Here is a 144179-nt window from a genome sequence, read left to right on the forward strand (position 1 = left end):
AGTAGGTATAAATAGAGCTTATCAGTTGACTTCACGTCACTTTAGTACAAATTAGGTGTAAATAGAGCTTATCAGTTGACTTTACGTCACTTTAGTAGAAAGTAGGTATAAATAGATCTAATCAGTTGACTTTACGTCACTTCAGTACAAACTAGGTATAAATAGAGCTTATCAGTTGAATTTAAGTCACTTTAGTACTAACTAGGTATAAATAGAGCTTATCAGTTGACTTTACGTCACTTTAGTACAAAGTAGGTATAAATAGAGCTTATCAATTAACTTTAAGTTACTTTAGTACAAACTAGGTATAAATAGAGCTTATCAGTTGACTTTAAGTTACTCCAGTACACCTTTGGTTAAAATAGAGCTTATCAGTTTACTTTACTTCACTTTAGTACAAACTAGGTATAAATAGTGCTTATCAGTTGACTTTACGTCACATTAGTACAAACTAGATATAAATAGAGCTTATCAGTTGACTTTACGTCACTTTAGTACAAAGTAGGTATAAATAGAGCATATCAGTTGACTTTAAGTCACTTTAGTACAAACTAGGTATAAATAGAGCTTATCAGTCTACTTTAAGTCACTTTAGTACAAAGTAGGTATAAATAGAGCTTATCAGTTGACTTTACTTCACTTTAGTACAAACTAGGTATAAATAGAGCTTATCAGTTGACTTTAAGTTACTCCAGTACACCTTTGGTTAAAATAGAGCTTATCAGTTGACTTTACGTCCCTTTGGTACAAAATAGGTATAAATAGAGCTTATCAGTTGACTTTAAGTCACTTTAGTACAAAGTAGGTATAAATAGAGCTTATTAGTTGACTTTACGTCATTTCAGTACAAACTAGGTATAAATAGAGCTTATCAGTTGACTTTAAGTCACTTTAGTACAAACTAGGTATAAATAGAGCTTATCATTTGACTTTAAGTCACTTTAGTACAAACTAGATATAAATAGAGCTTATCAGTTGACTTTACGTCACTTTAGTACAAAGTAGGTATAAATAGAGCTTATCAGTTGACTTTAAGTCTCTTCAGTACAAACTAGGTATAAATAGAGCTTATCAGTTGACTTACGTCACTTCAGTACAAACTAGGTATAAATAGAGCTCATCAGTTTTCTTTAGGTTTCTTTATTACACACTTGGTATAAATAGAGCTTATCAGGTGACCTTAGGTCAATTCAAGAACACACTAGGTGTAAGTAGAGTTTATCAAATGACTTTAGGTTGTTTGAGTATACACTAATGCATTAAGTATACATAGATTATACAGTGTTACTTTAGGTCATTTCAGTACACACTACGGAGAACTAGAGCTTATTAGGTTACCTTAGGCCACTTCACTTCTGGAAAGGCTAGGCTGGAATATATTGTATCTTTTGATTACAAGTCAAGTCATAGTTATGTGAGTAGAAAAATACGATCCGTTCAGTCTGAGTGTCGAGAGTTAGAGTCCACGTTAAACTAAACATGCTCACCCTTTCAGCCTTAGGGGCGTTATAATGTTCGGTCAGTTCCACTATTGGTTGGTATAGTAGTAGTCTACGAGTTCGTTGTGAGTGGTGATGACTAGTTGCCTTCCACCTAGTTTTACACTGTTTAAATTAGGGACGACTAGCGCAGATAGCTCTTCAAGTATCTTGTCGCGAAATTACAAAAAAAAAACATCTGTACATTTTGCATGAAAATGAGCTTTCCAGTTAGGCTTAAATTAATCCAACTCACACACACATACGTATTAAAAGATTGTCAATTTATTTTCAAACCTATTCAGAATAGCAGAATAACAGATTGTCAATTAGGCTAAGGATAAGCTAATGCATTTTGGAAAATATAGAAACAGTAGTTTTTATCACATTTGTTATTACATACACATTTATTTTACTTGTTAGTAAAATGTTTCAGAATGTAATATGTTTTGACTTGAAATCTTCTTAGTTTATTGCTAAATAATAAAGAATAAATGTATGGAATAGATTTTGTTGATGTGCCTTAGTTTTTGTGAGCACTTCCTGACTTGGATTAAAGGTAAAAGGTCTAAAACAACTAAGGTAATGAGTTAATGTAAAACAACCTTATCATTGTAATCTTCCGATAATCTCGAGAAACGCTTTAAGTGTTTCCATTAAATTAAAAATGGTTGTTATCTAAACAATGAATTATTATAGATCTAAACTGGGTACACATGGTTTGTTAATTAGGCTTAAGAGAAGTTGCTTTTAGGTCAATCCGATGAATACTCGATAGAAATAAAGATTTACAGTCGGTCTTGTATCAGTAATTATTAGTACGGAACAGTGCTGTTTCCCAAAGAATATTCATATCAAACCAGCACAATATGAATGACACAGGAACGTGCTAAATAATCGTCATTTAAATACAAATTAATTGGTGATCTATGGTTTATGTATTTTCAAGCTTACATAAAATCTGCCACCATGTAAAATATTTCTTGAATTCGTCTATAGCTATTTCTAATCTTGAGCTACTGGTCATAGGATGGACAGCCAACCAGCAGCACCTGCCACAACAGGGTCTTAATCTGCCTTTGAGCTGAATAACTGGGTTAGACTTATCGATTCACAGCCGGGAACGTAAAACTTTGTGCTATGCTCATACAAGTGGATAAATTTAGTTATATAATTTTATCAACTGTAGTGTAAGTTAAAATATCTCAGTGTGTATACCTACAATGTGTACGAAGGCCACCTAGAGATCTTGCTTTACTTTTTAAAGCTAATTTCGAGTTCTTGAATAATAATTCATCCCATTACCTCTGTAATGGTATAAGTAAGGATTATCTTAAAATACCTGGGATGGTCAAGTGGCTGCAAGTTATATGTTGGTTATTATTATTTTTCTTAGAACACTTTCGTTCGCAGCGAATCACGAGGGTTTGCTGATTTTAGAACTATTTTCAGAATACCTCCGAATTTGCTCCTCAGTGCAGAGTAGACCGCATTATATATTTAACAATGCACGCGACTCACCATCCCATCTTCTCTAATCCATACATTTTCCAGGTAATACACCAGTGCGCTTCTCGGAGCAGCCTACTAGCCGACGTCACATGATTCGATCGTTGTAGATACCTCCAGCTGGTTCCTTTTGGTTCATTCTCACTTGCTGGTAGTACGCGTCACATAGTACACGTGAACTTCTAGGACCTTTATATTTTAAATGGAATCAAAGTGCTTTCATCCAGTCTCGAGTTTGAGTTAAACACAGCAGCCGAAATTGAAGGAGATTAATTCATCTATCTTAAAGGAAAGTATCATGCAGTCAATGGAAGTAAAAATCTTTATACACTGATAAGATTTGTAGGAATTTTAAAAATAACAACTAAAGAAGAACATGTAGTGCACGTGCCATCTTAGAATTAGAAAGAGTTTTCTTGTCGTATATGGAATTATTGTGATGATTTAGTATTCAACCTTTGTGTCTTGTAGTGTCATGAATGTTAGAGACTTGTCGATATTCATACATTTCTATTTCAAAATGGCTCAAGATGAAGTGGGAAAATCTAAGGACACGGATCTTTACCTGCTTGTGCCTTGAATATTACTAAACTAGTATCTTAGTCACACATGTTGATCTTATAACGACTATCAAGATAAATTGGGTTAGAATTAGGACATGGGATAGTGCCATGAATTTTACCAAACTAACGATTAATCTCCCTGTTATTATAATGACTCAATATAAACAGGAGTAGTCAAAGGACGTGGTTCGTTCTATTTTATTAAACGAGCCTCTAGTGTTGAACTCACAACACCATAAGGCAGTCTGGACTAAGCTACCAGCTTAAGGATATGGTTTTTCAACTGACGATGCTAAGAATTTATTGTTTGAACCTCTAGTCACACATGTTCATCTCATAATGACTCAAGATAAACTGGACTAACCTAAAGATGAACTTAACTTGGTTAATCTTTCAAATCGTTTCTTCAATAATCAAGTCTCTATCGCCGTGACGTAAGTATATCACAAATTTCTATGTATACGCATATTTCTACTGATATTTTATTCTTTAACTTGTGTAGAAACATTTCACGACTAAAAGTTTTTAATATTTTGTTTGAGTCTTTATATATGTAAGCTGCGGAAGCTCTATGCATTCTTATGGCAACAAAAAAGAACAATATTTATTAGAAGATATATAAATAAAGCGAATATTCTTTGTGAAGTATCTCGTATTTTATAAAAAAAATGGCGTTTATGAATTTTAAAAATCATTAATCAGTTGTTTCATTATACAAAAATACAGCCACATTCTTCTTTTAAGGATATTTATAACCAGTTATACACGAGGTTCCCAGTTTGTGTTTTAAATTTGATTTAGTTTTAATGGGCGTATGTTCAAAGATATGTTATTGAAGGTAACATAAAGTTAAAATAATTCGATTACTACGTATAAAGATCTCTATATGGTGGCAAAACTATAATCCATGCAATAGAAATATAATTGATTATTGATATCTATATTTGTATGCAATTTTTTCAAAGAAATACTCTACATCTATATGCCTTTTAACAACATACTCAACTATTAACAAACCAATGTTTTAAACTAATCGTTGATGTGAACGCTCAACAAACAACTTAAGAAGCTATCGGAAATTAGTCCTAGTAACATTACTGGAAATAACACTACACATTCTTCTTAACCAGTCCATTACGGATTTCGTGTTAGGGGTACGTAAAATAACCTTCAAAATGAAACGTAATCTCTGATTTTCCAATAACATTTCTGTATTGTTAAGAAAAAAATAGTGTTAGATTGTTTAGTGGATTTGCTTTCGAGTGGTTTTTGATTCATACGTTTAAATGAAACAAATAGAGACAAATAAAGACAAAATAAGTACAAAGCGAAATAAGACGTTGGATTCCTTCACCTCTCAAATAAAAACAAACAAACTGAGTTTATCATTATTCATTTTGATTAGAAACCCACACTACACAAGTACCAATTATATACTGATAGAGAAAAACAGAAAATATTTTTATTAGATAATGCACGAAGATGGCGCGACAACAATACTATTACTAGAAACTGTCGCGTGGACGTCATGTGTTATGTAATGGGAATGTTTTTTATTTGTTTTATATCAGATTATAATTAGCAACTGTCTGATATATGTCTGTGACCAAAACAATGCTAGTAAACTCAGTTTTTCATTGTTTTTGAAGACGTGAAGGAAATCAATGATTGATTTTAATTTACTTATTTATTATATTTTTGTTTTATTAAAATGTGTGTAGGCACTACGGAACTTTGTCTGCACTAGTGATGGAAAAGTATATAACTTTAACATTTTCATTGAAGTCTAAACTGAACATTAAACACTCTAATAAGTTATTTTGTAAAATTTAGTAATGTTGCGATATATTTATTTTATTATGTATTTGTTTCCAACATTACTTATTTATGCCTCTTGTAAAGGAATGCATCACTTAGAAAGTATGTATAAATTACATATAAGAATATTTAGATATTTTTGGTGCTGTAATCAATGGAAAGAAAAATGATTGTTTCAGCTAATGGAAACGCTTACTCTTTCCATTAGTTCTACAGAAAGACCTTTGAAATCTGAAAAGTTATTTAAATGTGTTATGTGAGCAATTTTTATTGCTATATGTAATCGTTAATTCCTCGCTAATGAATGTTTAGAACATTTCTCAGCTTCTGTTTTAAATGTACTTTCTCAATATTTCCATACGTTTGATAAGTATTCTTTGTTTCATGTATTTGGCAAAATTAAAACTTTAAAGATCACAACTTATTTGTTTGCTCCAAAATGACTAAGAACTTAATGTAATTTATTATATTATTCAGAGGTTAATGATTTAAGGAATATTTAAAATGTTTATGGATACAAAGGTTATGGCAGCCCGGCATAGCCAGGTGATTAAGGCACACGAGTCAATAATGCGAGAGTCGAGGGTTTGAATCCCGTCCCTCAAACTTGTTTGCCTTTTGAGCCGTGGGAGCGTTATAATGTGACGGTCAATCGGCAAGTCTTCCGGTTAACAACCCCAAAAATCAGGGGGTTCACTTCCCCTCAGTGAACACAGCAGATATCCTCATGTGGTTTTGCTATTAGAAAACACACAGTTGGATACTACCTATTACTATTAATCCTAAATGTTAATTCTGAAAATCCATAAATGAAGATTGATATATAAGCCATAGCAGCTTAAAATGCAAATTTTATGAAAAATAATTAATATTTTCGTGTTTGTCTATATTATAATCAAGCTTAGATTATCATGCAGCTTGGGAAAAGAAGAATACTGGTGTATACGGACATTAAAAACTATTGATTTAAAACAATGGACCAGGGATAATAAAAGATACAGAAACAAAATATTTAAAGTCAAAAATCGATCGGTCGCCAAAAAGTAAACACACAAGCTTAATATTTAAAACAAACGATAAATAAAAAAATTGCCACATAAAATCAGAGAAATTTAAATAGTAAACAAGATAAGCATAGAAGGCTGGCTGGTGATACTCAATACATTATCTAATCAAGATACAAGGCCCACTTTTGACACCAACAAATATAATTCCAGCTAACAGCATGGAACGAATATAATGTCTACAGTATTTTCAGCTTTATTTACAGATATTTGTAAGAAATAAACTAACTTCAAGGTGTAATGGTAACATCGTTTGCAGAATAATTATAACATTTTTAGGTGATGTAAAATAGAAAAATATCTCACGAAGTATCCGACGCAATGCGCAATGATTTATTTAGTAATACTGCCTGGTTTCAATTGTAATATTTTTGCGCATTTTTGCTGTAAGCTGGCAGAATAATAATAAAAGAACAAACGTGCTATCCTTTTTATGACCCACAACTGTGGTTCATGATAAATTATTCCAGTCTTTTTGAAAATCTCTCTCTACATATAAATATATATAGTATATATAAATATATACTATTTATTCGTTGATATTTTCAGCATTAAATAATTAAGCGTAAGCGAAAACAACTTGACAACTTCAAATATTGTGAGAAAGCATGAAAAGCGTATGACTCATAAGATCATGTTTCGAACGACATATGTTTCTTTGTAGAATCTACCATAAGATACACAATATTCGAAAGGTGAAGCAAAATAGTTATTATTTATCAGGATCAGGAACATTTGTATTGTTCAATAAAAACAAATGAGCCTGTTAATTAATCCTTAAAATATTTAGAGCTTTTCAACCTAATTAATTAATTACGCGAGATGTAAAGCTAACAGATTTATTAAGTCGGTATATGTTACGAAATATTCAATTAACCAGAACGTATAGATTGAATATATTTCTATATATAATTAATTGGTACCATGTTACTAGAGAAACTTAAAAACAAGGAAATCCAACATGTTTATTTGCAACCTACAGATTTTTGTAATATTTTTAATTCGGCAGCCATGTTGAATTAAAAAATCTGACTTTACTTTAAGAGAAATATCACATGTCTTTACTTACATATTTATAAATATACTAGTACTACGTAAACTCATTAATAGCTTGTATACTTATAAAAACAAATAAATTAATTTAAGAATATTTGAACTAATAATAAAATTGACGACATCTTTTCTAAAACGATTAGTATGTTCAATTTTTTACCCTCGGTGGACTCAGCAGATAGTCTAATGTGACTTTGCTATAAGAAAAACACACACACATGTTCGAATTTCAGGGTTTTAGTGCTCTAAATCATTATTTTAGATCAATTTCAATTATTTTAAAATACGCTTTACTGTTTTTCATAGCTTAAGCAGAACAATTATTGTTCAAAGTTACATTTCTTTAACTAAATAGACTGTGTATTCATATTGTTCTTATAACACATAGAACTTTATTTATTTTTTTTGGCACAGCGATATGTCTCTAGTCTTAGAAAGCTAGAAACCAACTTTCGATACCCTTGCTGGGTAGGGTACAGATATGTCAATGTGTTAGTTTATGGTTAATTACAAACAAAAACAAACCATTGTTGTAAATTAATAAAATGGTTAATATACGCTTTTATTTTCTCTATAACTGAGACAGCAGTATCGCTTCTCATGAAAACATTGTGACGTTGGCATAATATATACATAATATGCTTGCCGTTTAAGTTGTAGGAGTCGTTATAATGTGACAGTCAATCTTACTATTCGTTGATAAAGAGTAGTGGGTGGTTACGACTAGCTGCTTACCCTCTAGGAATAACTAGTACAAATAGCACCACAGTAGTTTTATACGAAATTCAACAAACAAACAGAAATGTTTATAGAATGTGGAAATAAGAGAGTGGGAAATGTTGATAGCCACGAATTTAAACTATAAGAATGTGTTGAATATTAAATAAAGTATTCACATGATTTTATTCTTATAACACATGATCTAACATTATCATATTGTTATGAAATTTCTACAGAGCTTAGCCTTTTTTTATTGGAAATCTCTTATAAAGATGTATTTAAAACTATTATTGAAAAAAAAACATGTAAAAAGTCCCTTAATTTGTCAGTTAAGAACTCGAGAATGGATTATGTCACATTATTTTTAGTAATTGTTCCAATTAATTATCATGAGATGTTCATGCAAAAGGGATATTTAATGTACTTAATACTAATCGCACAATGTCACACGTGGGCTATCTGTGCTAGTTGTCCCTAATTTAGCAGAATAAGACTAGAGGCAAGGCATCTGGTCACCACCACCCACCACCAACTCTTGGGCTACTCTTTTACCAAGGAATAGTGGGATTTACCGTCATATTATGACACTCCCTACTGCTGTAAGGGCGAGCATGTTTGGTGTGAAGGGGATTCGAACCCGCAACTTTCGGAATACGAGTTTAGCATTCTAACCACTTGGACATTCTGGGCCTAGTTGGAGATCAATGATGAGATGAAAATTTGGAAGTTTCTAGAATAGTTTTTGTTGAAATGTTGATTTAAGTGAGCTTCTGAAAGTGCACCGAAGAAATATGTTTACTATTGAACTATTATTATTATTTATTTATTTATTATGAAAATGATGTTTTTCTTACTGTTTGCAAGGCCCGGCATGGCCAGGTAGTTAAAGGCGTAATCTGATGTCGCACGTTCAAACCTTCGTCGTACCAAACATGCTCGCCCTTTCAGCTGTGTGGGCGTTATAATTTTACGGTCAATCCCACTATTCGTTGGTAAAAGAGTAGCCCAAGAGTTGGCGGTGAGTGGTGATGACTAGCTGCCTTCTCTCTAGTCTTAACTGCTAAATTAGGGACGGCTAGCACAGATAGCCCTCGAGTAGCTTTGTGCGAAATTCAAACCAACTCCATAAAACGGCAGAATTCTTTACGATAAGGAATGTAGATGACTCCCAAACAAACAAACTATTTACTAAAATAATAGCTCCCCGCTAGTACAGCGGTAAGTCTACGGATTTACAAGTCAGGGTCTCAATTTCTCTCGGTGGGCTCAGGAGATACCCCAATTTGGTTTTGCTGAAAGAAAACACACACTAAATTAATAATAAGTAGAAATTGATTCGCGCAAGAAACATTTGGAATAGAGTGAAATAAATCTGAATTATTTAATATAACACCGAGTTCTGGCATCAAAGACACTATATTTTGTTCACAATTACTTGTTTATATCTTCAAAATAACGAGATGTATCTGAGTAGTGAATATACTTTTACTGACAATTCAAGCTTAAATATGCTTAATGTGGGTTTATTCAATTGACAGGTTTTTCTATTTAATAATAATATTTTGCTATCCACATCTATGTGTGAATTTGATTAATATTTCACACATTAAGATTATTTACCTAGTAAGTCAGCCTTTTCAAAGAACCTCCTCTACCTTGCACGCATAACGCAGTGAATTACCCTGGTCAACAGAGCCTTAATGATTTCAGAGTATTTATTCATGTATTTTGCCTGATATGACCCTAGTGGTATGCATACCCGATTGTAATTTTGAGGATACACGGATCGTCACTTTGGGGTTAGGGTTCTTCTAGGAAAATAAAGGTCAAATTCCAATATTCAGCTAAATAACGGCTAGCATTGGATGTTAGGTGACTTCCTTTTGTTTTGGTTTTTGTCTTCTAATTCGTAATGAGATAGCTCTCCTTGTAGATTAGCGAGAAAAATTTAAAACAAATTATTGATGTGTTAAGTACAACACAGTTAATTCATTATGTGTCTATATGCTTAATCACATGTAAACAAATAGTTTGTAATATAACACAGAAACGGCAAAAAATTAACATTAGAAAGTCTAACCTAAGAGTGAAATGATAGGTAATTTTTGTAACGAAATCGATTTTCTTTGGTGTCCGAAAACAATCGGAGATTTGTTTTTTTTTCAAATAATTTGTTTATTTACAGATTAATGAACCTCGCTCATATTTTACCTCATAGGAAGCTGGGATTAAATTATTGTAGTGAAAATTTAACATATTCGTATGTGTATGTATATATATATAATGCAAAACATTCGTACGGAATGTTTAATTGCTAGTTTATAATAAAAGAGTTTCGAAACCGCGTCAGTTTTTACTCTACGTCATATCATTATTGTATTGAAATAAATACGTCTATTCTTATGTGGTCCTTTTTCTGATTATCAAAATAAGTGGATCTCAAGCTTAGAAAAAGTTAACCCTACTGTTTATACAAGAGGTAGTATAATAAATTAAAAGTAATACATGAGGACAACTAGAAAACAATTGACCATTATTTAAATGCAATCCCTAAGGAGTGAAATAACAATCGTGAATATATTTTATTGTCATTTCTTGAAATACTGCAGCCTTTCTCACGTGAATAACATCTTTTAAGTTTTTGTTGTTGTTGCTAAATGGTCAATAGAAAAGAATGACAGACAATCTTTTGTTTCGAAAATATTAAATATTTTCTCCTTTAAGACTTAAAGCTGGCCTTTTAATTCTCTTTAATGGTACGTGTTTGATGTCATTATTCCAGTGTTGTGTTTATTTTAGTTTAGGACGATGATGGTAACTACCATGAAGAACTATGATCTAAAATCGAATGTCATGATACAGTTGTGTATATTCATTTTACACTAATGCAAATGTTAAAAATGTCCTTTGTACCAATACAAAATATTAGAAGGATGCCTATATCCTACATAAAGACAACTCTAGAAGTAGGTAGGTACCTTTACTCTGCATAAACACCCGATTCTTGAAGTAGGTAGATTCCTATACGCTACATAGAGATTTAACTCCAGAAGCAAGGAGATTCCTATACCCTACATAAACACTCGAACCTAAAGACGTTAGGGTTTTTACGCATTATAATTTATTCGGATGAGGCTCCCATGTATTGTTACGTATTACGATTTGAAATAATTTGAATTTGAGTTAATTAGTAATTTGAATTTAGAAGCTAATTAAATGTTGAGATGTAACAAGTTTATGATATTTGCCAACAAGATCGATACACGCAGTTTTCTTTCTTACTACAAATATATTTTAATATACAAATAATAATACGATTTATAACAATGGTTATTAAAAGTTACTACAGATAATGATTTATATACAAAAGTTTGGCAAACGTACAAACAGTATTGACTCTTCTATCTGATCTGGAACTTTCTTGATATCTAACGAGCGTTCACAATGAGTGAAATAATTTCGAGTTTATATAGGTACAATTCACTTAACGGGAAGCTAGCTAGCTCTTCGCTCATCATACGTGAGTTTTTCACAGCTGAAATTATATAATGTCTTCGTAAAACACAAACATACGATGTTAATCCGCTGGAGTTAAACGGTTTGTGATGTTCGAAATCTATAAACGTTCCTGGTCAGTATCTGAAGTTCCTGATTAATAAGTGTTAATCACTCGTGTCGCTTCCAAGGTTTATAGTGTACCAACTGTGGCAAACCGACAATATATACTGTCACTCCTTGCCTTGATTTGGCTACCTTTCATAAGCTTTAAACAAATTACTAGAAATTTAAGCAGATAAAACGATACTGATGATACATTTGTGCTTTCTTAAAATATATATTGTTGATTCTTACACTTGAGAATTTTCTACAGATTCAGTGAATAGGCAGGATTTTCGCTATATGCATTTAACAATATAAGTTAAATGCATTCACAAATATATATTTAAATGAAACAAACAGCGATACAGAAAAATAAATGTAATTGTAAATCCGTCACACATGCTTATATCCTACATAAACATTCGACTCTAAATGTATGTATGTGCCTACACTGTACATTAGCGCTTGACTCTAAAATTAGTTCGGTATTCTTACCTTATTCATTAGGTGATCCTTGTTTCAATCTTCTATATTTTTACTGAAAAGTACTTATGTACTTGTGACCTAGTTTGTTTATAAAACTGTAGTGATGAAATCCAATAACATATATTTATTTAAGTGTATATATTCTCTTGACCTGTACTAACTCAATCAGACAGCACCTTGTTCTTCAGTTCTGTATATCTTATGCAACTGTAGTAAGAGTAAATAGACAACACTTTATTACTGGGCAGAGCGTGACTTAGTGGCTAGCATGGTCGGCTGTGAATCCTACAATCCACGGTTCATATCCCATTCTTGCAAGATCGGGTTTCGTAATGCAGCTATAAAAAGAAAAACAGTTACCGCTATTGGATTATAACAGTTAAAGAGTTGGCACTGGGTGTTTTAAAAAGTAGCTTTGTTAGGAGAACAAATCTGAACAGAAAATAATTGACCATTTCTAAAATTTCCAGATCAAAACTCGTGACTCTCGAAACGTGCCTCTGAAAGAAAATGTAGTATTATACGATAAGTAGTTTTTAAAATAGAGTGATCAGTTTTCCATCAGAATCCTCCATTATTGTTAGAAATGTTTCATACTAAACCTTATGCTGTTATGTTCATTAGTTAACAGTTGAACGTGTTGGAAAACGTAGTCAAAAGTTCTTGATGATGGTAAAGGTATCATCAACATGGCTATAATAATAAAGAGGTTTCATCTATTTCGTACAATTTTTCAAGTATTATTTTTCATGAAGACGTAAAAATAAATTGGCTAAAGACGGTGCAATCCTTGAGCCAATAAAAACACTGTCGACCTGATTATAAAGCTTTGTATTCGACAAAAAAAAAAAGATTATTTAGTGCCAAATTAAAACATAACAAGAATAGAAATGGAGTTTTCATAAATTAATTCAACATTTAATTGTGTGGCCTCTTCTAACGGTGTATTTGTGTATAGGGATTCGATGTCAATATTGGCACAGTGCACACATCACATCGAACTTTAATTGATGAATTTCGTGAGAAAATTCGAACATGTCTTTCAGAGCGTAACCATTTGTGGGAAATGTAGTTGCAGGCTCCAATGTTCTCTCTTCATGAATTTTGGTAAACCATGAAACATAATAAGATGATTTCCTAGTGGTTTAACGCCTGGCATGGCCAAGCGCGTAAGGCGTGCGACTCGTAATCCGAGGGTCGCGGGTTCACGCCCGCGTCGCGCCAAACATGCTCGCCCTTCCAGCCGTGGGGGCGTTATAATGTGACGATCAATCCCACTATTCGTTGGTACAAGAGTACCCCAAGAGTTGGCGGTGGGTGGTGATGACTAGCTGCCTTCCGTCTAGTCTTACACTGCTAAATTAGGGACGGCTCGGTGCAGTGGGCTAACAACCTACTCACTTAAATACTTGTTGAAGAATCCGCAAGCGATTGCGGCCCTATGTTCCTAGATGGAATCTAAGGGTGATAACTAACTAACTAACCAGTGGTGTAACATATAAAAGCTGTCTCTCAGTTAAAGACACTTTTTACTAATAGTCTAAGATTTAAAAACTGTTTCTTGTTAAGGATATTTTTCTTCATTAAAATAAAAACGTTTGCAATTCAGATTCTCTTTTGTCAGTGAGATCTTGATGTAATTTTACAATTTTAACTATTTTTTGGTACAATCTCAACTATTTATTTGGCACAACCTTAACTATTTATTCTGTTTTATTTAAATAACTATTTTTATCTAAAATGATTATTTTATTACCTTTATCTGATTTAATGGAACAGTACTATAATATTACTTGGATTTTTTTTAGAACTCTCCTACACTTAGATTACAAACATATTCATTATTATAACTGTTTAAAACAGTTTAAGATGAGCCATTAATGAAGAATGTTTCTCCATATGCTTTGATGTAATAACGTTTCTATAAATTAGTAAAATAATCTTCAAACATAAACTTATTAAGAAAATACAGTTTTAAATCAGGAGCTATAATATTGTTTTATCGACTTACTTAGAAAAATTAAATATTATTCTTTCAAGGTTTTCAAAAAACCAATTATAACCAAACTGTCGTCTTGAAATGTTTAATTTTATCAGTTGTTTTCTCTAATACGTATTAAAGTCCTATTATTCTGTGGTTCGATACATTGCTTGAAATGTATATAATCCAAATACCCCACTTTATATACCAATATTTTAAATACCCGTAAGGGACTTAGCAAAGAGATGTTTTCCTTTATTTTCTAAAGTTAGCATCTCAAGTTTTACAATATTACCTTGAATACAGTAAACTAAGGGCAGAAATTTTAAAGTTGAAGAAACAAGGAATTGCATTCAAATATTTATATTTATTCAAAAAAGGCGGATATATATTTTTTTTTCGGCATAAAGTTTATTGTAGACCCTCAGGAGGAACCATAACCTTCCCTTTTAAATACTTTAATTACTATCAATAATGAAGGATTTCATTGTAAAACTTACCATCAAAACGTTCACCGATTTATATTTTAATTTCGAAATGGATTGCCTCCCCTGGTTAGTGGCACAGCGGCATGTCTGATGACTTACGACGCTAGAAATCAGGATTTGATACCCGTATTTGGAGAACACAGATAGTCCTTTGTGTAGCTTTGTGCTTAATTGAAAAAGAACCGACAAAAATATGGGATTTTTATGGACACCGTGTATTTTATGAAAACCCATATGGCGAGAAAGAAAAAAATATACTTATAACGTTATAATACATATTTACTAGTACATGAATTGAAACGCATTTGATTGTTTAATTTGCTTCAAATCAGGGAAGATGACCCAGACGTAATTTCTTATGTAAGCGAGTTGCTCTAAGACGACTTTCTTTTATTTATATGGTAGCAAAGATTTAGTGTGAAAGAAAAGTAGAACTTTCCTAAAATGGGGTATTCAGAGTTTAATTTGCATAATTTGTGTATTCATATTCTGTGACAAAAAAACAAAAGGAAAGCGAAAAAATTGCAGGTTAAAAATACTTGTGAAAATACCATTTGTACATCGTAGAGATATATTTATGAAAAATAATATTCCTTTAATATCGATTAATCAATGTGTTTGGTTGAGAGTTTCTAACGCTTAAAAGGGAATAAGAAGTTGTTTCTAATACGCATTCTAGACATTCAGTGTAGACGTCAGATACGGAATATGTCATCAGTGAAAGATGGATGCCAGAGTCCAGTAATGGGTTAGAATTGGAACATTTATAATCGCTCGAATATAGATACGAAGAGTAACAATCTTCTATGAAAGACTATCACCAAATATTAGCTGCTAGTAGTAGACATTTTTTTCCACTTTTGTTCTGACACTAACAACATATGTTCTAAGTATTAACCGTTACGTCATATTTACTGTAACTAATGAAAATGGACTATCTGTGCACCATGTTTACTACTTCTTAACGAGGGTGAGAACATCTGATCTTTAGCGTTTTAAGTTTATAAACTTTCCTCCGGTCCACCAGGTGTTATTTAACATTTCAAGTTTTCCGTCCAAGTATGTAGAGGAATGGAATCTACTAATAAAAGTAAATAAAAGCAGCAAAACTCACGATAAGCTTTCTTTTTTCAGTATTTTTTTTTGCACGTTTCCCTCACGTACTAACTTCCACAGCCTGCGAAGCACATCAAAGTTGGAAAGGCCTGATAAACTGAATGCTACCAAGTCACACAGAATAAATGCAGAAATTATTATGGAACCTCGTGATAGTTGATGTGTCTTACTGATGTAAAACGTTTATTACATGTTTCTACCATTAAGAAACAGACCACATGGGCTGACAGGCTGCAGTTGTTACTTGTCTCAGAAGGCTAACATTCATGATAAACTTTAATAAGCAGAATGTAACAACAACAAGAACAAATATATTGTGAGAAATCTTCCATAAGTTGTGCCAAAATAATTAACGCAACGTTACATGCAGTAGCAACAGCTTTCAACTCGTATAATTTCAGCTTTAAGATAGGAAGTCGTCTTTGTTAGTACATTTATGTATTAGAGATAGGTTTGTGGGTCCAATTCTGATACCAAAAAGAGAGAAAAAGAAAGAAAAGTGTTATTGTCTTTGGTAGTCTTGAGTTTATGCATTTCAGGGAATATTTTATTGTTAAGAATACGGTAAATGAAAGTCAAAAAAGAAGTAAAATAATTTTGAAATGATAATTCCTTATAATATATATATATATATATATATGTACAATTATAACCATAGTGTTTTGTTTTTGCTTTTAAAACATTATGGCTGTGATATAATTAATCAGAGGTTGAGATTTACCATTTGTAACGCAGTCTTTCCTCGTGATTTTATTTACCCATTTAACTTTATTTAAATGTATTTACTTAATTTCACTAAAATATGGCCAGGAACGGCCAGGTGGTTATAGCGTTCGACTTCTCGTCACACCAAACATCTTCGCCCTTTCAGCCGTGGGAGCATTATAATATGACGGTCAATCCCACTATTCATTAGTAAAAGAGTAGCTCAAGAGTTGGCGGTGGGTGGTGATGACCAGCTGCTTTCCCTCTAGTCTTACACTGATAAATTAGGGACGACTAGCGAAACTCGACAACAAACACTAAAATATATACAATTATAGACGCAGTCAATCGTGTACAACTTACAAGAATGACTAGACACTTTCTCATAACTACTACCTTTCCAAATAGGATATTTTTCAGGTATTAGTCTTTGTGCAAAAAACACATTTCTTTCTTAATCTTTTTATATCTGTTTCATGCTCTTTTATTCTTTGTTTTATTTTTATTTTTCATATCTGTTCCATTCTTTCTCTCTCTTTTTTAGTTTTTGATTTATTTATCTCGTTTAATTTACTTTTATTTTGTCCGTGTTTCATTCTGCTTCTCATTTGTTTTCATATTCTTTCCGGTTTTATAATCTTTTCTTGTTCCTATTTAGTGCTCCTTACATAACACATTTAACATCTAACGCATACGATATTTTCTGAAGATTTTCAGTGGCGTCGAAAATTGTAACTCACTACCTCATCCGAGAGGTATAGACATATGTTTAAATTCATCTGTTTTTTAGGTTGTATAAATAAATTTGTAAAAATAGTGCTAACTTTGGTACCAATTTCACAATCTTGCATTTGTACAAATTAATGAAAAACTGCTTAACTGAATATCATACGTAAGTAACCTGCAGTATTCTGCACATTACATTAAACATAAATGCATCTAAATTTATAATTCACTCTTGCAACTCTCAAAAGCCCTCATTATAGTATAGTATAAACCCTGCAAATTTAGGTTTTTTTATTATTAGAATAATTTATGTAAATAATGATACATTTTTGCTGCTTATCAACTTAACCGTCTTAATGAAATAAGAAAATATTTTGTTGTCAAATTTTAGTTAGTGAAAATCGTCTGGGTACAATAAACACCTTTGAAGTACATATAGGTGGGTTACTGTGTAGGAAATCTCTTTGTGGGAAGCGCAAAGACGTTTCGATATTTTACGGTCAAGTAAAAGTCAACAGCAAAATACAAGTAAAATATTTTCTAAAAACACTGGTAATTAGTTCAGTTAAGTAGCACCTATGTTCCAGTACATGAAAACATAGGTAAAATTGAACAAGCTGTTTCATTACCACAAACATCGATCGTTTTGTCTTGTAAGACACAATCTCATTATACATATCTCGGTTCTCTGGAGTATCCATCGATTATTCTAATGTAGCGTAGCTGTTACTCTCTTCTTTAAAGACCCAGGAATGCACACAAATATAAGTAAACATTTGGGAATTTCAGCCATTATTCTGAGATTATTCCACCTTAAAGGCAGACAGAGCCCTTGAGAAATCTGACAAATTGAGTAAGCGCTTTTACTGCAGTTGATCGACTCGATTTTCCGAGCTTCTTGTGGGCTGTCTTGGCTCAATAACAAAGTTTCAATAGCAGAGGTTCTTGAAATGAATATTTTTAACTTTCTAGTGAATAGCTTATAATAAAGTTTCGGGTATTAAGTTTAAAGGGGTCTTATAAAGTAAGTTCTGTTTATTCAAATCAGTTTCAGCTACATACCTTGCGTTCCTTTGAAACGGTTATTTTGGTTTCGCGATCATGTTTGGATAAGTTCTTTCAAATTCTGTGAAAGATGTTTTGATCTGCGTCTACCTTTTTTAATCTTAAGTTGGCAAAACACACGTCTCTGTTGAGAGATATGGCATCAAATAACAGTCTTAAAAGGTCTTCATCACAATATTGACTTAGATTATTATAGACTCATTTTTGTGGATTTCTTTTACCGTTTCTTTGTGGTTCTCAACGACGGTTTGGATGCTGTGCAGTTGCTTTTCTCAGTTCTGAAAGCCTATTCAGAATAAAGTCCGAAATGTCGTCTCATGATCAAAAAAGGTAGTGGAATACTTTAAAAAAAAACTAATAAGATGTGTATTGTACACTTAAACTCATTGCGGAAAGAATACTTAAATAGTCTTATACATTCTTAATAATAGCTCATGTTTAGTCAACCATGGTTATTCAACTGGAAAACAAAACGTCCAGTTTTTTACCGAAATAAATAAAAGCAACTTTCTCACTGTTGAGTCCTTAAAAATAGATTACACACGAAAAATCAAAGGTAAACGTCTTACATGACTATATATGTAACCACTATCAGATAGCTCCATAAAAACATTATTTGTTTATTTTATTTTTGTGGTTGCTGTGAGACAGGAGGTTCATATATAGGTCTTACAATAATAAAATTTAAATTATATTAATATTATATTATATTTAAATTATATTAGTATTATAAGACCTCAGAGAGATACATTTTACACTACATATAAAGTATTCCTAATATTTCCATGGAATAAATTATCACAGCGTAGATTAACTTGGTATTTTATGTGAATTGCGATTATGGTAGAGGTTGAAATTTTGGCTGAATTTTAATTTTTTTCTCATGTAAAATAGACTTTTGTATATTAAAAGGTAAATACTATCTTGTAGTTTTACACAATTCTAACAAAGATATTTTATAAAACAAAGTTGATTGTTTATATATTGTCCTAATCTTGAATTCTGTGTTGATAGGTAGAAGAGGATACGAAGGATTTTGTACGTGTTTAATACTGATTTGTATATTTAAGATATTATCAATCATCTTGTCTTGTGAAAATGTATTTTGAATATTGGAAAGATAATCGCCTTTAAGTCTAAGCCCACAGTTAATTCTTGGTAAATCTGCTCAGATTATTATGAAATCATCGTAAAAAAACAAAATTTTGTTATAGTTATATATGTAGCTTCCAGACAATGTTTGCTTAATGTAAATACAAAGCTACAAAATAGGGCATGATATGCCTATCTCAAGTATTAACGTTATTAGCTCTTAGACTTAGCACTGAGTAACCATGGGGGTATTAGGACGAGAAATCATAACTGATTTTTTCAAACCCTAAATTCGTGTTTGTTACTTTCTTTATCATCTGTAAATATACTCCCACTTGCTATTTATTATTTGAACACGTGTTATCTAAGTATTTATAACGTTTCTTAGCCTCTCGAAAAACATATAACAAACTGTGTTTAACAATTAGATGGTGGTAGTCATACCATATATAACAACAGAGCCAAAAAACCCGAATCAAATGCACTAATAAAAGTGAAAAAAACACCTAATCCGATTGTTAGAGCAACATGTCTGAGAAGCAGTGAAGGGCTTAGAAAATTGAACGTTCGCTTTGATGGCTCCTGACATCCAGTTCCGTTTTTGTTGTTCTTAAGCACATATGCACACTGTAGGTTATCTAAAAAGAAAAATTAATAAAAATGTATGCTCGTAAGATAAGTTAAAAACTCTCCATGCTGTTATAGACTGACAGTCGACATTTCCAAGGGCCTGATACAAGTGAGTTTGATAGTCAAAGCTACAAATAATATACTATTCAGTGTCGTGTATGAAATCTTCTTAGACGCGTATAAGCATTTCTACACGTGGGATATGGGTTTCCAACTAAGCCAGTGTTCAATCATTGCTTTATTGTTGGCAATACATGTACACTAAACTTCACAAAACCTTATACTTCTTGTGCGATCTAAAGACGAAGACCACTACTAGAGAAAAGTCTAACGCTATTATAATAAATCTAGTATGTTTGTATAATTATACTTATATAGGTGACGCTGGACGATTGTTAAAACATGATTAATTAAGACAACATTTTTAACACCGCGACGTAATTTATCTTACCACAGTAATTAAATTTGTCTTTAGAATGTACATTATGAATTTGTACTTCAGGTATAAAACACAAAGGTACACGATGGACCATGTGTGCTCTGCCCACCACGAATATCAAAATGTTTCAGCACTGTAAACCTACTGAGATACTGTTGAGAGATATATTTGTGAAATATTTATATGCTTTTGAAATATTTTGTCAAACTTAGACACAAGAATAAAATATTATACATGGATAACGTACAAACATATATTTATTTATACTGAAGAATTCTTTGATTACTATTCTAACTGATATATTGTTAGTTTATCGTCCCGACAATCCGAGTTCGATCTCTCATAGGCCTATTTTATGGTTGGCGCAGCAAATAAAGTTATATCGTTGACTATTTAACCTTATCAAATTGGCTCTTTGATAATTTTCATTATATCGTGTTCTGTTCCCAAGTCACTCAGCATTGTTCAAGACCAACAATTGGTTAAAATATCTCGCTCCATCTATATACAGAATCAAACATATTTCAGTAAACACTTTGGGTGAAATGAATCTGTATACACAAGTATGTCAATTTGAAATTACCATCGATGTAATGTCGTAATTACTGCAATGTTTCACCACACCGAAGAGAAAGTTGTGTTGGTAAAATTGTGCTAATAACTGCAACTGGGTTACAGAAACCGGTATCCATCTTTGCTACAACATTATTCAGGCCATTATCTTATCACAGACTAAGTCGATATATTGAGTATCCAATACACGTGTGAAGTATAACACTGATATATATGTTGTTTTCATATTTCATTGAAACATGTTTTTCATTCCTTCGTATTGCTATGCGTGTTATTTGCGCTTCATTTCTCAAGGAACACGTTAATAGGTACTGTATTTTATAACTTTTACTCTGTCAAAAATGAAAATAAACTACAGTAAATCACTTTCACTAGAACCGTACGCGCTAAAATGCAAACTGTTACCGTGTTTCTCCGAAAATAAGACAGGGCTTATATTAATTTTCACTCCAAAATATGACACTAGGGCTTATTTTCGGGGGATGTCTTATTTTGATATATTAAAAAAATGAAGTTACAAAGTAAAACTATTAAACTAACCATTTAAAATAAACTATTATTAAACTATTAAACTAACTGATTAATACTTAAACAAACTAATTAACTAACTATTGAACTAATTAATAATTTTGTTTTTATTTCTTTCCTCTTCCTGCCACTCTTAACTAGGGCTTATTTTAAGGGTAGGGTTTATATTAAAACTATCCCCAAAAATCACACTAGGTCTTATTTTATGGGTAGGTCTTATTATCGGAGAAACACGGTACTAGAGTCTCAGTAAATAAAAGGAAGCTTTTTCGAAAATTCATATTATTTCAAGAGTTTTGCAAAATAATCGGTATTCAGCCGAGAAAATTTTTTTTCAATATAACAACAGTTAGGCAAGATAATGAATACTGTTATTCTCCTGTTTTACATATGTATAAATAATGTTGATGTTAGTGACAGTGAGTTGTACGAACTGGAAGATGTCTTGATATTTGAAAAACTACTTTCGACAGAATCATCTGACCTCTCCAATTTCATGTTACATCAGTGTTGAAGTAAAGTAAAAAATAAAAAGACAGATACAGAGTTATCTTTATTTAGTGAAATTATTATTGATTATAGAGAATAAAAATTTTAGTCTTAACAGAATCTTATAAACCTTTTAGTAAACACTCAGGTCAGACACTTCCAGAATTCAAATATAGCCACCATTAATTTTGAACCACTGACCAGATAGCAGATTGCCAGTCATCAGCATCTTTCATCCTATCGGCTGTGACTTATCCTTTGAATGAAATAATTAAACGAACTATAACTTTTTACAACCAGTTAAAGTGCAATACCATCTGGCTACCCCGATCCTCTAAGGACAATAAAAATGTAAATACATTTTAACAATCGTGGTCTGTCTATCTGTTAATTCCCTCTCTGGTGCAGCAGTAATTCTACAGATTTACAAATGCTACAATCAGGGATTCGATTTCCCTTGGTGGTCACAGCAGATAGCCCAATATGACTTTGCTAGAAGAAAAACGCACACACGCTCTCTGATCTAAAGTAATTAAATTCGCTGGTTCTTAATTTGTTTTATCTTTGCAATTCGAAATGTCTAGTAAGAAAAAAGTGATGAATATTGATGTTGCTACGAGAGATGTTAGAGAAAAAATTAAACTAATATTTTGTTAAATTTGTAACAAAATTTAACTGGCTTTAAAGATGATATGTGAAGTTAATCATGAACACAAGCCATTCTGTGATTGGCTTTTCTTGCAGAAAATCGAGTACAAATCGTTCTGTGATTGGCTCATCTACATATATTTAAAAATATCATTTCAACAGCTAAATAATTATTAATATCAAAAGGTAAGACTACGTAAAAAACAGCAACACAAAATTTATAATGAAAAATATTTTGATTACCAAGAGAAGTTCAAACGACTCCAACAAAAACGCTGCATATATGAAAAAGATTACCCGGTTACACGCTGAAATACCGCCCAGTGGTTTTGATACCCATGGTGAGCATAGCACAGATAGCCCATTGTGTAGCTTTGTGCTTAATTCAAAACAACAACAACAACAACACGCTGAAATGTGGGATTTGGGTTTTGGAGGAGACTGTGGAAGTAAGACCCGCAGAGTAGTGGGAGATATACCGTTTATCAGTTTTAACCCCCGTTCACTAATTTAAAACGTTAAAGAATGAAGAATAAGCAGAATGTAAGTAAGACAAATATTTATATCTGTCTGCAGACAGATGTGGGAAGATAACACCTCTATAAAGAAATGTAAAATGAAGGAAACTTAAATAAGTAATGCCTTACCATTGAGGGTAAATTTGTTTGTTCTGAATATTCGCGCTGCGCTAGCCGTCCCTAATTTAGCAGTGTAAGACTAGAGTGAAGTCAGATGGTCATCACTACCCACCGCCAACTCTTAGGCTACTCTTTTACCAACGAATAGTGGGATTGACCGTAACATTGAAACTTCCTTACGACTGAAATGGTGAGTATGTTTGGTGTGACGGGGGTTCGAACTCGCGATCCGCAGATTACGAGTCGAGTGCCTTAACCACCTGGCCATGCAGGGCCTTGAGGGTAAGCAACAGAACCTTACCTTCTGACGTTGGTGTTCCTGCCCCCATTATAGTACTTACAGCTACAGTAGTGAAATTGTACTTGGATAAGAATTCAACAAAATTATCTGAACTGATATAACTCTCGGTCATTACAAATTAAGTTTTCTAGTAAAGTTTACTACTACTTTTCAGAATGTATCTACCCTTTATAACAATTTTTTGTGCAATAATGGCTCAACTATGAAAATAGTGCCAATATGTTAAAAGGACTTTACTTGAACTAAAAATATTTATCACAGTTCTCAGTCAAAGATTATTAATTTCTGTGTATGTGTGTGTTTTTTTAAAGCAAAGCCACATCAAACTATCTGCTGTGTCCACCGAGGGGAATCGACCCCCGAATTTGAGTGTTGTACATCCGGGGGAGCTATTAATTTGTACACTTTATATATCGTGTCCAACATTTTGGTATTTACCGCATAATATTCAAATATTTTCATTTAATATATCTTTATTAAATACATTAAATATTAATATTTGTATCAATATTTTAACATTAATAAAGAAATATTTTAATTTGTTACAAACTTTACAGAATATGAGAAATTGCGAATAAGAAAAAATGGTTTTATCAAAAACATTTGAATTGAAATCATTATTTTAGTTTTTACATCTAAGTAATGTCCTTCTCCTTCTCCCTCCAGAGGCTCGGCGGAATGTCTGCGGACTTAACACTAAAAACCGGGTTTCGATACCCGTGGTTGGCAGAGCACAGATAACCAATTGTGTAGCTTTGTGGTTACTTCTAAAACAAACAAACAAAACAAACCTTTTCCTTCACACACTGAAGTTTTCATTTTTCAATTTCACCAGATAGATGGTGTTAATAAAATCATTTATCACAGTATTATGTTTACTAATACTAATTAAATCATTTACAAATCTATATTGTAAGAAGAAAAAATCCAGATTTATGACGTTTTCAATAAACTTATATTCATACAAATAAAGATAAAAATTAACAATAGAGGTAGAATAGTTAACTCTCATTGGAACTCCTATTGTTTTAGTCGAAATATCTGATTATTGAAACGTATATTATTATAGTAAATAGAGAAACTTCGTATATATTTTACATTTTGGAGGTAAAATTTCTTTCTTCAACGACTTTCTAAATATACAAATTTGTTCTATTAATAAATTAATAATTAAAATTAAATATTTCAAAGAAGTAAAATCAAGTCTGTGAATAGTTTTAATTTACACACAATTATTCAAGAATTCTACAACGGGTTAGTTATTTGTTTATTATCAAGAAAGTATATTTGTTTTTTATTACAATTTATATTTTTAATTCTGTTAAATAAAATATCCAGTAATTTATTGAATAAAATGGCTGGATGCTTAATAACTGCTTTCACTGAACTGGACAGAAATCTGAATTCAATAGGAGATTTTGCAGTTTGGAAATATCATAGAAGAAAGGTAAATATAAACAAATATATAATTTACAATGAATATTTTATACGATTTAATGAAATTATTAATAAAAGTATCTTTAGATTGGTTAGCAAGTTTAAATGTTTGTGTACGATTGATTTCATATATCAGAATTAGTGCACAGAACTATTTTTTAAAGAAATAAACAAAAAATTGCGATCAGCTTTACCTATGGGAACAATGACATTTTTTGTAACAATTCTTAGATTATATTTTTTAGTTAATAAACATTATATCTATAAAAAGTTTATTTAAGTCTATATGAGATAATTTAAATTTTATTTTATTAAATACATTAAACTTCCCTTTTAAAAAACATCTGATGGATAAGATGTATTATAATTAAACTTCAAAAGGTATTCATCAGTATTGTTTTCAATATACTTTAGAATATGTTGCTTATTAGATTTTGTAGTAATTCTGTATTTACATCTTTTGTTTTAAGGAGTTCACACAAAAATAGTTAATGTTTTGCAATTTATAAGTTTACGTTTATGATTGGTTTGTTTTGAAATGAAGGCCATTTGCTCTAGCTATCCCTAATTTAGCAGAGACAGACTAGAGGAAAGTATTTCGTTAATAACATTCACTACCATTTCTTGCGTTACTATTTTATCAACGAATAGGGAGTTTAGTGATCACATTATAACGCCTCCACGGCTGCAAAGGCGAGCATGTTCAGTGTCACGGAGATTCGAACCATCGCCCTTCATATTGCGGTTCGAGGGCACTGACCATGTGTTTTTGAGTAGTATCAGTAAATATATTATTTTTACATTCACATAGTAAATTATATACTCGGTCTAAATTTAGTTTATTCAAAAATGTCACAGAACTGTGTAAGGGTAATTCAATCGGAATTCCATATTTATAACTAACAGTAAGCTTCAAGTTTTCACAAGAAAAAATATTACTTTTTATAGATTGATGAATAATATTAGAAATTTGAAATGTTTAAAATTAATCACCAAATATATAGTTTGTATCTCATTTTTCCTCCATGTTTAAACCTTGATAAATTATTGACTTTTAACGACATTAGTAGATGTTTTGCACGATCATTTTGAAAATTAAATTTGTTAATTACGGTAATTAATGCTCTTGTTTTAAGAATATTAAGTTCACATTTCTTTAAAAAATAATATCTATATATTAGTGGTAGAACAAAAAACATTATCTAACTTACCGCAAAATTCTAGAAAAATCGATCTATTTCCGTTTGTTTGTTTTGAATTTCGCGCAAAGCAACTCGAGGGCTATCTGTGCTAGCCTTCCATAATTTAGCAATGTAAGACTAGAGGGAAGGCAGCTAGTTATCACCACCCACCGCCAACGCTTGGGCTACTCTTTTACCAACGAATAGTGGGATTGACCGTCACATTATAACGCCCCCACGGCTGAAATGGTGAGCATGTTTGGCGCGACTCTCAGATGACTGGTCGAACGCCTTAACACGCTTGGCCATGCCGGGCCTGATCTATTTCATTTTATTTGTCCTTTTGCCTCTTATTTTATAATCTAAAGAGAACAAATATCAATACATTAACTATTACTTAGATTTAAAGCAACAGAATTATTACAACCCTGATTTAATCCATAATGATATAAGGTTTTTAATTTCAAAATACAGAAGTTTTTGAATAACTTTGAATAACGGAAGAATTCTTAAATATTTTAATCCTATAGAATTGATTAAATTATTTTTGCTTTCAAATCTATATGAATTTATAGGGCATGTATTGGATTTGAAGTTTTACCAACATATTCCATATTGCGTGTAGTACAAATTAACAGGTAAACTACATTATTTATTTTGCAGAATGTACCTGGATGCAAAGAATTATGAGAATATTATGTAGGACATCCCTTGCTATTACATCTTATTGCACTTGCAGCAATATTGTCACTATAATGTTTTTACATTCACATATGAACATATACACATATATAACAACCAGTTTATATGCAGTCCAGATACTGATCTTTATCGGAAATCTTACTATGGCCTACTAAACAGTTTCTGTTGTCATGTATGATGTACAATGACAACAACTTGCGCCACTGCTAAATAACTTCTTGTGCCAATAAATTGGTTCACGAGAAAGAAAGCAAAGTTTCGTCGCCACTTCTAAACATGACCTTAGAAAAGTTAGATATGTGCAGAAATTAGTAAACCAATTCAAATACTGGATGTTGCAATAAATCGTGTGTCCGTGTATTAAACTTGTTTTCCTTATAGAGTCTTTCAAATGTTTCCAAAATTCAGTATTGGGTATCATTTGTTTACTCAAGAACCTTTCATTAGCGACAAAACTGACTAAACGAAATTAGACTTTAATGTATATTTTTTTCGTTTAAACCCTACTTCATAAAAGTGTTTCAGAAATTCGGTTCATTGCATGTCAAAGTTCTAAGTTTCCCAAATAACAAAATAGAGCAAAGCGTTATCGAATGTGCACGAGTAGTGGCAGAGTTTTCAAGTGCAGAAAACTATCTTACGTCCACAACCTGACACTACAGTTAAACACAACAGTATAACAGCTTGTTATTTTCGCCTTCCCAAATATCCAGTAGGATTTGAATTGTGTAACATCATTACACAAACAAAACTATGTGAATCATAGGTTTCTAATTATTACCGAACATTCTACATTATGCAACTGGGATGATTTGAACCATAATACTCTGATGTATATAAACTAATATTTCTTTCTTACAATTTACAAAATGTTAAAACAACTATTCAGAAGAAACACGTACAAGAGTTACAAACGAAAAGTATTGACCACTAAATAGCAAATTTATTGATGGTACAAACGTAACATCTTATAAGGGGCCACGTAGCTTTACATAGAACATCAGTAAACCTTGTGTTCAGCCTGCTACACAATTTATGAATGTAAAATTATCGAATAATTTTCCAAGTGTTCTGTATTACTTTTCACAGTTTAGCCAAAGTTATTAGCCATTTTCGCCTTTCTACGTTTTAGTGTAAGGCCACATAGCCTCTAGGATGTGCGGATTGGCAATTTGTGCTTATCAAGCCAAGGTTACGAGGTTCTATCGACCTATTTATGGTCAAGATAGCATTCCAGTACAATTGCTATGCTTGGTATTAATTCCTCCCTGCACAATGAGTAACATGCCTGAAGGAATGATACCATGGAGCAAAATCTGACTAGCAGTTAGAACGACGTCAGCTGTACCTTATGGACATTACATCTTAACTCTAGATGCTATATATTGACTTTCATACTGTTGTTCTTTAGGCCGTTAAACAAATTCACGTTTACATATCTCAATAGTTTGAATTTGGATTTCTTGTAAAGATCACAAATCACTAGTTTTATTCCTTTCTGATGTAAGGTCAGTAGCAATATCTCTCTTTCACTATTGTCCATCAAGTAAAAAATCGCGCTCCTTCCCTTACATACATTACATTACCTTAGAAGAGTTCCATTTTTTAGTTATCTTGTCAGTTCTATTATTGACATTTTCAGTTTGACTTACCTTATTCAGTCTTTTACAGCTCTTACCTAAACACTGAGTCTACCCGCAATTTTTCACATGGACCAACCAGAACGTTGCTTTTTTACATACTTTCTATTCGGAATCTCTATAAATCACGACTAAATTCATACTTCTGAGGATAGTATACCATTTTTACTTTTATTGAATTCATATCGGTGTGGTCCTTTCGGATTGGTTGACTGATAACCGGTCACAGAGTAAATTACCATCACGTGAAGATTGTATTCTGGTGTATTTAAATTTTATATAATAAAGGGATGGCATTCCAGAAACATTTCCTTTTTATAAAACTTTAACTTTAACTCTGTTGAATCTGGCATACAATGCATATTTTCAATTATCAAATGAAATAATTATTAGATGGTTATTCGCTTCACCCTGTTTATTATTTTTAATGTTTATAACAAAATATGTAAGAATACGTCTCGTTTGAGGCTCCCAACTTTTTATTATGAAAAGTATTATTTAAAATGTTTATAATTTAAAGTGTGTAAAACAATACTCTATTTGGTTTTGTCGAAAGGTTTACAAGACGGTTTCTGAGAACGTATTATGTTTGAGTCTTCTAAGTTACTATATTAAAATGTGTAACACAATCCCCTTTAGATTTAGATCAAAGTGTCTCCAAAAATATCACATATTGTTTCATATACCTCTAGCCTTTAAGTACGGTAAATGGTAACCATAGGAACAAAACAAATTGCGTGATTAGAGAATTACTTCGAGGCAGTAATAAAACAATCTTTTGGATCTGTATATGAAGCTACACGAAAACACATACACTTAGCTAATAATTCAACATTCAGGCCCCATGCAGATACTAACTGAGACAAACTCTTCCTAGAATTTACAAAGTTCTTGTTTTTGTTTGTTTCCTTTTGTCCTGTGATATTAATGACGTAATTCAATAGACACTATTTGCGATGGAAATTCGTAACAATTAACTTCGTCAGGTTAATAAATATTTTCTCAACTTACACCCTGATATCTCACGTATTAATAAGGAAACAACTATGAAAATGTTGTTCTCATGTTGGAATTATTAGAATGCACTTGTAATATACTATTAAAATGCGCAAATTATTTTAGAATAGTTACAATCTACTGTTAATAATAGAATATTATACTGCCCTAGTGAATATACATGCAATTGTTAAAATGCACTAATGCCATTAGAATTTTTAAAATATATTAGTGTGTGTGTATTTCTTATAACAAAGCCATATCGGGCTACCTGCTGAGTTCACAAATATTTGTGACTTTAAAATCGTTAAAATTTATTAAAGATGATACAATTTTAAAACCTACTTATGACATTAGATGTGCTAAAATATACTGATGATTTTTACTGTGCAAGAATGCACTAAAGAAATCAAATTTGTTAAAATTTATCATCAGTGAAATTGTTAGAATATGCTGAAGATTTTTTTAAAAGTACTTATTACCTTCAGATTATTAGAATATGATAAATTATTTCTATTATGTACTAATGATTTAGAACATTTAGAAAATATTGATTAATTCAGAATTGTTAGATTACGTTAGGGCAGATTACATTATATTAAAACGATTTTGAATATGCAAATCAAATAGTCACGTGGAAGCCGAAGCTAATGTAAAGTGGAAATGGAATGTTATATATTATAATTACATTTGAAATGGACGTTTCTTAGATTGTGTGATGCCACTAAAAACTGATTGCTTTAGAGAAGGATATATAACATCCCTTTCCGACGTAAAATACAAATACACTCAGATCATGAAGATGTATTCAGATCGTGGAATTAAAATTTCTAAAATGGGAAAACAAAAAAATATTGATCCAATTTAAAAATATATGTGTAACAAGTCTTACTTCATTCATGGCATGGCCAAATGGTTAAGACCCTCGACTCGTAATCCCACGGTCAGTGGTTCGAATCCCGTCTCACTAAACATGCTCGTCTTTTTTGCCCCCCCCCCACTGGCTCAGCGGTATGTCTGCGGACTTACAACGCTAAAAACCGGGTTTCGATCCCCGTGGTGGGCAGAGCACACATAGCACATTGTGCAGCTTTGTGCTTACTTCAAAACAACAACATTCTTAAATATTTGGCCCGGTACAAATATTTACAGGCTAAGCCTGTTAAGTCGTGCAACTCGTAATCTGAGGGTCGCGGGTTCGCATCCACGTCGTGCCAAACATGCTCGCCCTTTCAGCTGTGTGGCGTTATAATTTTACGGTCAATCCCACTATTCGTTGATAGAAGAGTAGCCCAGGAGTTGGCGGTGAGGTGGTGATGACTAGCTACCTTCTCTCTAGTCTTACACTGCTAAATTAGGGACGGCTAGCACAGATAGCCCTCGAGTAGCTTTGTGCGAAATTCAAAAACAAACAAACAAACAAATACTTCATTCAATGTAAGCAAAATGCGTTGTCATGTGACAGGTGAGATTCACGAAAAAAAACATCTGTGGTAAAGCTGTTTATGTTCTCAAGGTAACAGTATGCAACGCAATTAATAATGATCACCATATTTTCATATTGAAACGCAATACAGATCGTATGTACATAACTGCTTCTATGACATATCCGTTCAATCGTTGTATATTCTAAGCAGCTGGATAATGAAATGACTACTATTGTATTTTATTTTGTAAAATGTAACAGAAGAGTAACTATACATTATAAATAAAAATTACAATTAGTAATAATCAGTTTTAGTTATAAGAGATGGGAAAGCCTTAAATGCCTCTATGACCACTTTGATTTAGTCATCTATTGATTGTTCTCTCGGTTAATGTGTTTTCGGTCTGTATTCCAAGAACGCCTGACATGATTGGGTTTGGTTAGCAAATTACGTAACAGCTAGAAGGTTGAATGCGTTTTGGGCATGAGAGTCTTGTGACAGAGCCTTTTCTCAATAGAAACTACGCTGCATGCCTATTATCAATATGCACGGTCGTCAGAGAGAGCACGACCGGACTTGGTAAACCTCCAAAACCATTTCTGTTTAACGTGGTATTCTCTATGAAAACGTTTGCAGTATATTTCTACAAGTTTATCAGTATTATTATGTTTGATGTAGTGTTATAATTACTTCAGAAAATTAAAATGTGTAGCAAGTGGTTATATTTTATTGTTGGGAAAATTAATATAATGAAAAATGTGACAACATAAGAGTCGATTTGTTAGATTATATAATTGTTAGAAATCATTAGGTTTAAGATATTTGCTACAATATACTATATTTGACGAAAGTTTTTAATTGTAGTAAAATAAAATGATGTTTTGATAACATGGAAAACATCTGATCTGAAAGGACAATGGAAAGTTTTAAATCCATTAATGTTTATAAGAGAAGAGTACAAGAACGTGTGTATGTACATAATAACATTGGTAGACATGTTTGTTTGTAAAACAATAGCTGTGTTTTAACAGCTATTAATATGCGCGTGTTTATAGCAAAGGTAGAGATTGAGTTTAAGCCTATTAGCACTTCAGGAAATGTTCATTGAACGGTAGATAGAGTAAATGTTGGATTGTACTGAGATTACAGAATATCTTTGAGAGTAATAAAGGTGAAGGAAATGTTTATATTTATTTAAAATATTGGAAATGTTTCAGGACATATGAAGTGTTTGATTGTATTGACACTACAAAAAGTATCTGTTGTGAGTAAAAACATCATAGGAAGTGTTGGATTGTATTGACACTACAAAAAGTATCTGTTGTGAGTAAAAACATCATAGGAAGTGTTGGATTGTATTGACACTACAGGAAGTATCTGTTGTGAGTAAAAACATCATAGGAAGTGTTTGATTGTATTGACACTACAGGAAGTATCTGTTGCGAGTAAAAACATCATAGGAAGTGTTTGATTGTATTGACACTACAGGAAGTATCTGTTGCGAGTAAAAACATCATAGGAAGTGTTTGATTGTATTGACACTACAGGAAGTATCTGTTGTGAGTAAAAACATCACAGGAAGTGTTTGATTGTATTGACACTACAGGAAGTATCTGTTGTGAGTAAAAACATCATAGGAAGTGTTTGATTGTATTGACACTACAGGAAGTATCTGTTGCGAGTAAAAACATCATAGGAAGTGTTTGATTGTATTGACACTACTGGGAGTATCTGTTGTGAGTAAAAACATCATAGGAAGTGTTTGATTGTATTGACACTACAGGAAGTATCTGTTGCGAGTAAAACATCATAGGAAGTGTTTGATTGTATTGACACTACAGGAAGTATCTGTTGCAGTAAAAAACATCATAGGAAGTGTTTGATTGTATTGACACTACAGGAAGTATCTGTTGTGAGTAAAAACATCATAGGAAGTGTTTGATTGTATTGACACTACAGGAAATATCTGTTGCGAGTAAAAACATCATAGGAAGTGTTTGATTGTATTGACACTACAGGAAGTATCTGTTGCGAGTAAAAACATCATCGGAAGTGTTTGATTGTATTGACACTACAGGAAGTATCTGTTGCGAGTAAAAACATCATAGGAAGTGTTTGATTGTATTGACACTACAGGAAGTATCTGTTGCGAGTAAAAGCATCATAGGAAGTGTTTGATTGTATTGACACTACAGGAAATATCTGTTGTGAGTAAAAACATCATAGGAAGTGTTTGATTGTATTGACACTACAGGAAGTATCTGGTGTGAGTAAAAAACATCATAGGAAGTGTTTGATTGCATTGACACTACAGGAAGTATCTGTTGCGAGTAAAAACATCATAGGAAGTGTTTGATTGTATTGACACTACAGGAAGTATCTGTTGTGAGTAAAAACATCATAGGAAGTGTTGGATTGTATTGACACTACAGGAAGTATCTGTTGCGAGTAAAAACATCATAGGAAGTGTTTGATTGTATTGACACTACAGGAAGTATCTGTTGTGAGTAAAACATCATAGGAAGTGTTTGATTGTATTGATACTACAGGAAGTATCTGTTGCGAGTAAAAACATCATAGGAAGTGTTTGATTGTATTGACACTACAGGAAGTATCTGTTGCGAGTAAAAACATCATAGGAAGTGTTTGATTGTATTGACACTACAGGAAGTATCTGTTGTGAGTAAAAACATCATAGGAAGTGTTTGATTGTATTGACACTACAGGAACTATCTGTTGCGAGTAAAAACATCATAGGAAGTGTTTGATTGTATTGACACTACTGGGAGTATCTGTTGTGAGTAAAAACATCATAGGAAGTGTTTGATTGTATTGACACTACAGGAAATATCTGTTGCGAGTAAAAACATCATAAGAAGTGTTTGATTGTATTGACACTACAGGAAATATCTGTTGTGAGTAAAAACATCATAGGAAGTGTTTGATTGTATTGACACTACAGGAAGTATCTGTTGTGAGTAAAAACATCATAGGAAGTGTTTGATTGTATTGACACTACAGGAAGTATCAGGTGTGAGTAAAAAACATCATAGGAAGTGTTTGATTGCATTGACGCTACAGGAAGTATCTGGTGTGAGTAAAAACATCATAGGAAGTGTTTGATTGTATTGACACTACAGGAAGTATCAGTTGTGAGTAAAAAACATTAAATGTTTTATTTTATTGACACTGAAGAAAATATACAACAGAAGAAAAAATGAAAAAAACAAGAACAGCTGCATGTTCGTACAGCTATAGCAGGACGTGTCTGTTGTAGTATGGATAAGGAAGTATATGACTGTAGTAACGTCCCGATTGTACTGATAGTATGAGACTTGTCTGATGGCAGCATGGGTAACGAATCATTTTGAGTGTAGTAACGTTGTTTGACGTTACTCATTATACATATGCTGTGAGTCTGATTGTAGTGTTTGTGTGTTTGTTTAGTATAACAAAGTCACATCGGACCATCGTCTATGTCCAAGTGGAATCGACCCCATAACTTCAGCTTTGCAAATCTGAAGACTCACTGCTGCCCCTCCGCAGAACTAACTGTAGTGACTTGCAGAACGTGACTGATTGTAATGTAGATAAAAAACTAAGTTTGTACATTTATTTATTGGGTTCTATAAAAATGTTCAGCATAATAGAATATTAGAAGTGTTTGATTTTTCCTAACTTTGCATAAAGTTTATTATTGTATTAAGAATATAGAAAGTATTTGTTTGGCCTGCAACTGCAGAAAGTGTATGACAGTAGTAATTAAAGAAAGTAGAAACATTTAGTTATACTGACACTGTAGTAATTAAGAAAAGTCAAATTGGCTTCTTTGAAGTTAAAGTTTGTTTGTTTTTGAATTTCGCACAAAGCTACTCGAGGGCTATCTGTGCTAGCCGTCCCTAATTTAGCAGTGTAAGACTAGAGGGAAAGCAGCTGGTCATCACCACTCACCGCCAACTCTTGGGCTACTCTTTTACCAACGAATAGTGAGATTGATCGTAACATTATAACGCCCTTACGGCTGAAAGGGCAAGCATGTTTGGCGCGACGGGGATGCGAACCCGCGACCCTCAGATTACGAGTCGCACGCCTTAACACGCTTGGCTATTCCGGGCCCGAAGTTAAAGAGTGATCGATTTACAAATTATAACGTAAGGTATGTAAAACGTTGTTCCATCTCACTAAAACTAAACTGCCTTAAAATACCTTAAAATAATTAAATAATAATAAAAGTGCCTGTACTAAGCTCAACGTGACGATCTACTTGAGGCTGTACGGTTTAGTTCTCATCGAATCACGCTAAACCGGCAGCTCCACGTCTTCCAAAATCAAAGTTAAAGGCAGAAACACAAATAATACTTTGTTGTTGCTTGAAGTATCGTGATTGGTGAAAATTTTCCACTCAATAATTTTTTTTTTTTTTTTTCATGAGGAATGTATCGAAGTAGAGAGAAATGAAACAGGATCATAGTGTTGTAAGAATTATTACTTCAGTCACTATTAGACGGTCACGATATATTATGTTACGGGAATTAGAACTTAAATTTAAATCGATTACACAAATTCTTTTTTCCTGTATCACTCTTGTGATTCATTAGTTTGTGGCTATCAGTCTTAGATGAAAACACTGTCGATTCTTTAGGACGTAAACGAAATGGTATAAACCTAATTGTATGCCTTTTTTATTATCTCTATGCATATATCAACACACTCATTGTATTTTTCAGCTATTTATTGATATTCACTGAAATTAATGAAACGTTATAATACCGATGTAAAACAAATCATTCCTGATGTTTGTTCAGTTATTTATTTTTTTGTTCACAGCCTAATATCTTAGTACGTGTCTTTGTCCTCGTTTGAGACACTCCTTAGAACGGAGTTATTCTTGAAAATCATTAGTTTCTTGCCTAATAGAATCACGTAATCAGGAAACATTTCAAACGCATAGTATGAACAAGTTATCTTTTAAGTAAAGTGTATCTCGAAGGGTATGTAACTAAGCTAGTAAGTTTATTAGGAAGTTGTTTGATCATGTCGCTGTATCACTTTTGAAAATTAACTTTTCGGATTTAATAACACATGTAAACTCTTTATAAAACCTCAGATGTATTTTGGTTCATAAACACTGCCACATCAGAACAGCGGAGATCATTAAAAATTAATTTAATAACAAAGTCCCATAATAATTATTCATTTTCATTAGAAATACAATACGCTGCAATGGCTGTATGATATTAAGCGAAAAACTACTCATTATACTTGAAAATACAAAGGCACTAGTTGGGAAACTCTGATCAGCGGGGTAATAAATTAGTGCACGAGAAACACAAGAATGGGAGGGCGTATAGTACATAAGAAGATCTGTACGACTCAGAAATGATGCAAAATTTAATTGTTAGGGTAATAAAGCGTACCAAGGATCTCTTGGTGATGTGAAGAAATACATAAATGTCAAACGGCTTGTTATTACATGAGTGGTAAAGATGTGGTGAAATGACTGGTATTTATTTATAGAGAAGGCTAAAATATTAGAGACCTAAGAATGTGTTTACTTCTAAGATATACTTCTTTGTTTATCAGCGACTTGCGATATGAGAACTACCTGTCTGTACAAAAGAGAACTTGTATATCAGAGAAGTAAGGCACAAAAAATTCTATTCGAGCAAAAGATGACTTGTAGAGTTAAAATAATTTAGACCAAAACGATGCTTATTGGTGAAAACAATGGCTTGTGCGTTACAAGGAGCCGAAGTCAGAGCGAGAAACGTTTTGTTTGTTGCAGACGAGAAGAAATAACTTGTTGTTAGCGGGAAAGACGATTTGTAAACTGAGACTTGTTAGTAGTTATGATTACTTATACATTAGAAGAAGCAAAGGCAAGAACAGTCCGTTCGTAAAATCTAAAACCTATATTTCACACACACACACGCTCGTAGAAAACTGAGATAAGTTAGTTGTTGTTTATCAGTTAAAAATCTTTCGTTTCGTGTTAAAATAACAGACAACAATCGTTGGTTGGTGAAGAAAAATATAGTAAAAAATAAAACATTTCATTGGTTAAAAAAACTGTCGCAAAAGTAGTTTTACATATTAGTAGAGAAACGTAACAATATGTTACCAAAAAAAAAAACAAATAGATGAGATACTTTTTTTTTGGTGGAGAAAATATTTACCAGAAATTGATTGGTTTGGTTTGATTGATGAATTTCGCGCAAAGCTAATCAAGGGTTACCTGTCTTCTCAAATTTCAAAGTGATAACCCAGATGGATGACGGCTAGTCAACACCATTACCACCCTACTTAGGCTGAAAGGACGAATATGTCGTTGCGACGATATCTGTTCCCCAACCCACAGGTTGTCAAACGAGTTTTCAAGTGCACTAACCACCATGGAATACCAGACCGCCGGTAATAACTAAAGTAAAACTCTTTGTTAATGTTAACTCATCCGAAAATTAAATGTTACTAATAATTGTCTTAAATTGTATCAAACATTTGTTATTTACAGTGCCTCAGGTTCCTATGTATCTCATATAGATACGGGCCCGACATGGCCAAGCTTGTTAAGGTGTTCGACTCGAAATCCGAGGGTCGCGGCTTCGAATCCCGGTCGCACCAAACATGTTCGCCCTCCCAGCCGTGGGGGCGTTATAATGTGACGGTCAATCCCACTATTCGTAGCCCAAGAGTTGGCAGTGGGTGGTGATGACTAGCTGCCTTCCCTCTAGACTTACACTGCTAAATTAGGGACGGCTAGCGCAGATAGCCCTCGTGTAGCTTTGCGTGAAATCTAAAACAAACACACTTATATAGATACATCACCCAGATAACGTTGCAAGCAAAAGTAAAACTGCCAAAAAACAAGAAAACAGTAACGTTTCATATGTTTTACGACTCTAAAGGTAAAAGTAAGCAGGGAATTTTACAAACACTCAGAAAACTTATACATCACAGAAGTTCTCGTCGTAAGCTTGTTCGAATGTTACCGATAAAGCTTTAATTGATTTTGTAGTTCCTATTGATCTATTTCATTCTTATTTAGACATTATGATAAGTTTTGTCACTGAGGCAAATTTATTCGTTATTAGACGTTTTCAAGAAATTCGTTGTAAAACGTTACACACACTCACATATATATATATATATATATACCCGCGATAAATATAGCTTTGAACGTTTTAAACGCGATATTGAAAAATTGCGAAAAAAATTATTGTAATTTTTCATTCACTTTAAAAAAAAAAACCTACAACTTTATAAATTTATGAGGAAGCAATTCGTTAATGTCACGAGAATTATTTTTAATAATTCGGGTAAGATTATTAGTGTTATCTTTACCTTATTCGGGTAAGATTATTAGTGTTATCTTTACCTTATTTTTCCAGCGCAACATTTTAAAATTTACTGTTTTTTGTGTTCACATATTGATCAAACATCTAAAAAAGTCTTTTTTCATACTGCTGTAGTCTAACGTATATTTAATAACACTATGCAACACAAATTTTGTTCCTAGATAGTATGTGTTATTTCTTAATTTCTAATGTTGTAAAAGTACAGAAAATGCCCATTATTTCCTTCAAACTTTGTTTTTGTGACCTGAATAATGAAATTTAGAAATTAACCTATTTTCTATGTAAAAACGGGCAAATTTTCACATTTTCATTTACACAAGGTTTGAATAAAACAACATATGAATCAAGATTTACATGTATGTACGCTAAAGTTATACAAAAATGAACAAAAATGTTTAGAAGTGAGTAGTTTTTCGAGATTTGCGAGTGTAATGTAAATCACTTTCACGTATCAGTCTCCAAATATAGTCTCTCATCATGTTTTCGTTATACGCTCCCAGGTTACAAAAGCAATGTTTGAAGATAAAAATTGATCTTTTCCATTTACTTTAGGCATAAGCAATTGGGAAATAACACTTTCTACCCAGGAACAAGAAAAAGTAAAAATTTTGTTACCTAGTGTTGATGAATACTTGGACACATAAAAGAATGTAGTATAACAAAACAAAGCGCTTGTTAGTTCAGTTATCGACTATATCGCTTAACAATACACCAGAAGATGTCTGGTCCTGATACTGTATGTTACTTTTGTAGCCGCTTCTAACTGTTCGAAGCCCTTACTGTTGCACAGTGTCGCTTTTGTCAAGCGAATGGTAGAAATATAGAGATTAAAACATTTTGAAAGAAATTCCACGTTTCGCTCAATAGAAACTCTTGATGTGTACACTTAAATAACATTTTGGGAGTTTGACGTGACTTTTTCAAGATGTCTTTATCTTTTTTTTTTTTTAGAGAGAGAAGGTGACTTTATCATTTCATCAGATATTTTGATAAAGTTGTAAGTAAAACTTCGAAGATAAAGTAGAACGTAATCCACATTCTATAAAGTGTAGTAGGATTAAATAGAACGTAATACACATTTTATAAAGTGTAGTAGGATTAAATAAAACGTAATACACATTTTATAAAGTGTAGAAGGATTAAATAAAACGTAATCCACATTTTATAAAGTGTAGTAGGATTAAATAGAACGTAATACACATTTTATAAAGTGTAGTAGGATTAAATAGAACGTAATACACATTTTATAAAGTGTAGTAGGATTAAATAAAACGTAATCCACATTTTATAAAGTGTAATAGGATTAAATAAAACGTAATCCACATTTTATAAAGTGTAGTAGGATTAAATAGAACGTAATACACATTTTATAAAGTGTAGTAGGATTAAATAGAACGTAATACACATTTTATAAAGTGTAGAAGGATTAAATAAAACGTAATCCACATTTTATAAAGTGTAGTAGGATTAAATAGAACGTAATACACATTTTATAAAGTGTAGTAGGATTAAATAGAACGTAATACACATTTTATAAAGTGTAGTAGGATTAAATAAAACGTAATCCACATTTTATAAAGTGTAATAGGATTAAATAAAACGTAATCCACATTTTATAAAGTGTAGTAGGATTAAATAGAACGTAATACACATTTTATAAAGTGTAGTAGGATTAAATAGAACGTAATACACATTTTATAAAGTGTAGTAGGATAAAATAGGACGTAATCCACATTCTATAAAGTGTAGTAGGATAAAATAGGACGTAATCCACATTCTATAAAGTGTAATAGGATAAAATAGAACGTAATACACATTCTATAAAGTGTAATAGGATAAAATAGAACGTAATACACATTCTATAAAGTGTAATAGGATAAAATAGAACGTAATCCACATTTTATAAAGTGTAGTAGGATAAAATAGGACGTAATCCACATTCTATAAAGTGTAGTAGGATAAAATAGAACGTGATACACATTCTATAAAGTGTAATAGGATAAAATAGAACGTAATCCACATTCTATAAAGTGTAGTAGGATAAAATAGAACGTAATCCACATTCTATAAAGTGTAGTATGATAAAATAGGACGTAATCCACATTCTATAAAGTGTAGTAGGATAAAATAGGACGTAATCCACATTCTATAAAGTGTAGTAGGATAAAATAGAACGTAATACACATTCTATAAAGTGTAATAGGATAAAATAGAACGTAATCCACATTCTATAAAGTGTAGTAGGATAAAATAGGACGTAATCCACATTCTATAAAGTGTAGTAGGATAAAATAGAACGTAATCAACATTCTATAAAGTGTAGTAGGATAAAATAGGACGTAATCCACATTCTATAAAATGTAGTAGGATAAAATAGAACGTAATACACATTCTATAAAGTGTAATAGGATAAAATAGAACGTAATCCACATTTTATAAAGTGTAGTAGGATTAAATAGAACGTAATACACATTTTATAAAGTGTAGTAGGATAAAATAGAACGTAATCAACATTCTATAAAGTGTAGTAGGATAAAATAGGACGTAATCCACATTCTATAAAGTGTAGTAGGATAAAATAGAACGTAATACACATTCTATAAAGTGTAATAGGATAAAATAGAACGTAATCCACATTCTATAAAGTGTAGTAGGATAAAATAGAACGTAATCCACATTCTATAAAGTGTAGTAGGATAAAATAGAACGTAATACACATTCTATAAAGTGTAGTAGGATTAAATAGAACGTAATCCACATTCTATAAAGTGTAGTATGGCTCTTGACAGTAAAGTAATATTATGACAGTTCATATTTTAGATAAATACTCTCTCTCTTTTTTTCTCAATGTAAAATCATAAACTGGCGCCTCCAACTTATCATTTTTCGTGCAATGTTTCCCAAGCTTATTGTAGACTTACTTTATATCCTTGTACAGTGTTATTTCACTTCTTTGTACAGTCTTAGTTTATTTCCTTGTGCAGTTTTATTTTATTTCTTTGTATAATCTTAGCTTATTTCCTTGTACAGCATTATTTTATTTTCTTGTACAGCGTTAGTTTATTTCCTTGTACAGCCTTAGTTTATTTACTAGCGTATTGATGAATGTTAAAGAAAGAATTGAATACGAATAAACGTTTTATCTGATACAACTCATGCAGAAGAAACCACGTCACTAGAGTAACAATAACGCTAGTAAAGCCTAATACCTTTTTTAATCTACTAATTGAGTTAAACTACAAAATTCTATCAATTCACCTGGCTCTATTTAATGTGCAAATGCTCAAGGTTTGTTTCGAATTTCGCCCAAACCTACACAAGGACTATTTGCGCTAGCCGTCACTAATTTTTCAGAGTAAGACTAGAGGGAAGGCAGCTAGTCATCACCACCCACCGCCAATTCTTCCGCTACTCTTCTACCAACGAATAGTAGGATTGATCGTAACGTTATAACGCCCCACGACTGAAAGAAGGAGCAAGTTTGTTGTGACGGGATTCAAACCCGCGACCAATCTTCAAGAGATTAGTAAACAAATGTTGATATTTTTTATTCTTACAAAATATTTTAGTAAGGAACCTCTTATTCTGAGACCAAACATTGATCGCAGTGAAGAAAGTTCTACTGAATAATTAATAATTTAAAGTGTGATTTTACTAATCAACTTGTTAATGTATATGTATATGTATGTATATATTTATATAAGAGACTTTAGGAGGTAATGATGTATCAGTTAAATACAGTACTATACGATACTACATGTTTCTGTTGTCTTGATGTATTACGATGCTACATTTCTATAGTCTTGATGTATTACGATACTACATGTTTCTATTGTCTTGATGTATTACGATGCTACATTTCTATAGTCTTGATGTACTACGATACTACATGTTTCTATTGTCTTGATGTTTTACGATGCTACATTTCTATAGTCTTGATGTATTGCGATACTACATGTTTCTATTGTCTTGATGTATTACGATGCTACATTTCTATAGTCTTGATGTACTACGATACTACATGTTTCTATTGTCTTGATGTATTACGATGCCACATTTTTATAGTCTTGATGTATTACGATACTACATGTTTCTATTGTCTTGATGTATTACGATGCTACATTTCTATAGTCTTGATGTACTACGATACTACATGTTTCTATTGTCTTGATGTATTACGATACTACATGTTTCTATTGTCTTGATGTACTACGATACTACATGTTTCTATTGTCTTGATGTATTACGATACTACATGTTTCTATTGTCTTGATGTACTACGATACTACATGTTTCTATTGTCTTGATGTATTACGATACTACATGTTTCTATTGTCTTGATGTACTACGATACTACATGTTTCTATTGTCTTGATGTACTACGATACTACATCTTCCTCTTGTCTTGATGTATTACGATACTACATGTTTCTATTGTCTTGATGTATTACCATACTACATGTTTCTATTGTATTGATGTATTACGATGCTACATGTTTCTATTGTCTTGATGTATTACGATACTACATGTTTCTATTGTCTTAATGTATTACGATATTACATGTTTCTATTGTCTTGATGTATTACGATGCTACATGTTTCTATTGTATTGATGTATTACGATGCTACATGTTTCTATTGTCTTGATGTATTACGATGCTACATGTTTCTATTGTCTTGATGTATTACGATGCTACATGTTTCTATTGTTTTGATGTATTACGATGCTACATGTTTCTATTGTCTTGATGTATTACCATACTACATGTTTCTATTGTATTGATGTATTACGATGCTACATGTTTCTATTGTCTTGATGTATTACCATACTACATGTTTCTATTGTCTTGATTATTACGATGCTACATGTTTCTATTGTCTTGATGTATTACGATGCTACATGTTTCTATTGTCTTGATGTATTACCATACTACATGTTTCTATTGTATTGATGTATTACGATGCTATATGTTTCTATTGTCTTGATGTATTACGATGCCACATGTTTCTATTGTCTTGATTATTACGATGCTACATGTTTCTATTGTCTTGATGTATTACGATGCTACATGTTTCTATTGTCTTGATGTATTACGATGCCATAATTAAAAGCATGCAGTTAATTAGCAAGAACGAAATTATCAAATAATTTAAGAGCAGTAAAATACTTTGCTTTAATGTAAAAGTTCTAATAACTAAGTTTTGTTCACTTTCTATTTTAACAGCATGAAACGTTTTCCCTTTTTTTTCTGAAGTGGAAGAAATAGATATCTAACACTAAATCTACAACAACGAAATACTCTTGTTTCTAACTTTATTTTTTTTAAAAAAAGGTTTTAATTTATTTTTTGCACATGCAAGTGATTCCAAAACCAGTTTGAACACATGTAAAATCTCATGTGGTACCTTTCTTTAACACACACAAAAATGCCTCACGTGACAGAATACGTAGAAATTAAAAAGCTTTACTATCCAGTTATTTCAATTTTTCTTTTTCCAATTTCCTTTGTTTGACAAGAAATCATTAAAAAAGGAAAGAAAACCGCACAGAAAGTTCTGTTTTTGTGTCATAACAAATGGACGAAGTGTAGGAATTAAAACAACCTTTGTGCCTCGTGACAAACATTAAGTCGATACTGTTCTGTTACTAGACTATTTTGGTTTATATGTACAGAAAAACGGGATATGCTGTTTCAGGAAATGTTGTTTCTACAATAAAAAGCGTAGTAAAGTAAGTAGAAACAAATGAAAACACACTTTAGTGCAACATTACTTGTTTGACGTGTCAGGAAAAACAATATTTCTTCTGGTCAAACGTTGAGATAATAATTACACATAAAATCAACGAAAAGCTGTTAAATAACCTGCTTGAGTAGCACCCCACAGAAAGCTATTTATTAGAAAGAACTAAAAATACGTGACCAGTTTAAAAATGAATTTTATTTGTTATTATTAAGAATTATTGAATTTGAGAACTAGACTGCTTCTTTTCGTAGTATTTTAAAATAAACATAAGGTAGGTAGATTAATTCACCATGTTTTAATAATCACTGGAGGTAATCATGAACCAGAGTATGACGTTTTTATTATTTAAATTTTCTAACTTTAGAATATTCACTTTGTAATTACGAGAATAGTTTACCCATATTTAATCAGGTTATTTTTCTATTACAACTTTTTACATGATGTTCGCTGTTTCAGCATACTATGGAGTAGTATTCTTGAATTCAAATGATATAGTTTAATTGGTTCTGAAATGTTAACATGACAGAACAGGTTTAAGATACGGAAATTATTACATATAGTCACGTATTGTGCGACTTTTTAAAATTACATAACAGAACTTTTAAGTTTAGTTTATTTCTCTTCGCAATTATGTAGATATGTTTGTTTATTTAGGATGCTAACCCAAGGCTACACAGCAACTATTTACACTAACCGTTCCTAATTTTCAACTGGATGTATTGTAAGTGTAAACCATGTTTCAGTTAGAAACTGTCTCAAAGAGAAAGAGTTTGACGTGTAAGATGTACTGGAGATAAAACCCAGGTTTGGGTGTGAGATGTATTGAGTGTATAAGCCAGGTTTTAGTAGAAAGTAGTCTTAACAAGACTGATTTTAATATATTAAAGGTGTGAAGTAAGTTTCAGTTAGAAACTGTCTTACTTTGGACTGACTGAAAGAAAAGCCACAGTGAGATCGTTACATATATTACAGACTGGACTGTTAATTAGTAAGATATATAAGCACGTTTTAACCAGAAGCCGTCTTAACGAGACATAACTTGAGGTGTAAGATGTATTGGTCGTATAGGTTAGATTTTAGTGAAACGTTGTTTTGGTGAGACTTAATTTGTGGTGTAAGATGAACTAAAGGTTATAACCACGTTTTAGTTAGAAGTTGTCTCAAGAGGACGTAATTTTGGGTCTGAAATGTACTGGAAGCAAAAATAGAGTTTTAGTTAGAAATTTTCTTAATCACATGTAACTTGAAGTGTAAGATATATAGAGGCTTTATGTAGATATTAGTTAGATTTTGACTTTACCAGTATGAGTGTCTATGTGTAAGAACAATTCAATACTCAAAGATTTAAGAAAAAAATAAGGTTTAACATCTACATGTCTGATATCTACGACAAACTAAAATAGTCGATACAGCAGATACCAGTTGCGTTGTAATCATCTAATGTGATCAGAACTGTAGATATTAGGGGGGTATCTGCGATAAACAGAAACTCTAAAACAAATATAGGAAAGTATATCACTGTTCACCAAAGTTTCTTACTTAAAATGTATAGATCTTTCCTTTTTATGTCTATTATTTCGATCAATTTCGTATGCTTTCCGTGTGGTACACTCAGGTAACGTTCATTCCACTCAGAGCACCGAATCAGTTTCTCTTGATAACTGAACATTTGACAAGATATTTATTGCGGAGCAATTTTATGCTTTCACAACACTTAAGTCACGATAAGTAATGACTAAGCACAAGCGTGTGATTAAACTGGAAAATCTTTAATACCAACGTAGTTACAAAACCTTTACTTAATAGCTGATATAGATACTTTGGTTCTACTCTATATCTCTTTATACAGTGCATCAGAATGAATAATGCTGATATCTTGTTCCAGACTGGATACTTCTGATTTTGTCTTCTTAAATCGTTAACGTTACATATGACAAGTCATTCCCTAATAAAATACAAGAGAGAGATTGTTATTTCCAGATATTCTCTGCCTGTTAGAGGAAAAACACCTAATTTCACCTACCATAGATTATGTTACAACTAGTCTTTCCAAGATTTGACAGAAACTGATGATTTAGATGAATGGTATTCTATAGATAAAGTTAAAGGAATTTGACCAATGTGGTGGAAAAATGACCGACTTTCTACCTGTGTCATTTGTCGAAATATTTGAAAATTTAAGTTATAAGTTTGGAAAGAAACAACAAAAAAACATGAAATATGTTTATTTCAGATATCCGTTCATCTGGGAATATTGTTAATTACCAAGTTAGTCAATTTCATTACTGCATTGATTTTGATTTCTTGCTCTGATCAGAAGTTATTGTAGATTATCTATTATCATGGAAATATTTTCCTTAATACAATAGTATTTGCAAAAACAAACAAACACATTTACAGGCGCTATTAAGTTATAATATTAAACTATTGTTTTTTGTTGTTGTTTTTTTGTAGAATAAAGTACTTGTATCATTTTCTATCCAATGATTAATTACACATGAATATATTTTCACAAGCAGCGCCAGTCACAGCAAACTTACTTCTCCTGGAAAGCTCTCTCATCAATTTCATAAATATACATGAAAATTAAATTAGTCCAGTCGAATAATATCTGGATCTGATTCCTATGTAGAAATAGTAGCTGGGTACAGGTAATTAACGTAATAATATTGGAACAGTGACATTTTTAGCTTTTCCTGTTGTTTAGCCGGAAATCATTTCCATCTCTAAAACGAAACTAATAGCTTATGAAGAAGTTCGGTTACATTAATACACAAACACAGCTGAAAATGTTACAGTGTGTGGAAAAACATGATTCTAAGAATGGAAATTTTCACCTAACGAACAGCAACAAAATATTAAAATGTGATATGGAAATAATAATTCATCTCAAAACGCTCTCTGTTATCAAAAGACGAAGAAAATAATAACAGAAAAAGGAGCAGTCTCAGTGAATGTCAAGACACAGTTTTATTTTTTATACAAGTTTTACTCAGTCTTTGCGAAAATGTTTTTCTTTGAAATTAATCAAATTAACATTTCCATACATAATTACCAGCATATAGAGATACACGAATCTTTTCATTAATATGATGGAATTGTTTTTATTTGAACAAACTAAACAAAAACATTACACGCTGTCTACAAGTTAATTACTGATAAGATATGAAGATAGCAAAATGTAAATGAAAAGCGTTGGAATGCATAGTTTGATTGCAGAGTCTACGTTTTGTTATATTCTGAAATAAAAAAAATTAGTGAACGCTATATAATGTTACTCAAAATTTTTATTTTATACCAACGATTTTAATTAATTGTCAAAAGCAAAATAAATAATTTTAGAAATGTTAAGTATGAAGTAAAATACAAAAATTAAGAAAAAGAATTGGTTACTAAGTATCCATTGAAACACTTCATCTGAAGAAAGCTAATTAAGAAACACATATGCGTTTTGTTTTGTTTTGGACGTCCCAGTTACGTCATTACTATGTTATGACGTAACAGTGAATATATTCGACTATATCTAAAGTATCCGCCCACCGACTATAACATATCGATGTGCTTTCAGCGAACGCTTTTGTCCTTCTAGTTTTATGTTACTTAATATGATTAGTTTTTACTTATAATGTTCATACTGGTCGTAATTTATTTATTTATTCACCCATCTGTTGAGATTTTTTTCAGGTCAAATTTAGGATCTTGTTCATTTCAAGAGCGAGACAAGACATAACATTAAGAACTAACATTTAATCAAGACTTTAACATTTTACGATTTCAACAAGCATTGTCGTAGCAGAAGACTTATAGATTTGTTTCTTTGTTTAGAATTAAGGACAATGCTACACGATGGGATATCTGCGTTCTGCTCACCACGGGGATCAAAACCGGATATTTAGCGATATGAGTCCTCAGATATACCACTGTGTCACTGGGGGGGACTTATTGAAAACACGTTTTTTTAAGTCTGAATATGCGTAAAAAACATTTTTGTTGCCTACCGACAACGTGTGTTACCTGGGGCTGAGAATATGATAATTCAGTTTTGCGATTTGTTGCCGTAACAGAAAAAAGCAATCCACACTTTGGAGCCGTGGTTGTACTACAAGTGTGATGGTGAAATGCTACTATTATATTTTACAAGAGTAAATCAAGAGTTAGCAGTGCCTTACTTCTAATGGGAACAGCTACATGCAGATAGCTCTTGTGTGACCTGCACAAACTTATGAAATGAACATATTTATTATAATTTGAATACAGTGGTTTCTAGATATTGGTACAATCCGAAATCTTGTAAAACGCACTTATTATCGTATCAAATAAATTTTATATAAAGAACGTGTAAATATACATTGTGTTCAAAAAGTTCTTAAAGGACACACAGTTCTGTCACTTCTTTCGTCTTAATTATTTTTCAAGCAAACATTAATTATACATGCTTCAGAATAATTTTAATAGCAAATGAAAACACGAAGAAAACAAGATTCATTTGAAGTTGAAAAATAGGTTTAAAAATTAAGAAAAATCAGACAAAATTCAAAAAGAATTACAGCAATGTAGTTTTAAAAGTTATTTAAAGAAATGCTATTTTGTAAACAGTCCTTGAAACTCAAAGAAAAAGCTTCTATTAAACTAACTATGAAACTACTATCTTCCTTAGTTAAATACACTATTCAGGGTTTCGCGAGGTTAGCTTCCAATAAGTTAATGTACTACCTTCCGGGTTCCAAAATTAGATCTGTAAAGCTTGAAAAAGTGTTTAATATTCAAGTGAGAGGTTTCCAAAGTGTTAGGTAAATCGTTTCTGCTATGTTTAGGGTAAAATGCGAAGTATTTAAACAAACATTATTTGGCATAAAAGGAAAATTCAAATCGTACAGACTCTGTTTAATATTCATAATGAAAGCCATTGAGTTTTTAGAAGCGTAGCTCTTAGAATGTAATAAAAGTGGTTTTATTACTCAAAAAGAAGTTTCGTATCAAGTTATCCGGTTAACCACACTTAAGGTGAACGGTCAGCTCCAAGAACTGTGGAATGTGCGTAGTTCATTTGTTAGCGTCGAATTAAGGATCTGTAAGTTTAATGTAATCTGTAAGTTATCTGTAATGTAACTTACATTACAGCTCTGTTCTTGAAGCCATGGGTGCGTCATAAGAGTGACATTAAAAGTTAGATAATACACTTGTTGCAGAGAATTTTGCAGACTGGCTCTTTTCCTCTTGTCTGTTAATCTAAATTAATAACAACTATATTTCAGTTCTAGACATTTCTGACCTTTTGTCCATGTCTCATGTAAGGTACCATTCGTGGTGAAAATACTAATACCATTACCCAAAATATTGTCTGATTTCCAGATAGAAAACCTTGCAGAAAATTAAATACAAGGAAAGCTCAGAAAGAAAAAAAAATATGTAAGCTAATTTTAACGTGTTAAGGTTATTACCCAGGATTTTGATTTCAAAAGCAAAGCCCCCAACAATTTAAACAACTGTGATTCAAAAAAAAAAAAAGAACATCGTTAATATTTTATACATTCTACCATGGTAAATACACGCGTGCATAAGGAAACGGAATGACACCAGATGCCGGTTTTGCTTCCTTTTGAAAGCCGTGCACACTTGACTTCAGCACTGCCTTTTTGTATGCTTTCCTTTTTTTTAACATGGTCTAAAAAACACTCGAACATAATAGAGGAAAACGAACAAACATCAACTTGTGTGGTAGCTCTGGAAATCAATACTTGTAGTGAACATAAACAAAATGGTTGACAGCTTTTTTTTTCATGTCCCGGGTTGCATTTGCCTTGATGGAAGGTCATGATAGCGATGAAGTTCTAACAGCTAAAATGAAGATTCTAATGAATAAGTACAATAGACTCTCTTTATTTTTATATGTTATTCATTTATTAAACTGTTTCAAATTCAATAATCAAATTCAGAGGTAGTAGAATAACTGTAAGCAAGACGGTGTTAAAATAAAAATGAAACGAATCATTTTAATACATTCTTTTCACTAGGGGAAGATATCAACTTATATTTAACTTAATTTGTATTACAGTATAAACTTTATTCTGGGAAATACACTTTCATTTATAGGATTCACAGAAAGTTGGGTCCTTTGAACGTACTTAAAAAGTTTGGAATATAATTTAATTCATTCTTAACAATAATGTCACGTTCTTTTTTTTATTGTGTACTTTCTAGCTAAGCCTTTGTGTGTATTTAAGTTTGTATGTTTTGACTGGTATAATTTAATTCATTCTTAACAGTAATGTCACGTTCTTTTATTATTGTGTACTTTCTAGTTAAGCCTTTGTGTGTATTTAAGTTTGTAGTTTTTGACTGGTGTACTCGCCATGCTAAAATTTATTTGGAATTGGTTGCTTTAAATATTTTTTCCTTATTTAAGTTTGGCATATTTTTATGGTGCAGTGATCATGGATGATTCCATCTAACATGGTGAAACTTTTGTTGCTTTGTTGTTTGTTCTTAGTATAAAACTGTAGAGTGGATTACCTGCGCTCTGTCCGTCACGGGCATTTCAATCTCAAATTTTAGAGTTATAAGTCCGTTAAGTTACCGTTGACTCACCGAAAAAAATTTTCAAATAAAATCCTTGTCTCTGTCAAGATAATTAACCGCACATGATATTGTCTAACATAATTAATTTAAATTATTGTTTTTGTCTACGATGAGGTATGATATTGTTTGAAAAAGGTGGTTTTAAGGAATAATTAGGTTTCATTTTAAACGTTACTTATATATAGATTACAACGCTAGAAACGGGGTTTCTATACCCCTGGTAGGCAGAGTACGCATAATCCTTTCTGTAGCTTTTTACTTAACTGCAAACGAACAAACAGGTTTGGGCCCGGCATGGCCATGTGGTTAAGGCACTCGACTCGTAATCTAAGGGTTGTGAGTTCGAATCCCTGTCGCACCAAATATGCTTGCCCTTTCAGCCGTGGAGGCGTTATAATGTTACAGTCAAACCCACTATTCGATGGTAAAAGAGTAGCCCAAGAGTTGGCGGTGAGTGGTGATGACTAACTACTTTTCCTCTAGTCTTACACTGCTAAATTAGGGAACGCTAGCGCAGATAGCCCTCGTGTAGCTTTGCTCGAAATTCATAACAAACCAAACCATTTTGAATATTTAACGAAGTATTCGTACTGTTTTCACTGAATATAAAATGGAGAGTCATACGTAATTTACAGTTAGTAAGGTAAACCCCATTAGAAAGACATATCGATTCGTCAACCAGAAATATATTCGACTCTATTGATAAGTAATCTTAAACAACCATGAACATGAATCTTTGTTTACGAAATTGTCAATTTAATACCAGGAAACTTACTTCTTAAATAATTTCTGTTCACATGACTGAAAGAGTTTGTTCGTTTTGCATAACGTTATTTAAAGGTTATCTACGCTAGCCGTTTCTAATTTTGAAATAGTAGACTGTTAGTCTACTCTTAGTCACATTGTAACATCCCTATGAATGAAAGGACGAGCATGTTTAGCTACTTGTTTCGATCCCGCACTACAGATATATGAAAATACTAAGATTTACTGACATAAATAAGATGTAGGACAGAATCCGAAGACTTCATGTGTGAAAAAAACGACACAGTTCTACAAAAAATAGTTCGATTTAAATCAGAAAAAATAAAAAGTCATAATTATACAAAGAGGAATAACTTAAAATTTAAATTAATTATTTTCGTAACTAAGTAAAGGTTTTAATTTTTCAATATATAAAGAATTTTCTATTTAAATTTGAAAATCGCTTCTCTAGAAGCTAAATGAAGCTGAGGTCTACACACAGAAAAGTGACTGAATAAATCTTGTAGTTAAAAAAACAACAACAACAAATATTTAATTTGATATTTTAGAAGAATATTCAATATAAAAGACAACTAATAAAAGAAAATTTCTCCTTTTCCAGAGACAAACAGAAAGTTCATTTTTACAGAGATAGGCTTAACTCAACATATAAAGAGGAGATTCAACTATCTAGTTAGAAAGAAGATTTAACGTTTATTTAATTTAAATGTCACTTTAAAGCCATTTCAAGCTGACAAAATAGAGATTTAACTTTAGGCTTAGCTAGAATATTAATTTGTACACATAAAGAAGGGATTTATTTGTATTAATAATAAAAATATTAAGCGTTACGTTTTGGAAATAAATTCAACAACTATGGATGACACCCGATCCACAGTGCAGAAATGGAAACAAACCAATGGTCTGGCAAATCAGTTAAGATTCAAGTCAGAAATAGATAAAAAAAGAGGTCCAACTGAACAACTAGAAAGAAAATATATCTACACACAAACTTGATGAAGAGTTAACTGCAAGTACATGTATATCCTTTTAAATCCTGGAAACTGTGAGAACCGTTAATGACACTGTTATTATTTTCTATAAGGCAAAGGCTGCACTAAAATCTAGGATCACGTCATTGGGAATATTTAACCCTTACCCTAATTAATAAGCCTTGCTTAGAAGAGTTCATCGTATTTAAACTTGAATCAATTGTTTAGATCTGCATTTTCTTTCGTATATTTTGTATCGTGTAGTGGTGTAAACGTACAATATTTGTCTGCTGTCTGATAGTTTGCTGCATCAATACAGGTCACGTGTCTCACTGTATATAATTAAACTGTGAAATATCTCATGGTGAAATATGTACAATATAAAAATAGAATAATAAGGCCCATTATCTATACCCACATAGCATAATCTTCAATGATGATTTATGGTTCATTTCGGGATAAATTAGAGCACACGTAATTTTAGGTATAATTTTATAACGAGATATATTCCAGTTATTGTATGTATTCTAGTAAGTACCTAATATACTTTACGCTTTTTTTTTTTTTCCTAAGATTTCAATGCAGTTGAATAACGGACAAAATCGATCACCTAACACATAACACGCTGTAAATAGAAACCAAAATATTGAAAGCTTAATCATGCATTTTAAACAATTCAAGCAGTACTTTAATCATTTAATGTTAAATTTTGATTCACTAATGTATAGCAGCACGTGGTAATTACGCTCCTTACTCTTTTTCCTTGTTTCGTTTAATGTCTCCTTGACATACGTAAAGCATGTAGTTTTTGATTGCTGTTCCAATTGGTTTCTTATCAGTAATAAGTTGCACACAATTTCTAGATGACTAGGGAAACATCTAAAATGTAAAGTGAATATAATTAAAGGTAGTGAAGTATATTATACACATATATAAATGAAAACAACAGTAACATGTCTATTTATTACATCAAACTGAGTCCCGATAACAATTCCTTTATAACAGTAGAATACACTAATTGGCCAAAATATTTGACACCCTAACCTAATAACATGTTAATACGTACCTTCATTACAATTACGATAAAAAGTAATATAGACTCCACTAGAAAACAACTTATTCAATCATTCACCATATATTAATCATTTCCTATTTAAATATAGTTGAGAAAATGGACTATGTCGCTTCCTTCTAAAACCTATAGGTTCTCTGTAGAATCAGGGAATTGTGCAAGCCAGTGGTAGACGTCAGGTATCCTAAAAATAAACTTCTTTGTTTGTGTCAAAGTAAATCATCGCGCAAGTTGCATAGTTACCTAAGATTTTTAAGTTTTCACGGCTAAAAATATAGACATTTAGATAAACCAGGAGACCCAGTCAAATCCATCTAAATGAACCTGAAAATATTAAACCTCTTCCATAGCTGGTCCAGCATGGACAGATGGTTAAAACTATCTACTTGTAATCTGAGAGTCGCGAGTTTGAATCTTCGTCACACTAACCATGCTCGCCTTTTCAGTCGTGAAAGCGTTATAATGTTACGGTCAATACTACTATTCGTTGGTAAAACAGTAATCTAAGAGTTGGTAGCGGGTGGTGATGATTAGAGATAGCTAGCGCAGATAACACTCGTGTAGCTTTGCGCGAAATTGAAAAACAAACCTCTTTGTATAGAGGAGATTATATATCAGGTCATCCCTTAAGTAATGTCTAATTTTAGGCTCAGAACACGAGATAGGATTTCAACGCTTTTAATGTTACTTAATCAATAATTTATGTTCCATTATTATTAATTACTTCCTACCAACAATTCACAAGAATCTGAATCCCACTTTTGTAAAATTCTTAAGGTTTGGAGGAAAATAATGTAGAGAGGGTAGTTCTGACATCTTTATGTGTTCCAAGTTCTTTTCCATCAAGATAGTTCTGCAAACTTCGAAATGGATGATAATCAGATGGGGCAAGGACGAAAGAGTAAGGATGATGTGAAAGTTTTTCCCAGTCTAGTTCTTTAATCCTTGCAGATGTCACCCTTGCCGTATGGGGCCATGCATTATCCTGGTGTAACATAATACCTTTACGATTGATCAAAGTAGACCTCTTTTTCTTTCTGTGTAACATTCAAAGACTCTAACTGTTCACAATAGAAGTCTGATGTAATCGCTACATTGAGTGGCAGCAACTAAAAGTGTATTACACCAACAATATTCCACCAAATGTTTAATATGACTTTCCTAGGATGTAGGTTTATTTGGCCTACTTTACCAAGTTTGCCTGCACTGAGCCATTGTCTGCAGCGCTCAACATCTTTATAGAATATCAATTTTTTCATATCCAGTCACTAGCCTGTTAAAAACAGGTAAGTTACGTTCACGAGAACGCAATGAAGTGCAACTGTTCACTCTTACTCTAAGGTTGGCTTCTGTCAAATCATAGGGAACCCATTATCCAAAGTTTGATACATTTCCAAGCTGTTGCAGATGACAGTCAACTGTTGATTGTGTTGAATTAAGCATCTGTGCTAGTTCTTCAACTGTTACAGCACATTCTTAATCAAGTACAGCCAACAGCAAGTTATCATTAAACTCAACAGGACAACCTGAACGTGGTGCATCACTTAAGCTGTAGTCACCTGATCTGAACTTCTGAAACACCTTTGACATTTTCTTTCATTGACAGACTCCACGCCATAAACATCTTGAATGTTTCGTGTAGTTTCTGCTGCACTATTGCCTTTTTTATACTCATAAAGCATTATGTGCTTAATGTGTTCCTCAAACACATTCATCTTTTCAAGGGTTTAGTTGATTAATGATGTCAAAAAGGGAAGTTGGGTTAAGTTCTTTTATTTGTCTGAACATTTTTATACCCGTCCTACTACATATTTATTCATTAAAGTCTTCTAGAAAGACAGAAATGATGATGCATTTTCTACATTAAATTTTCAGATATTACTTATGGGATGACCTGATAGAATGGATCCGTGACCTCTTGGGTTATCACCACATTCTAATCCTATCGTCATTGTGAAACGCAATTCATCTGACTACAATTCACATTTCCAATAAGCAACAATCCAATCGGGATGATCTAGTCCCTAGTGGAGACGGTTTTTTATTTCAACTGTTAGCAGATATAATAAGTTTGTGTATGAAAACACGTTTACCAAAATTAATTCCACGCTCTTCCTGTACATTTCTATTAATACTTGTGGAGTAATATTCACGTTATCCATCAAGTTAAAAAATTATATAAAACCAGACTATTAGTTCTGTCTGAATTTGATTGATTAAAGAATATTATAAAACCAACCACATAGGAATTTATCATAAATATGATAAAAAAGTTAAGCAAAGAAACAAAAGAATCCGAAGCTTAAAACTGGTATAGAAATAACCCTCTTCTCTATTTCCCCTGAAATTTACTAAACAACAAAATTCTTTGTAAGACCTTTTTGAATTTAAAAATTACGTGCTTTTTTTTCATACAAAACAGAAAGATAAGTGACACACATGTTTTAGGTGCAGAACTAATTTGGTGTCACAGTTCCATAAATAAATCAGTTTGTTTAATAACTTAAAAATGCTTTTAAACCTTGGAAAATATTAATACCTGTAAGTAAATATTAATATCTGTAAGTAAATATTAATACCTGTAAGTAAATATTAATATCTGTAAGTAAATATTAATACCTGTAAGTAAATATTAATACCTGTAAGTAAATATTGATACCTTTAAGCAATTATTAATATATGTAAGTAAATATTAATACTTGTAAGTAAATATTAATACCTGTAAGTAAATATTAATATCTGTAAGTAAATATTAATGCCTGTAAGTAAATATTAATATCTGTAAGTAAATATTGATACCTTTAAGTAAATATTAATATCTGTAAGTAAATATTAATACTTGTAAGTAAATATTAATATCTGTAAGTAAATATTAATACCTGTAAGTAAATATTAGTACTTGTAAGTAAATATTAATATCTGTAAGTAAATATTAATATCTGTAAGTAAATAAATAAGGAACTAAACTTTGAAAAAAAACATATAAGTTTGGAATTTTGACAGATGATTAATTAAATATGGAAGATTAATAAAGAGAATGCACTATTGAAGACAACCATATATTTCTATGACATTCTCCAGGAGATCTGCTATACTTTTATGAACTTAAAACACTGGAATCTGAGCTCACTGATACCCTAATGCGTGGCTTTGGACTGAAACAAACAACCTATTTCAGTCGTTGTTCATTGATCTATTATGTGTTAAATATTGTTTTCTTCTCAAAGCATTTTATTTCACTGCAACATCATGAAAATAAGGACTTATTCTCAAAATAAATCAGCTTGAGACCGGTTTCAAAGTTGTAGACCTGCTGGTTTGTGGAGCTTTATTGGTCTACATAAATTAGGTAGAGAAAAAAAGTATGTTAAACCACGGTGATATATTTATGTACCGTTTCTCTGAATATTTGAGGAAGGAATAGTTCATTAGTGAGCTTTGTGTTTCAAAAATACACCATACGTAAATCGCATAAGAAACTAAATAAAAGGGGTTGGTAAGAAGAAAGTATTCAAATGACTGAATGTTTAGGCTCGCATTCTTTTCCTTATTTGTTTCACTGATTTAGTCAAATCTGAAAACATGGTTATTTAAAGTAAATATGCTTGGGGACCTTCTTAAAAATATGAACCAATAATGTGATTTTTTTCTTGTAAAACTCATTAATCATTAACATTAAAGTTTGAGGCCTCGCATGGTCAGGTGGTTACGGCGCTCGACTTGCAATCTGAAGGTTGCGGGTTCGAACTTTTTACACCAAACATACTCAGCCTTTCAGCCGTGGGGATGTTATGACGTGACTATCAATTTCATTCCACTATTCGTTGGTAAAGGAGTAGCCAAAGAGTTGGTGGTGGGTGGTTTTGTACTACAAAATTAGGGACAGCTAACTCAGATAGCCCTCGTGTAGCTTTGCGAAGTTAAAAAAGTTAAGATTGTGAGCTGCTGTCTGACAGGTGTGACGGAGTTACTGTCGTATACCTGTTTTAATATCAATATTTGTTTAATATAAATTTGTATTTAGAAACGTACATAACTTATACTATTAAGTCTGTATTGCGAAATTCCAGCCTATTCACTAAAGTTGTGCAAGATTCTCAAGTGTGAAAACCAACATTGTACTAGTGTGTTTATAAACACTAGTTATTCTTGTTTTAGCTGAAATTTTTAGAATCTTGCTTAACGCTTATAAACTAAGCAACACGCCAAAAAACAGTTTATATTATTGATTTGCTGCAGTTGGAGTGCTATAAACCTCGGAATCTACAACTGTGGTTGGTCGATATAGCTCGTATTAATCGCAAACTTCAGATATTTCGAACACTAAAAACCATTTAACTTTTACGGATTCACATTGGACATTGATATTTTTGCAAACTTTATATAGCTTCAGAGTTAGAAACTCAACGTGTGATCGGCGAAGAAAGAAAATACATAGGTAGCTTACCTGTTAACTGATTTATATCAAGTCGAAATTAATTATCTCATCGTAAACCCTTGATAAGGTATGAAGGCAGTTCAACACCAAATACAAGAATTAATATTGTGAGGAGTTTAAAAAACTTTTGTACAAAGATCTTTATTTGCGATAATTGTTATTATTTGTACATTAAAATATATTTCTATTAAGAAAGAAAACTGTGCATATTAATATTATTGACAAGTATCATAAACTGGACACATATCAACATTTATTTAACTTCTAAGTTTAAATTACAACTTAACTCAATTCAAGGCTATTCGAAATTATAATACGTTAAGTAGTAAATTGGTGGCTTGTCCGGGATAAATTGTGATACTTTACGAAGGAACTGTTTCAGAAATACGTTCCCTACGTACTGTTAAATGTATATAATAAATTCTTAAAATATTTCGTTGAGTCCAAATATAAATGATGTCAATTTTTTATAGATGTCTCATCCAAATATACGGTATGTCAATTTTAATTTTTTTAAAACAATTCTGTGTTACGAACTTTGTTTTATGGTGTTGCCTTTTCAAAAAAATTCTAACAAAATTTCCGGGCTTTCCTGATAAGAATCTTAGAAGTTTTTTCTAAACTTATTACTAAATTTTAAGTGAAATTCTTGGTACCATTTTCAATATATTCTTAATTCAGTCATGCAGAATAAACTTGCCGTGTGTAATATCAAATTTTTTCCTTTTTTCGATACTATGATTTACATCTTAATCGAAATATTGAAAAAAGTTAAAATCTTAATAAAAAATGTCGTTCAATCGTACATAGGTTGCGTGAGCTAAATGTTTGAGCTTCTATTGTAACACGAATAGTGCTTTTAATATATTTTTCTGCTTTAAGTCACTTAAATTATTTTCTTCCCTCAGAACTTTCGTAAAGAAAATAACAAGTGAAATAATTTAATTGTAAATTCCACACGCGCATCTTCGAGCTGCGTATCTTTTACTGAATGTTATAGTACTCTTTTATTGTCTTGAGAGGAAACCGTAATTCTCTCGTTATCATGTTCAACAGACTGTTTGAAAAATTTAAAAGTGTCAGCATTTTATTGTATAACTGTTTGAGATTTAACGAAATGTTGAAACTAGTTATGTTTTATATTGTTTCAAACATGATACAGTGTGCTGTGAGTAAACCCAACACTATAAAACGAATATATATATATATATCGTTTTGCAAACGATTATTGTCAGTTTATCTTTATTTTATTCGAAATATTAAAAGGGTAATAATTAATTAATAATTAACATGTACTAACAACAGAAATTATTAATAATTCACTAAGAAAAAATTCTTAACATGGCACTCGGGACAAAAGTCATTAATATGGAACTCAACTATATATATATATATATTCACATGAAACTACTGGACAAAGAGAAATGAAATTTCACCATAAGTAAACTAAGATCCGTAAGTTTCGTCCAAGACATTTTGGATGTGGTGGACTTTGTTTTAAATCCATTTTCCTCTGTCTATACAAACTGCTTTTCACGCAGCATGATATTACTTTTATTATTCCTTTTTATCTCTCTTTCAACGATAGAGAATTGATAATTTAATGAAATACATGTCACCATACTGCATAATGCAGAGATCAATGAAAACTGTCCAGAACAGATGGTGTCAGCACTAACAACGTATAGATGTAGGCTTCATAAGCTCTTTGAGAGTGGCAGAAAGTTTATTGACCACCAATGTCTGTTTTGTTTTTAACTCTTAGTCGTAATATGTGCTGTCATTTCCGAATACACCGTGTTTAAGCATTAATAAAACTAGCACTAAAGTATATGAACAGTGATCAGCTGTCTTTTCATGTCCAATAACGGTTTGTGTGTTTGAAATGAAGCACAAAGTTATTCAATGGGCCATCTGTGCTCTGCTCACCACGACTATCGAAACCCGGTTTTTAGGAGCGTAAGTCTGCAGATATACAATTGTGTCACCGGGTGGTCGTACAATAATGACGAACTAAAATGATCAAATCTAGAAATAGTTATAATTTAATCACGATAAAGTACATAAAACGAAATCTACTTTAATAAGACAGTAGCCACATAAATATAAAACAAAATCTACTTTAACGCGAGATTAAACACATAAATACAAAACAAAATCTACTTCACTATGACAGTAGACACATAAATACAAAACAAAATCTACTTCACTATGATAGTAGCCACATAAATATAAAACAAAATCTACTTTAACACGAGATTAAACACATAAATACAAAACAAAATCTACTTCACTATGACAGTAGACACATAAATATAAAACAAAATCTACTTTAACACGAGATTAAACACATAAATATAAAACAAAATCTACTTCACTATGACAGTAGACACATAAATACAAAACAAAATCTACTTCACTATGACAGTAGACACATAAATATAAAACAAAATCTACTTTAACACGAGATTAAACACATAAATATAAAACAAAATCTACTTCACTATGACAGTAGACACATAAATACAAAACAAAATCTACTTCACTATGATAGTAGACACATAAATATAAAACAAAATCTACTTTAACACGAGATTAAACACATAAATATAAAACAAAATCTACTTCACTATGACAGTAGACACATAAATACAAAACAAAATCTACTTCACTATGACAGTAGATACATAAATATAAAACAAAATCTACTTTCACACGAGATTAAACACATAAATATAAAACAAAATCTACTTCACTATGACAGTAGACACATAAATATAAAACAAAATCTACTTCACTATGACAGTAGACACATAAATACAAAACAAAATCTACTTCAATGCGACAATAGACACATGATTGCAAAATAAAATGTATTTCAACACGACAGTAGACACATAAATATAAAACAAAATCTCCGGTTGATAATTTTCTCTATTATCAAATTAGCTGAGTTGGTGAGTAGTAATATTATTCAAAATTACAAATTATCAACAGAGTTTTATGAGGTAATATTGCATTAAAATTAACTGTTATACTTATTTTGATATCTACGAAGAAGGGAAGCTTCTATACATGTTGGAAAGTTTTGACTTGTTTTATTGTACTGTAATGGCCTGCCATGGCCAAGCGTGTTAAGGCGTGCGACTCGTAATCTGAGGGTCGCGGGCTCGCATCCCAGTCGCGCCAAACATGCTCGCCCTTTCAGCCGTGGGGGCGTTATAATGTGACGGTCAATCCCACTATTAGTTGGTAAAAGAGTAGCCCAAGATTTGGCGGTGGGTGGTGATGACTAGCTGCCTTCCGTCCAGTCTTACACTGCTAAATTAGGGACGGCTAGCACAGATAGCCCTCGAGTAGCTTTGTGCGAAATTCCAAAACAATGTACTGTAATTTTCATTGTATCAACATAAGCATTGAAGGTAAATGTTTCTATTAAACATATGTCAAACAACTCACTATTTAATAGCCGATAAAAGAGAATCAAATAAGTAGTACGAGATTCTAACGCGAGATTAATGTAATAAAATCATTCAACATTTTAATTATTACCGTCCCGCAGTTTTACTTATGTAACAGTCATACCCACTAAGAGTATCATAAAGTTAAAACTGACATAAGCGTTTCCCTGTGTTTGACCTCACGTCTTATTCGCCCGGCATGGCTAGGTGGTTAAGGAACTCGACTCCTAATCTGAGAGTCGCGGGTTCTAATCCCCATCACACCAAACATGCTAGCTCTTTCAGCCGTGGGGGCATTATAATATGACGGTGAATCCCACTATTCGTTGGTAAAAGAGTAGCCCAAAGAGTTGGCGGTGGGCGGTGATGACTAGCTGCCTTCCTTCTTGTCTTACTTTGCTAAATTAGACAAAGTTAGCGCAGATAACCCCCGAGTAGCTTTGCGCGAAATTTAAAACAAAACAAAGAAACAAACCAAGCCTTATTCATAACAACTACATTAGGTGGCACAATAAGCACGAATTTTACAAACAATTATTGTCAGTTTATTCTTATTTTATTCGAAATATTAAAAGGTTAATAATTAACATGGTACTAACAACAGAAATTATTAACAATTCATTAGGAAAAAATTCTTAACATGGCACTAGGGACAAAAATAATTAATATGGCACTCCAGTATATATATTATTATTACGGCATCAAAACAACAAAAAAGACTCAGTATTACGTTAGACAAATGTTATTAATTAATGGCATAAAAAGTAATTAATTACTGCAAGTAAAATTCATTGATTTATAATGAGGATAAAAATCATGAATAACCTTTCTAAAGAGATTGTTACATAATGGTTGTCCCAGTGGATAGATTTACTGCTGTAAATTCAATTTATTTAATCGTATGAAATATTTTAAAACCTTAATCGAAATTTAGGCTATCTTGTAAATCTTCTTCTTATCTAAAAGAGAAATATATATATATATTTCTCTTTTAGATAAGATATATATATATATATACATACACACAATACGTTTCACGAATTTTCTTTAAGATCGTTTACAAAGTAAAATATTCTATATGTCTCACGAGCCACCATTTAAATCGATCACGTAAGTTCTGCTAATCTCAGCTATTTCTTTTCTTAAATCAAGATTATATGTAGCCTTCATTTCCGAGAATTTCAAGTTATAAAAGAAAAACTTTATTCTTGTACATGAAATATAAGATTTCTTTTGAAAGAACCGGATATTAGTAAAAAACAAAAATGGAACCTGTTCATCTTCTAGTAACTTCTTTCAGCAACTATTAATTACAATAGCTGTATAAGAATATTTGTGTTTGTTTTTTCTATTTCAGCATTTATTCAATATATTTGGAATCTGAGATCCTGACCCAGTAGAAAGTGAAATGAACATTCTTGTTTATTTTAAATTAAGCACAAAACTACTCACTAGGCTATCTGCACTTTGTCTACCATGAGTATCGAAAACAGATTTCTAGCGTTGTAAGGCCCCAGAGATTTTTTTTATTTTGTGTTTCTTTTTGATTTCGCGCAAGGCTACACGAGGTCTACTTGCGCTAACTGTCCTTAATTCTTAACTCTTGTTTTTTTGTTTGTTTGTTTGTTTGGGAATTTTGCACAAAGCTACTCGAGGGCTATCTGTGCTAGCCGTCCCTAATTTAGCAGTGTAAGACTAGAGGGAAGGCAGCTAGTCATCACCACCCACCGCCAACTCTTGGGCTACTATTTTACCAACGAATAGTGGGATTGACCGTCACATTATACACCCCCACGGCTGAAAGGGCAAGCATGTTTAGCGCGACGCGGGCGCGAACCCGCGACCATCGGATTACGAGTCGCACGCCTTAACTCTTGAGCTACTCTTTTAACCAACGAATAATGGGATTGACCGTTTCATGTAACGCCCCTACGGCTGAAATGGCGAGCATGTGACTGGGATTTAAACACGCGGCCCTGAGATTGCGACCCGAACACCCTAACCACCTGGACATGTTGGGATTAAATGTTCTTGTAAAATGAGATGTCAAATGTTATTACATGAAACATAAAACCTGGAAATGTTCATTCTATGACTTCTGTTTTATAACGTAAGAGACTGCAGTTATTTTAACTACTGTAACTTCTTTTACCATTATAGTTGAACAACGAGGGAAAATCTCTTATTTCACTATACCTGATAAACATGTTATATCATAATATACAAAATCTTTGATTGACTGTTTAAATGGTGGCCTGTCATTTAAACAGTAATCAAAGATTGTGAGAAATCTCACTATCTGTTTAGACAAGAGTAACCTTGAATTTAGTAGTGGGTAATATTGACAAGTTCAGGCTTATGGACAGCTATGTGCAGGTAAACCATATGTAGTTTGGATTAAAAAAGTGTAAAACACAAAATAAACTAAGTGATTTTACTATATGATATTTATAACACTATTAGTGCAGATACCTCGAGAGCCGTATTTTTGTAAGAGCCTGACTGTAGAATAAATTTGTAAACCAACTGAATTAATTTATTAGTTGAACTACTTCCCTTATTCTTACGTTTTGTAATGTCTGTGTTTTGAATGTTTCCGGATTTGTGTCCGATGTTTGCGTCTGGGTTTAAGAGTATATTAATGTAAAATGTTTCATCATAGAATTTCGAGATTGTAGGCCTCTTTCTCACTATTTAACATAAGTAAATAAGATAAAGAGAGCAGAGAGTGGAATCTAAAATGATAAATATCAGTCCTGTTGAACTGTTTACAGAGCATTCACACTTTACACTTAAAAAATTATGAAAGTTCAAGTAAATAATATATGCAGAAGCAAAACATTAAAATGGATTTTCGATTGGTGAAGCTCCTTATAAATATATTTTTTAAAACTTTCTTATTGATTCATGTGTTAGTTAGGCCCACTACAAGTAAGTGTTTATATGGACATTTAAACAAAATACTGATAATTCTTAATCTTTTTTCCCCACTTTTAAGTGTCGGTCAGAGAAAATTAAGAACCAATCCTAGTTTATCAGTAAAGTTTAGGTTGCTTGCAGTGTTTTCTTCCTTTTCGTCCTTCGTCTACATCAAAAGAATACTAGAATTTGACTGGTAGCTTATAATACATCAATTTCTCCAAAATGCAGTGCGAGATTTAGTGTCAACGGGACGCAAACCATAGATCATAGGATTTACAGCTTAATCCGTTAGGTCAGTGGGCTAGGATCTGTCTTACGTTATTAATAAAGAGTGTAAATTCTGAAACATATCTGAGGTATTACATATTTATTTTCTTTATATTTAATAAAATTTACATGACAAGATTTACCTGCTTGATATGTCAGTTTTGAAACTTACGTACGAACCTATCTACAGGGTCAGTAAAAAGAGCTAACATCTTTTACCATAAAACTGTTTACTACTGCTGTGGTAGTCTTGACCACTGATTACTCGTCCTTTGGATCTTGTCAGGATACGTAGGACGTCCGACAGTCAAAGAACCCCCAGAATAAGGTGGGGATTTGAGGAAGGCTTGTTGAAAAATATTATAAGATGGAATTTTCAAGAGCAAACCACAAAATAGTTCTCAGTTTTCTCTACAGCTGTTCTATTTACTTTAATCAAGGTATACTTCATTTTATTGTGCTAAGTAGGCTTCATATGTTTTTGAGCCCAGACTAAACCTGTATATGAATTGTTTGGGTTTATTATAAACCAACCTAAATTTTTTTTCGTGATAAATAAGCCAAAGAAAGGATTTACACTTGCCCTAATTATTGTAGAGTTTATTGTGATCAAAATATGTCATCCTAGGAAACTGTCATACCACTGCTAATTAAGCCATAGGCTGCCTCATGTCTAATGAAATTATTGCCAGGTTTACTATAAACCAGTCTAGAAAATTGTTACTAAATGAACCATGGACTGTGTTTTGCCTGCACAAAACTTTTGTAGCTATAAGTTCTCAAAATAAACAATCCTAGCAGTTGGGAGTATTACCACTGGGAGTATTAGCATTGAACTGAGATGATTATCTGTCGTCCTCACATTCTTACTGAATACCTACTTAGGTATCACGTTTTAGTGAAAGGCTTATGAAATGCATATTAGTTTAACATGTCAGCAAACTGGATACACTTTTACGATAAAATTTTTAACACTTTTAAATTTTCAAAAAACTCTGTTAAACATACTAAAGATCTGTTATGCGTGACAACACTCTGTTAAACGTCAGTTACCTGATCATTAGAATAAAATAACTTATTAAACCTGATCCTGATTACTGTCAGTTCAGTATGTTTAATAAAGTCAGTTGAAATTTAAGTGTAGAGAATATCAGCCGTTGGCTTTTCTATATGCATGTCCATGTAAAAATTACCAAGAGAATATCAGCCGTTGGCTTTTGTGCATGCATAAAAGTTATCCAGAGCCACTAATTATTATGTTCTATACTAGTAAAGAAAGAATAATGCAATTGCTAAAATATGTTGTCATAAACAAAAGTTAGCTTTACCCCAACCTGATACGTAAATGTATTGTAAAATTAACGAACATCTCATTGCTAACTTTCCATATATTGTGTGTAATTCGTCGGCATTTCTACTTTCACACTACTTTCACCTGATAATCGCAATGCTTAAGATAAACATACGACATAGAGCCTATAGATAGTATATGTATGGAGTTCCATGCTTTCTCGGACCATTCCCTTACGCAAGAGGCTGAAAAGTTTGTACCTCAGTAGAAATATATTAATTTGTTTACTCATCTCCCATCTGACTGAGTGAGAAATACTTCATTGTTATTTCAGTGTAGTCTAAAAACGCAGGAAAATATGTAAATATACAATTTAATCTAATGGATCAAGACAAAATATAGACATCAGAATTCAATATAATGTCTACCAGCACCACTTAGGGTGGACAGAGGTTATGTTTTTATCACTGTGTATGTTTATCAGCAAGGTTTCTTGAAAACGGCTGAGTGTATTTCGTCTAACCTTGGTATACATTTGAACTATGTCCCAACTTAAAAGTGATTAGTTTTTCGAAATTCAAGTTCAAAAGTTTATGGTCACAGTAAGATTCAACAAATAAAAAACAATTCCTATTTGTTAACATGGAGACAGATTTTTCACACTATTGTTTTGTATATTTCAGCCAAAAATGATCGGTTTTTAATCAGACTTAGTGGACTAAGTAGAATATTGTTTGTCATTGTTCTGCCAAACATGGTTTGTGTTTGTTAATAACAAACATGGTTTGTGTTTTAATAACGACGAACATACTGATGTATTTCTTATTTTATTAAGAGCCGTATGTTATCAACACCGCGTGGCGGAGATATGCACCCTAGTATTATTATGTCATTGAAAAGAGAAAATGAATATAAAGGTAATGGTTTTTACGATAAAGGAATGTTTGAAACTCTGTGTTAACAATGTTCATATAACTGCCACACTATAGATAGTATCATGGTTAATTTCTCAACCGTGAACACAAAATATCGAGACAGAAAGAACACGAACACTCGTGGTAGAATAAAGGAACAAATTAACTTTAACTTAATTAATTTTAAATATTCCGTTGTTTATTCTTGGTTGAGTATTATAGTTATTTGAAGCTAATCTTTGGAATTCGCTGTTCTATTATTTGTTAGGTTGTTAACCGTAAAATACCGAACACATAAGATCATTCCAGAACAGAACTTAAGAAAAGAGTCGATTTAATTAACCTTGGAGTAATAGTGATTCATTTTAAAATAAAACGATAATTATCATTACCAGGAGTAATGGAACCTCGTGTCTGGCAGTATAAATCCGCAAATATACCGCTGTACCACTGGGGGCAGTTACTCTTGGCTTGAAAACAATGCTTTGTGTGTTAGCCTGTTAGGTACAAGGCTATGTATACGACGTTTGTATATAATAACAGATTTTACTTTTAGAAAACTAGAAAAATTAGATGAACTGCATTCGTTGAATTACAACTGTAGTGAAAAAAATCAGTCACTGGGAGAAACGAAACAAAGTACTTGATCCCTCATTAGCACTAGAAACATTTAGATTTAAGTTTTATCTATTGTAACAAAACAATATGTAAAGTCACACTATATCCTTACCACTTTGATATTGTTTGCCTTTTGTATAAAAACAAAAACAGTAGTAAAATAAATAACGAGACCTTGGATGAAGGCACATTTATAATATTTACTGGATATTTTTAGTTTAGCATTTCTGAGATACGTCTACTCTAAACTCCGTTTTTTTTTCCTTCGGTTTAATGTAAATGTAACAAAAATAGTTTTAAAAAATGATAAAAATCGTTAATCATTATATTTAAAGAATAAAGAACAGCTATATTGAGGTATAACCATGAAAGTTTCTTATCCGTATTTTGTTGGCATATATTTCTGTCAAGATAATTGACATAAATAATAATAATTTGTACTGTATTTGTTAATAATTCGGTAATTATAATATCTAAACACGTAATTTTGTTCATTTGTGATGCAACCCAGGAAGAACGATAAGCTATTGAGAAACTATAGTAACCATTCTATTTAGAAAATTAAGTGTAAAGAACTCTCAACAGAAACTTTGATTAAACAGAGGCCTAATCTATGAAAGATTCATTGAAGAATAATTCTGGCAGTTTATTCTCTTCTGATTAGTTGAAAATTTTAGAAATCTTTGAATTTTGAGTTTGAAGCACTTTGAACTGAATTGATAAAATTGTGGAACAAAAATTTACATTTAATAAATTAGCTTATATTCAGCTGCTGTGTGTGTTTTTCTTATAGTAAAGCCAAATCGAGCCATCCACTGTGAAGAATCAAGCGCCCGATTTTAATGTTATAAATCCGAAGACTTACTGCTGTTCCAGCGGGGAACTTGAGTTTGTGTAGTGAATTAAAAGATATAAACTTAATTTAATCGTTGAACCCACTCTGAGGTTCTGAATAACGTTGATGTGTAAGTTCATATTTTATTTAAATTTTCCATTATCAGTTATATCTCAATAATCAGGGCCTGACATGGCCAAGCGTGTTTATACTTTCGACTCGTAATTCAAGAATCGCGGGTTCGAATCACGGTCGCACCAAACATGCTTGCCCTTTCAGCCGTGGGGGCGTTATAAAGTGACGGTCAATCCCACTATTCGTTGGTAAAAGAGTAGCCCAAGAGTTGGCGGTTGGTGGTGATGACTAGATGCCTTCCCTCTAGTCTTACACTGTTAAATTAGGGACGATGAGCACAGATAGCCTTCGAGTAGCTTTGCGCGAAAGTAAAAAACAACAAATATATCTCTATAATAAAACAATTACAGATATTTTACTAATGTTAAACAGATGTTTATATTTGCGATGTTTTTAAGAATATGAAGAATAATTAATTATACTTGTCCTATGACTTTAACAGATATAATTTTTTAAGGGCATTTAGTAGATTCTGGAAATGAATAAAATAAAATAATCAATAATTCGTTATATAGAGCGACAAGACAACATCTGTTTGCATGCAATAGTAATTTGAATGTAAGCCTACTCACTCCTGGTTTGATCTTCATACGTTTTTTCACTTGATAACTAGCAAATTATATTATTGTTCAAATCCTGAGAGACGAATGTCAATAGGTCAATATAAACTTTACGTCACATGCTAATTAGTTCTTTTCACCGCGAAAGGATATTAAAAAGAATTTCAGAGTTAATTGTGAAAATTTTTAACTTTCTTATTGAAGGGGATAACTTCTAAAACAACATTAATAAAACATAAAAACACAGGCTTGCAAATTTAAACTATACAAAAGTTGATTTAATTTTAATAACAGATTTTACATAATTGAACTACACAAATATTCATTTTTTTATTACGCAAGAATTTTTTTACAAATAAATAATTTAAAAAAATTATCTTAGATCAAATTATTATTTTGTTTACAAAAAAGAACATTTTGTATTCCTATGTTTTGGTTATAGAGCGATACATAAAACTCTCATATCTTGCTTGCGCTAGAGAAATCTGTCACGAGCTGAGACAGTGGTAAATCATAGACTTTACAACGCTAAAAGCAGCGGTTCGATTCCAGTCGATGGAGAAAGCAGATAGCGGATGTGGCTTTGTTGTAAGAAAAACACACACACTAGAGAAATCTATAACCAGGTGTATTTACCATTTTAGACAAAAGAAAATTTGACCCGCTTTCAATGAAAATTGTTCAGTTATGAAAAAGTACATATGACATTTTCTGACAAATTGACATACTTTTTGAATTCAATGCACAGGAATTACTGTAAAACATGCAAAAATTACAACACAATAAAACCATAACAAGCATTATACTTAAAGATAAGCTTCTACTTACAATATGTTGATTTGAAAGTTATGTATATTAAAATGTTTTATTTGAGGATTTCTAAAACTGTTTTTTTTGTTTAGTGGTAAATTAATCAGCCATGATATTATCTTTTGAGTGAGTAGTGTGATGACCACAATTATTGTCTCTTTAATATACAACATTTTATTTATCTTATTTTGTATAACATCAAAGTAATCTAAGTAACATAATAATAACTAATATGAAAAATAAATTCGCTAACATAACATGCAAACACTAATAAAAAGTATAAAATAATTTACTTTAGCAGATCGCAAGATTTAATACATATTTGTTTGTTTGTTTTTGAATTTCGCGCAAAGCTACACGAGGGCTATCTGCGCTAGCTGTCCCTAATTTAGCAGTGTAAGACTAGAGGGAAGGCAGCTAGTCATCACCACCCACTGCCAACTCTTGGGCTACTCTTTCACCAACGAATAGTTGATTTGACCGTCACATTATAACACCCCCACGTCTGAAAGGGCAAGCATGTTTGGTGCGACCGGAGTTCGAACCTGCGACCTTCAGATTACGAGTTGAACGCCTTAACTCACCTGGCCATGCCGAGCCCAGATTTAATACAATTTGCGAAACTTTGTGATATTTTCTTATACAATTTCGTTATCTCAAAAATATTTATATTATACTATGTTTTAAAGCTGCACTAAATAAAAAAAAAAATGAAGTTAAATATCTGTGATAAAAATATCTTTCACCTAATGAGAATTTTTATAATTTTCATAGATAGAGATACCTAAGGTTAGATCAAATGTAAAGAACTCTCAACAGGAACGTCATAATAACTGATGTAACTATAAATGAAGAGATTGTTGCACATTAGAAGGACGACTTACAAATATTGATACAATTTCTATTGCTGGTGGTCTTTGGGAAACATATTTAGCACCTACTATATACTAGGTTCATTTCGAATTCTCAGCAATCTGAGAATGAAATGATACCACCATAGGTTTACTATTGGATTGATAAATCAACACCCCTCTCGGGGAACCCTTTAATATGTTCCATGGAAGCAGAAAACCTCGTATAGTAGAACACTTAGGATAATGTGTGTGTGTGTGTTTTTCTTATAGCAAAGCCACATCGGGCTATCTGCTGAGTCCACAGAGGGGAATCGAACCCCTGATTTTAGCATAGTAAATCCATAGACTTACCTCTGTACCAGTGGGGGACCATTTAGGAGAACAATGTATTTTAAACCTACACTCCAAGCCAATGTGGATCAAAGATATCATCCACTGAGAGAAGGCTATTGGTACAAAATGAAAACCAGTGACTCGGTGACCACTGTAATAAAGCTAGGGTATAATAAAGAAAGGTTTGAAATGCCTATAGCCATACATGGTAATGAACAGTTGTTGTTTTTTTTAAGCAGAATGGATAAAATAAATTAAAATCACAGCAAATCCGTCAGAAAATAAACCTTTCAATTCTTCCGATGTAATGGCAACAAACATTGTGGTTTTGGTTAGTTAAAACTGGTCTCGGAAGAGGGCTTTACATGCAGGGGCGAGTAAATGGAACGTTTATAAATGAATTTGGTTTAAAATTAATTTCGTCTTCTTTTGTAGAAGTTTATTGAAGTGAAAAATGTGGAGACATCGTTGTTATAAAGTGTAATTAACTCTCAGCTGTTTAAAAAATCGTTAGTCTAATGAGTTAGTTCTATGTAATTAAATTATATTTACTAAATAGGTGGCTATCCTCTATCCTTAAGTCAATGAGACTGTAATTTAGCTGGTCATCGCCCCAAAACTACTTCTAAAAATTGCAATCTGGTTAAAAGTAATTGGTTGTAAGTCGTCTGTGTTCCAATCTGCGAGATGGTTAAAAGCTGGGTCGCTTCCAAAAACTGACCTGATAAATTATTTAATATAAATACAGTTTTTTAATAACCATAGTTCATAAACACATGTTTGGAAAATTCATCAGTTTTATAATAATGCTTTTATAATATAAGTGAATCTAAATATGAATTTATTTTAAGTCAATAATACTAGCATACTGTTACCTATAAGACATTAATTTAAGTATACCGTTTGATACAAATCAACAATACTATCAAAATGTTTCCCGTGAATCACTAATATGGATACATCGTTAACAACGAATCACTAATAGTAGCATACTGTTAACTGTGAATCATTAACACTAGCATACTTTATTCTGGTTTAGGTGAGAACAAAAGCTCAAGCAGACAATGGATATATTATTAGCGAAAAGAAAAAAAAGAAACCTTGTAATAAATAGTGTTAAGATATAATTGCTTCAAATGCAACATTTTGGGCTTGAAAATGTCAAAGTTCAAAAAGGTTAAAACGTTTATAATTATTATTTTATTCTTCCTGACGGAATACTAGAAATATGACTAAGATATAAACACGTTTCCGTATAATGTGATAATGTGACACTATCATTACTACCTAATATGGTGTTTCTATATGTATATAAGAGGAATTCTTATACTTCGATTCTTTCTCGTTCTATTAGGGACAGTTCAGACCACATCGTAGCTTTCCACAGGAGGATTTCAAATATAGGCAGAACAATGACGTAAGCATAAACTCTAAACTGTAATTACAAACTATTACAAAAGCGTGAACAGCAGAGACACTTTGCTGTCTAAAACATTTCAGTCATAGTTAGTGAAGAAAAAAACATTAGACTATTATATATATATATGTATATTTCATTTACAAAGTTACTACATAACTGTTTACTACAGTCACTGGAAAAAGATGTGCCCACTTACAAGACATAAGAAACTCTTGTTATTTAATTTAACTTTATCCAGGCGAGAATCTGCTTTTGTTCTAAACAACATATTCTTCTAACTAATTGTAAAATGATAAACAAAAAACATTCCACTTCCACCGGCTAATAAACCGTTACATAACGTAACACTCTATTGTTTTGTTTGTTTGTAACCCTGGGTATTCCAGCAAAACTATTTTTATTTCCTTCTTTTTTCAGAAAATACGTTTAAACGCTTTATGAAGGTACATTAATTATATTATCAAAAACAATGTTTATTTAAAGTAACACAGTTTACAGTATACGTAGCAGATAGAATTACACACCTTTCAGTATACATTGCAGGTAAAAATTATGCAGGCTTCACTTCAATACACATAGCACGTATTATGTAACTTTCACTACACTTAGCAGCTGAAATTAAACGTAGTTGATTAAACAATTAATATAAAAACAATGTGGTTTATGCAAGTAATGGATAAGCACTTAATCTTGGTATTATGTATCTTATTTTATCCAAATAATGCATATGTTATACATACAAAGTTTCCATAGGATGTAGTTGATTTACTCAAACAATTGATAAAGATTTCAATTACTGTTGTTTCATTATTCTACTGAGATTTTTTGTAAGTTTTTTAAACTAATAAACACCGATACAAGCAAAACAATTTAGGTTAGTGAATTTAAAAATGTGAAATTTGAAGGTGATGTAAATTAATTGTATTTATTTAAATAGATAAGTCGTAATAATTTGATATTGTCATTATTACCTATTATGGTGTTTCTATATGTATATACGACGAATTCTTATAGTTTAATTCTTTCTCGTTCTATTAGGGATAGTTCAAACTACATTATAGCTTTCTACAGGAGGATTTAAAATATAGGCAGAACAATGACGTAAGCACAGACTCGAAACTGGAGTTTCGCCACCTCTACATTACATAGGAATGGAACAAAGACTTTATTTTCACTCTACTATATTCCTTTAGTTTTTGTAAGCCCTTCAAACTGTTGTTTCGTTAAGAAGTTCAAACCCAGATGACGACTCTCAAATGGAACGTTGTTGACAGAATGAATCCTGCTGTTCAGCCTAAATTGCTGGTGTTCTCGACGGCTGCTACTCTAGTCAGTTCTTATGATGTCACAAGCAATTTTTCTTCATTGGTTAACAGCAGTGATTTGGAAGAAACCTTACTTCCCGAATCTCGATACTCATTAGCAGAAGTTATCCTAATAGCTTTAGTTGCAGGCCTGCTAAGTCTTGGTACTGTTATAGGAAACGTAATGGTAATGATCTCATTTAAAATGGACAAACAGCTTCAGACAATCAGTAACTACTTTTTGCTGAGCTTGGCTGTTGCTGACGTCTCCATAGGGCTTATATCTATGCCTTTATTCACAGTTTTTACTTTGTTGGGATACTGGCCTTTAGGGCCCATGATCTGTGACACTTGGCTTGCCTTGGACTATCTCAGTAGTAATGCCTCAGTGCTCAACTTATTGATTATTAGCTTTGATCGATACTTCTCAGTTACTCGGCCATTGACCTACAGGGCTAAGAGAACCACCAAACGTGCGGCCTTCATGATAGCAAGTGCTTGGGTTATATCACTTGTCTTGTGGCCACCTTGGATCTACGCCTGGCCATACATTGAAGGCCAACGGAAAGTCCAAGCCCACGAGTGTCACATCCAATTTCTGGAAACCAACTTTTATGTAACCTTTGGTACAGCCATCGCAGCTTTCTATCTTCCAGTCACTGTAATGTGCATTCTTTACTGGCGGATTTGGCAGGAGACAGAACAACGTAAGAAGGATCTTACTCATCTACAGGCTGAGAAAAGAACAGATAGTAAAAAGTCATCATCCAGTGATGATCCTGCAGAAGCCGAGGAATGTCTCAGAACAAGAGCTGATTCATGTATACCAGATGACACGTTGGAAACAACTTATGTTCCAACCTCTCTTTGCGTGGAGCCAACCAAATTACAAAAAAGTCAACCACGAACTCTGAAGCAGGCTCTAGTATCTTGGTGCAGGGTTGATAGGGATCAAGAAATTCCAGAAGATGATAGCACTAGCCATGGGTCTCCCGAAGCTGTGACTCCAGGATCAAATGAAACTCCCATTCAGTCGTCTTCTAGAACGACCTCTATGACATTTAGATCAGAACGCAGACTTGGGTCTTCAATTCCTCTTATCACTAAGAATGGACCACGGAAGCCTGAAATAATGACAGCAAACTCAATGACCCATTCAACTTCACGTTCATTCTCTTCAGATTCTGTGTACACCATTTTAATCCGCTTACCGACTTACCCATCTATAGGTGATGGCGAATCTCAAGCTTCCATTAAAATGATTCTCGAGGAAGAAGGCAATCAAGCAGAAACAAGTTTGCAAAACGTTAAAACTTCAGGGAGCATGAGTGCTTTAAACAGCCAGCATCGAACTTCTGGCGAGAAACAAATTCGACATTCCTCTCTACGAACATCCGAGTCAGCACTCGAGACTATCCGACTCCCGCTTAATGCAAAACTTGTCCATAAGCAAGTAGCCAAGCATAATGTACCCAAGAGAAAAAGGAAGCAACAGGAAAGAAAACAAGAGAAGAAGGCCGCCAAGACTTTAAGTGCAATTTTATTGGCTTTCATTGTCACATGGACACCATATAATGTATTGGTATTGGTGAAAACATTGTCTTATTGCGCAGACGATGAATGCATTCCAGAAGGACTGTGGAATTTTGCCTATTATCTCTGTTATATTAACAGCACAGTGAATCCCTTGTGCTACGCCCTCTGCAATGCTAATTTCAGAAGAACCTACACCAGGATATTGTCTTGCAAATGGCAAAACAAGAAACGACACATTGTCAATCGTGGGTATTTTAACTAAATATATGGACGATTAAGATATTTTTCACAGTTATATGTATGTAGCACTTGTCTTTGCATGACATTTCATGGCACCATATTTACAATTATTTCCTAATCTTGATATTACATCCTTCCAAAAGTGGCGTACTGAAGCACACCAAGATACATTAACTATGTATATTTTCAAGTTTTAGATTTTTCTGATCGTCTGGATTGCATAATTTTTGTGTCGTGAATGTATATAAGTATAATAAAGCATCTGTAAATAAATGAAGTTTCCCAATTTCATTTCATTTATTTTCTGTATTTTATTTTAGCTGGTAGTTTTATTAGGACCCCCCATATAGTGTTGAATTCGACCAATTTTCCTTAGGCCTGACATAACTTCTACAGAATAACGGGAGTCTTGTTTAATAGTAGCCATTTCTTTGAAATTTGCAATGACTTTACAGATATGCTGGCAGATAAATTCAAATTCTTTCCAAAGATAATCAAAGAGATTATGTTCTGTTGATTTCAGTTGCCACAAATCTAACTGAAATCATTGACTTTTTTTCTATTCTTAGCATTATCTCGCAAAGCTATGCGACGGTATTGTTCTCATAACCGTCAATAATTTTGAGTTATTAAATTAAATAAAAAGGTCCTTGTCTGGCCTAGTGCGTAAGGCGTGCGACTCGTAATCCGAGGATCGCGAGTTCGCGCCCGCGTCGCGCCAAACATGCTCGCCCTCCCAGCCGTGGCGGCGTTATAATGTTACAGTCAATCCCACTTTTCGTTTGTAAAAGAGTAGCCCAAGAGTTGGCGGTGGGTGGTGATGACTAGCTGCCTTCCCTCTAGTCTTACAGTGCTAAATTAGGGACGGCTCATGCAGTGGGCTAACAACCTACTCACTTAAATACTTGTTGAAGAATCCGCAAGCGATTGCGGCCCTATGTTCCTTGATGGAATCTAATGGTGATAACTAACTAAATTAAATAAAAGACAGTTACTCATCAAACTCCCGAAATACTTATTTCTGACTGAATAATGAGATTTTACTGTTACTTTTAGAGTAGCTATTGCTCAAATTGTGAAGCACATTTCTAAGGAAGCAAATGTATTATGCACCTTTGGATTTACAGTAGAACCAGACTATTCTCTTAGCTGCTCCTAGCTCCATTAATTCATATATTCACAAGACATTTATACAAAACAATACTCGCGTGTTCGTGCGTTATTATGTTAAAAATTCCTTGTGTAGAGTGCTCATGACTTGTAAACAATCTGGTTGTTATTCACTTTTCTAAAGAAATTAAAAAAAAAACTCCTGCCACAAAACGTTTCCTGTACATGGATACCACGTTTAGTAACTTGCACTGTCGGAAAAAAAAAACACAAGAAAGATCAAGTTCATTAAGTGGTTTTTCTGCATTTTTTTTAATGGAGTCAAAAGAAAAAAAAACTGATGAATTCTAACTCATCCGACCACATTTTACGCTTTCAGTCAATTAGCGTTTTCAGTTTGTCTAAGCATAGCTAAAAACTTTTCTGTTTGCATCAGAAATAAACAATATTGGAATGATTTTCACTACCTTATGGTACTTTTTGTAATGTGACGGTAGGAGTTAGTTGAATAAAAATTACTACTGAATCGGTCAATCTATCAGTTTTTAACTAATTATCGGCAGTTTCAAAATTTTCATCACTTTTCGATTGCCACTGTTGTTAAATTCCACCGGAAGATGTTTCTGATAAACAAGTTCCTGGAAAAGGAAGAACATCACCATCAAGCCCCTTTGAAAGTCAGAAAGATCTTCATTCTTGCTTCTGTAGAATAACAGTGATACTATTACACTGTTACATTTATAAAGCTCAATAAATCACCTGACATATCATGTAATTAGTCAATTCAAGTTTAATTACAGTTCGAAAGATTTAAGAATGTTCCATTGATAAACCCAATAAGAATACAAGGATAATTAAAGACAATTTCAATATCAAATAGTATTTTAAAATTTATATAAAAATAAAGTTGTTTGTTTGTTTATAAGCACAAAGCTATTCTCTAGTCTATCAGTACTCTGTCCACCATGGGTATCGAAACCCGCTAGAAACAAAGAAAACAGTGACTTAAAAATTTAAATAAAGCTGAATAGGTGGTTTGAAGTTTTGTTCAAAATACCAAGAAAATAATCAGTAAAATTTATAATTATAATATTTTAATATTTTATTTTATAAATTTAGATCATTCGGAATAATAAACCACTCAACTACATATCCATGTGAACACAGTTTTCGGTACCAAAAATCTAAATGCAATTTAGAAATATAACTTGATAACATCTTCAGAAACTAAACATGCTTAGTTTAGTAAACCTTGTGTACTTTTTTCGGGGGAGGAAAATATTCTTCTGAACTAATTTTCTTAATATTACACTATATACTTTTATAATTATTATTTCAATAATTTAAACAATCTTGGCACTATGCCAAATGTTACGATTGAATAAAGCTATTGTTTCAGGAAATAGCGATAATTAATTCCTCGTGTGTGTATTGTGTGTCTTGCCATCACGTGAGTATCGACTTTGTATCAAACTTTCTTGTAGCATATGAAACTTTTAATACCTATTATGAATTGTCTAAAAGACAAATATATAAACATAGGCTGAGAAATAAAACAAACCATTAAAGTTAATAACACTTCCTAACATTAAAATACTATAGAAAAATAAAATCCTAAGTCTATATTGACAATATTGAAATTGTTATTCAACGTGTGACAATAAATTATGCTCAAAGTTCAATGCTGTATGCCGATAACCAGTGTGACAAAACAATATATCTGATTTTAATGTACGCAGTGACCACAAAATATAGATTCATGAACAGCACTAAAAAGTGTTTTTGTTGTAAGCGTCAATATTGACCGTTTTCCCATTCAATTGTGGTATATGTTCGTACTATCCGAGAAAGCGTACATTTTTATCGCTTGTTCCCAGCTATGAAAGTTGCAAATGGTTCAATCTTATCGAGAGCCACACTTTGATAGCATGAACTTGGCACAGTCGTTGCAATGAAAGTTAATATGATATTTAGTCAATACCAGTTTGCACTAGGAGACCAAGTATACCTTATCAAAATCCTTTGTTTTTCGTCGTGCTGGAGATGTAGTCTTGAATGATCACAGTTCCCAACGAAAAGATGATGCAGATTTGTTTACATGAAGAAGTCTTCAGCTTGGACTTCCAAAATCGCCAGTCCTAAGTCATGGCTCTACTCTTGAAATCAGACTTCGGAATCATTTTCTAGCTCTGTCATGTTTGAAGGAATTTAAAAGTAGTTCTCTCGAGAAAGCAGAGTAATATTCCTGTTGAAACCAGACTTAAGAATACCTTACCGATTCTGAATCTTCTGAAGGAATTAGAATTAGCAACATTTTAACAAAAAATACATGACATCCCGGAAAATACTAATCATACATTAGTGTTACGGGCATGAACGTAGCATAACAACTGTTAAACAACATTTCCGTGGTTCTTTAATGTTCTGCAATGAGGCGCAAAAAAATAAAAAAATAAACCTTGACACTTATGAGGACAGTGTTACTAAAAAGGTTGAGAAACGTTGGGCCAGTTAAGAACACTACTTGTAAACGCTAACAGCTTTGACCGATACTCTTAGAGCGTTCAAAAACCACAAAATGCGTAACGTGTTTTCATCGTGAAACATGAATAATTAGTTTTAAAATCTTGATTCGCCAAGCTCAGAATATTTTGTAAACACTGAATTTATTCAACTTTACTCGGTATGTTACAAGGTAGTAAAAAGGGATTTTGAGTACACAACTGAAGTTAATGTGAACTTTTTTTAACCTACATTATCGTATCATTGAATATTGTAAATAAAAAAAATCAGAAGCTAGAAAGACGTAATAAAACTCTACATTCATAATTTTTGTAAACGTGTTATAACCCTAATAAATTTTCCTAAGTTGTTTTCTGGAAAGTTTAGGGTAAAAATAAGTAATCTATTTTGTTTACAATGTTTTGTTTTTTTCGGTTCAATACAAAAGTGCAAGCAAACTTCTTGTTTTTATAAGTAATTACAGAAGTATTCGAATAAAGAAAAGATATAAAAGCTATTTTAAGTTATTTGATAATATTGTAACGCAAAAACTAAGTAATAACATCAACTGAGCTCATTATGTAATTTTGTTAAGCGAAATCTGACTAAAGCTTCCACAGGAAAGTTAAACAAAAGAGTGATTTTGTCTGAGGGAGTGATATCTGCTGAAACTTCCATGTGTTGTTTCAACAGAAGCAAGCGTCATAAACTTATACGAATAGTTCTCTTTTTATGGATCGATTAGCTATGTTTATGACGATGAAGGCCCTTATCTGTTTCATACTTTAAAAATAAAACACATAAAACGTCTAGTCAATGCCTCAACGTCAGAGGAATATTACCCGTAGCCTAGCAAAAGATACTACGTAAAATAACAGTAAAGCTTAATTATTTTGTTTGTTTCTTAGGACTATAAAATTGAATAATCACTGATTCTCAGAGGAGTGACGGATTTGTAAATTGCGCCTAAATCTGTGGATCAGCCGAATCGAAGTTTTATTGTGTTTGGTTAAAAGACACTAGTCTAAGAAGTCTATGAGGCTTTTCCAGTTAATTCTACCAGCAGAAAGAGTCTCTGGTAGGTTAAACATGTTAGTCTCCGAGACTTCCCATTTGAGTTAATACTTAGTTTATTCCATGTGACTTGTCCGCGCTAGTAATCGATTTCTGGTGTAAACAGAACCATTTTCACGAGCGGCCCTCGCTTACCAGATATCTATAGCTTACTTACTCCTTTGTTTGAAGAAAAAGAAAAGAGCATCCAATCTTTGACAGCATATTCAAATATATTAAGCAAAATACTTAACAATTTTACTAAAGTTACATTTTGGATCCAGTTTGTTCGTTATGTAAAATAAACGACAAAATTACACCTCCTTTGTCTGATTTGTCCTAGACAATTACTTTTCACTTCTAGATTACCATCTGTTTAAAACTTTAATGTATTTGACATTAATTTCTAACAGCTCTGAATAAAGTGAATTATCCCTAACGTAAATACTTAGAGTAAGATTACGGCTATTCAGTGGAGACTGTTATCATGATTAGTGGTCTAAGCGATCGCCTACATCAAGTTATCAATTAGTTACACATTATTTTTTACTAATTATCGGGTAATTGTCTCCTACGTTTTGGTTGTTAATCTGCTGCTTTCGTCAGGAAAATGTGGCGTTAGTAACCTGGATTCAATCCTACGTTTTCATGATAGAAATGTTAACATGCTAGCCGCTTCTCTAACGTTAATATTATTGATAAATAACGTGTGTGATGAGGGTGTATAAAGCTTCTCTTGTTCTTCTTTTTGCCGTATGTAGTTCATATCACAGTATTCTAATATCATTCCACTGTGTTCTACGGCTTCCTTTCTGGGCGTCCTTCGCTGGTTTAGCGGTAAGTCTACGGATTTACAACGATAAAATTAAGGGGTTTGATTCCCCTTGTTGGACTCAGCAGACAGCCTGATGCGGCTTTGATGTAAGAAAAATACGCAAATACAATCTTTCTGGAGATAATAGAATTTTGGAGATATGTTGATATGTCTATTATATTACCGAATTCTAACTTTTATTGACAGTATTATTTAAACAGCGTATCGGAGTACACATTCACAAGCGATATTGTAAGTGGTGTTCTTTAGGTGTTTTGGTATGTATTAAATATCACTGCATTGTATTGTGACTTCTGATTATTGTTTTGAATTTATATGCTTTACACACCAAGTGTATGTTTTCAGACAGACCACTGACACAGGAGAATACAGCTGCGTATGTGTAGCTTGCTTCTGCTTCCCGTTAGTGTTTATTTTGTTCCCTATCGAGCGTTCCAGGTATCCATTACTGATAAGGGTTTTAATACTGTGTCTGGCTCCCATAGTATTAGCATCTTCAGTATAACAAACGTTGGTCAACTTGGAAGCTAGGCACTGTATAACGTCTGTGTTTATATTGTTGGGGTAGTTTGATTTATATTCGAGATACTAAACAGTATCTGTTGGTTTCCTGTGGCTTATGAGTAATGTGTTTTCACATCAAAGAATGGGATTTTGTTCTTTTAACTCTCCAGTGTGAAATGGATCAAGTTTTTACATGTGGTCATATTACGGATGTATCGTCAACATACCTGAACCAAATCTTGGAACCCAAAGCTGCTGTTTCAAGACTGTCATGTTTGAAATGTCCCTCGAAGAGATTTTTGTATTGGTAAGCACATAGCTAGACTAACTCATTATGATGTCCATAGTACTTATCTACAAGTTGTAAGTTAGCTGTCATGGTGCAAAAGTTTTGAGTTCTGTTATCGTGGAGATTGTTAGCTTGGTGTGTTTCTGAAAAGCTCTATCATTTTAAAGTTTGTGATGAAGTATCTGTAGTGCTTAGGAGATGGTACTTTAATGACTGCGTTAGATACGTCAGAACTAATCATTGTGACGTGTGATTTCTTTTATAACTTCTAAGAGTACTGAGCTATTAACATGTGATGATATTTAGCTGTCATATCTCTATGATATGTAGGTAAGAGGTGGATGTGTGATTCTCTGTATTAAACTGTAGAGTAGTAAAGGTAATCTTATTTGTGAATTTTAGGTAAGCTCAAGACGTATGGGGTTCTACTGTAAAGTACTGCTAGTTGCTTGACTTTTTCTGTTCCAAGTTATTTCTGTTTCTGTGGTTCAAGCATAGTCTGTTTGGTGCATAACATATAATTATATTTAAACACTTTAAACAAAATCAATCTGTGACACTAGGTTTAAGATTAGATTTAAGAATTATAACTGTTTGGTGCATAACATATAGTCATATTTAAACACTTTAAACAAAATCAATCTGTGACACTAGATTTAAGTTTAGATTAAAGAATTATAACTCTTTGGTGCATAACATATAATTATATTTAAACACTTTAAACAAAATAAATTTATGACACTAGATTTAAGTTTAGATTTAAGAATTATAACTGTTTGGTGCATAACATATAATTAAAATTAAGGAAATTTTAAAAACATCAGGAATATCGTACATTTATAATATATATTAAGAGATATTTTTATTTACAATATGACATTCATTAGTAATATTATATTCATATTTTTAATATACTTAACATAGATCTTTCTTTTGCAGTATGAAATAATAAAAGATAAAAGTAATGTGCGCATTTTAAAACGTTGTAACAGTGTTTAACTTCTTTGTCAAATATCAATTAGGGCTACAAAAGCGCCCCCCAGTGGCTCAGCGGTATGTCTGCGGACTTACATCCAAAATCCCGGTTTCGATACCCGTGGTGGGCAGAGCACAGATAGCCCATTGTGTAGCTTTGTGCTTCATTCAAAACAACAGGATAGAAAAGCAGAGAAAACAACAAAGAAAATTTCAGAAAATATGATAGAAGAAATTGTAGAAATTTGACAGAACACGTACAGTTGTATTGTAGCATTTCCATTCGATTTGTATTCTTTCCTTCCCACACAAATTAAATCGTTAGCCACTGAGATACGCCTTTTAGAAAAGTTCTCTTAAACCCAGAACCCATTCCCATAACGCTGATTTTGTGAGTACTCACCCTATCTTTAAATATTTGAATTAATCATCTCTGTATATGCATTTATTAACAGCAGAAAAACTTTGTAACAACCATCCTTCAAAAACTAAAATTAATCAGCTGTTCTCTATGACTCGTTAACAGAATTCTCATAATTTGATAAAAAACATTGAATTTGTGAATAAAGTCTTAGAAAATTAAGTACGAAATCTCTTTCAAACTCAAATACAAACGAGACGTTTTCAAAAATGCATATAGCGCGTGCATTTTCCTTAAAAATAAGAGTGCAAAGCATTTTTATCACCATAAAATGACATAATAGTACCTTGAGAACTGGCTTTTCAAAATAATTTTGATGTTACAGCATTACAGGGAAAGTATGATTTAAAAGCTCACAATGGAAAACGCTTTTCGTTCAGTTTTAAGAACTTTTACGTAGAGAGTTTATGATCCTTTCATTTATGTTTGCGTATCTCTTATTACGTATATACAATCAAACATCCGTTTTCTTTAATTATATGATTTTGTTTATAAAACTGTCGAAATTTGACAAAAGTATATTGAGTCTAAAGCTGAATACTATCAAATAAATATTGGAAAACATGTTTACAAAATTTCTTTGTAGCTGGCACCATTTTGCTAAAATCGTACTATCTTTCGCTTCCCCTTCAGCTCTGTTAAGATTGTTCTTATGTCTATCAGGAATTGACTCATACCTAATCTAACAGAACACATTTCTCTTTATTATTGTTCAGTAACACGTTAGAAAATTAGGTTTCACTTCATTCTGATAGCATTTTACCTCCTTTCTCCGCTTTTATTGGTTTATTTCTTTTCGTTCACATCTACTGCTTTCTTCTCTGTTAAACGTTTGTCTTTCTATTCGTTTTCAAAACCATGTCAATAACTTTCTTTCTCTGTTTTCCGTAATTAGGATTATAACGTTCGTAATCAAAAGTGTTCAGCCCGGCATGGCCAAGCTTGTTAAGGCACTCGACTCGTAATCTGAGGGTCGCGTGTTCAAATCCCCGTTGCACCAAACCCGCTCGCCCTCTCAGCCGTGGGGGCGTTATAAGGTGACGGTCAGTCCCACTATTCGTTGGTAAAAGAGTAGCTCAAGAGTCGGCTGTTGATGGTCATGAATGGATGTCTTCCCTCTAGTTTTAAACTGCTAAATAAGAGACGGCTAGTGCAAATAATCCTCGTGTAGCTTTGCGAGAAGTTCAAAACAAATGAAAAGAGTTCATTAAATACCACAGTGGTTAACCAGAAAAGGAGAAATACCGTTCTAATAATACCTACTTAATAAACTAATCTCTGACTTCCTTAGTTGGTTGCTTTTTCAGCTCCAACCAATTCTTACACCGAACTTCATAACCTTCCTTGTAAATAACATTTTGAATAATTCTAAATTCAAGTTCATACATTTTATCCGGTTGAATGACCCTTAGAAAAACATTGGTTCAGCTAAACGCAGCCCAGAGAGACAGACATCATTTTTTTTTCCAAATTAAATAATTATAATATAATTATATATATGTTTGAAATCGTCAGAGAAAGAAACTTTACGTATATACCATACACATTAGTTATAGAAAGAAAATAGTTCCACCTAAAGGAATAAAACACCCATTATTTGTGGGAAAAGTGTAGTCCAAGAGTTGATGATGAGTGATGTCCCTCTAATCTATCACCTCAAAATTATGAACGTCAATCCCAGATGTTCCTCGAGTAGTTTTGCACGAAATTCAGCAAACAACAGATTATCAAAGTTATATATATGAAGAGAATACTTTGGGGTTGTTTAATGATGTAATAACGTTCGAAGTAAGACTCACAACAAATGAAGTTGGTAATATATTTAAAGTTTAATTAGAACTGTAGAGAAATACCAGCATCTGATTTGCTCATATTCTTTACATTCATTTGATAAAAATCCCCATCTAGCCTTCGAATCCTCCTAGTATTCCACTACCAAACTTTATGTTACAAACAAAGAGATACTCTATATATATATAGAGAGAAAAATTTAGAACACTGAGAACATTTAAGAAACAAACAAACGGTAACAAGGTTGTTAGAATAACAGCGAAAAATTCAGGTATCAAATCCATTATTTAATCTCAATGGCAGGTTTCAACAGGATGAACTGTAACTCTACACTAAGTCTTTGCATTTTTATGAAGCAAAGGGCAAAAATAATTTATTTGTCTTCTTCTGTTGTTGCTTTTCTTCTTTACGTAATTTAACAAATAAACTTAGGATGTCACGTTTCACGAATACATCTTTACACGTGTTTCTTAAAGTTCTAAAAAAAAGGAACGACCTGAGATGTATTGTTCATTCATACGTTCCATTCTTAAGTTGTGTACATGAAATTCAAAGAGGTCGATATGATGTGAGTTGGTATAAGTTGTTTAACTTTGAAAGTTTATCAACATTATTTTGAAAACCACATATTTGATTTTTTTGAAGTTCAGAAAAAATATTTCAAAAATCATTTCACGATTTTCGTTACCAACAGAAGGTATCTGATCGATAAAGTCAAAATTAGCTCATTTCCAATAACTAAAGATTAACCAATCTACATCTCCTTAAAAGTTACCAAATCTACATATCGTTTAAACCTGTAAACAGAGTGATAATTCACTCGAAAATCTAAGCACCACACATACAATTATTTGATTTAATTTTTCGCCTCTTAATACTGTATTTAAAAAACTGGCTAAGTATGGACAAAAGATTAGCCACGTAACTAAAGGTTCTTATAAACTTTATAGAGTTCATTTAATTTATATACCTGTAAAACCGAAAAGAAACTGATAAGAAGTTATATATTTCTGATTATCAACACAGAGTCACAAATAAAATAAACTGATGTTTACACTACTTAGATCTATATGTAATGCAGATACAAATTACGACTTGGAACCCTAGAAACGAAAGCCTTGCGCCTCCAAATGGAGGCTTCTACAACTACAAATCAATAAAACGTATACATGCAGAATTTGCCAGGTTCATATGTATGAGAAAACAATATAAAAAGATGGTTTAAAAGCACTAGTGTGATCGTTAAGTGACCTAAAAAACGGTAAAGATTTAATGAACTAACTTCTTTAACTTGAGACTAAATAATCCCGTTAGCAGAAAAAAAACGTTCTTTAAAAATGTTTTAACCACAAGAGAGTGTCTAAACTGCATTAATGAAGATTTCATATAATATGTATGAGATAACTATAGATCGGTAAACACACACACAATTTGGTATGATAGAAAATGAGAGATACGAAATTATTCAACAGCCAAACTCTAGCCTTACCGTTTCAGTTTCAGATAAATTAAAACAAGATATACAAAGTTTAATTACTAGTTAATAGCCCTGTATAAGTATCATTTACAGCTTTAGTACTGTCACATGTCGCAGCAAATGTCATGGCAAGATGTTTATCACTTAATTTATTCGATTCACAAAGAATTTCTGACTATTCTGTAGTGCAATACGGCCAGAATAGACGTATGGTTGAATACATTTATAACGTTTTCGAGGAAGAATGTTCATATAACGAGATTGTTAAATAATGTATAATCGAAAGACACAACATTCCCAAGAATGGCATATATCGTCAAGCTGAAATCTTCTCTCAGGAAAGCAAAGAATATCGAAACCACACCCTAACCCAGTCAGAAACAACGTATCTGTACGCAAAGTGAAGGCTGAGGTTACGAAAGAGAACCCTTCGACTCAGAATGTCATTGCCATGAAGTTGGGCAACTCTTCTCGTATATTAACGAATTTCCAGTTACACTTCGTAATCAACGTCTCTTTTCGTGAAAAAGGTTAACATGGAAATAGAAATGATATCAGTTTTATTTGACCACATATAACCCACGTCATGAAACGCCAACAATCGTTTGTTTTGTAGGTCTGCGTACACTTGGTGTTCAACATCGATATTTAAAAACATTGGAGAGGGTTTTAATATGTTCAGGTTTAAGGTTAATATTATCTTTTTCGCACTAGAATGTTACATTAGAAATTGTGATGTAAAACAGTATTATATGATCATGGCCACCAAAATGAGCACGATTGATTATGGAGGACATGGTTCTAAGCACGGCGAGGATCTAGAGTATCCTTTTTATACATCAACCAACATTAGTGATTGACTGTCACTAATGGATAGAAGTTTCTGGAACTAATATATTCTAAAAAAATGTATTCTATTAATATTAATTTCCAATCAAATTAAACTTTGTACTGAAAGGTTTGTTTGTTCTTGAATTTCGCACAAAGCTACTCGAGGGCTATCTGTGCTAGCCGTCCTTAATTTAGCAGTGTAAGACTAGAGGAAAGGCAGCTAGTCATCACCACCCCCCGCCAACTCTTGGGCTATTCTTTTACCAACGAATAGTTGGATTGATCATCACATAATAACGCCCCCACGGTTGAAAGGGCTAGTATGTTTGGTGTGACTGGGTTGCGAACCCGCAACCCTTGGATTACGAGTCAAGTGCTTTAACTACCTGAAGTGTTTGTTTGTGTGTTTTTCTTATAGCAAAGCCACATAGGCTATCTGCTGAGCCCACCGAGGGGAATCGAACTCCCGATTTTAGCGTTGTAAATCCGCAGACATACCGCCGTACTAGCGGGAGGCACCTGAAGTGAAACCTAAATATCAGCTTAGCTATTGGTATACACATCATATGTACATTTTTACTTATATGGATTCGAACGTATTGTTCCATCAGCCTGGTACCTTCGCTGTTAACGATATATTCGGTCGTAATCCCAATAATACTTCACCAACTAAACGGAATTATATTATACTTAAATATTTATACCAAGTTCATAAAGTAAAACAATCTTTATAATTAAAGTGTAATAATAAACAATGATAACACACATACGGTGCCAATTAACAAATATCAAGAAATTAGGTTTAAAAATTCAGGATTAATAATGTAAACAATATCACAAATGATTTATAGTGAAAGATGTAATAAATTACATGATGTTGTGAATACAATGCAGAGAGTCGGATACTATCTGACATGTTATTGACCCGAAAGTAAGTAGTGTGTTGTTTGTCAGTCAGTCAGTAAACACTTAAATTATATCATATTAAAAAACTTAACATTGCAATTTTCACTATCGTTATATCAGTTAACCGTGCGCATGCCATGGATTACAAGAATAATTATGCACTACATAGGCTACAACTCAATGGGGTTTTTTACTATGTGATTGTTTATTGTAGGTAACACCAGAAGGATTAAAGTTGATTCGAACAGCTAATATAACGAACGGAATGTGGTCAGTTTGATTCGTTTCTGTTGTTTTGTCTGATCTCAAAATTCTCAAGATGTCGTATGTCCCAAACCTTTAAATTAAAGTTGTAAACCCTGGAGCTTACTGCTAAGCCTTGAGTACTAGACTGTTTAAACGTGTTAAGAAATTACACTAATTTTATTCTTTCGTGTATTTTTGAGCTTGAAAATGCAATATTTTTTCGATATCATTCTTTTAAACAGTTTAATGATTAATTGTCTATTTCTTTTTCATTCCAAGCAGAGGATTAAATTTTTCAAAATTTATTAAATCCACTAATATCCACTTCACACAAGAAGACATAAAAATGAATCGTAGGATTGATTGTCACATTACACGTTTCCACGGCTGAAAGATTGAGCATGTTTGAGAAATAAAATGTTTTACAACTGTCATATTGTCATCTCTTACTTATCAGCCAAATGTTATTTATTCGCCTCCTCTCCACTAGCTAATAGGTACAGCTGATCAAATCACTACCCGTGATTTTGTGAGTTGTATTGTATTTCTTGTTTTTAAACACCGATTGTAGTTGAAATCTTAGACACTTCATTACATACAACCAAATTTTAAATATCTATCTTTTTTTTTATACATCATTTTCAGTAAATAAAATGGGATCAAATAATACAACGTTTTCGGACCGATTAAAATATTTAAAGTTTCAAAACGTTGAAATGCATTAAACCGTTAGACAACCAGAAAACAGGTCGGTGAAGTTGAAATATTGAAAGGAAAAATAAATTTATATAATATTGTAAAGGTTAAAAACGTATGGAAATAACAAACAAAATACAAACTATACTACCCAACACCCCTTTATGGCCAAGTGTGTTAAGGCGTTCGACTCGTAATCCGAGGGCCGCGGGTTCGAATCCCGGTCGCACTAAACATGCTCGCTTTTTAAGCCGTGAGGGCGTTATAATGTTACGGTCAATCCTGCTATTCGTTGGTAAAAGAGTAGCCTAAGAGTTGGCGGTGGGTGGTGATGACTAGCTGCCTTCCCTCTAGTCTTACACTGCTAAATTAGGGACGGCTAGCGCAGATAACCCTCGAGTAGCTTTGTGCGAAATTCAACTTTACTCAAACCATTCAAAATAACTTAATTTTTAATTTCCAAATTGTAGTATGCTAATACTTTAACTTTTATTTCTTGCAACACTCAAATCATTATTTATAGGGTGTTATCTTAGCATCTTTGACAATTACACTTTTGTTTATAAAAGCATACTTTCAAATTTGAGAAAAAAAGACCACATGGGATGACTTTTTTCATTCCACAAACTGGTAATTTTCAGCGTAAAAGATTTCCTATTATTACCTGAAACCACACATTTTTTTTTTCTGGGAATTCAAACAACATAAAATATGCTGCGAAAAGAGTAACCTACGAAACTATTTTGATCAGATCTTCTCTAACATAAAACTTTTATGCTCGAGTGTTTAGTTAACTCTTCTGTTCTTAGAAAATCCCTAATGCTATTACTACGAAACGTAAATCAAGTGATATTAAAATACCTTGTAGATTACAGTATTTTTGAACAAACTTTTATTGAATAACAATGAAAATTAAATAAGTTGGTCGACAAAATGCAATAAATTCTTCAAACCTATTGAGGTTGTAAACTGGTGTGTAAACTTAACATCCGTCATGAATGTTTGAAGAACGCAACGTGTTTGTATAGATATATCTAAACAGGAAGTGCGACAAATACAAACTTTGCTATGCCGACAAACATTTCAAAGCCCACAGAAAACTGTTTAATATCATATCTGTGAAAAACAGCAACCGTTTTAAAATTCACTGTTGAATAACCACCTATGGATTGAAAATATTTATAGCGTCTTTAGTTAAAGTATGAAACCCATTTTACCGTCAAGAATGTACGTTCCGCTATTTAGACTAAAAAAAGAAAAATTATTTGATGTTAAGAAAAAAACAAAACCGGAAAACCTAGCATACATATAGCACTTTCCATTCAGAAACATTTCATTGTTATTTCTTTAATGACTGATTAAGAGTTCATGATAGAATAAACGGACTACTGCTTATTTCACTGTTAATAAAACTAAATAAACATAATCTCATTATCTTTGAGTTTAATAGCTCAAACTTAACACTCATAAGTTTTAACGACAAGTCTCTTGCTTTTGTCACCATTTCTGAAATATTGTTTTGCTTTCTGCGTCGCACTAAACATGCTCGCCCTTTCAGCCGTAAGGGCGTTATAATGTGACGATTAATCCCACTATTCGTTGGTAAAAAGTAGCCCAAGAGGTGAATGTGGGTAGTGATGACTAGCTACCTTCCCTCTAGTCTTACATTGCTAAATTAGGAATGGCTAGAGAGGTAGCATATCAGAAATGGCAGAATAACAATGTAAGGTGGAATCGGATAAGCTTCTTTCACAGACACACCTATCTGATTAAACTTTGTCAAATCGTAGCAAGAGTACAACATTTATTAGCAAAAGACAATGGAATATCTGTCTCTCTCCTTTAATGCAACCACGAAATATTTCATGGTATCGCAAAAACTCGAGCCCAGTTTGCCAGCTCTGAAGTCCAAGACTTATCACAAAAGCAACACTCGCCTTAATATCAAAGTACATTACATGAAGATGTATACTACTATCCTACTTATGTCAATGTAAGTAAAAGATAGTCGAATGGAGATTTAGTCTAAATAAACAACTTTTAATGTATCACTATTTTATATTCTGGCATCTTATATCATAAGTTCTACCCTTCATGATTTGATTTAACTTCATAACAAAGTCTATGTACTTCTCTAGTTTCGATTTTATTCACAAAGTTGAATATAACAACCTGCAAGTTTACTTTAGGTATGTTACATTTTAATTATTCTTGTGGTGTGAAACTATCGTTTCCTACAGTCAGGCAGGAAGTTTATACTATTTTGCGAATAAGTTTTCATTTATTAATTATAAATCCTGATGTTCATTTGGTTTGGTTTTGAATTTTTCGCAAAGTTACACTGGGGCTATCTGCGCTAGCTGTCCCTAATTTAACAGTGTAAGACTAGAGAGAAGGCAGCTAGTCATCACCACCCACCGCCAACTCCTGAGCTGCTCTTTTATTAACCAATAGTGGGATTGACCGTCACGTTATAACGTCCCCTCGGCTGAAAGGGCGAGCATGTTTGATGTGAGCGGGATTCGAACCCGCGACCATCGGATTACATTCTTTACATCCAAGAACTTTCAAATTATCACTGATCAAACCTACAAACAACACAATATTCATATTATTTGCATACGAACCAAAATACCTAAATGAATGTGAGATATATAATAGCTAAGTTATAAAATAGACGAACAGAATTAAAGACAGAGTAAGTTGAAATAAAGGGAACTATAAAGTTTAAACTTTTTTGGTAATGAGTTCTGATTGAAATAAGTTAGTCAAAGAAAAGGAAAGTTTGATGCTTCTCATTTATTTTTTTTGAGGTGTTTCATTGAAATTAAGGAAGAAGTCACAGGACTTTTGATTATACCTTAGAGATCATTCCATGTCTTGGGGTTTGAAGGCTTGAAATGCGCCTGTTAAATAAGATTCAATCGATTACACTATACAGAGTACATATAATGAGATGCCTGAGATGCGAGTTTATCGAATTCGTTACAAGGCTTAAATTCAACTTCGTATTTCTGTGAAGTTAATTACTCTGTTGCTTCTGGCTTTGAAATTTTAACGAAGAAAACGAAATTTTCTTCAATATAACAACACAGCAGCGTTGCGAGTCTATTGAAGTGTAACCGTCGCAACAACAGTAACCTCCAATCACCGCTCGCAGCAATAGGCACTGATTGGACGGTTATGGAGCTGGAGGAAATCACACGGATTTCAATTCATTTTTTTTAATACAGTCGATTTTACCTTTTTAACGACAGATATACTTTCACTTATCACAACGAAAGCATTTATTTCATGTTGAATATCAAACAATTAAACCTTTATTGTTTTTAGTCATCATAAATCAAAAGCGTGATACTGAGGTTCATAACTAAGATAAAACGCAAATTATTACTAAAGTATTTTAAAGGATTAAAAACCGGCATTTTTCTGTTTTGATGAAAATTTGCACAAAGCTACACGAGTGTTACTTGCACAAGCGTCTCCAATTTTCAAGTGATTCACCAGAGGGAATACAACCAGTCAACATCGCCCACTGCCATCTTTTGACCAACTGTTATTGTATCCCTGTCTCCAAACATACTCGCCCTTTCAGCCGTGGAGGCGTTATAATTTGACGGACAATCCTTTAATTCGTTAGTAAAAAAATAGCCCAAGAGTTGGCGGTGGATGGTAATGACTAGTTTCCTTTCTCTTGTCTTACTCTGTTAAATAATCAAAGAAAGATTCTAATTTGGTAGTAAAACAATACTACGTTAATATGAAGAGTTGATTGTATTCTAATTTGGTAGTAAAACAATACTACGTTAATATGAAGAGTTGATTGTATTCTAATTTTGTAGTAAAACATACTACGTAAATATGAAGAGTTGATTTTATTCTAATTTGGTAGTAAAACAATACTACGTTAATATGAAGAGTTGATTGTATTCTAATTTGGTAGTAAAACAATACTACGTTAATATGAAGAGTTGATTGTATTCTAATTTGGTAGTAAAACAATACCACGTTAATATGAAGAGTTGATTGTATTCTAATTTGGTAGTAAAACAATACTACGTTAATATGGAGAGTTGATTGTATTCTAATTTGGTAGTAAACAAATACTACGTTAATATGAAGAGTTGATTGTATTCTAATTTGGTAGTAAAACAATACCACGTTAATATGAAGAGTTGATTGTATTCTAATTTGGTAGTAAAACAATACCACGTTAATATGAAGAGTTGATTACACTTTATAAGAACGATGTTTTAGCTTTCTAATGTTGACTTTGGAATTACTATCTTAATCGATGGTTATGCACAATGTATAGTTGTTGTAATGTGTTATTGCTCAACTACATGATTTACATTGTAATAATTTCTACAGAGAACAGCAAAAACTATCTTAAACCACTTTCTTGGCAATTTTTCCAAAACCTCTCCATTATTCAAAAACATATAGCAAAGCTAGGTACATCTAAAAAAAACTAGGTTAACGTTTTTTTAGGATTCAGCGTTGTAGATGTGCAGAGCTAAAGGTATTCAGATATTTATATTTGTATACATGGCAAAGCTACTGACTATATTTACTGCTCTCCTTACGTTTGACTTATTGATCAAATGGAAGAAAAAACACTCAGTGACACATTGCACACCCCAAATTCAACACAAGAGTGATTGACGATCACTCTTACAACGTTGTCATACCATAAATTACGAGTAATATTTTGTAGCATTGCATGGGTTGGAACCCAGTTCCATTTGTTTATTAGCTTGTTTGTTTGAAGTTAAGCACCAAGCTACACAATGAGTTATCTCTGCTCTGCCCACCATGGGTATCGTTGAATGTCCGCAGACATGCTGCTGTGCCACTGGTGATGGGGAGGGGCGAAATCCAGAGCTCTACCACAAGGTATTATAGTTTTGAAACAAAATGATTTTTTTTGAAACATAATCCAGAGGTCTATATTTCAGATAAGTATCTAATAAAACACACTTCTGCTACCCAAGAGGTAGAAGGAAGGATGAAGAAGATGTTTAGTGTTTTAAGCCTTATCTTCAACTGAGGAGCGTCTGTAGTGAGATTCAGTTTACTTTTAACAAAGAGTCCAAAACTTTTAACTTGAACCCTCAAAAGAGTCAGTGCATTTACCAGTCAAAAGTAAAATCCTAAAGTTTAACCGATAAAGAGGATATTAAAGGTCGAATACCAGTGCAAAATCGTAAGAAATGCTGTTCGAATACCAGTGAAAAATCGTAAGAAATGCTGTTAGTTTTACGTGCTTGTCTTACTTACTCTATACAGGCTAAGTGATTAGGGCGTTTGACCCGTAATCTGGGAATCGCGGGTTCGAATCCCTATCACTTCAAATATGCTCGCATAAGTATCCGCTGGGTCGTTATGATGTAAGGTAAATTCCCCTATTAGTTGGTAGAATAACTACCCATGAGTTGGCAGTGGGTGGTGATGACTAGATGTTTTCCCTTTAGTATTACATTTCTAAAGTAGGGAGGTATAGAGCAGATAACCCTGGTGTAGCTTTGCGCAAAATTACAAAAAAAAATAATGTTGTACATATTTTTTGTTCAGTAAATTTTGAAACTTGTTTACTTAGTTGCTATTTTTAATGGTAAATATACATTTCCTTATTATTAATTGTTTTAAATTATCATATCCTTCTCACCCACCCAACGTTGTAACTTCACTTTAATTTTGAATTACTTTACGTTTCTGTTCAATTTGTAATAAATAAAAATTAGCAACAATGAAAGCAAAAATGTGATCTATGTTTTTCTGATTTATTTTTAACTTTCAAACAGATCTTTGTGCCCAGTGACAAGTAAAAATTATTGTACTTCCACATAACTAATGGATAACTTACGTCCACTTCCGGGATTTCAGGCTTACTTCCTGTTTTTCAACGTTTGTTTACTCTTCACACTCCATTGCATCATTTAGCCTTTGTCCCTGAGTCAGAGAAATTCATCTGTCGAAAGCACTAGATTTTATATTTTCATGTGTTTTGTTTGTTTGTTTTTTGCTCCTCAATGAAAACGATACCAACGTTTCATGTGTACATCAGCTTTATTCGTGTTAGGTTAAAAGAAAAACACACTGTATGCCTTTCGGTGTACAACATGATTTTCAGGAAACCAATAACACAATAGGTTTGTTTATGTACTAGAATAAATGTACTTGTACAATTAACGTATTGTACAATGGCGCTATTTACAAGACTGAATTCTAGAAATTTAACTTTATTTGTACCTTGGCCCTTATCTCGTTTCAAACTAATCTGTTGGTTTCTAAAATTTTCTAATGTCTCTCTGCTATTTACTTTGCTTTTTAAATACACTTGTTCAAATAATTTCACATTGTTCCAGTCAATGACAAATTAAGAGTTCAGTCTCATTTTTAATTTATGAACTGTAGTTTTATGTTCTGTTATTCTACATTTTTACACGTCTGCCCACATAACTTAAAACCACAACTACAATTTTTTTTTTATATTCAACATTTATCATCTTGTTCAGGGTTATTTTTCAATAAATAATCTTTACTGTGGTTCATTGCAATAACCATCACCTGTTCACTACACACAGACATTCGCACAAATAAAAGGTTACTGATGTGATTACGAAACTAAACGTGAGGTCAGTTATTATTGTAAATCTTTTATTTAAAATGCCCATAACTACAATCTCTAAAATTCAGATTTAAAACTTTAAAAAATAACAGTGTGTTTCGAAATGTAATAAAGGAAACTGTTTTGGTTTTTATTCTGACAGCAGAGGGTGAAAAATAATAACGTTATAGATTCGATATTAACTTTATGTAAGTTTGACAACCAGAGGATTACACCTGTGAGCTTTTCTGTTTGCGTTATAGCAACCTAAGAGTCTTACATAGAAAAGTTTAAGCACCGTAATTTGAAGTTCTTAAGGAAACAACCTAATATTAACTCTGACTTATGATTTATTACTGACTGGAATGACCTGGCAATAGAACGCTTAAAAAATAACTATCTTCTTCATTTATTATATAAGTTCTAGAAATAACATGCCACTAGTTCTTTAACAGTTTTCCTCAGTATATTATATTATAGAAAGACATTTTGATTCTTTAAATACGTATTGACATTTTATTAAAAAATCTTAAATATTTTCAAAATTTCCGCAAGGAACACATCGGTTTGTTCTTGTTGTGTGTTTTTCCTAATATGTGTTCCCCGCTGGTTCAGTGGTAAGTCTACGGATTTATAACAATAAAATTAGAAGCTCAGATATCCTGATGTGGCTTGGCTATAAAAAAAAACACACAAACACATTCCTAACATATAGTCTTACGTTTGTACAGTATTCCATAGTAGTTTTAACTGTTTTTGGAATTTTAGGGAAATAAGTAGTTATTGCCAATAACTTCTGACAAACAACTTAATTCCATAGATCAGTACTAATAAATTAAGTTAATATAATGTAGTCAAGCTTATATAGCGATTTAACTAGGATTATCCACTTTCATGAAATAAAAACTTGTAATGAATAATTGTGGATAACCCGGATAATCTTGCTGTTATTGATAGTTTCGGACGCAATTTCAGTGATACCTCATTAGGTTTGTCCTGTTTAAGAGACTTATGTTAAACCTAAATTCATATATTAAGCTAAAAATACGAAACAGTTCTTACAAGTGTAAAAAGAGTAGTAAAAATATATTATATATATATACGTATTCACTTGTTGCTAAGGCAATTAACTTTACTTTAAAGACCGTAGACCGAATGCAATATAGCTTTACTTTCAATACACATAAAATTCAGTTTGCTTCAAGTACAGTAGCTGATACACTCTATATGCAAAAACGGCTCGTTTGGGTTGAGAAAATGAGAAAATATTTTACGTAGAAGAGCGAACAACGTTTCGACCTTCTTCGGTCATCGTCAGGTGAACCTGACGTGAACCTAAGCGTCGAGAATTACTGTAGAATAAGTGAAAATTTCAAGAAAACAACCGACAACACCATATTTGTTATCGAACGCGTCCGACGGTACCTTACGTGTTAATGAACGCGTCCGACAGCAACTCTTGTGTAACATCACGTCATTGTTACATATTGTTGATAAGCAGGAACCAAAAGAGTAAGAGACCAGTTGCAATTTCTTTAAGGTAGTCAAACGCATAAAGCAGATAATCGATTTTTTTTCTTTAAAACAGAAATAAAATTTTGGTCGGGTTATCGTGACAAGCAAGTTATCAAAAGAAAAGCTTGCAAGTTGAAATTTCAAACTGTTTCTATGTACGACGGCGAAAAACTTACTTCATTATGTTAATATCTTATCATTCTGATCATTTATATTAAGACGTAATTCGTTCTTTTTATCACATTGTAGGTGATGTTATCAATAATTAGTTTTTCTCCAACCAGTTATTTATTTCTTTTGTGTTTGACATATCTAACTAAAAATCAGTTGTTTTCTAATCGCTCTCTACATATAAATACTTCATCTTACAAATAAAAACAGACTGAAAAAAAAACGAATGGCAAAAATAAGAAATGAACTCCTTTGTAAATGTTTGTTTAACACATTCAACAACGGACTGTCAATCCGTAAAGATATATTTTACTTTGATTTTTTTTTTTTTACTTTTGCATGTCATTTTGAGACAACTTGTTTGATCAAATTCTTGTTACTGAAGCAGTTGTTGTGACAGGAAATCAAATACTGTAGTGCAGGGTGCAGCAGAACAGTAATCTCTCTTCAGTTGTGATAAACTTTATTTGAAAAGTACGACTCTGCAGAAAGACCTAATTTCAAATTGAAATCAATATTTTTTTTTTTACTTTTCTAAGGGATATTACTTTCAAAAAATTTGCTTTAAATCTAAAATTACTGGAGTAAAGGTTTATGACAAAATGTTTTAGTTATTAAAGCGAGACATAACAATATTGTTTATTTGTTTTGAATTTTGTGCAAAGCCAAACAAAGGCTCTCTACGCTAGCCAGCCCTAATTTAACAGTAAAAACTAGAGGGCAGGTAGCTAATTATCACTACCTACCACCAACTCTAGGGCTATTATTTTACCATGGATTAGTAGGATTGACAAGTGATATTATAACGAGTCCACAGATGAAAGGGCGAGCATGTTTAGTGGGAAGAGGATTTGAATCCTCGACCCTCAGATTGCGAGTCAAGCGCCCTAACCATCGGGCCATGCCGTATAGTAGTATAGGCTAATACATAAAGATTTAGATTCCTTTTTAAAACCAATATAACCGGTTACAACGTTTTTAGAATTACTTTATAAAACACCAGTTTCCACTTCCACATAAAAAAACGCTTTAATTTACCTACACCCTAAGGTCCCGTAATGTATGATCCAGAAATATTCATTTATAATTAGGCCTTAGTTTTATTAATATAAAACTTGTATTATAAACTCCACTGGATACATTATTTTATGATATTAAAACCCAGCTCAATTCATTGAAACCTATTTAAATAGTAAAATAGTAAATCAACCATGCTATTATAGTTTTATGACACCCCATATCACATAAAAGTACACAGAATAAAATAAATGGTAATAGGAGTTTTCCATAATCTAGCTATCACAAGGTGCGACTACTGTTATTACATAATGTCATTCACAGCCGTGACATTTCTGAAGTCATTTATATGTAAAAAAGAAATGGCTGGTAATCAGTTTGTGCATTCTAATGTACTGTTTCCTGTTATAGGAATTCATGTACGCAATCATTAACTTGATACTACAGACTTTGCGATACACCAAACGAAAAACATTTGTCCATAAGGTTTATGATAGCTTTCTACACCAATGTAACATGGTAGAAATGAGTTAGTAGCAATTTTCTAGGATAATATAGTCCACTCACATTCAGGGAAATTAATCACACATCCTTTAGATGTTTAGTCGTATTCAAAAGCTACTCTGTTTACTTGGTGCCTCATTTTTCAAGAGCAAGTGTTCAGATTTCTTGAAAGAAAACTCTGCTAATTGCATATGGCAGTGTTCATGCTGGTAGGACTGCATCTATGTTAACTGTAAATTCATGTCTTAACACAAAGAGTAGCGTGTGACTACGAACAGTGATGACCTTTGTTAAAGATTAGTAGGTCTATGGCAACACTGGCGACTCTTACAAGCTCCCACAGTGGCGTAGCAGAACGTCTGCGAACTTACAATGCTAGAAACCGGGTTTTGATACCTATGATAGGCAGATCACAGATAGCCCGTTATGTAACTTTGCTCTTAAATTTCAACAAACAAAAGACTTTATACTATATCCTTATATCGTATGATATTTATAAAGCTGTGTCTTATAACACAAGACCACTTTCGACATCAGTTTCTTAAAACTGTGATCAACTTACACTTCGTTCTCCTTTCAGCTTTGTTAACGTTGTATTTATTCCTATCATTATCACTATAATCAAAAACACATAAATTTAGAACTAGGTTTTACTTCTTACTGGCACCATCTCAATTCTTTTTTCTCTCTCTCTTTTTGTTTCCTTGATCACTCTGACATCTCTCCATCTCTTTGTTTTTGTTGAACTCTTGTCTTTTATATATATTTCTCAAGCACACGTCAAACAAGTCTATTTCTTTCTGACTTTGTACACTTATTTTGATTATCACATTTCATAATCATAGGGGACTAGCATGGCCACGTGGCTAAGCTGCTTGACTTGTAATCTGAGTGTAGCCGGTTCGAATCCCCGTCGCACCAAACGTTCTTGCCCTTTCAGCTGTGGGGGCGTTATAATGTGACGGTCAATCCTACTATTCGTTGGTAAAAGAGCAGCCTAAGAGTTGGCGGTGGCTGGTGATGACTAGCTTCCTTCACTCTAGTCTTACATTGCTAAATTAGGAATGGCTAGAGCAGATAGCCTTCGTGTACATTTGTGCGAAATTCAAAAACAAACAAAACAAAGAAACTAACATAATCATAGGCGACCGCTCCTTTCCACATTTTCCTTGTGACTTAGAGTAATGTAGTCTCTTAATCCTTTATGTATTGACCAAAACCAAGTCTCTCAACGAAAACCGATGTTCCTTATACCTAACATCATAAAGGCCAACACTGAAGATGATTAATCTACATCATTATATGGTATGACATTCATAATGTCATATCTTAACACAGAAAATATTGTGTGGATATCAATACCAGTCCTTGTTGAGATGTGTACGCTACCGTCAGAATATGCGTTTTTCATATCTAGAATTAAATCCAGTTAAGGATCCTCCACAAGTGCATACATATTTCTTATTTGGCTGCAATGTAAAATTTAATTCGTCTGAAAGAAACTTCTGCAAATATATTTCTGAAACTATTCAAGTCGGACTGAGCTTTTGCGAATAATTAAAGGAAGAAACTCAGCTGGTAATTTATTATGAATACCAAACTTTTGGTTTACAATCGAGTGCAACTAATCGTTCAATGGTTGCGCTGATCTGCTGAGAAGCTGACACCTGCCAGCTTCGTGAAACTCGTAATGTCAAATAGCAGTCATCTTATAAGGTTCTCAACAATGTTATCACCTGTTCAAGTCTTTGAAGAACTTTATTAGTTGATATAAAATCAAATCCATATTATACTAACTACATTTTTTGCTATATTTGACTAATTTCTAACTGATTTGTTATTTTTCCATGTAACAGAAATCTGTCGTCAGCTTTGTTAGACACACTTCTTTATCAACTTTGATCTACTCATGTTTTGCAGTAATTCAAACTGCTTAGAACGCGTTTGGTTTTCACAACTTTTGTGAATTACTAAAAGCGTATATCATATTAGGTGGCCGACCATCTGACAAATGCTTTGCATGCAAATGAACCCACAAGTGTAATTACGTTATTTGATGCCAGTATTTGTGCTTTGATATAGAATATTTAAAATATACACTATATATTAAGCTAAATAAAAATTTATTTTCATTTTGTACAGTCTAGCGGTGAGGTTCATATTGCAAATTGCGCTATGTTTATATATATATATACACACACATATATTGTTGATGTTATTGATTGAAGTTAAGCACAAAGCAACAAAATGGCCAATCTGTTCTCTGTTCACAGAGGTATCGAAACTCGCTTCCTAACGTTGTAAATCTAGAGATATATCATTCTGCTACAGGGGTGTTATATTATCATATTTTGTTTTTTGTTTTTTTAATTTCGCCCGACGCTAGCCGTCCCTAATTTAGAGGGAATGTAGCTAGTCATCACCACTCACCGCCAACTCTTGGGCTACTCTTTTACCGACGAATAATGGGATTAAACGTAACATTATAACGCCTTATAACATTATAAGGTCGAGTATGTGGTGCGATGGGAATATCATCATACTATAATGAAACTCTTGCTTATATAATACTAGAAAATCTTTTTTACTATGCATCGAATAGCTCCCAATTTCGCGAAATGTTTATCCTCTATGCATGTAGATTTACAATAAGAGTCACGATTTTCCACGTTTTGCCTCCATTTCTTATCACGAAGAACTTTATTTTTCTCCATTCTCAGTGTGCAGCTATGACGTCATGAATATGTTACATGTGGAAATAATGCACTAGTGCCAACTATATAAATATAATAGTACTGTCTGTTGTATGTCTATGTAAATATTTCGCAGAATGTGGATTGATTTTCACCAAAATTGGTCTGGAGCTTCATTTGATCCACGGGGAAATAAACAGAAACTTTCAGTTTTGCGATTTTTATGGGCGTTTTCGGATTCTTTAATTATATATAAAGTAAACAATTTTTCATGTCCTAAGGTAACCTTTCATTAATCATGAATTTAAGTTACTTCCTTCCAGGGTACAGGTACCCCAGCAGATATATATTTAAGTGGCCTGCCATGGCCAGATGGTTAAGACACTCGATTCGTAATCCAAGAGTCGCTGGTTCGAATCCCCGTCACACCAAACATGCTCGCTCTTTCAGCCGTGAGAACGTTATAATCTTTCGGTCAATCCCACTATTCGTTGGCAAAAGAGTACTTCAAGAGTTGGCGGTGGGTGATGATGGCTAGTCGCTTTCCCTCTAATCTTACACTGCTAAATTACAGACGGCTAACGAAGATAACCATCGTGTAACTTTGCGCGAAATTTATAAACAAACAATATATTTAAGTATCTGAAAATATCTGATGAAAAACGGTAAATTGCTTTTATCCGGTTTTATTCTTTTAAGCATTGTAAGCTGTAGCTTTAAAGTGCGATGAGAAAAATACAGTCATGCAGCTTATAACTGTTCAGTAGAAACAACTATTATTTACTAAAACGCTACCAAACATCGGTTAAAGGAAAGCGTCATTCCGGAGTTTACCATGCGCAGAGAGGCACAGATGAGCTGTAGGTATACGTGTTTGATGGAGAACAACTGTTACTTATTCCATTATACAACGATGTGTCAGCTTCCTTTCATGAAGGAATGTCATACCTTGAAAAGTTTCTGTATGCTACAAGCACTCGTGTTCGGTAATAATATTTGTCGCCTCGAGAATGTTTATTCTGATGCTAATGTTCAAATAAAGAACATTTATAACAGGAAAACATAGCACGTGAAGCAGATCGCTTCTGCGACAGATGCACTGTTTCCACAATAACATAATCAGAAAGTTTTTTTTTTCTTGGGGTTGTCCCATTCTCGAGTTCCTTTCAGGTTTTATTCAGAGACCTGTATGCTAATATATCCCACACATATATAAAAGTAATGAAATTAGCACCCTTCACACTTTCTTAACAATAGCTGGTTGGAAAGATTAAACACGAATACCTCACAGATATTCTGAAGATAAAATTACATTCATGAGTTTTTGAATATATCAAATTTTCACATACGACGATTTCATATTTAAAAGGCTGTATAGCACATTTTCAGAATTACTGAAGTACGAGTACAAGGTAATGTTCTTTTTTTTCTGGTCTCGAAGATTTCCTTTGAATAAAATATAACACAGGTGTAATGTGTTGAGTTGTCCGTGAATAAAATATAACACATGTGTAATGTGATGAGTTGTCCGTTTCAATCACGCAAGCCTGCGATGGTTTTATTGTCTTGAAAGTTTTAAGAGTTCTACAGTAATTCCTGTGTGCTGAATCCGTCTGTTTGTTTGTTTTTTTAATTTTGTGAAAAGGAACACGAGGACTATCTGTACTATTGTCAGCTGATATCCATTTTTTCTATCACGTACAGATTTTTCATAAAATGTCATATGTATTTTTACATAAGCGAATCATTTTTATTGATATCGAGTCACATTTTGTTATGCTTAAATTGTTGACAACCACTAGCTATAGATTTCTCTAGACCAATCACGACGTGAGAGCCTTATCGATTGTTTTATAACCCCAACACAATAATAAAAAAATGTTCATTGTGGCAAATGAAATAATAATTTGATTTAAGTAAGAGTTTTTACTCCGATCTGTGCAAAAAGAATATTATTTGCAAAATCTGCGTAGCTGAATTATGGAAAATCCGTTATTAAAACCGAAATAACTTTTATGAAGTTTAAATTTGCAGGCCTGTGTAATTATTTCTTAGTATATCTTAGAATAAAAATTAGATAGAAAACATACAACATAACGTCATTATTACTTCTAGAATTGTTTAACATTACGCAACTGTTTTTCCCTTGATATATTTGCGCTACCTTAATCATATATATATCATATAATATTTTAAATAGTTCTAATTATCTGCTTTTTGTTGGATTCTAGTTAAGCACAAAGCTACACAACGGGCTATCTATATTATGCCCACCATGGGTATTGAGACCCAGTTTGAGCGTATAAGTCCGTATAGTTAATGCTGAGTCGCTGGTGGGGGTGAGGGCTTGTAATTTGTGTGCTTTTTTATTGATTAAAAAATTATAAACGCTACAACTATTTATAGGAGTAATTTAATATATCTAATTCGGATTTCCTATTCCTGGGCTTGGCAGTAATCTTGATGATCTCTTACACTAAAATTCGGGGTTCGATCCTTATGGTTGGCACAATTCAAATGAGCTATTGTAAATCTTTGCGCGTAAAAGAAAGCATAAAAACAAATAACTATTTAGGGTTATGAAACTAAGAGGAAAAAGGGAGGAGTAACCTTCAAGTTGTGAGGAGGAGCGAAAAAACTGACGTCAAATCTAACCAAGAGTTCACAACTTCCAATTATGGAAAGATATGTACTCAGAACATAAAGTGCCAGTATCAGGCCTACAAGGAAAATAAATCTGATGAATAACTGTGAGCGTATTGTTTCATGAACCAATGTTCCTTCAGCGTAACTTAATGTAAGAAATTTTTATATCATCAACAGTGTAAGGGGAATATAAATTTGGTACTGCGGTCAACTGATAGGAGTTAAGCCTGGAAAATAAGTTTGAGAGTTTATTTCGTATTTACTAAAACTTGTCAGAGAGTGAGTTAAGGCATACTATCATCGGATACCTTTAAATAGCTAAGACATATAGATGAAACTATATAAGGTTTGTTTGTTGTTAAGCACACAGTTTGACATTAACTTGAGCTCTGTCCACCTCGAGTACTGAAATACAATTTTTAACGTTATATGTCTCCAGACGTACCGGTGAGTTAATAAGGTCAGTTTATTTTATTGAAACAGGTTAGATTCCTATGTTTATCGAAAATTGGGATATGTTTACGTATGAGTTAACCTAAGTTCACCACAAAAAAACATAGAATCTCTCATACAGGTGCACACACATAAATAAACTGGTTACACACGTAATGGTTACATAGATAAATAGACTTCACACACACACACGTATGTATACAGTAAGCAAAAGTGTTAGGACAAAGTCAAGATTAATTCTTAGGCTACTTTCAAAGAACAGCGGAAGGTAAATTACAGGTTATACAAAAGGTTTTTATTAATCTTAATATATGGTACAATAGAAACTTAGTGAAAGTGTTTGATTTCAGCAAACAGTTTTTATTTATGTGTCCCTCTTTTGATTTAATAACTCCAGACAGTCTTCGGACCATTGTTGCAACATATCTAATTAAATTGTTCTTTAGGATTTGCTCCAAGTGTCTCCATAAAGCTTTTTTGAAAGAAACTTTTGATTTGTCAAGTGTTTGATCTATCAAATGTGAAATCTGCTCAGTTGCGTTGAGAATGAGTCTCTTTAGGGGTCATTACATCATTTGAATGACTTCAGGAGATTATTTCTCAGTTAAGTAATTTCTGCATAGGTTGGATGAGTATTTGGGGTCATTATGTTCTTGATAGTAGAATTCTTTACCAATAATACACAAATCACTGGTTATACCATAATAGATCAGTATGTGATGGTACAGGACCGCCATAGCCTGATGTTTAAGATGCTCAACTCGTAATCTGAGGGTCGCAATTTCTAATTCCCGTCACACCAAACATGCCCGCCCTTTCAGCTGTAAGGGAATTATATTGTTACGGTCAATCCCACTATTTATTAGTAAAATAGTAATCCAAGAGTTGGCGGTGGGTGGTGATGACTTGCTGCCTTTTCTCTAGTCTGACTTTGCTAAATTAGAGACGGCTAGTGCAGATGGCCCTCGTGTAGCTTTGCGCGATATTCAAAAACAAATAAACAAATCTGACGGTACTTGTGCTGGTCCATTATTTCATTTATTTTGCAAATATTTCCTGTCATCTCGGCAGAGTAACAACCCCAAGCCAGCACACTACCTCCCGCTGCTTCGTGGTAAGCATTCTGTATTGAGGTAAGTATGTTTCACCTTTCTTCCTTACGAAATATGCTTTGAATCAAATATTTCAAAATTTTCCAATTGTAATCAGTTCAGTTTTGTACTTTTTTAGCAACTCTCAGTATCTTGACAAAATTTGGAGACTTAAGTAAAGTTTTTAACTGATGCACAAACAAATATTCCATTCTTGTTGAGTCATCTTGATACCGTATATCTGGACAACTTTCTATCATTTAGCACATGGTTGTTTATCCCATTCTTGAAATCGGTAACAGTCTTCCTTCTGTTCTACAGGTTACATAAATAAAGATACTTAGCATCGGTATCACTAAGTTTAGGTGTTCTGCCTCTTCCATTTATATTTTCAAATGTACTTGTCTTGGTCTCACGATCCAGGGTGTATTGACAGTGTTTGGAAAGCATTTAAAGTATGTAGCATAACGTAAATCTTTTATGCGAATTATCTGCTTTACTAACAAGTATCTACCGTTTTTGAGTCGTGGCATGAAAACAAAACTTAATATATAGTGTTAAACAGTTTTTTTTATTAAAGTTTATTTATAAAATCCTATTAAATCAGTTCCTTTTAGCATATACTAGTACAACATGTTAGCTTCTTTCTATATATTTAAAACACTTTAAATTTGATCAGTATGTTCATTCAAGCACAAACCTTATGACATACTATTAGCAAAAGTATATTCAAATTCTAAAGAATGATAAGTATCTCACTCTATCTCATTCAGTTGTCAAAAAAGATAAGTGAAGTATTGCCATAGTGTTGAAAGTTACTTCTTATAATGGCATGGAAGAATTAGTCCCATAACATGGAAAGAATGACGAAGTATCGTCCTGTCCTGACACAGTGCCGTATGTAGATAAATAGACGTAGTCAAACCAAATATCTATTCATTAACCAAAGACATAAAAAATTTGGATTTCGGAAGTATCACTTTCTGAGTTACACTATCCTTTAACCAATTAAGTCTATATTGTTAAATCGCCCTCTATATGACAACTCACGTATTTATTATACCTGGAATATTATTCAATTAATTCAAAAGATAAAAATAATTCATTAATCAGGTATTGAATGAATAAACAACATCAGCGTTGGTTTCTTTTTATTTTCTCACTTTGAACCAGTTTCATTTATAGTTATAGGTTACAGAAATCATTTATAGTTACAGAAATTGCAATGATTTATTTCTGACGGTAAACCAAATAGATCGTTAGGTTTAGTATAACCAGCAAGGTTACTGCCCTGAAAGAGCTAGACAATAATTTTGGACCAGTCAGTTACTTAGAGATAAATTACTTATTGGGTTTCTTTCTCTAAATTTGGAACTTTTTTACACGAAAGAAAAAATAAAACCTGATGCAGCTCTTTCTTAGACGATTGGTTTCTATCTAAACATAATGGGTATTTTTGTTGTTTTATTTCATTGGTTACGCTTAGAGCTGAGAGTAAAAGATTCATATTTTATTTTCTTATTCTTGCATACATAATGAACATTCTATATGGTGACTTGTGAAACCGTCTGATCAGAAATTGAGAGTTTCTTTGTTTTGAATTTCGCGCAAAACTACTAGAGGGCTATCTGCGATAGCCGTCCCTAATTTTATCAGTCTAAGACTAGAGGGAAGGCAGCTAGTCATCACCACCAATTCTTGGGCTATTCTTTTACCAATGAATAGTGGAATTGACCGTAACATTATGGCATTCACGGCTGAATGGGCGAGCATGTTTAGTGGGACGGGGATTCGAACCCGCCACCCTCGGATTACGAGTCGAACGCCTTAACACGCTTGTCCATGTCGGGCCTTGAGAATTTGAATTCAAAGACGTTTGTGGTTATTTCAATAACCCTAACAAACCGATCTCGTCATCGGATAGAAACTGGAATAAATAAAATAAGATGAAACAGGGGAAACAAATATGTCTCAAGGAAATAAGCGTACAATCAAATAACGAGCTCTATCAAATAAAATAAAAATAGTCCAATGTGAAATATCATGGAGTCCAATGTGAAATATCATGGAAGTTTTACGCAGTCATGAGCATCAAATGTCAAACTGAATTAGGAATATTGCACATAAAAAAACAACTATTTTCTAGTGAAAACCTGCAAGCGATAAAATAGTAAAGGAAAGAAACAGAGCAATGCAAATGGAATATAAGACTGTTATGGCGCAAAGAAAGAAATAACAACAATATGAAATATTTAATTCAGTAATAACTGATGCTAGGATGTACTTAGTTTATGTGTTGAAAAATTTAAACTTCTTTGTAATACAAGGAGCTAAGAGGAAATAGCTAAGAATATTGGCATAGAAAATTAACAGCGATGAAGCTGTCAAACAAAGAGAGCTGCTTATAATGTCAGACCGAAAAGTAATCGATTTTTTTAAATGATGCTTTTATAGGGACTGTACGTTGGATGAGATTCTCGAGAATACCACACATATTTTTAGTATTCTACGTATAAATACAATTACAAATGTAAACTAGAAATTAAGTTGTATAAGGAAAGTCATAAAGAATAAAGAAAACTTAGTAATTACATTCAATGTATTCGACGATCTCTAAGGTGTAAATAAGTTGGAATAATAATTACTGGTCTTTAGTAACATCAGTTATTAATGGAGTAATAATAACCAGTCAGCATTAACATCAGTTATTAATGTATCAATAATTACCGGTCAGCCGTAAAATCAGTTGTTAATGTAATAATAATTACCAGTCAATAGTAACCTCGTTATTAATGTAGTAATAATTACCGGTCAGCAGTAACATCAGTTATTAATAGAGTAATAATTACCGGTCAGTCGTAGCCTTACTTATTAATGTAGCAATAACAATATGTAACACAAATTTTGTTCCTGGATAGTATGTGTTATTTTTTAATTGCTTCTGCTGAAAAAGTACAGAAAATTTCCATTATTTCCTTCAAACTTTGCTTTGTGGCCTGGATAATGAAATTTGAAATTAACCTATTTTCTATGTAAAAATGGGCAAATTTGCGCATTTTCATTTACATAAGGTCTGAATAAAACAACATATGAATCAAGATTTACATGTATTTATACTTATGTTACACAGAAATGTTTAGAAGTGAGTAGTTTTTCGAGATTTACGACTGTAATGTAAATCATTTTCACGTATCAGCCCCCAAATATAGTCTCCCATCATGTTTTCGTTATACGCTCCCAGATCACAAAAGCAAAGTTTGAAGATAAAAATAGGTCTTTTCCATTTACTTTAAGCATAAACAATTAGGAAATAACACTTTCTGCTCAGGAACAAGAAAAAGTAAAAATTTTGTTACATAGTTTCATTACGTCAATAGTAACATCGGTTATTAATGTAGTAATTATTACCGGTCAGCAGTAGCATCGGTTATTAATGGAGTGATAATTAGTGGTCAGTAATAACATTAGTTATTAATGTATTTAAGAATAGTTTAATCGACTATAAAGCCACTAGTAAATTTTGTTCAAGGGATTTGATACGAATATTTTTGATATGTGTAATATGTGGTTGTAGAACATTGAAGGACATAGCACTAACTAAATGAAGAACAGAAATTGAAGTCTGAATTATTAATAGCAAGGTTTAAAATATAATACAAATTTAAACAAAAAGCAGGAACAACAGTCGTACAAAACGAGTGAATATCTATTGGGTTGAGGAATAATTCGTGAGCGTTTTTTCAAGTTAAAAAATATATTCATAAATGAAACGCTTTCGCAAAATATTTCATGTCATTTGGTAGATAATTTTTTGCTCTAATAGATGGTGTGTTTGATTTTCATATGTCTTTAATTTTTGCTTTCATTTTCAGCTCATTAAATGGAATGTCAAGTGGACAAAATCGAGCATTTTCGACACCATCTGCTTTTCGCATTTAATTTCTTGCAATTTCGTTTAAAACAATGCATACTATATACCTAGGTATTACATGAAATAAAGTATCATAATAAATGTTTTGGGTGTAATCTGTTCATGCATTGAAGTATTGTATAGTCTCGCATGTAATGCTTGAATGAAATTATTTAAAAACGCTCACGAATTATTCCTCAACCTAATAGTTGGAAAATGTTTACATCACATGGAATTTTGTGCTAAAATAAGTAATTTTTTCATTAATCCGAAAAGATTGTTATCAGTTTGACTGTGTCTTTTTGGACTATAAATATTTTTAATAGCTATTTTACCGAAAGAGTTTTGTTTAAGAGATTTACAATATAGAATGCGTTTCTTGTAAACAAACATTGTCATCTACACATTATGACTAGAACATTGTTCTGTGCAAGCAAATGGTTGCCACCCACAGAACACAACATACGTAATACACACTTCTATGAAAACAAACGGATGCCATCTACAACACAATACAAGTAACGTACAATTCTCTGAAAGCAAAATAATGTCGCTGTGAAAAAAATTCTTTTTTTTATTTTTCTGAAAACTGTTTAGACAAAAATGTATTGTTCTAGTTAGTTGTGGGGAGGTTTTCCGTTTGTCACAGTTAGAATGATTAAAGATTATATTGAAATAATATTTGGAAATCCATCTGCATCTTTTCCCAAAATATTTTACAAATATGACAGTGTAACCAATATTCAGAATTCAAAAAAAGTTGTAACTTATTTATAAAGTAATAAGAACAACAAAAATTATGCTTTATGCTGATAACAGCCATCAGAAAATAAATGATGTTTGTTCGAACTGTAATTATTTCGATTACCCTATCATAATATTTTTAGGGGGCACAAAAAATCAATAACTTCCTAGAACTACTTATGTCAGTCTTGAACAATCTCTTGGTAAAATGGACCTTAACTTATTAAGTTTATCTCATTGTTCGAAAAGTTCGTGTTACACTGAATGTTGAGAACGGAAACTCTGAGAACACTTTGTAATAAAAAAGGAAACTTTGAGAACACTTTGCGTGAAGTGTTTTGGGAAAGAACGCTCAGATATTTATGAATGTCATGAAAATTTGTTTCGGTTTCCATTTTTAGAGGACTAAGTGATAATAGAACAAAATAAAAATGGAATTAATTATATCTTCTATTCCGAACAAACCTCCGAAGAGACACGACGTAATGACATTTTAATGAACCTAACAACATTAAAGAATTTTTGAGTGTACCACATGTGATTAGTTTTATAATTCTGTGCATTAATAAAAGGATTAATAATTACTTAATCGTCTGATAATCATTTCATGCTCTTTGTGATCACAGGAAGAACACGCGACTAGAATAACTTACCACACAAAAAAACTTGAAATTATATATATATATCGGAAATTAGATTTTCTATTTTAAACGGATGAAGAGAAATGACTGAAATATATTAATAAAGCATCTTACTGCTACTTCGCTATTTTTCAAACTATTTTGCGATTTTCTAAAATCAATAAATTCTACTTCAAACTGGCTTTCTTTTTATATCTGTATAATTCGATATGTTAAAACTATTTATTATTCGAATAGAACTATTTACTTTCAATATACAGTAAACAATACACACTGCGTACGGGCCAGTCATGGCCAGATGGGTTAAGGCGTTCGACTCGTAATCTGGGGGGCACTGGTTCGAATCCCGGTCGCACCAAAATGCTCGCCCTTTCAGCCGTGGGGGCGTTATAATGTGAGAGTCAATCCAACTATTCGTTGGTAAAAGAGTTGGCGGTGGGTGGTGATGACTAGCTGCCTTCCATCTAGTCTTACACTGTAAAATTATGGACGGCTAGCGCAGATAGTCCTTGAGTAGCTCTGCGTGAAATTCAACAAACAAACAAACACTGCATACGTTGTTTGGTGTATATCAATAAAATATAAAATGGTTAAAACTTTGAAACAGTGTACTAGCAACTGTCGAGAACAAAACATACACATATTACGTTGAAGAAAGGGTATGAACTTTTATATAAATATTTTATATAAAACATTTTAAATTGTTATTCGAGATGAAATAAAAACTGTATATCCTTTTCGTCTTCAAATTTTTCAACATCATTCACATGATTTATGTGTGCGATTGTCATAACAACTGTACTCAGGGATATATATAAAGAAAGCGATACATTTGTTATCAGTTCTGATATAAAACTACAAATTGTATGTAACTCGTTTTTATTGACAAACGTACAATACAGACATTCACCGAGCTAACTCTATTATACAAGTTTGGATTAATGCAAATTCTAACAGAAATTTTTAATACTATGCTATTATGTTCAAGCATAGATAGTTACAAAACTGGTCCTGAAAACAAATGCTATAGAAAATTCTGAAACGTTTTTCTCATAAATTCGACGTTCCTCCTGTTTTATCTGAAATCTAGGTAGTTAAGACTTAGAGCTTTCAAAAAGCAAATTAAATTTGTGGTTATAATGACAACCCCCAACAGACTCACTTGTATATTATTCTACCATGATGTAAATGACTTTATAATATATCACCAAAATAAACACAAGTTTCAACCTGTGGATGTAGAAAACTACAATTCCTTGTATTTTCTATTTATGTTATTCTTTCATTTATTTTCATGTTTTCAATTAATATATAATTATAGAACTCTAATACATCATTTAGAAGGTGTAAACTGTGTTAAAACAGATAATGTAAGATTATGGAGGGGATGTATATAAATTACATGCTTTTTTATTCAACAAAATTTGTTTGTAGTTAAGTACAAAATTACACAATGAGCAATATGTGCTCTGCCCCCCGTGGATTGTAAGCGTTGCAAGCACCCATACACACTGCTGTACCACTGCGAAGTTATTTTAATGGATTAAATAATTTAATATCAATAATTAATTTCTTTAAATTTTACGTTAGGCTTTCCAATAAAAAGCCCAGTAAACATTGTATTGAATTCATTTTAAACAAATGCTAAATTCTAAAAGATCTAAAAGTTCGCGTTTCCCGTTTTTGATATGTGACTCAAAACTTTAAAAAATAAATTCGAAAATTATTTTGCGATCTTTGGTGATCATTAAATACATAGATGTAATAGAGCATGAGTAAGAATAGTAGAGTAAGATTAATTTGATTTGTGCAACGATAAAATCTATTTCCACGAATCATACAAAATGATTCAGATTATGAAATAAACTGCTTTCCTATGACAACAGTTTAACTGAAGTAATGTCTTTATCCAAAATAAAATCACAGCAAAATAGATGGAAGTGTATTTGGTAAGCACTAATTTATTTTTGGGTATATATTAGTGTATTTACTTTATATATAGATTGAGAGTCTTATATTTATACATTTTGAAAGTATTTAGTTCATCTTTAGATGGCGTGTGTTTTTTTCTTATAGCAAAGCCACATCGGGCTATCTGCTCAGCCCACCAAAGTTAATCGAACCCCTGATTGTAGCGTTGAGACATACTGCTGTACTAGCGGGGGACGTTTAGATGGTAAGTGCTAGTTTAGCGTCTATCTTATAGATTATCTATATAATTACATCCTGAAGAAACAGATAGAATATAATGAAGAAGAGCAGAAAACAGAAAAGTTCCAGTATTGTGGAGAGTTGTGTTATATACATGTATAAACACTTTGTACAAGAGAAAAAAACAGAAGAGTTACAGTATTGTAGAGAGTTGTGTTATATACATGTATAAACACTTTGTACAAGAAAAAAAAACAGAAGAGTTACAGTATTGTAGAGAGTTGTGTTATATACACGTATAAACACTTCGTACAAGAGAAAAAAACAGAAGAGTTCCAATATTGTAGAGAGTTGTGTTATATATATGTATAAACACTTCGTTCAAGAGAAAAAAACAGAAGAGTTCCAGTATTGTAGACAGTTATGTTATATACATGTATAAACACTTCGTACAAGAGAAAAAAAACAGAAGGGTTTTAATATTGTAGAGAGTTGTGTTATATACATGTATAAACACTTCGTACAAGAGAAAAAAACAGAAGAGTTTAATATTGTAGAGAGTTGTGTTATATACATGTATAAACACTTCGTTCAAGAAAAAAAACCAGAAGAGTTACAGTATTGTAGAGAGTTGTGTTATATACATGTATAAACATTTCGTACAAGAGAAAAAACAGAAGAGTTACAGTATTTTAGAGAGTTGTGTTATATACATATATAAACACTTCGTACAAGAGAAAAAACAGAAAAGTTTTAATATTGTAGAGAGTTGTGTTATATATATGTATAAAACTTCGTTCAAGAAAAAAAAACAAAGAGTTACAGTATTGTAGAAAGTTGTGTTATATACATGTATAAACACTTCGTACAAGAGAAAAAAACAGAAGAGTTACAGTATTGTAGAGAGTTGTGTTATATACACACTTCGTACAAACAAAAACGGTCACTTGGAATAATTAGTTGAAACACACCAAAGTTACAAAGATTACTGGGTAATCCGGATGGTTCTGACCACCAGGTGACGCACAATATTTAAATTGTGTAGGCTGTTCAGGCACTTTTTCTTGTACATATTCCAGAAATTACTTCTAATGAATGTTTTATTCTGATACGGCAGACATCTTATCTTCCAGAGTCACAATGCATGTGTAGGATGCCGTTTTTCGACTTACTCTTACCAACAGTATGAACTCCTGTTAAACAATGAATGTATTTGAAATGGAGTCCATTTGCTGAAAAGGATACTGTTTTACATACTCACAAATAAAAGAGTCAACAATGTATACCACGCTAGTTAGAAAGTTGTGTCGCCTCTACGAATGGCAACACTATTTACTGATACCATGTCTTACTTGCACATTGCACATTACTTTGTAGCATGAGACATCTCAAACTGAATCATTTATTGTGGTTTAATAAAAAAATCTTCAGACAAAGTTTGAAAATGTCTCACTTAATTCTCTGTAATTAGAATATTGGGTCCGGTATGGCCAAGCGTGTTAAGGCGTTCGACTAGTAATCCGAGGGTCGGGGGTTCGAATCTGGGTCGCACCAAAGATGCTCGCCCCTTTCAGCCGTGGGGGCGTTATAATGTTACCGTCAATCCTACTATTTATTGGTAAAAGAGTAGCCCAAGAATTGGCGGTGGGTGATGATGACTAGCTGCCTTCCCTCTAGTCTTACACTGCCAAATTAGGGACGGCTAGCGCAGATAGCCCTCGTGTAGCTTTGTGCGAAATTCACAAAGAAGAAAAAAAGAAATTAGAATGTTTTTATTTACTATAAGTATATATTCGTACCTATGTATGCAAGTATAAAATATATTACCATAACAAAAAGACTTAGGCGAAATGTTACCATATCCATTTTCATCAGCACACAAGTGAACAGCGTGAAAGGTTACAAAGTGTAATCGAAGAGGCGGACACACACGTGTCCTTAACTCCACAACTTGTAAGTTCTACAACATTCCTATTAAGGAATTACGTGAATCACATGATCAGAACGATATCATGTCTTGTTGAACTTATAAGTGATTTCCTGATAGACATAACCGTTTTTACAGTGATTTTTTTATTCTAAGTTTTAATTCTTTACAACTGAATGCCAACTTAGTAACGTACTATTCATTGGTAATTTAATGATAATCACAAAATAAACCCCTATTTGTACAGTAGCGACACATGACAGTTGTGTAAGATATGTTTGAAGTAAAGAAAATTAAAATCATAAATATAGAAATACCTAATATTGTGTGATAAAAATCCTTAAAATAAACCTAAAATTGCGAGTCATCTACATTCCTTATTGTTAATAATACTGCAGTTTTATGGAGTTGGTTTGGTTTGAAATTCGAGCAAAGCTACACAAGGGTTAACTGCTCTAGCCTTACCTAGACTAGAGGGAAGGCAGCGAGTCATCACCGCCAACTCTTGGGCTACCCTGTTACCAATGAATAGTGGGATTGACCGTCACATTATAACGCCCCACGGCTGAAAAGGCCAGTATGTTTGGTGTGAAGGGGATGCGAGTCGAGTGCCTTAACCACCTGGCCACGCCAGGCCTTTATGTAGTTGAGCTGTAGCGTTCTAAAACGTTAAAACAAAGTGTGCTTTTTGTCATTTGTTACTGTTTATTACAAATACTTCCACAATCTAGTAACATGCACCGTTACATTTTAACTTTGTATTTGATTTTCCAGCGGAAGAATGTTTTAACATATTAGAAAACAGATTAAAAATTAGTTTATTAAATAACAGCTTTGAAAATCATTTAGTAAAAAGAAAAAATACAGCAAAACCTATCTATCACCTAAATCACCTACCTAAAAGTCACAGATTTTTTAGAAATAAGCCAATTTTCTTGTTTTCTAGAAAGTAAAAAAACAACAACAATATTTTAATGACACACAAGAGTATGTTATTTTGCTTTTTTCATAAAATAACTGTTTGTTATGCATTTGATTTCGCACTAGAAACAAGTCTAGTGGCTAAGACTAGCAACATGGGAATCACAGATCGAAACCCTTCTACGAACACACTCACCCTTTCAGATGTGATGAAGTTATAACGTCATGATCAATCTTGCTGTTCTTTGGTAAAGATTTGATGGTGAGTGGAGTTGACTGGTTGTCTTCTCTCTAACCTATCATACAACGACTAACGAAAAAATTCCACGAGAAGCTTTGTGCAAAATTCAACAAAACAAATAGACATTCATGAAACATCACGTTCGGTTTTTCTTTGCATAACTTTTCTCAACAGTCCGTCATATAATTTCAGTTCCGAGTTTTCTCCATCATATATCACTTTAATAAAAATCAAGCTCCCAAAAGCCTATGTAAAATTTATACTTGCGCGAGTAGAAAGTAAATGCTATGATAACAAACGTTCATGGATAATAAGAAGCGATCTTTTGCTCAAAATAATTAAAACCTAATTGTGATATGAGATACATTGAGGTACTATGAACTACATCCTAGACACAGATCCTGTGGATTGGTTCTCAACGATTCTCTTGTAGATGTGGCCCAGCATGGTCAGGTGGTTAATTCGTTCAATTTGTAATTTGAGGGTCGTGGGTTCGAATCCCCGTTGCACCAAACATGCTCGACCTTTCAGTTGTGAGGTCTTTTTTAATGTGACGGTCAATCCCACTATTCGATGGCAAAAGAGTAACCCAAGAGTTGGCGATGGGTGGTGATGACTAGCTGCCTTCCCTCTAGTCTTACTCTACTAAATTAGAGACGACTAATGCAGATATCTCTCGTGTGACTTTGAGTGAAATTCTAAAACAAACAAACAATTCTGTAGGTGTTTAAGCTGGAAAATCATTAAGGTTCTTAAACCTACGTTATATTGAGACTGTTTTCTTTGTAATTCCTTAAATCAGTTCAGTTTAAATACTTTAGATTTTAGTACTAGAATAGGTACTAATGACATCTAAGACATATCCCTTCCTTTCTGAATAGTGATGTGTGAAAAAAAAAAGATAATTTTTAGGATTCTACAGAAATGGCTGCTCAATTATACTTTTACATCATTATCCAAATCAACAAAGCAAATGAAATTAGGTATTCAATGAAAATTCTCCCTCGCAGTGACTTGCAGCAGCCCACAGATATACAAAACTGGATACTGTTTTGGATTGAAATCCGTAATAGACAGGTTAAATAGGTTGTGAGAAAAATATTTGATGCCTAGCTTGACGATTTATCACTGTTACTGCGTACGGTATCCAAATTTCGCCAAAGTTTTTTTTACTTCTATATGATAACAAATCGTTTGGGCAGAGATCAGACAAAAAAAAATTAAACCATTTGTTTAAAAATATACTTAATATCCGCCGGAGGATAAATAAACTAGATCCTCAGCTGACCCATCAAACTGTGAAAACCGGATACTCTTAAAAGGTGATCTGTATTATCTAAACATATGTAAACTCTATTCGACGTTAGCTGCCAAAGAACGTGAGAAAGATGTGTAACTGAACTAGTGACTTTTAAAGGGTACACACTGTAAAAGTCCAATTAATAGGTACTTTAGCAACTCAAAGTGCACAACTTTTTAGCTTTGCATGAGGAACAGTGTCTAGGGTTATTACAGCATGGCTATTATCCTATAAATCTAGTCAGGATAATTTTAGTGTGACCATCATGAGTGAAAAAGACGGCCATGTTTTATTGTAAACTTGTGGCCTCGCACATGTTTCCTTAACATACCTTTTGTAGGTTGCAGGTTGCACTGTAAAGGACAAAAGTTCCAACATCCAAAGCTAGAAACATGTATTATTTCACTAGGTGTCTACTTCAGTTTGTACAGTCCCTCTATATTTATCAGACATACACGAGTTTTTAGGAATGTGACTGTATTACTAACGATCATGTGAAAAAAAAATATTCGAGAAAGAGACTTCAACCATGTCTGTAGTTTCTGTTTGAGGCCCGGCATGGCCAAGTGGGTTAAGGCTTTCGACTCGTAATCCGAGTGTCGGGGGTTCAAATACCCGTTGCACCAAACAAACTCGCCCTTTCAGCCGTGGTGGCGTTATAATGTAACGGCCAATCCCACTATTTGTTGGTAAAAGAGTAGCTCATAAATTGACGGTGGATGGTGATAACTAGCTGCCACCCCTCTAGTCTTACACTGCTAAATTAGGAACGGCTAGCGCATATAGCCCTCGAATAGCTTTGCGCGAAATTCAGAAAATAAAAACAAACAAACAAACACTCTTAAAATTACGTGAAAACAACAAACTTGAATTACAATCACCGTAGTTTTGCTGATGGGATGCCATTTTGGTATTCTCTAGTGACAAAAATTTGAATTTTTGTTTAGGTCAAAAGCTGAGAAGATGAAGTAAAACGTTTTAGATGAATATGTACTTTTACCTTTCTTTATTCCTCTGCAAGTGGCACAGCTGCATGTCTAGTTGCTTTGCGCGAAATTCAAATCAAACAGTTCTGTTTAGTTTTGTTGTATTTTATTTTCTTTCTTGCTGTCGTTGCTATTTTTGCTTAACGATCAATTCCTCTAACTAAATAAAAGCTCAATTTAACTGAGTTATAAAAATTACTGATATACAATATTTCTGTTATATATCATTTATATCATTATTAGACACTATGGAGATTCTATTAAGGCATTATTAACATGCATAGTATCAAGTTGAATCGTGTGCTTTATATGTCTTTCAGAAAAACTGTGTTTAACATCTTACATTCAATATCTTTTGCTGTTTTGTTTGAAAGTAATATTGACATACTAGTATAACAACAAGTTTTGCCACGTGTGTTTTATTACACTTCTCATGCGAAATCCGATGCGTTGTAGCCGCGAATCTTGGTAAAGAGTAGCAAGAGTTGGCGGTTGGTGAACTAGCTGCCTTCCCTCTAGTCTTACACTGCTAAATTAGGGACGGCTAGCACAGATAGCCCTCGAGTAGCTTTGTGCGAAATTCCAAAAAAAACAAAAAAAATTACACCTCTCATCAAAATGCGTTGTAGCGATCTTGCAATTTTCAAAACATGTTGTATATTTTTTAATTAACTAAAATCGAAACTTATTCACTTTGCACTACACCAATTCTTGGCCTACAGTCCAACGTCTCTGAAACCAGGGGTGGCGATCCAAAGTTTCATTGTCAGAATGTTAGAGAGGTGACGAACAGACTCCGACATTAGGTAAAGGTTAAGATTTAATCAGTATTATGCGAACCAGATTGTTTTTGTAGTTAAATATAATAATATAACATTGCATCTATGACTACAAATGGCTTCAAAGCTCACAAAAGAGTGAAAACCACTGACCTAAAGGTACACAACCAAAATGTGATGTCACCATTTTGATACAGACTGGACCCAAGCAAATGTTTCATGTCGATTCCTGGTTCTTCCTGAAAGACCCACAATTAGTGGTTTAATTTTATTTTCACTAAAATTCCATTCTACGTATTTGTCGTTACGTAATCTGTAGTTTACCTGATCAGATTGATCATTTCATTATCACACACAGAGAAAGTTTTAGGAAAGGTCCTCACTTCAAATAGTTTTTTTTCTTCTATTCATGATAAAATTTTAAAAATGCACAAAGTGTGGCTTTCAAAACATGGACAAATTATAAAAGAAATTATCATGAATTTAAAAAAAAAATAAAAACACGAATGAAATGAAAAGATGAAAAATATTAACTCTTGTTTTTATCTATTTTTTATTGAATATGTGAAATTACGTTTGATATGAACACAAGACAAAGGCTATCTGAACCGCTGCCTAGCGGTTTTATGGATTTTTATAATCGAATTAAATTAATTTAAAGAGTTAAATAAAAAATCCCGAAATTAGAGTTTAATTCCTACATGAACTTGAACATTTATAGCTCTACAAATCAAATTTCGATCCTTCCTGTTAGATAGCTCATTGTTAAATTATATGTTTAGAAAAACAAACTAATTTAACAGTTTTTTTGCCAAATCTTTATTAAAAGACATGCTGAGAAAAGAAACAAACTCATTTTAGCTCATAGTACGAAAGGTTTCATCTTAATACTGTAAAGACAGAAAGTGCATGCAAATTGGTTGTAATGGAGGTAAAAAAAAAATAGTTATTAGAGCGAAACCTTCTTTATATAAAACAAAAGCGTGAGCTTACGATAATTAATTGTTCGATACTGGATTACGGATTCGATTATGGAAATTATGATGAAAATATGTATGAGTCCGTATAACGAAATTATCGATCGTGGCCTTAAGACTGCACTGTTTAAATATTAAATTTATTATGCAAGCATGAAGAACGTAAATTTAACGTTTATTTTTATTTGTTTGTTTATTAAGCGCAACTCTACACAACTGGCTATTTGTGACTTGCCTAACATGGGTATCAACGCTTGTTGTATTGTTTCTTGTTGTTCGTTTTAAAACAGTTTTTAACTTCATTATTTGCGTTGATATTTATTATTTGCACTTTTAAAAATGAAAATAAAATTATTTCAGGCAAAATAACGTCTCAACTGAAGCCTTACGTATGTATAATTCATTTAAATCCGTTTCCCCAGCTGGTAAGTCTAGGGATTTACAACGCTGATATCAGGAGTTCGATTCCCTTCGATGGACTCAGCAGAGGGCCTGATGTGGCTTAGCTATAAGAAAAACACTTAAACACATTATAATTGGGATATTAAAGTTTACATTTTTACTTTACCCCATTGATACAGTGGTAAGTTTATGAATTTAAAACGCTAAATCCAGCGGTTCGATTTACCTCGATGAAAACAGCAACTAGTCCGATGTGATTTTGCTGTGAGAAACATTTTCATTGAAATTCAATGACAAACATATAAGAGTCGTTATACTTCATAATATTATGAAACGAGAATAACATATTTAAATTGAATTTTAATAACATAATTTTCTATTTTTCGTCTTTACAAAATATCAGATCATAAATTCTTTTTTAGATATGTTAAAATATAAACTTTCTGGATAAGCATACACGTAAATAAACATTTATTTTACCTTTTACTGAAATGTAGCTCCCTCTCTTGCATGTAATGTAAAATTGACAAAATAAAATTTGAAAAGTCAGTGTGTAAGAAAATAATATGTTATAAACTTGTTTGTTTGTTTTGGAATTTCGCGCAAAGCTACTCGAGGGCTATCTGTGCTAGCCGTCCCTAATTTAGCAGTGTAAGACTGGAGGAAGGCAGCTAGTCATCACCACCCACCGCCAACTCTTGGGCTACTCTTTTACCAACGAATAGTGGGATTGATGGAAACATTATAACGCCCCCACGGCTGAAATGGCGAGCATGTTTGGCACGACCGGGATGCGAGCCCGCGACCCTCAGATTACGAGTCGCACGCCTTAACACGCTTGGCCATGCCAGGCCATGTTATAAATTCATGTATAGTATTTAATATTTTCATTCAATTGATTTCTATACTTTGTCATGTAAAAAAATTAAGTTCTTGCTAAATATGTTACTCCAAATAAACGAGCATTTTATTATATTATCAGACAGGAAATATAACTGCCTAAGTAGAAATGGCTCGGATTGTTTATCGAAATGATATTTTAAGTACCTCACATACATAAACATATACTTCTCTTTTATTTTTTTATTACACAATAACTCAAAAACCAAAACAATGTGTGACCACTTTTCACTTAGGTGACTTAGTTTCAAACAGAGTAACCACTTTTATAAATGTTATTAATAATCTGTATAATTAAAATAATAATAATTTTAGTGTAAACAATGTTATCACTATTCCTTGAAGTTAGCTTTCTTACCCGAAGGTGGCGTTCCCTTAAAAAGCTTCAGACAAGGCGAAACAGGAATTATCAGCCAATAATAGATAAACAATAAATATTATAATGGTAACCTCATTGTATTTAGAACTTGTTTATTAATACAACCTTTCTGTGTCAGTTGATAAATTACATTAAAAACAAAGCAAAATAAAGAACAAACTTTTCAAAAAAGGAAGTAAATGTAGGGATGGATGATATTAATCATTCAAAAACAATACAAACAAGGTATTAGGGATAGATGATATCAATCCTTCAAAAACAATACAAACCAGATAGTATGGATGGATGATATCAATTCTTCAAAAACAATACAAACAAGGTAGTAGGGATGGATAATACCAATCCTTTAAAAACAATACAAACAAGGTATTAGGGATGGATAATATCAATTCTTCAAAAACAATACAAACAAGGTAGTAGGGATGGATGATGTTAATCCTTCAAAAACAATACAAACAAGGTAGTAGGGAAGGAATTCACAGTTTTTGACTGAAATGTCATCTCAAGCATCTTGTTTACATTGTTTTTGAAAAGTTGATATTAGCCACCCTTACCTGTACTTCCTTTTTCGTAAGTTATTTCTTGTATTCAACTTTGATCAAAGTAAACACTGATAAATCAAAGATAGTTGTTCTATCTCACAGGATAAACCTTAGTAAAGTATCCATTCTTTTTCATGCGTTATTTCCCAGCATTAGGTGTTGACGAGTGACTAGAACATTACAACTTAGGATGCCTTTGTATTTCTATATATTTTGGTTCATTTTTATTATAAAGAAATATTTCAACTGAGATCTACATTTCGAACATTACATTATTCACCTTAATCTTTGTAAAAAAAAGTCTTCTTTAAAACTGGATAAAAGCCAAATAAAATAACATAAAAAGTAAGTTCAAACGTGTTTAATCCGAATTGACATACATGTACTTTTATAGGAGAGAGAAGACACTCGATATAACAGTGATAGTATTTAATCAGTGTGTTATATGTTTAAACTCAGTATTTATTAATAACTTGTATGGAAAATGGTCAATATCCCTAAATGAATACTAATATTAATGCATAAAAATAGTTGTACACCTACAAACCGTAATAGTATTTAAATAAAGAAATGTTTGTCTGTTTGGAATTAATCAGAAAGCTACGCAGTGGACTATCTACGCTCTTCCCACTACAGGCATCGAAACTCGGTTTTTAGCTGTGTGAGTTCTAGACATGCAGCTGTGCCACTTGGAGAGGAATAAAGAAAGGTAAAAGTACATTTTCATCTAAAACGTTTTACTCCATTTTCTCAGTTTTTGACCTAAACAAAAGTTTACATTTCTGTCACTAGATAATACCAAAATGGCGTCCCATCAGCAATACAACGGTGATTGTAATTCAAGTTTGTTGTTTTCACGTAATTTTAAGAGTGTTTGTTTGTTTTTATTTTCTGAATTTCTCGTAAAGCTACTCAGGGGCTATCCGTTCCTAATTTAGCAGTGTAAGACTAGAGAGATGGCAGCTAGTCATCACCACCCACCTTCAACTCTTGAGCTACTCTTTTACCAACGAATAGTGGGAATGACCGTCACATTATAACGCCACTACAACTGAAAGGGCGAGTATGTTTGGCGCGACGGGGATGTGAACCCACGACCTTCAGATTACGAGTCGCACGTCTTAACCCACCTGGCCATTCCAGGCCACCCACCTGATCGTGCAGAGCCAATTTAAGAGTAATGGCATTAATAGTGCTACAAAATAAAAACCTAAGAGATCTATTGAACAACACAGAAGAAGTAAAAGTACTAAAAATTACATATTTTTTTTCTCTCGCAGTTTGGATCTGGTAGTATCATTGGCATATTCCTCCTATAGCTGCTGTAAGCCTAGAGGTTTATAATGACACTCAGGATAGGCACAACTCGATTGGCCCATTTTGTAACTTTTCAATTCAATAAACACGCAAATATTTTAATTTTTTCAACAAAGATGATGACAAAGTATTCTTCGATTGGCCAAATTCTACCGAGGATTAGTCCTGAAAATTCCATCTTTAACACCGCTGAGGTTTAGTAGATTTTTTTGTCTATTTTTACTGAATTATTCCATCTTTCTTCTTTGAAAACTTTTGCTTTGGAATGTGTCAAACCGTGCCTTTTCACATACACTTGAAAACAGTGCTGGCATTTTTATCGATATATTCTGTACATCGCTAAAGGGAAAAAAGCAGAACATCTTACAGAGTTGTGTATACCGAGGCTTAAGACGCAGAATTATTTTTACGATACTTTCAAAGAGGTGAATGCATTCTTATTTCGTGAAAAACATTTTATACAATTTTCACGCGTGATTATTCTCGCACCTTTTTTTCTTCTGGTTACCTTCTGAGAAGTTTTTCGAGTTTTCGTGTATTTTCTGTTGTTATTTTTTTTTTACCCAGTCTTGACGAAAACCCAGACTAAAAATCTGGTTCGTCCACAATATAGAGAAAAAAAATTTATGCTACATAAAGTAAAAAAACGTTTTTTTTTTTCTAACAATCGTGTTAAACTTTGTAGAATGTGATGGTGTATTTAATAATATTCAATGTACAAGATATGAAAATGGTGGAAGCTGCTACAATATAGAAAAGATGAAAGGAAATACCAAACATCAAAGTTCCTTAAACGAGGCATCTGTAAAAACGTTCTTTACAGCTTTATCAATTCGATTAATTGTAGGCCTACTTAAACTGTATAGTATTGATCTTTAAAGTTAGTACTAGTTACAGGTACCTAATCAGCTTGTAGCAATATAACATTTTTGTGTAATGGTGATTTTTATATGAAATAGGAGCAAACCTGAAGGCCCGGCATGGCCGAGCGCGTTAAGGCATGCGCTCGTAATCTGAGGGTCGCAGGTTCGCATCCGAGTCGCGCTAAACATGCCCACCCTCTCAGCCGTGGGGGCGTTATAATGTGACGGTCAATCCCACTTTTCGTTGGTTAAAGAGTATCCCAAGAGTTGGCGGTGGATGGTGATGACTAGCTGCCTTCCCCTGGTCTTACACTGCAAAATTAGGGACGGCTAGCACAGATAGCCCTCGAGTAGCTTTGTGCGAAATTCAAAACAAACAAAGCAAACCTGAATGTCATTTCAGTAATTATAGCATGTGAATAAAATAATGCATTGAGAAGATGCTTTATATGTTTATGTTTATGATTTTAGCTTCTTTTTTGCTTAAGCCTTTTTAAATGGATTTCTGTATGTTACATTAACTCAAGATACGCTGTAATCTCTATCGCTTAACTAAACTTTTAAAATGAGTAACAGGGAAATAAAACAAAGATAAGTCCTTCTAATTTTACACACACTATATAATAGGTTCCATGATATTGGAAAATGTGTAATCTCCAAGGGCTACAATGCATGAGAAAGAAGGAAGCAGCAGTGACGCCAGATAACACTCGTTCTGAGCTGAACTATGTAAAATAAACAATGGGAACAAAAGTGACTGGATGAGGGAGAGGAAGGTATCTTTTATGTGACGCCAGATAACACTCGTTCTGAGCTGAACTATGTAAAATAAACCATAGGAACAAGAGTGACTGGATAAGGGAGAGGACGGTATCTTTTATGTGACGCCAGATAACACTCGTTCTGAACTGAACTATGTAAAATAAACCATAGGAACAAGAGTGACTGGATAAGGGATAGGACGGTATCTTTTATGGACGGTATCTTTTATGTGACGCCAGATAACACTCGTTCTGAACTGAACTGTGTAAAATAAACCATGAGAACAAGAGTGACTGGATGAGGGATAGGACGGTATCTTTTATTTTTTTTTTTCAATCAATTCTTTTTATCATTCACCGCTGATGTAACATGCTTTTAAGAATGAAAATGTATTTATAATTGAAAAGAAGTAGGTAACTGCTTCAGCTAGATAGGCAGGTTGAATTCGTTACATCATGCCACTAGCTTTAGGATGAGTATATAGGCCTCCCGCTGGTTCAGCGGTATGTCTCCGGATTTACAACGCTAAAATCAGGGGTTCGATTTCCCTCGGTGGGCTCAGCAGATAGCCTAATGTGGCTTTGCTATAAGAAAACACACACACAAACACATTAGTATATGTCAGAGATTTTGCGAGAGGTGAATTAAAAATCTACTGGCCGTTGTCTCTAGGTGCTCACGATTCAAGTGCTGTGTTTAATGTTCAATACTTCACTTGGCGTCTTTAAATTTTTGGAGATCCTTCCTTTATCGACGAGTATTGCTATTTTCACAGCACATTTTGCATTTTTAAAGTCTTAATTTACACATATTAACACACTGATTTTGTTTCGCATATACAACAACTAATAAAACAAAACTTGCACCATTATATTTTTGTTGTTGTTATTACTAAACAAAATTTCGAATACTGAGCATTTTGAAATTTTGTAAACCTATACGTAGCTCTAGAACCAAAAGTAGGCAAAGCTGGTAAATACATTTTTGTTTTTGATGTGCACAATATTCAGGCTAAAGTAAAATATATATCATTCCTAATTTTCAAGAAGAATAACAAGAATGCATGTTTTATGTATAATAAACAAACATTGTAAATAGAGAAAGACTGCAGTAGTTTTGTTTGTAATTTCATTTTTAATATAACTACAAAATTATTTTTTATAACACTAAATTACAAACATTTTTTTTACCGGAGGAAATTCAAGTAATTCGGGATAATTTTATGATGTTGATTTCAAAAACGTACGCATAATATCTACAATTCCTTAGATTTTTTATTGTTTCTTTGTGGTTAAGCACAAAGCTACACAAAGACCTATCGAAACCATGTTTTCAGCGTTGTAAATCTGCAGACATAGATAGTAATGTGTCACTGGGAGAGTGGGTCTAAATTTTGAGTTATTTTAATATCTCAGTGTGTTATAAGTATTATATAAAACATCATGCAATCAACTCAGTAAAAAGGAATACATTTTTGATAACTTCAAACACTGAATGTATTGTGTTGTTGTAAAATTCCGAATATATTTTTTTGTATATTCTATTTGCCCTCGATATAACTGTAAGAAATTGCGCGTCATTTGCTTCATTTTCAAACTCATCTGCTCTGCCCTTGAATCATGGAACCCTCACATGCTCAGTTTGCTAGAATATTCATTAAGTCCCTCGAATGAGAATAGAAGTTTCAGAGTAGCTGTCTCGCCCTCTCAGTTGCCTTTTAATTACTTATTTGATCATTTCGCTTCACTCTGCGCACTGTCAAAACAAAGTATGATCTTCTACCACGCATCGTAAATTTTATACAATAAAATTGTGCAAAAGTTTGTTTTTTATCTTTTAAACTTTAATTCTGTGAACATAAATTATTTTATACTCTTAGAAAATCATTTCAAAGTCTGGCTACTTCAAGTATAATCCAAAAATGCAAAAAAAATACCCAAATAGCTTCATCTACGTTTGTGGAAAATATTACAGTTTCATAAAAGAAAAACGTCACGCGATGTTTTTTAAAGAGCCTAATATTATGTTGGGTTCTCTCTTATGGGCTATATTTAACTAAGATAGATGATTTTCAAACAGTACTCAGTCAGAAAGAAGTTGCTGTCTGGAAGTCATTCAAAGTGGTTGTCAAAAAATGTTTTAGAAAATCAAGAGATAAAAATCTATGTTGTGATGATTCATGATATGCTCGAGAGCTACAAGAAAATGGGGTGTCACTAAAAATGCACTTCTAACACTTCCATTAAGCCTTCTTTCAAAATTATTTATTTGCAGTGAGTGATAAGCATGATGAGCGCTTCCATCAAGATATTTTTGAACAGCAATATCAAAGAAGATAATATTCTGCGATGACAGGAGATTACTGTTGGTTCTTGCAGCGTAAAACTGAGAACATACAAGCTAAGCAGATATTTTGTAATAAAAGATACTACCATGATGAAAGTTGTCAACATTATCTGAATATATTCTCTGTATATAATCTTCTTATTGCTTTTTAAACTAGTATTTCTATTATGTAATATTTTTCAACATTCCTAAATGCAGTTTTCAACGAATAAATAGTTATTGAAAACAAAATGTTATTCTTATGATATACAAAAATATTTTAAATAAATCTATCATAAATTGAAATCTAGAATGATCGGCAATTCTCAAGATTATTTTTCAAATTAGCATCGTCAAATTTCTCGGAAACAGTTGCATTTTTTTATTTTCTAGTAGCAGATATTTTTGTTGTTGTTAGGTATATTTTATCTATCCATTAAATATTTCCAGGTCAGCTTTCAATGTTTCAAACACATTCTCTGACTTGCACGAATATCAATAATGTATTTTTACACTCCTAATTTTACAAATAATATTGGTCGATTTTTAAACCCAGTTTCCATCTATCGGGATATTGTTTTTCTATTATGCATGTTTGAATGCGAAGATAGTATTGTTGGCTTGATATTTTAATCCCACTGGTACAGCGGTAAGTGCATGGATTTACAACGCTAAAATTAGAGGTTCGATTCTTTTCGGTGGACTCAGCTGTGGATTTGCTGTAAAAAAACACACACACGTTCTTTATAATTTTGTACACACATTGAGAAAAAACATTCTAAATACATTTTCGCTAGTCCAGGTGTTGTAGTGACACTTACCTGTCCACATGATATCCAGCATTAGGAACTCTTTCACCTCTCTTGTTATCATTGCTACGTTGACATTCGGCCATTATTGTACATGTGCTATTGCGTTTAAAACGCTTTTTAACATGACTAACCACATTTTTATTCCAATATGATTACGCTCATCTGTATCCAGGTAGTACAACTACTTTATATATATATATATTACGAGCGTGAATCTTTACGTTTTCAGGAATGCTACTTTCTGTATACTTTAAAGTAACATTTTGGAAGTGTTCGAATACTTCCATTTCTTTAGTGTTATTTCAAACAGATGTACGAAAATAGGAACCACTTGTTATGAAAGTAATTTATTTTTTTTATCAAATCACTCTTTGTAACACCTCAACCCACCCCTGTGTCTTTTTTCTAGAGGTTTTCAAACATCACCTAATCTTATAACTTAAATTATCTTTTTCTATAGTTATTTCCTTGTTGGTTACTTCATCTTCTGAAAACAAATTGCTTATTTAAACAATTTATCGTTTAACTATTGAAATAAATTACCGTATTCACGCAACCAATTCTACCGTCACGTGAAATAAGATAGATTGCTGGACTAGTCCTGTCATCTAGCGGCATGTTTTATTATTACAACAGATAATGTTGCTTTATTGAGAACTTTATTTTTTTTGTAACTTTACTGTATTTTTGAACTAGTTAGTTACCCAACTAGTTTGATATGTACTGTTTGTCACTACTTCCGTATTTTATTTTAATATCGGTAGTTAAAAAACAGGGAAAATGTCGTTCAATTCAAATGATTTTAGTATTGTTTGATTTAAGTAGCAGCTCCTCGGTCGCACCAAACATGCTCGCCCTCCCAGCCGTGGGGCGTTATAAGTTACGGTCAATCCCACTATTAGTTGGTAAAAGAGTAGCCCAAGAGTTGGCGGTGGGTGGTGATGACTAGCTGCCTTCCCTCTACTCTTACGCTGCTAAATTAGGGTCGGCTAGCGCAGATAGCTCTGGAGTAGCTTTGCGCGAAATTCAAAAACAAACCTAGTAGCTCCTACCCCTCTCAAACGGTAATGTAATTAATCGTCACGTTCAAGCAAGCATAAAAACAAAACAGTTATTTACAATCAAGTCACTCAATTTTGTATATACACTTCAAGTTGGTTTTTTAATAATGCGGCAATGTGAAAAATTTTTGTGGTAACATATAAAACATTTTGCCACAGAACGAGTTATCTTTTTGACGATAAACACTTAGAATCATTTACTAATGTCCTCTTTGTGTGGTTGTAGTAGCAACAATCTATAATTTTATTATATATATATATCTGCTTGAACAAGTAGTTCATAGGTTGGGGTCTTCGGGCTTATAACGTTAAAATAAGGGGTACGATTCCCCTCGATAGACACAGCAGTTAGCCCAATGTAACTTTGCAATAAGTAAGTCACACATTTACTACGTCTAGAATAAAATTCCAAAAACAATCACATTTTCTGTTATATTTTCAGTGTGTTTTACTAAATATTTTCTCTCTTCTTAAAATTATATAAATGGGTACAATGTAGACCTGAAGATATTAGTGAGAAAATAACTCCATTAAGTGTGGGTATGTTTTTCATATAACAAAGCCAAATCAGGCTATTTGCTATGCCCAACGAGGGTAATCAAACCCTGATTTTGACGTTGTAAATCCATAGAATTAATGTTGTTCCAGCGGAAGACAAGTCCATTGAAAATCTGAAAACAATGGTGAGACGAAACTTGTTAAAAACCTGAAGAAAATGATAAGAGACCAAATATTTTACGAAACAGAAAATAGTGACGAAAGACTAAATCTGCTATAAGTCTGAAGAAAGTGGTGAGATATCAAATCTGTTATAAATCTGAAGAAAGTGGTGAGATATCAAATCTATTATAAACCTGAAAATAGTGGTGAGATATCAAATCTATTATAAATCTGAAAATAGTGATGAGATATCAAATCTATTATAAATCTGAAAATAGTGATGAGATATCAAATCTATTATAAATCTGAAAATAGTGATGAGATATCAAATCTATTATAAATCTGAAAATAGTGATGAGATATCAAATCTATTACAACTGTTCAAAATTAAATCAACGATATACTTATAAAGTATATCTGGGTTTGATACTGGGTTTGATCACTACGGCTGAAACCGCGAAAATTGTCTTTGAGCAGATTTTATCTTTAATCAAATACAATATTCACTGCTATCTCATACATCTGTTACACATTTTGTGCACTAGATGGCGAAATCGTTTCTGTTTTAGCAGCATGTACATAACGACACACCTTATTGGTAATTCCTGACGATGTAAAAAGGTTCATGGTAATTTTTAACCAGTAACATTTCCACAATAATATTTTAGACGCATTCAGTAGTTTTATTTTAATTCGTTAGATTTTCCGAATCATTCTATATTTTAACCTTTTGTTACCCTCTGTAACATACTGCTACTAAATCTAAGGCACTCGACTTGTAATTCGAGAGTCGCAGGTTCGAATCCCCATCACACCAAACATACTCGTTCTTTCAGCCGTGGGAGTTTTATTATGTTACGGTCAATCCCACTATTCGTTGGTAAAAGAGTAGCCCAAGAGTTGGCGGTGGGTATTCATGACTAGCTAGCTGCTTTCCCTGCCCGGCATGGCCGAGCGCGTTAGGCGTGCGAATCGTAATCCGAAGGTCGCGAGTTCGCATCCCAGTCGCGCTAAACATGCTCGCCCTTTCAGCCGTGGTGGCGTTATAATGTAACGATCAATCCCGCTATTCGTTGGTAAAAGAGTAGCCCAAGAGTTGGCGGTGGGTGGTGATGACTAGCAGCCTTCCCTCTAGTCTTACGCTACAAAATTAGGGACGGCTCAGGTTTCTCCTCCTGGTTGGGGGTTGTGCAGTATGCTAACAATTTGCTCACTTAAAAAACCAGCCTGTTAATGAATCCGCAAGCGATTGCGGCCCTATGTTTCTTCATGGAATCGAGAGGCATATTAAAAAATAATAATAATAGCAGCCTTCCCCCTAGTCTTACACTACTAAATTAGGAATGGCTAGCTCCAATAGCCCTTATGTAGCTTCGCGCGAAACTTAAACAAAACCAACTCTAAAATACACGCAAATATTACAAATCCGCAGTTCAAGTCTTTTAATTCCAGTCTAAACAAACCGTAGAATCTGTTTTGTTGGTTCCTCAATTCAGTGTATTTACTCATAACTTAAAAAAGTATATTCGAAAGTCATTTGTTTTTATGCAACATAGACATTTTTAAGGAAGAAATTCGAAGAAAATATTTTTACACCGTATTTTTACAATGTAGGCAAGTAAAGAGTTGACTGTCTATCTTATAACATGCATAACCGGTACTTAGCTCGGGCATTCTGTTTCTTTCTTACTTCAATCATTTGCTCAACCATTCTCTGATTTACGTGAAATACATATATTTATATATATTTTCCACTGCTTCTTCGATTCGATTTTTCTTCAATGGTCCCTCACTGGCACAGCGGTAAATCTATGGATTAATGGATTTACAACGTTAATATTAGAGGTTCGATTCTCTTCGGTGGACTCAGCTATGGCTTTGCTGTAAGAAAAACACATACACTCTTGATATTTTTGTCACACATTAAAAAAAAACATTCTAAATACATTTTCGCTAGTCCAGGTGTTATAGTGACACTTACCTGTCCACATGATATGCAGTATTAGGAACTCTTTCACCTCTCTTGTTATCATTGCTACGTTGACACTCGTCCATTATTGTATATGCGCTATTGCGTTTAAAACGCTTTTTAACATGACTAACCAATTTTTATTCCAATATGATTACGCTCACCTGTATCCAGGTAGTACAACTACTTTATATATATATATATATACGAGCGTGAATCTTTACGTTTTCAGGAATGCTACTTTCTGTATACTTTAAAGTAACATTTTGGAAGTGTTCGAATACTTCCATTTCATTAGCGTTATTTCAAACAGACGTACGAAAATAGGAACCACCTGTTATGAAAGTAATTTTAGCTCGATAGCAGATAGCCCGTTGCAGCTTTGCTATAAGAACACACACACTTCTTCACTGACTAAAATGTACAGCTTTTGTTTTTTTACTGTTGCTTCGAGTTAAACCTCTCATTTCTCCTTTGCTCTTTCTTCTCTGTTGTTAAACATTTCTCCTAATAGCTGATGAACATCTACATCCATTTTCTGTTATCCTTGGTACGTAAATATCCCTCAACTAATTGCAAAGTCAACCTTTTCTCTTCTTCTGGATTTGTATTCTAACGTATTTAACGGTTTACTAATATAATCTGCCCAGCATGGCCACGTGGTTTAGGCAATCGACTCGTAATCTGAGAGTCATGGGTTCGAATCCCTATCACACCAGACATGTTCACACTTTCAGCCGTGGGGGCGTTATAATGTGACGGTCAATCCCACTATTCGTTAGTAAAAGAGTAGCCCAAAAGTTGAATGTGGGTGGTGACGACTGGCTGCCTTTCTTCTAGTCTTACATTGCTAAATTAAGGACGACTAGCGCAGATACCCCTCGTGTAGCTTTACGCGAAATTCAAAACAAACCAAACCAGTATAGTTATTTAACGCTGAAATCATGGTGTAGTTAATTCGAAGAAAAAGTTGCATTATAGAAGTCGTTTGAAGAGTTTGTTCAATTCGTTTATAAATATTTATTTTATTTCTTACAAACAGTTTGAAACTTTGGAAAACAACACTTCTTTCTTAATAATTCACAAAATCAAGATACATAATTGTGCTGTAAAATCAAATCTAGTTTCCTAACATTAAAAAACACACAATAGTAGGATAAAAAACATGAAATCACTAGCAATTTATCACAAAATGTAGTCTGTTTTCGAAGTCTTTCGTTTCAAAAATCTTCCTGTGAGTTAACTAAGTATTTAAAAAAATATTTCACTTGCAGCCGAATTTTAATTTAGAAAAAAAACACAACACGAATCAAAGGGTTTGAACACAAAAGTGATAAACTCGTTCCTTTGACTTGAAAGCACAAACTTCAAAAGTGACTAAACTTTAACAATAAAAGTAATTTCATAAATGTATGGAAATTCAAAGTGTTAAAATAAAAAAAACAAAGTTTACCTCATGAACTGTGCACATCGTTAATGTAGCTAGATCAGGCTTGGATATGAATGGAAAAATAATTGAGGTTATTATTGGAGCAGTTATTAAAAAGTTTTAAACAAAATGTATGAGAGGTTACAATTAATTTTGTTAAGAGAAATTTTGATTATATATTTGCAGAAATATAATTTACATTGTTATTAGTCTGAAAAAAAGCCTATTTAATTAAAAGTAGGACAAAAAAATTGTGTAATAAAATATTTCGTGTAAAGGAGTTCTCATTTAGAAAACAAGTACAAAGAAATTTTGTTGTAGTGCACCATTAAGTGGAAGTAGGCTGTTCAACCTAAAAATTGTAAAGTTAATAATCAATACTGTTCTTCTGGAAAGTAGCTGTTAACAGAAAGACAAGAAACCGAAATGGTTATTGAAACGGTTTGTTTGGAGAGAAAGAGTTTACAAAAAATAAAACATCAAAGTTTGGTATATTTCATTGTTAAAGGTTAAAAAATAAAATCTCAAAGTTTCGTGTATTTCATTGTTAAAGGTTATTACGAAAAATAAAATATCAAAGTTTGGTGTATTTCATTGTTAAAGGTTATTACAAAAAATAAAACATCAAAGTTTGGTATATTTCATTGTTAAAGGTTAAAAAATAAAATCTCAAAGTTTCGTGTATTTCATTGTTAAAGGTTATTACAAAAAATAAAATCTCAAAGTTTGGTGTATTTCATTCTTAAAGGTTACAAAAAATAAAATATTAAAGTTTAATGTATATATTTCATTGTTGAAGGTTACAAAATTAAAAATACAAAGGTTTCGTACATTTCATTGTTAAAGGTTACAAAAAATAAAATATCAAAACTTAGTGTATTTCATTATTAAAGGTCGGCTATAAAAAATCAAAATTAAGAGATATAACCATTCATCTAAGCATTTAAAATATCTTGACTCCAGGGAACTTTTTACTACTTTATCCACCAAAGGTTTTTCTCATCTCTGCACTTTTAAAAGCTCTTCTAACTCTAAGACATTTTCTTAAATATCCATTTTCAGGATTTGTCATTTATAGGTTTTATTTCTCATTCATAATTGAACACTCTCACTGTTTTCTTTCATCATCTCACATTTATAATTCTTAAATCACACGCGTACTTTCTTATCCCAGCACAAAAAACAAAAATAATTGTCTTGAAATGCATACTTAATGATTCTGAGTAAATACTTTTAATCAGAGTGGCATGTTGAAGAATTTTTATTACACATACGTTTTCAATTTGAATTATAACTACGAACTCTCAACAAAAGAAACAGAAAAGTTTTCAGAAAGTAGACTTTAATCTATGAGGGTTAAATGGGAAAAGACCACTTAAAGCAAATTGTTCAGTTATGTAATGATTTAAACGTAAAATAAGTAATTCTAAGAATATGGACTAAATTGTGAAATATTATTACCTATATGTGTGTGTGATGTATAAATGATGTGAAAAAAAGAGAATCATTACTTAGAGTCGAACGCTTCACGTGAAAAGATCTACACGAACAGTAACTGGTACGTTAAAAGTAGTCACTAAAGAAATTGGGTAGAATAATTTCTGAAATGATAAAATGAATGGAAGAAGCTTTACAAAATTTCACGTGTTGTTACTCTCAACCAGTCTCATTCTAAACAATCCAACAGAATTTCTCCGGTTGTCACAAATAATTCAGAACAAAAAAATGTTTCACGTATTCTTAAAAACACAAAACATTTTATTTTCTATAGCTCAGTGAACTGAAAAACACAAAACATTTTATTTTCTATAGCTCAATGAAGTCAAATACTTCCTGAAATTTCTGCTGTCGTTAACTGAAAATTCTTAGGGCGTCCTGTTTTGAAATGAATTTATTTATTATTTGTTAATAGCGTTTTAAATGTTATTACTCCTAATCAAAATTAGGGCCCGGCATGGCCAAGTGGTTAAGGCACTCGACTCGTAATCCGAGGGTTGCAGGTTCGAATCCTCGTCATACCAAACATTGTAGCCCTTTCAGCCGTGGAGGCGTTATAATGTGCGGTCAATCCCACTATTTGTTGGTAAAAGGGGTAACCCAACAATTGGCGATGGGTAGTGATGACTAGCTGCCTTCCCTCTGGTCTTACACTGCTAAATTAGGGACGGCTAGCGAATATAGCCCTCGTGTAGCTTTGCTCGAAAATAGAAACAAATAATAACCAAAATTATTCCTTTTCTCTTATAGTTGTATTGTAATGTTATAATATATATATTCACACACGCAGATTCCTGTGTCTTTAAGTGAATTTATTGATAAGTTCTCATTTTTGATTGATATTATTCATTGGAAAAACACGTCTTAGTAAGCCTATTTTATTTTAAACCTAACCTTTTCTTTGTGTCTCTTCACTTATACATCAAATACGAACACACGCACATAACGTTATACAGGCAGTGCTATTTCATTCGTTAGGTTATACTCCTAGAAACAGATGACGTCTCAGTTTCAGTAAATAACTACACAAATGATCAACATACTTACAAATGTCATTTGCCATTTATTCCTTGTAAAGGAAAGTCCACTCGCCGAAAATGTTCGGGTTGATAAGTTTATTTTACAATACTGGCTTCTTCTACTGCTTTTGCCTATTTTTGGATATTATAAAAGTCTACGAACTCTTATGAATACAGGTATACATACACTTGTATAGTGTATGACAAGGAGAAAGCTAGTTTACATATTAACCATATCATCCACCTTCTTACAGTTTGGAAGTATTTTATACAACTGATCTACAATGTTTTTAATTATTTCATTCCATAAAAGTGGATTTTAAAATTATTGATTATAAACATTTTCAAATTATGTCTTCTCTGACCTATATTTTTCTTAGTCTTACTTTTCTTATATGTATCTTATATTACAAAAGTAATAACTATCATATACTGCTAAATTTTGAAATACATTACTGTTAGTGTGATGTAAAAACTGCGTTATTTATATTATTGTTAGAGTTACGTAGGCTGTAAACAGAACATAATTTCCGTAATTATTAGCGTTACGTGAGTTGTAAACACAACATTATTTACATTATTGTTACGGTTATGTGAGTTGTAAACACAACTTTATTAACATAGTTATTAGGGTTTATGTGAGTTGTAAACACAACACAACGTTATTAAACTGGTTAGGCCAAAGGAGAGATGCTTGTATGTCGATAGTTACCCTTGCTGAGTGAGAATTTAAAGCATGACTTCTATATAAAAACCAACGTATTATTTGACTAATGGCCATAATAAACATATGATACGTAGAATAATTGTGGAACCATAATTTTGTAATACCTCCGTATTTCAAATGACACTAAAAAGTTACTAGCTAGGTTCTAGCTGTATTAAAGACAAACTTGTTAAAAATTCATTAAACATGTACGTATTCGTAATGATTTCCATAAATATTATTACATGAAAACAGACTGTAGTTAATATACGTAAATAAGCATCTACCTGTTAATCAACATCTCGACTGTCTTTCGCCTCCAGTTAAGTATAATTATAAAATTTTGAATCAGCCTAATTAAAATGTGGTAATGAAGAGAACAATAATTGTAAAACAACTTAATAGGTATTGTAGAAATCCACGTGATACAGAAGTTTCAACTAAAACATCATGCACACTAAACTATATCCATGGTAACCCAAACTTCTCAGGCTACCTTTGTCGTTCTAGTTTTCCCGCTGCGCTTGTTTCGTGCTATGTTGGTCTAAAACTGACCGACTTTTCTTGACAACCTATCATTTTAAGGAACCTTATTCTTAATAAGAATCGGCCTGGTCGAATCACCTTTCAGCAGGGTTTTGCCACGAGATAACAACTTTGATTTGATTTGTCATTCATCAAATTGTAATATGACCAAATAGGCCAAAGACCCGAATTCGCAACAAACATGAAACATCTGAAAATAAATACTTTTCCTTGGGTAAAGGTGATTGTATGTATCTACCTACATCCTTCTGACTTTTGATATCCAACGCATTCAAAACAATCATTTAGCACTTAAATACAATAAAGTTTATGGTAAAAACTTCAGTCTACGAGCCTCATGTGCCGTTTGAATTTTATCACAATCTCCCTATAGCCCTGTAAAGTAAAATGGCAGGGAAAGGTATTGCCCACCACGAGTATCGAAAGCCGGTTTCTAGCGTTATAAGTTCGCAGACTTGCCGCTGTGCCACTGGGGGAAAAGGAAGCAGTAGAGAAAGAAAGATAGAAATTATTGATTTATGTTTTAATAACGTGCTTAAAAAAGGTTGAATAACTCTGTATTATTGACAGGTACTTAGTACACCGGGATTTAAAAAGTCATAAGAAAAAACACTTTTCTCTCAAATCGTTTTCAACCAATATTGTTTCAGTACAAAGTAACATGTCTCACGAAGTACTAAAGTTTACTTTTTTTTTGCTATATTTAAATTATGTTTTCCCTGAAACACGAGTTTCTGCAATAAATTTCCAACAGCATAATTGTTTTTCCTGGAACTTAAGCACTTTCAATAAGATATTAATATATGGTATATTTGCCTGTGCGGTATAAGTTTGTTTGATAAAGTTTATTGGGTTTGCGACTTATGTAAACTTGTCCAGTAGGTCTTGCAGCTACAAACTTTAGAACAATATGCAGATACATGTATATATAATATATGTATAATGAACAAAAATAGAACAAATAGTAGTAAGTAAAATATTGTGGGAAATAGTGAAATGATGTTTGCAAATACAGTTCTTGTAGTGGATTATTATTGGTAAATAAAATAATGATAACAGAGCATAAGAGACAATCACAAATAAAACATTAATGATAAATGTAACCTCGAAGATGCCAATAGGGCGTTAACTCTTGTTTTAGATAAAGAGCAAAACACAGAGAATGTATGTTTTCTGAAGTAATGAGCCAGTGGTGGCGTGAAGCCATATATCAGAGAGTTCAGGGTTCGAAACGCGATGCTTCTGATAATATCTCAATATTCTCGCTGTAAACCCGTAATAATCAATTGATTAGTTCAGTGCAAAGAGCCACTCTGTGGGTTTGCTGTTTGACTTGCTATAATTACTTCTGGTCAGTTGCTCAAAGGTTAAGGAAACCTATACCTGAACTTTAAGGGAATTTGACCTGGATGTTTAGTCAAGAGGTCTGTTAGATGCCTTCGGATTCAAAATTTAAATTTCATTTCGAAAGACAAACAACAGAAAGAATTATAATTATTATATTGATCATTGTCTATATTTGAAAGAAGCGAACGTGTCACCTCCACGAATATTTTAGTTAAAATTTACTTACTGAAAAACAAATAATTTCAGGAAACAAAAATGGATATACCCAAATCTTAATGTTATAAACCCTTAGAGTTTCCTCTGGACCATCGATGAGCAGTAATAATAATAACAAAAATGGATTATTTCTCAATTTAGCAGTAGGACTAATTTAAAAATATAAAAACATTTGACCTCTTGATTTAAAAGTTCAGGATCAGATTTTGTTGAGAACAAAGTTAAACAACAGACTGTCTGTTTTGCTCACCACGGGTATCTAAACTCGGATTGTAACGTTATAAACCTGCAGACTTACCGCTGAGCCACTGGAGGGGTGGTTACACGCTCAGTAAGAAAGGGATGAGCAATGAATAACAAATAGTTGGGAGGGATTTGGTATATTTTAGCAGATTAGAATTTCATCTCTGAATTTATTTAACAGGCAATAAGTTATTTTCATAACTGGTGTAGATTTTAGTTAATAGTGAAACTAAAACAGAGATTATATCCAAAAAAAGAAACTCAGCTTAAGAGTTGTAGTGTGTTTAGCTATATATCTCCAGCACTAAAAGCTCAACTTATTCTAGTATTACAAAGTCCGATTCCCCTCGGTGAAATCAGCAGGTAGCCCGATGTGGGTTTGCTATAAGAAAACTCTCACACACACACACTCACCTTGGTATTGATGCGGCAATCGTGAGAATAGTAGCAGTGAACTTTTGCTTTAGTTTGTTTTGAATTTCGCTCAAACCTACTCGAGGGATAACTACACTAGCCATCTCTGATTTATTAGTGAAAGACTAAAGGTGAGGCAGCTAGTCGTTACGAGCCACCTCTACCTCTTAGACTACTCTTTTACCATCTAATAGTGGGGCCTAGCACGGCCAGATGGTTAAGGCGCTCGAATCGTAATTTGAGGGTCGCGGGTTCGAATCCCCCGTCACACCAAACATGCTTGCCCTCTCAGCCATAGAGCGTTATAATGTTACGGTCAGTTCCACTATTCGTTGGTAAAAAAATAGCCCAACAGTTGGAAGTGGATAGTGATGATTAGCTACCTTCCCACTAGCCTTACACTGCTAAATTATGGACGGCTAGCGCAGATTGCCCTCGAGTAGTTTCGCGCAAAATTTAAAACAAACCAAACCCTCTAGTGTTACACTATTAAATTAGGGACAGCTAGCGCAGATAGTCCTCGTGCAGCTTTGCGCAAAATTCACAAACAAATAAACTAATCAATAGTTGGATTGGCCGTAATATTATAAGGCCCCAATAGCTGAAACGACGAATATGTTTGGTTGGATGAGAATTGGAACTCACAACCCTCATATTTTGAGCGAAACGCCCTAAGCATTTCGCCATAGCAGCGGAGGGGAAATATATTTGATATTTTTGAATCCATTGGGATAAACCTGTTACAGCATTGCAACATCAACACAAAACAAGGATTTATATTTTAAAAAAGGAAACTCGCCATGGGCTCTCCACAACCCACCCACCGATCTTCTCGGTGAATTAACGGTAAACTTGAAGCTTCAGCATGTTAAACATTTCATCTCTTATAAGTTTATCACAAGAAAGCTTGCTGATAAGAAGATATGAAATGTACTGCACGTTTATCACAAAAAGTTTGCTGATAATAATACATTAAATGCACTGTATGTTTATCACAAGAAAACTTATTGATAATAAGAGAAGAAATGCACTGCACGTTTATCACAAGAAAGTTTGCTGATAATAAGAAATGAAATGCACTGCACGTTTATCATAAGAAAACTTCCTGATAGCATTTATATCAAAGCTGTTGCACATGAACGAATGAACATCTGTTTCAGTTCAACATGACATCCAAGATCTGTTGCTAAATTATCCTTTAGAACAATATGTTATTTCTAATCCCTGTATATATTATATAGGATGTAACAGTATTAATGTGAAGGTTCTACTACTTTTCAGGTACGATGATTATCCTGTATCAAATTTTGTGTATTGTTTTGTGTTTTCGCCGTTTCACTTTTCATAAACACCATTGTAAGTGAATTAAAAAGGAATTTATACAACTGCAACATATATCCACCCACAGTTACGCATAGAAGTTGTGTAATTTAAATAAAAAACAATCATACCCACTTTGAAGCAGTTTCAATTCCAACTTGGCTTTTCAATTTGGTTTCAGTTTGACTCATAAATAATTTAACTATTGATACAAATAACTAGTAGACCCAGAGACATTTCCAATTCGTTATGTTAAATCATTTTTATGTCTATATTAAATATATCCATAACGGTTATTTGAAAACATGAAATAACAAATCTAAAAATTAAGTTGAGTGTGTAATTACAATGTTTCAAGAAAGATTATAGGCCATTTTGCAAAGTTGCTTCAATAAACATGGGAACTTCATTCTTTCGAGTAATAACACAGGCCTGTAATAGTTTTACTGTCTTGAACGTTTTACATGTTCTTCAATAATTCCTGTACAGTGAATTCGAAAACGATATCTATATTCTCGAACACGTACAGACTTTTTTTTTTAAAGGCATATGTATTTTTACATAAGTGAATAATTTTCACTGGAAACGGATCTCATTTTTATCCTTAAAATGTTGACAACCACCGGCTTTATATTTCTCCAGACCAATCGTTTATTCCCGTACCCACAAGAAACACACCGCTAGTATATAAACGGTTAACAGACCCCATGGCGTGTCATTTATGAATAGTAATTGTTCGACCGTTCTCTTTGACATTATTTTGTTCCTTTCAATATTGGCCCGGCATGGCCGAGCGCGTAAGGCGTGCGTCGCGCTAAACATGCTCGCCCTCCCAGCCGTGGGTGTATAATATGACGGTCAATCCCACTATTCGTTGGTAAAAGAGTAGCCCAAGAGTTGGCGGTGGGTGGTGATGACTAGCTGCCTTCCCTCTAGTCTTACACTGCTAAATTAGGGACGGCTAGCACAGATAGCCCTCGAGTAGCTTTGTGCGAAATTCCAAAACAAACAAACAAACAAACCTTTCAATATTATTTATTCATCGCTATCTCATTAAGAGGTTGCGTAACTAATTCATAGATATTCTGTACATTTGTGGTAAATTTCTTTTAAATTTAATCCAAGTAAGAGTTTCTCCTTCAAATTTGTAAAAAAAAATGTGATAAAAATGAATATTATTTTCAAAATCTGAGTAGCTGAATTATGGAAAATCCGTTATCAGAACAACAACAACTTACACGAAATTTATATTTGCAGGCCTGTGTAAGTATTAGTTCAAAACTTTCAGTTATTTAACATTCCTGTGCAATTTTTATTAACTGTTCAAAAGAAAGAAAGTCATGGTATCTTAGGAAAAAAACCAGATAAATTCATCTCTTCACATAATACACCCGAAAATCATTTTTACTTTTTCAAATTATATTTTATGTCATAATCTACAATATTTAGACGATTTGAGCTGGATCGCACGTGTACGACTTGTACTTGTAACAGTTTTACTTCAAAAGGTGTGATTCCTTAGGTTTGTATAAAACATGAAAGATAAAACATGTGGTGACAACACAGGAGTAATATAAATGTGTTACAACCATTTGTTCTGTAGAAAGTTTCTTAGAATATAAAGACACTTTTATAAAGTAGATTTGTTCTTAACTTACAAAATCAGACAATACACGAAACTTAATGGGCTGAATAATTATATAGAAGACGTAAAACCTCGAGAGATCTCAAAAAAGAGCTTCTTATTGAAAATAAAACAAACTTAAATAAAATATTTTTTACGTTGCTTCTCTTGTATCATTTAGATCCCCCAGTAATGCCAGGGCTAACTCTACGGTCTTACAATGCAAAATATTCCAGAATTCAATACACCATGGTGGACACTATGCAAAGAGCATATTGTGTGGCTTTGAACTAAAACAAACATTTAAAAGTTTCAATGTAGTTTGAGAATTTCCAAGATTTTCAGTAAAACTGTTTTCTGCATTTTTATCGCAAACAAGTAAAACTCATTTATGAGTATCTTTTCAAAAATTTTATTTTAGTCAGAAATATACGTTGTATCATAAATGTGGCCATGGTTACTCACGTAGTTATAAATACGAGTTTCTGTAAAGGGAAGGAGCATGTGTGAATAATTATAAATTTAATATCTAGGAAGGAAAAATACATCATGTCATCATCATAGAACGTAGTCTTCCACTCTTTACACCTGAAACACTTGAGAGAATTGGCGAGTCTGTAAATCCTAAGACAAACGGAACGTCCTTGTCGAGTATAATGAGAAACATAACACTGATAGTAAGAGTCATTAGGAAACTGATGGTAGGATGTTGATAAGAGTAGAAGACTGGTGGTAAAGGTTCATGATATGGTGGTAACAGATAGAATATTTGTGGTAAAACGGTGTCAGAAGTAGAGCACTGGTGATTAATGGCCGTGAGGTGTCTCACATTGGTGGTTATGGGCATGAGAGGTATAACAGTTGTATACAGTGTTTATATCCAAGCACACCATTGGTGGTTAGGGCCTTGAGAAGTATAACAGTTGTATACAGTTGTTATATCCAAGCACACCATTGATAGTTAGGGCCTTGAGAAGTATAAAAGTAGTGTACAGTGTTTATATCAATGTATAACATTAGTGGTTAGAGCCTTGAGACGTATAACAGTGGTGTACAACGGTTGTGTCAATATATAACATTGGTGTACAGTGGTTATATTAATGTATAACAATGGTGGCCAGTAGTTATATTAATATATAGCATCGATGATAGAAGTTTGCAATTACACAGATTACTGGTGGTTAGCGAATCTTGAAGAATCAAAAACTTGTTGCAGGATGTTTTAAATATTTAAAACCTTGGCGAGGAGAGTTCGTAACAAAAATAAGATTGGTAGTAAATACTTGTGGTAGGAGAGAACCTTGGTAGTGAATGAGTGTAAAAAATGCACAATATTTGTGACGTGTAAATGTAAATTTATATATAAGTATGTGTGTGTTTCATGACATTATAAAA

The 144179-nt window shown here is 32.8% G+C and overlaps 1 pseudogene across 2 annotated transcripts; it reads left to right on the top strand.

Moving 5' to 3' along the window:
* Positions 1-3257: 3257 nt before the first annotated feature.
* Positions 3258-75773, top strand: LOC143229835 (muscarinic acetylcholine receptor DM1 pseudogene; annotated as a pseudogene). 2 transcript variants are annotated; one of them, XR_013016090.1, is made up of 3 exons: positions 3258-3984; positions 72373-72435; positions 73453-75773. The product of XR_013016090.1 is annotated as a muscarinic acetylcholine receptor DM1 pseudogene, transcript variant X2 (transcript). The 2 variants fall into 2 exon arrangements; XR_013016089.1 differs by having other exon boundaries at positions 73477-75773.
* Positions 75774-144179: the final 68406 nt, after the last annotated feature.

The sequence above is a fragment of the Tachypleus tridentatus genome, chromosome 10 (genome assembly GCF_004210375.1).
Source record: "Tachypleus tridentatus isolate NWPU-2018 chromosome 10, ASM421037v1, whole genome shotgun sequence".
NCBI lineage: Eukaryota > Metazoa > Arthropoda > Merostomata > Xiphosura > Limulidae > Tachypleus > Tachypleus tridentatus.